This window comes from Panthera uncia, assembly GCF_023721935.1.
Source record: "Panthera uncia isolate 11264 chromosome B3 unlocalized genomic scaffold, Puncia_PCG_1.0 HiC_scaffold_1, whole genome shotgun sequence".
Taxonomy (NCBI): Eukaryota; Metazoa; Chordata; class Mammalia; order Carnivora; family Felidae; genus Panthera; species Panthera uncia.
In genome coordinates, this window is record NW_026057582.1 from 24,552,438 (window position 1) to 24,672,261 (window position 119,824).

The following is a 119,824-nucleotide window of genomic DNA, read 5'->3' on the forward strand; positions in this document are numbered from 1 at the left end:
TGAGCAGGTGCCAATCCCAGGGTGGGCTTTTTTTAAGGAGATTGAATGGGTTTGCCTGCAGTGCACCTTGGAGTTGAAGAGCCAGTGTGAGAATGTGTGAGTGTGTGCGAATGTGTGTGTGGTCAGGAAGAGCGAGCAGATGAGGGTAGATACCCAGCCAGGAACGTGCAGCAGCATTAAGAGTGGGCATGATGGGGCACTTGGGTGGCTCAGTTGGCCAGGTGACTGACTCTTGGTTTTGGCTCAAGTCGTGATCTCATGGTGTATCTCACCCAGCGTCGGGCTCTGCACTGACAGCACGGAGCCTGCTTGGGATTCTCTCTCTCCCTTTCTCTCTCTCTGCCCCTCCCCTGCTCTCTGTCTCTCTCTCTTAAAAAAGATAAATAAACATTTTTAATTTGTTTTAAACGTTTATTCATTTTTTGATAGGGACAGAGCGTGAGTGGGGGAGGGGCAGAGAGAGAGAGGGAGACACAGAATCTGAAGCAGGCTCCAGGCTCTGAGCTGTCAGCACAGAACCCGACATGGGGCTCAAACTCACAAACCGCGAGATCATGACCTGAGCTGAAGTCGGACGCTTAACCGACTGAGCCACCCAGGTGCCCCTAAATAAACATTTTTAAAAAACAAAGAGTGGGCATCATGTGAACAGCCTTGTGGGGCCCTGGGGCTGGGCTGTGAAGGGTTGGAGGGGCTCCGCTTGGGCCCACTGCCCTTGCCCTGAGGCTTCGGTTTTCTCCGCCAAGACCAAAGTTGCTGGTACCCGCAGGGCCTCTCTAGCTCCCGGCTGGGGCCTCATTTTGGATAAGCTCTGGTGACCCGGCCTGCCAGGCTGTGTGATTGCAGACATGGTCTGGAGCATGCTGAGGATGCTTTTCTCCCTATGGCACCAAAAGCATTTTTTCTCGAGCCCCAAAGGCTCCAGTGAAAGAAGGCCTCCTTCACGAGACCTAACAGCTGAGACTCAGGCAGCCAGGCTCCTGAATGTTTGTCTGGGGTGACCTGCCTCTGGAAAGGCCGAACACCCTCCTTTGACCTGGGTCTTGAGCCATTGTAAGCATGGGCGCGTTCACCTCTCTTGAAGGCTGCCTTTCTACTTGTGTGTGCACACACGCATGCAAGTGTGTGTGTGTACATGTGAGTGTGTGTGCATTTGAGCGTGCGTGCATGTGGGGTGGGGGTGGTTCCTTCTTCCTCGGTGCCAGTCTCGGCCCTGAACCCTCTCTCTCCTGTGTTCTTCCGCATTCTCCCAGCCACCTCCCATCTTCTACAAGGAGCCAGCCCTCCCTCGGCCCCTTCCCACTCCAGCTACTGCCCTGCGTCTCTACTTCCTTTGATAGCAAAACTCTACAGAAGTGTCTTTCCTCGCTGTTTTCATTTCCTCACGCCTATGAGAGAATGGGAGCCTCCTTCACCCAGGCTCTCGTCCCCGCCCCTGATCTGCTACCACCAAGGTCACCCAGGACCTCTGTCCCGCCCAGTTCAGAGGTTGAGTCCCACTCCTAACCTTGCTCTTCGGCTCAGTAGCCCTTTGAAGAGTTGATCACTCCTTCATTTTAAATTTTTTATTATGGGGGCGCCTGGGTGGCTCAGTCAGTTAAGCGTCTGACTTCAGCTCAGGTCATGATCTCGCGGTTCGTGAGTTCGAGCCCCGCGTCCAGCTCTGTGCTGACAGCTCGGAGCCTGAAGCTGCTTCAGATTCTGTGTCTCCCTCTCTCTCTGCCCCTCCCCTGCTCACACTCTGTCTCTCTCTCTCAAAAATAAACACCAAAAAAAAAATTTTTTTTTTAATTTTTTATTATGGAAAAATATAACATGCACAAAAACCTGAGCCTAGTGAATCTCTGTGTACCTCAGCCAGCATCCGTGTGAGCAGCTCAAGATCTCCCCCACCTCTTTTATTCTCCTGGAAAGTTTTTTTTAAATAATAATAATAATAATAATAATAAAAAAAACTTCAGAGAGGGAGAGCGAGAGAGCGCACAAGTTGGGGAGAGGAGCTGATGGAGAGAGAATCTTAAGCAGGCTCCACACTCAGCGGGGGAACCCGAGGCGGCTCAATCCCATGACCTGGGGATCGTGACCAAAGCCAAAATCCAGGGTCAGTGGCTCAACTGACTACGCCACCCAGGCGCCCTCTGCTGGAAAGTTTTAAAGCAAATCTAAGACTTCATGCCATTGTAAAGTCTTCCATAGGGACATCTAGCTGATTCCCTTTCCGCTTTCATCCTCGCCATCAGCATACCTATAGAGATGAGCAGTGTCTCCTCAACATTGCCTAATGCCCGGTCTGCGTTCAGATTTCCCTGATGTCTTTCTGCAGGTGGTTTATTCAGTCAAGGGCCACACATTGCATCTGGTTGTGTCTCTTAAACTTTCCCTCCCCTCTCCCTTCCCCCCACGCCTTTGATGTGTGGGAGAAACCAGTTCACTTGTCCAGTGGCATTTCCAGCATTCTGACTTGGCTGATGCCTCCTCAGGGCGTCTTTGAACTCACTCCCCTCTGCCCTGTATTCACTGTCAAGTGTGGTTAGTGCTGGGGCTCCCTGCTTACTTTCTGAATCCCTTCCTTTCCTTGGATTCCGGATGCCAGGGTTTCCTAGTTTTCCTCCTTTCTCATTCTTCATTCTCCCTGTGGACCCCCTCTCATCTCCCTCGGACCTCCCCTTAGCTCCTGCCCAGGTTTCAGCCAGTCCCATGCTTTAAACACCTAGATGCTGATGACTCTGGGTTGCATCTCCAGCCTAATGACCCCCACTCCAGACCCCGGTATCCAGACCCTTGCCCAATGTCCCTACTAGGCATTTCAAACGTAACGCAACCAAAGTAGAGCCTGGTATTTTCCCTGCACCTTCCAGCATCCTCTGCCTTGGTAAACCAGTTTACCCAGCTGTTCAGGCAGAAGAACTGGGAGCCGTCCTCACTTCCTTGCTTTCTCTCAGACACCACATCTAATCCATCCGTGGATCCTCACACCTGTTCCGAACTTCTCCGTCTCTCTCCTCGCTCCCTGCCTCATTCTTGTTGGAGCTACCATGCCACATCTCCTGGATGCTTCCAACAGAACCCCAACAGGTTTTCACCTCCACCTTGTTCTCACCCAGAGGCTGCAGTGATTGCTTCAGAACCTTAGGTGATCACATCTCCCTCCCCATCCCCACCCCCAGCTTGGAAACTTCCAGTAGCCTCCACATCATGGGGATAAAGCCCAGGGTCCTGCTGCCCTCTCAGATATGGCCTCACTCTGCTGTGTGCCCTGACCCCCCACCCCCACCCCCGCTGCCCCAGGGCCCTGTATTTGTTCCCGGGCCAGATCGGCCCAGCACCCCCTTCATGCAGCCCCCACATGCCTCATCCCCAGAAAAGCTTGTTCCAGATCCTTCCCATCTACAGTCACTCCCCTCCTTCTCCAGCTTTGTGTTTTCCTCAAAGCCCTTGCCCCTACCTGACACCCACCATATACATTGGTTTATAGCACTTATAATCTATTGCAAACAAAACGGGAAGACTTTGGGCTCTGTGTTTAGAGGAGAGAGAAGAGGTGATTCTTCAGACCCTTGGTGAAGGGGACAGGGTAGCCGGAAGGGACCCTTGAGGCCCCATGTGTGTCTCTCCAGCCCAAACAACAATTACAAAGTAAGATGATTATAATGGAAGTTGTGTGGGCACTGGGTATTAATGGCTTATAAGACAGAAGGCAAACGTTGGGCCTGTTGATTACCTACCTGTTGCCTGATATTTGAGCTCCCCGGAGGCAGTGTGAGGGGAGGAGTGGCCTCTCAGCCTGTGGTTTTGTACTTATGTACAGGTTGGGGGCCCCCTACTTCCTCCCCAAGGCTAGAGACAGTGTGAGGTGCTGAGACCAGTTTCCCTTGCTCCAGGGGTGATAGGCTGTGATTATTTTCCCCACCCACAAGAGCCTTGCCCACTCAACCCTCCTCGACACTAGAGTCCCCTGGTGAGCTTTTGTAAAATAGGGGTGCCTGGGCCCCATTCCAGATTTGTTTAGGGATGGGACCTGGACACTGGGATTGTTTAAAATCTCCCAGGAGACTCTCATTTGCAGCCAAGATAGAGAACCCCAGCATTTGAGGCTGGAGATATGCTGGGCAGCTATGGGTTGTCAAGGCCCAGGGGCCATGCGATGTTTAGGAAACAGCTCTATTGAGAAAACTGTGCACTGCCTTCCCATAAGCCAGGCTCCTCCATCCCCGCCACACCACCGCCCCCAGGGCTTGCCCCAGAGTGGACTTAGAAACCTGGCTCTGGACAGCTTGGAGTGTTCTCGGGACAGAACTGAGCTACCCCCAGCACGACGGGATTAGGTGGTGGGGAGCCAGCCCTGGAGGTGCCTGAAACCACCCCAAGGTTTGGCCTCCGGGCACAGCCTCTTGGAGCCCAGTGCTCTTCTGCTTCCTCCCCAGCCCCACAGAGTGTAGCTGACAGTCAGGTGCTCCAGTGCCCTGTTGGGCAGAGTCCTGTCAGACTGGGATCCTGGGCCTCCCTGGCACCTGGCTTCCCTCTTGGCCTGTGCCCCAGTCCCACTCCAGCCCAGCTATATGGACCTCCTGGGCCTCCAGTGCTCCTGGCCTGCTGAGAGAAGACTGACCAGTTCCATTGTGGGGGACTTGACATGCTTGGGGCTAGGACCCGCCGTCTGTAGCTTGCCTATCTGTGTCTTTGTCTCTCCCTGAGCAAAGTCCCCTGAAAGGTCTGCTGAAGCAAGGGATGGCCCAGGGCCTGTGATCTGGGGGACCCTGGAGGCTGCTGGCCCCTGGGAGGAGACCCTGAGGGGCAGCTGTTGTGGCAGGGCTTTGAGGATCCTAGGAAAAGGCCCCTGGTCCTCCATCAGCCATCAGCCCACCCCTGTCTCCAGGCCTCAGGGCACAGCCCCTGCCACCCAGCCACGATGGCCTTCATGTTTCTCTCTCCTCTGAAGCAGCCCTTGCGGCTCTCATCTGACTTGACTTGGAAAAGAATTGCTTTGGGGTGAGAGGGGTCAAGGGAGTGGGCCCTGGCCCTATGCCCAGGCTCATGCCAGTGGGGCACTTCAAACCCATGCCTGTCAATGGACTACGAAAGCTTGAGGAGAGGGTCTAGTGATGGGGGCTGGGGAGCAGCCTGAGATTGTCCTGTGTATTCACAGGGAGCAGTGAGGGAGGAAGCTTCCCCCTGCAGCCCCACTCGGTCTGCTGAATCTGCTCTACTCACTAATAGGGCAGAGTATTGTCCCCTACCCCTATTTTCTGGTGGTGTGACCAGCCTAGGGTCACGGCTGGAGGAAGGCCAGAACTTTGGTCTCCCGGGCCAGGACACACTCCCCAGAGCAGGGACGTTTTCCCCAACTTACTGCGGGTCCAACATAGCAAGCATAACTAGCCTTTGCTACAGGGTGTTTCTAATCCCGTTCGGGCCTGACCTGGCAGCCGCACATACCTCCCCGAGGCCAGCCTCTCCTCCACTTCCCCCTGCCCTTGTGCTGCGGGCTGAGACCAGCACGGGCCTGAGCCTTGTCTGCCACTTTTTCTGGTGGCCTCCTCCTGAAATCTTCATCTTTACAAGCCCAGCAGCAAGTCCGGCCAGCGACCCACTGAGGGGCCCAGCACTCACCCTGGGGCTTCTGCTGCCCAGGAGAAGCCTATTCCAACAGCTGCATGGTAGCTCGAGGACCAGGAAGTTCTCTGCTACTGCCCGGGGGGCTCTGAGAGCACTCACAGCAGAATGAGTGAGGCAGAGCCACTTCCTGTCTCTCCAGCAGACCGGGAGGCACTTGCCAGGCCTTCCCTGTGAGGACAGGGGCCTGGGAAGGCTTCAGGGGCTAAAGCCATGAAGGTACGGTGCTCCAGCCTGGCAGCCATAGGGAGGTTCATCCCTTAGCATCTCCAGCTCTTTCAGGACGGGGGACACCCTGCTGGGCCGGTCCAATGCAGAGGTACAGGCCAGCAGAGGTTGGGAGAACTTGTTTATTCAAGGCACAATCATAGCATTAATAACGAGAAGTTTCGGCATTCTGGCACATTCCTTTAGTGGTGGTGGCCAAGGGAAGTCCACACCGCGCACCGGGGTCCCCAGAGGATGCAATGCTGCTGATAGGCACTTTGCTTCCAGAAGCATCTGAGGAAGAGGCAGGCAGGCATGGAGCTACTCTAGGCCCAGTGGGGCATTTCTTAGAGGCTCTAGGCAATCCTGGGTTCCCTCGGAGGCAGCCCCCTCCAGAAAGAATCAAGTCTGAGAGGTGGTGCTTGGGTGGAAGGATGGAGAAGGGCAGCTGGGAAGTGGGCTGTGGGGTGGGGTGAGATAGTGATGGGTGGAGGCCAAGGGTGGGCCGAGAGGGCAGGCCAGAGGGGAGGTGCCTGGAGAGGGCCTGGATGTGATGCGTAGGCCCTAAGGAGCCAGAGCACGCCCATCCCACCCTCACAGTGACTGTGGAGGCTGAGCGGCTGTGTGTGTGTCAGGGTGGGGCCGAGGGTGCTGGCCAGTTGCCCTGGGTCTCCAGGAAGTGTCGAGACGTGAATGGATTCTGGAACTTCCCCAACATTTGCACCACCTTCTCTCAGAACCAGCTGCACTTGGCCCAAATGCAGAGGGGGAAACCCCCAGCCATGCTGCCATGTAATCTGCTGGGACCCTTCCATATGCAGCATCCATACACTGCCAGGTGGGCAGGGGGAAGACAGAAGAGGGACAGTGGCAGAAGCGGCAGGAATAACCCAGCAGGGGCTGCAGGGTTGGGGGGCAGGCGCCCAGCAAGCAGTGCCCGGTGAACGTGAGCCTGCAGGCCAGCTTCTGGCAAGAAAGCCACACGCACACCAAATACACCTTCTGGGGACCGGAGGGCCTGGAGCTGGCCACCTCCCATGGCATGGGCAGATCTCCCTGTTGGGAAAGGCCCCTTCTCCTTGTTGGCTGGTGAAATGCTAGGAGGGGACCCTGAGGGGCCTGGGTTCAGGAGGGACTGGCTGGGTATAATTTCCTCCTTATTCCTAGCCGGACAAGGAGTGGGAGAGACTGCCGACTCCCCGGCTGACCCAAGCTCTCTGGAAAGATCCTTCATGCCAAGTCTGGGCCAAGCCCCGGGGGTATGGCAATGTTTGTCTCTTGAGCGCTATTTCTCCTCTGGTGAAGCCTGGAGCTTCTACAGCTGAGATGTGGGCACAGGTGGAAGAGGGACAAGACCCAGGTGGTCTGAGTTCAGGGCCGCCCGTGTGCCTGGGAGGTGGTGGGAAATGCCCGGGGGAGGCGAGCTTGGGGCCTCCTTTTGGCAGGTTGGCCACATGGACCCAGATCTTTGCAGAAGGGAACTCAGGAGAGTTCTGGACCACGTAGACCCCGCTCAGCTTAGCTCCTTTTGGTCCCTGAGGCCTCAGCTGGCCCCTGTCTGTATCCTAACATGCTGCACTGCCTGGTGGTCCTGATGGGGGCCTGTCCCCAGAGGCAGAGGTCTGTACCCCCGACTGTGGCAAAGGGTGTCACCAGCATTGTTCCTACTCAGGATTTGGTTCCTCCAGGTCTCGGGTGGTGGCAGCTCTGGGAAGGAGGCCTCCACCAGATAAGGGCTTCTCTATGGAGGACACAGCCCCACTCCCACCCCATCCCCAGCAGGGTATGGGCAGTGTCTGGGCCAGGACCATATTGGAGGCCATTTGAGTGGTCTTCAGTCCAGCATGCAGGTGGCCCCAAGAGAGGAAGGGTCCTACTCAGAGGCCAGGGAATGGCCGTTGCCTTCCGTTTGAAGCATGGACTTCTCACCCCAAGCTGCTGCCCACCTTGGTTATGCTGGGGGCTCAGGCATTCAGTTTGGTATGAGGCAGGAGCAGCTCTCAGTGGCCACATCCTTGACCTTGAGGGTCCTCTCATTAGGCCTGGGGGTTGGGGAAGCTGTATCTCGTTTCCCATAACCCAGTATTTTGGGACAGCACCCCTCTCCATGAATTCTGCCTCTGCCCCTCCCACCTTATAGTAACCAGCCAAGGTTGCCTTCATCAAAATGCACACAGGTCCCGTTTAATGAGCCCCGAGTGATTGTGTCCCAGCTGCCCTTGTGAGAATAGAAAGGATAAGGGTCTCCACCCTGCTGCTCCTGGGGATGTCTGCCGAGGGACAGAGGAATAGGACAGGTCTCCACTGCCTCCCCTCAGGTCTATGGTCTCAGCTGCCGTATGCCCCAGGTGCGTGCAGAAACTTCTCTTTACAGATCCCCACGCTGGGGATGTTGATGAGGCTTAGCACAAATACCTGGGCTTCCTCAGACCGCAGGGGAGGGACTGGAGTAGGGGTGGGGGATGGCGTGGGAGCAGCGGTGGAAGCTCCTTTGCAGGGCAGCTGGTGAAAGCGTGGAGAGGACCCTGAAGAGTCTTCGGTGGGTTTCCTTCTGCCTCCTCCCTTATGCATACCTTCTCCATTTCGACCCCGGCAAGGTCCCTTAGCCTGAGTCTCTGTGCCCAGGGCTTTGGCGGCTGTTCCCAAGACGTGGCGCTGCCTGTATCCTCCATCCCATCCCGGGGGCCCTCGGCACTGCCCTCTGCACTGCCCAGCACCTTTCATTCTAGCTGGTCAGCAGGTTTGGGTCTCCATGTGGCCAACACCCAGGGCGCAGGTGTCTCTGTTGGGGCCTTCCCAGAGTCTGCGGGAGGTAGTGGGGAGGTCCGGGTGGCCCTCCTGCCTCCCCCCTACTCGCCGGGCCCTCCCCTGGCCGCTGCTCCCGCTGGAGTCGCCAGGTGGAGGCCTCCGGTCCTGGTCAGTGGTACTGGCTCTGGCCCTCCAGTTCCAGCCCGTCCTGAAACTGAGCGGAACCCAGCTCCCTCGCAAAGCCCCTCACACTGCTCTCCTCTTCTCCCTCCTCAGGCTGTCTGTTCATGGTGCCGTAGGTATGCCGAGCAGGGGAGGAGGCAGGGGACAGGTTCATCTCCGGCTCCTGCAGCACAGTAGCCACGTACAGCTGCTTGGGACAGAGAGGGGAGAAAGAGCTAAGGTCACATCTGGGGCCACGCCCTGAGCACGCCATTGCCCTCAAGCCCTACCCCCAGAGCTTCTGCCTCTCTGGACCTACGAGCCAGAGCCACGAGCCACGGATCCTTTCTTCTACCCCAGCAGCCCGGGGCCTGGCCATCCCCACCTGCTGAGGGGCCCTTAACCATTTAATGAGCAATTATAACTTGGAGGGTGAGTTAGTGTGGCCTCCTAGCTCCCAGCCCACTTCTCCTCCAGTGCAGCCCCATTCATTGTTGGTTCCAGGTCAGGCTGACCCCGGAGAGAGAGGATGCGAGGCTCCCCTCTGCTGGGGTCTGGAGAGACCCCATGCCCGGGCTAGCGCACTTTCCAATACAGCTTACGAGGCATGTCCATACCCGCCGTGGCGCGGATCACCGGCTGGCCCGGGAATCAGGATTTGGAACAGATTGCTATCTGAGGTCTTACAAACTGTGTCTGTGAAACCCAGGAATGGTCCCAGAAATGCACAGGAGGGCAGCAGAATAGAAAAACAGGAAGTACTAGGGACAGAGCTGTTTGCCATCCTTCGAAGTGGCTTTTAAACCAACTCCTTATTTTGAAAACAGGTAAATATGGGACAGAATTAAACCTTTCCTGTGTATTCATTTCAGTGAAACCAAAGTGCCCTGATGGATTGTTCCGTAGGAAGAATCTAGATACTTGTATAATGCCAAAGCAAACCCCCTGTAAACCTTTTGGTCATAAGGGGTAAGATGGTAACTGAACAATGGAAGAGGCCAGCTGTGATCCTCCTAACCTGGGAGTAACCAGTGTCATAAGTGGGAATAAATGGGATGTTACGCGTCTCCCGGTGTGGTGCACGGCACCACCTAGAATGTGTTTTAGCCCCTAAGGCTGAATTTGAATCTGTCCAGCCTTTGGATCTAACTAGTTTTCGGGAAATACAGGAGATAGTAAAACCCGTTATAAGACATCAGGAAGAAATACCCAGAAATATCCAGAAGGTGGGATATTCTGCAGGACAACCAGCTTGGAGTCTCTGACAAGTCACAAGAAAGAGCCTGGGCTAAAATACTAGAGACGTGCACAGGCACCAGATTAATCTAGCACAGAGATCGGATTGGATCTTGATTTGGACATGTTGTAAAAGATATTTCTGGAACACTTTGGACAACTTGAATATGGACTGGGTCTTGGAAGACACAGAAATGTATATATATGGAAAGATGGAGCTTGTTAACTAAAAATGCAGATTAGAAAAGAGTATGTACAGTATTATTTCAGTTTAGCAAAATTTATACATATACTCAGAAGAATATTTGCTAAATTATCAGCAGTCATCTCTGGGTGGTGGGAATATGAACTTTTTATTTTCTTATTTTTGCTTATCTGTTTTTTGCCCATAATTATCTGCAATGTTCATATGCTACTTGCTTATTATCATGAAAGATTAAAAAAAAATCAATTCCAGTAATGTTTTTTAAAGCCCAGGCTTTAGAGTGCGACTGACCTGGTTCAAACTTTGTTCTGTGACTTCCTTGCTCAGGAATGCCCTGGTGTCTAAATTAAATGATCTTTTGAGCCTCAGTCTCCCCATTTATAAAATGAGGATGAAAACACCTACTATGTGGGTGTATCATAAAGATTAGGAGCGTTAACAGCGAAGTGTCAGGTTCCTAAGAAGACTTCAATAACCGATTGCTAACAATATTCCAGAGGGCTCATCTTGGGAGGACCCCCGAGGGGAGATGCTATGTGAAGCAACTTCCCGTCGCCTCCCAGAAGAAATGTTCCCCTCTGTGCAGGAGTTTTTCCCAGTGTGAGACAGACCTGCAGTTCTGTGCACGGGGGGTGGGCACGTCCACCACTGTTGTGTCTGTGCACTTTTCCCCAACTCTGCCACGACTAAAGAGTCTCCTCTCCCACTGGGTCCTGCCGCCCACTCTACACTTCCACCAGGCCCAAAACTCTTCAGGTGCTCAAACGCTCCAGATTCTCTCTTCTGGGCCTTTGCACAGGCTGCTCCTCTTCCTCAAATGCCCTTCCCCCACAACCTATTCCACCTAGCAACCCTTTCTCCCATTCCCGGAGTTGGATTAGATGTTCCCTCCTCCAGGAAGCCTTCCCTGAGTGCCCAGGCTGGCTGGTGCCCTTCTTCAGTGCTCCTCCAAGGCACCCTGGCATCGGGGCATGGGCCAACCCGGTACCCAGCTCAGTGCGTGCATCGGTGGCCCCACATCTACACCTGTGGCAGGGACGTGGGTGAGTGCTCAGGCCCCTCCAGGCTGAGCCACGACGTGGGAGCCAAGGCCCAGCCAGCCAGAGCCCTGCATTCTGAGTCGGCCTTATCTCTTCACAGGCTGATGGGCTCACTCGTGTGGTGCCACCCCTGCATTACCATTCAGCGCGGGCCTCCAATAGCTCCCTGCAGCTCTGCGCAGCTCTGCCTGGCATCTGTGCCCTTGGAGGCAGCCTTCGGTCCTGAGGCCGAGCCCCAGCACGTCCCTGCGTCTACACGACTGAGCTCGCTGTGGCTGGGTTCGCCCTGACCTTTCTCTTCCTCTCTGAGATCCTTTCAGGGTTTGTCTTGCTTCTTCTATCTTCCCAGCTCTTCAGCCAGGGCCATGGCAGCAGTTTGACCTGGGCCAAGTCCTGCTGTGTCAGGGGAGGGCGCCCAGGGGTCCCCCCGTCTCCTCCCCAACACCCGGGGAGGGTACTAAATGCCAGCGGCCCCCGCCCCTGCTGCTGGAGTAGCCCACTCCTACAGGTACCCCCCTCCTGACCTGTCCCCCGGGGTGAAGGCACTGACTCACAAGGGAGGTGGGTGTGGAGGTGCTGCTGCTTGGCTCCATGTCAAACACAGTCTCCATCTCCTCCTCGGGCTGCAGCAGTGGGGAGAGATGTGGAGGGTCACACAGTGGGGGTGTCTGCCCTCTGCCCGCTCCCTCCCCGAATCTGTGCCTGGGCCTCTTGCTCCCCCGGAACGCAACTCATCTTCTGTTTTCCATGACCTACGGCCCAGCTGGTAGGGCTGAAGCCCAGGGGGACAGAAAGAGGACCGGGATGCTGGGTGACCCTTCCAGAATATTCCATTCCCAAGGACCATAATGGGGGGGGGAGTAAGGAGAGTTGGCATTGGTGTTCAAAGATGAGCCTGCTTTGACTCTAGTAAAAGCCTTGGCTTCAACAGTCTCTTCTTTCCTCCTGGGGTTTCCCCCTCGATCTTGAGACCAGTCTGAGATCACGGTCTAGGTCCTCTGCCACCTTCCTTCCCTAGAGTGGACACCTGGGCAACCAGATCACATGGCATTGTTGTATCGGGAAGACAGGGCCAGAGGCATCGTCCACTCTGGTTCCTCACTGGCATGGCACTGGAGCCGGGGGTTGGAGGAGGCCGGGTAGAGAGGGTGGTGGGGGTCTGAGTTCAGGGCCCCCAGGTATAAGGCCACTATAGGCAAAAGGATCCTCTTCCAAGAGGCTTGTTCCTCTAACTCAGCAGGATACCAGAACTTTAAATCAACTTACTTTCTTCTCTTTATATAACTTCATTTTAAAAGGACACAATTTACTATTATGAACAGAAAATGGGAGCCAATAGAAAAACGGGTAACCATGAAAAATAACAAATGTTTTGGTCCCTGGAAATCATTCTAGCACACCCGTACTGACACGCCACTCTGGGCACAGACCCTTGCTGGCAGGGTGCTCAGTGGGCAGGGATTGGCTCCCGTCTCTAATGATGAGGCTGACCCCACTGGCAATGAGCCGAAGGAGTCACGGGCTCCCAGAGAGCCAGGCCTCAACTTCAACAGCCTGGGGCTCCTCAAAGTGTGCTGACTATTCCCCTTCCCTCTTCATCGTCCTTCTCCATGCCCCACGCTCCTGTCCTTCCCCCCATCCTCCCTCTCTCAAGCCTCCATCCTTGGAGCGGCACTCACAGCTCAGTGGCTCGACAGGCTCACATTGTAGGAGGGATGTGCCAGCAGCCCGCTGTTTGGAGGGGGCGGCAGAAGGGAGAGGAGGAGAGGACGGTTGTCTTTTAAAACTCTGCAGAGTGTGGGGGGGCCCGGCACCGGGACTGGCTCACGGGCACACACCCATGCACGCTGAGCTTGCACACCCCATCATCGGAAAGGCAAGGACCTGTGTCTCCGTGGTGCTGTGGGTGCCCAGGTCAGGAGCAGCCCAGAGCCGTGTCCCCAGGGGCCGGGGAGAATGAAGAGAGGAAAGCGAGGGCAACTCACCTCATAGTAAGATACCGTCCGGAGCTTCCCCAGAAGAGTGCTAAGGCAGGCAACTACCATGGAAATAATGAGCGTGGAAAGGGAGAAGAAGGTGATGTTGTGGAGCGAACCTGCCAAGGAGAAGACAAGGCCGTGGGGCTCCGTGCTTGAGGACGGGAGCTGTGGGCAGGAGTCTGCCAGCCGAGGTCCTGGGTCACTAGGGGCCACCCCAGCGCCTCTATGGGGGCAGAGAGGCCCCTGCCCCAATTTTCCTCCTAGCAACTGGAGTCAATGAGCCTGACCCATGAGACCATCTCTCGGTGCCATCTGACCAGTTTAGAATTTGGCATCTTATGGATTCCATGAAAAAAATTTAATTGCCTTAAGTATCCACTCAAGTGTCCATTAAACACGTCCTTCTCGACCCATCAGCTCACCTCCCACATCACAGTCCCTGGGCAGTATCTCTGAGTTACTCGCTCATGCCACTGCCCACAAATACAACCTCTGACCCACACCTGTCTTTGTGAGCTCCTGGCGTGCTCAGTTATCTCTGCTAACAGCACAGAAGAGCAATCCAGAATTTAAGTCGCTGACATTTTGTTTAGGGATATTTGGTAACTTTTTTTTTTTTTTTTTTTTACCAGTTTTCTACAGAAGTAAAGATTAAAAATCAGTCTTTACAGTCAGAGGCTAACACGTAGTGATGCTTATCATCGTGTTTCTATAACAGCAAAAGTGGCAAAGAGCTTCGGTATCCAACAATGGAGAGCTGACTGAAACGGGTAGAATTTAATGCAGCTGCTCAAAGTCACGTGCTCCAACAGTATTGCAGTAACGCAGGAAATTGTTCAGAACAGTATGCTGAGCGATGAAAGAACGTTATAAAACAGAAATCACAATTTTGCAAAGTAAGACTAAACCAGTAAACTCCCTCCTGTTCTTCCCTCTCCCCCAAAATATGCCCAGAGAATGAGGTCTGAGAGCAGCAGACGTGAGGCCCTGGGTGAGATTATGGGTCATTCAAATTTTGATAATATAATCTTTTACAGTTAGGGGAAAAATTATTTAAAAACTGAAGTCCGCTGGGTGGTGGGGAAAGGCTGGGGGATAAGACACTGGGAATAGACAACAAATGGATAATTCACACAAATTTAATTGCCATAAGTATCCGCTCAAGTGTCCATTAAACATGTCCTTCTCAACCCATCAGCTCAAAATCAGGAACCTGTGATTTCCATTTGATAACGTTCGGGTCCTGTATCCTGAGAGCTGTTTCCAGCTGCCACCTCGACAGGAAGTAAGAAAATACGGACTTTGCCTTCTCTTCTCCACTGAGAGGATTAAGGTCTGGTGTCTCTGAGGACAGGACAGTGTAGGGAGAAGGCAGGAAATGGTCTGGTGGTGGAGAGGATGGGGATGTCAGTGTGAGCTTCCCGCCTCAGGGGACAGGACAGCAGCTTTGTGGAGCCAAGAGCAGGGGAAAAGCTGGTCATTGGGGCACACCCCAAATCCTCCTCCAGCTTTTCGGCAATCTGTAAGACCACGCATCTTCCAGGATCCCAGTGGGGATGCCACAGGAATTGAGCCTGAGAGCTAATATTTTATCCTGCCAGCCTTGAGTTAGAATGAACGAATCTGAGTGGTGCCTGGGTGGCTCAATCAGTTAAGCATCTGACTTCAGCTCAGGTCATGATCTCGTGGTTTGTGAGTTCAAGCCCCGCATCGGGCTCTGTGCTGACGGCTCAAAGCCCGGAGCCTGCCTCAGATTCTGTGTCTCCTTCTCTCTCTGCCCCTCCCCTGCTCACGCTCTCTCTCTCTCTTTCTCAAAAATAAATAAACATTAAAAAAAAAACAAAAACAGAATAATGAAGGAATGTGAAGTTTCTTGCTCCGGTGGTCATAAACCCAAATGCATACTATTTGGTCCGTGTCAGTCCCAGCCCTCCTCTTAGCCTCAAAGGTCTGCTGGGACTCTGGTACAAGCCCCTTAAGCCTAGAGAAGCCACCTGGGTGGCTGTAATCCGTGAGCAAGCCTTGCTCCTCCCGGGCCTTTTCTGCTTTAACAGAGCAGAGGTGTTGTTGAGGGCTTTCTGCAGCAGTGGGGAGCAGGAGGAGGCGGGACTGCCCGGCAGGCCTGGTACCTACCTAATCTCAGAATGGAGAAGAACAGCATCCAGAACAGACCCAGGAGTGGCGCGAAAATGGCCTGGTAGACAGCAGCCATGTGGATCTGCTCGTTGAGTTTGGTGGGCGCGTAGGAGTAGTACATGTTGTAGCGGTCCGTGATGTGCTTCATGCACAGGTACAGCAGGCCTGCGGGGCAGGAAGACCGAGGCACATTCAGTGGTGACTCCTCAGCTGGGGCCCTGTGCTGTCCCAAGGCTCCCCAGGCCTGGGAAGCCAGATTCAGGTCTGTCGGGGCAGTGAGGGCCAAGGACGGGGCGTCGGAGTTCTGTGGTGCCGACCCCTGGGACCATCAGCTTCCCTTGGGCCCCCAGAGCCTATTCTGCCAGTCTGGCGAAGGGTCATTCACTCGAGAAACATCCTACATTTGCAGCTACCCAACCTCCCCTGATCTGGCCCAGGCCCCTCCTCGCTCTGCTGACAGTCTGTCCCAGGTCTCTTCATGCTCCAGAAGGTGGCCTGACCTTGCGGGGCTCAGCTCCTCCGCCCAGTACGAGGGTGGGCAGCCCTGGAGGTGTCCGAGGGAAGACTCACCAAAAGGGACAATGATGGGGCAGGTGATGCTGTATGCTACGACCACGCTGAAGACGTTCATCATCCACGCGTACTCTCGCCCATACTGGAAGTCCATGGCGTGGCTCTAGGGCAGAAGGCAGGGGTTACCTGAGGTGGCTCGGTCCCCTCGGCTCGGCTGCTTCTGTGGCTTCTTGTCTATCCCGTGGGAGCCAGAAGGCAGCTCGGGCCTGGGGGCAGGCTCCCTTGCAGCCCCAGGACACCTCGCCTCTCACCTCGAGTCCCTCATGCTTCCAGCAGGCCCCCTTTCCTGACACCCTCCCAAAGGAAACTCTGAAGGCTGTGCTCAGGGAAGGGCCCGGCCCCCACCTTTCTGATGTGGACTCTCTCTGGCTCCGACCTGGAGAAGAAGAGGCGGGTGCTGTACAGGAAGAGTGACCCCAGGCGCAACAGCTCCATGCCCGTGCCAAGCAAAGCTGCCGTGATCACATAGTTGACGAAGAAGGCGCCATTGTCTGGCAGGAACACACACCTGGGAGAGCGGAGGACAGCACAGAAGCCAGAGAGAGAGGGAAAGGGCAGGGATGTCAGAAGAGAGGTAGAGGGTAGGGGTGGGGATGGGGATTATAAGCTTCATGTACACATGTGCCCCGGGCCCAATTTAAGTGAATGCGGGCCTTCTGAGCAGGGATGAGGTTGGTGTACAAGTATGGATGTGTTGGGAAGTACATGCAACTGGGAAATACATGCAAAACAAAATCAAAATCTAAAGCAGGGGTGTTAACCTGGGTCCACAGACCCCAGGAGAGTCCATGAGTAGAAATTTCGAGGTCTGCGACCTTGAAGAGTGAAAAGAATTACGTCTCTATTTTCACTAACCTCTAACTGCAGTGTAGCATTTCTTCCCATTAAGAGAACGTGGGCAACAAATCACAGCAACGTCAGCTATGGCTGTGACTCTGTCAGTAGTTGACATCATATATTTTCATATCACGCTGCCGTTGCTAGTGATACATGACAATACTATTTGCACTCACCATCACTTCAAAATAAGGGTAGTTATTAAACAGGCTGCTGAATGACACATGCTAACTTTACGGGATCGACACTTTCCTGTCTGCAGCTGCGTACTTGGCATGGCTGGCCAGCTTCAGCTGGGAGTCGTTCAGCCACCTGAATGAATGGCCACATTGCCTGTTCTCACGTTGGTGACCCAGGCATCTCTGTGGCTGTCCAGTCGCCCCATCTACACAATTCTGTCCACTTGTTTGAAAAGAGAAATCTGTGAGCTCCCTGGGTATATTTCAGAACTCCTTCAAAAACTATTCTTTCTTGATGGCCTCAAAGTTGAGCCATAGAGCTACTCTCTCATACAGAAACTGTATTGAAGATATTGACCTCACCGAAGATGAATATTCATCTCAGGAAAAAAAAAAAGTCCAACTTATCACAATTATAGTTTAACTGTAGAAACCTTACAGAATTCTGGTCCTTGCCCTATAAAGCAGGCTGTGAAAGCTTGCGTGTCATTTGCAACATGACATCTTTGAAAATTGGGATTTTCAATATTTTTAACCTGAAAACAACACAAAACAAAATCGAAATTGGCCGGATGTCCAACCTGACCCACATGTTGCTTTGTCAAAGATCCCATCACCTCACCCCAACTTAATGTTCTTCTGCTAGCTAACGGTATCACATTAATGCCTTTAAAATAATAAAATATGGGGGCGCCTGGGTGGCTCAGTCGGTTAAGCATCCGACTCTTGATTTTGGCTCTCGTCATGGTCTCTCACACTCCGTGAGATTGAGCCCTGCGTCGGGCTCTGTGCTGACAGTGCAGAGTCTGCTTGGGATTCTCTCTCTCCCCATCTCTCAAAATAAATAAGTTAAATTAACAAAAACTAAAACAATAAAATGTAATTTCAGCTTGCTTGTGTTTAAAATCCACTGTCCTGTTAGGAAATGTGTGCATAAAGATTTTATGACAAATTTGACATTTAAAATATTTTGATAACACCATTTCAGTATAATTGGTTTTCTTTGTAATCCAGGTATTCTGTGCATCTACAGGCATCTATTCAGAGACTATGTAAAACTGGAAATATCTGAATAAGCTCTGTGGATTGCATCAATGTCAGTTTCCTGGCTGTGATACCGTATTATGGTTATGCAAAATGTTACCAGAGGGGGAAACTGGATAAAGGGTACACAGGACATTGTGGGGGCCATTTCCTGTAAATCTACAATTATTTCCAAAACTTCATTCAGAGAAGGGATCCCAGGGCTTTACCAGATTGCCAAATAGGTCCATTGCCCAGGCTCTCTTAATGGGAGCCTGTGTATGCATTCATCTCTAGCCATGTGAGCAAATAAAGGACACACATATCTCCCTAGTATAGACCCATGGAAGCCCCAGCATATACACTGGGAGTACACCTGTAGCATGCAGTCTAGTACTCACTGGAACCGGATGGATGCCTGCTCCAGATAGTAGATGTCAAAGAGCCAGCGGAAAAAGACATTCAAACTAGAAACAAGAACAAGGTAGGTCCTTTAGACAATGAACCTACGTGCTGAGGCTTGGGGTTCAGTTCCTCTTGGCCTGGCTTCCCTCCTGCTGTCCTCCCTTTCTCAATCCCTAGAGAGACTCTTGCATTCTAATATTCCAGCTGGACAGCCCATACTGCCTCTCTGCCTTTTTCGTGCTGGGCCACCCCTACCCCTAACCCTTTGGCCTCTCATCTCAAGGCCACTCCTAGCAAACTTTCACCAGGTATTTCTCCCACAGTGCTCTCTCCCTCTTCCAAATTTCTACTGCAGGTTGGCTGTGTTTTTTCCACCTTGGGCTCTCAGCTGACAGGTGTGGCTCGTCTCCCCAGCTGGATGATAAGCTCTTTGAAGGCAGAGTTGACAGCTGACACCTTAGAGTTCACATGATACCTGGCTCATGCTAGGCTCATGACAGGCACCAGACTGTCCTTTGAGGAATGGATTTGCCGCAAGCACAGGTAGGCCTACAGTATCTGAAACAGGAGGTTCCAACTCTAGGGTGAGCCTGTCTGAGAGAGGAGGGATAATTGGAGGTGAGGTACCTGGTCAGTCCCATAGAGGGCAGAATAACCACCATGAACACCAGAAAGATGTAGCACTTGTTCACTATGATCAGATTCTGACTTGATCTAAAGGGAACAAAGAAATACGAGATAAGAACCAGGGACCTAACTACAGAATGACGGGAAAGACAGAGGCAGCTGCCTGGGCTAGAAAATTGGTTGAACAGTGCATCCAATACCATCCCCACAGAGCACTGAGAGCTATGCTGCAGCAGGGAAGAGTAGCATAATCAACTAGTGATGTCTGCCTTGGGCACGGGACGGGGAGGAAGGGCACACATGTGCTGTGTGCTTGACACCCTTGTTAGAGGGACATTACCAATGATAATCAGGATCCCTGCAGTTTTAATAATCAACATAAGCCACGTTCTTGGCCAGATAAAAGACCAGTAAGGGTTTCTGTCAGGACAAACCCCCTGGTTTACTGCCCGGTAGGATGCTAGGAGCTTCTGGTGCAGGAAATAACTTTTGAGACCCACACAGCCTTCTGGCAAAAGCCCAGGATGTGGTACATACTTTCTACCCCACCAGCTACCACCATAGAACTATTAGGGCCAAATAGCTCCTATTGTTTAAAATGCTGGCGCTGCACGGCCCGGGCCACAGGTGTCTACAGTCAGATTGAGTTCATGGGCTCCTCTGCAACTGCCTTCCTGACCTTCTTCGGATGAGTCCTGCTCTTTCCTCCTCCCCCGGTGCCTTCTGTCTGGAGTTCCTAGCACTGTAGCTCTGCCTACAGCTCCATCGCCTCAGTGCATGGCTGGAGGCTGTGGGAGCAGCCCAAGAAGGGCTTGGTTTGGGCCTCACATGCTTGACATGGTGGTCCTATCTCAGGGTCTCTGAGACCAGAGGCCCAGAGACAACTCAGACCCCTCTTTCAAAAAAAAAAAGTTAGTCTTTTGGGATGGTTCTGGGTATCAAATCCACCCCTATGTCAATTCCACTCCTTAGGCCAGATGGCTGGTGGGGGAGTGGGCAGGGGAAGGGGCCGGGGCTGAGCAAACAGCAGGGCTGGGAGAGGAGGCCCCCCATCTCACCTGGTCCAGTGGGCCTCTAGGAAGGCAGAGAAGTAGACCATCAGAGGCATTATCACTGTAAATGCCCAGAGCAACAGGGAGGGGAAGAACTGGGTTATGACTGGGCTCTGTAGGGTAGAGCGGAGGAGGGCAGAGACACATCAGTGCAAGAAGCGCCCCTTCCCCTTCCGGGCCACCCCTGCTTCTCCCACACCTCTGGCCTCATCTTTCCCAGCTTAGTCCCAGAGCAGGCTTGGTTTCCCTGAGGCTGCGCAGCGGACCTGGCCTTCTTCGTCAGCCTTCCTGGCCAGGGGTCTGCCTGGCTGGTGGCGGGCAGAGGCTGACACCCCAAGGTCAAGTTCTGTCTTCAAGGGGCACAGGTGTTTTAGGCTGAGGTCCCTAGAGGGATGGCCTGAGGTTTTCCTGGTGACTCCGCCCTAGGGCCAGAGCCAGCTGCTGTCACTGATACGGCAGAGCTCACAGAGAAGACACTACTTTCCCTGTGATGTCGTGTGAAAGGAGGTATAGAAATGGGTAAGGTGTGAAGGAAGAATCCCGAGGGTGGTGCTTTGTGGGCCTTCTGTGAGCTTGACAACAGAGGGCAGGAGCAAGCAGCAGCAGGCGTGTGGCCTGTGTGCACGTGTTGCTGGAGTAGGGATGGGGATTATATGCAAGTGGAGGCCTTCTAGGCCTGTTATAATGGCCTTGAGGCTATAGGATTTGGAGACGGGCCAGTCCAGTTTCTCTGATGCCCCATGTCAGTATGAAGCATCCTCTAACTTCAGGGGTGGCCCCTCCAGGGCCTACCGCCCCCAGCCTGGAGTGGGTGTGCCTGGCATGAGGGAAATGGAAGTCCTGCTTCTCTTGGATGGCTGCATGGGAGCTGACCTCACACTTCCCCACCCTCAACCCTACCCCTCAAACCAGGGACCCCAGCTTGAGAGAAAGTGGGGAGTGCAGAGCAGTCACACTTGCCACACCCTTGCACCTGTTGTGCCTCCAGCTAGTCTTGGGTGGCCCAATCTAAAGACTGGACCGCCCATCCCCTGCCCAACTCCCCACCCCAGAACCTGCCTGCAGCACCACCACCCCCTCTTTCCTTCCTTGCCAGCTCCAGTCCCCAAGATAGGCAACGACCTGTGCATTCGTCCCCTTTAGAACAAAGGAAACTCTACACCACCATCTACACAGCCGTGGCCACCTCCACAATGGTGGTGGTGCAAGGGCTCTGGAGCCGCGTTCCAGGGGCCCCCCATCCCGTCCTCGCCTGGGTTCTTCCCTCATCTCCCTGGGGCCCCCATGCCTGGCCTGAGCAGAGGTGGCACCTGCAGGTTCTCAATGGGGCGGGTGACGTTGTACATGTCGATGGTGTTGATGATGATGGCAGGCGTGGTGAGGAAGAAGAAGAGGAAGAAGAGGAGGGTGTTGATTACGATAAAGCGGGCCCACCAATGGAAGCGGCGGACGGACAGGTGTTTCCTGGGGAGGGATGGAGGAGGGAGATGCACTTAGGACCTCGGGTCCCAGCCATTAGACAGGCCCCACGTGCGGTTTCTTGCACACCAGCTGTAGACCCAGACTGCCCTGGTCTAATTCAGCCCCCTGGACCCAGACCTGCTTGCAACAGGCCCGGATCCTCCCCTCAGTCACACCTTTTGTAAAGGCACCTGTGGTGGGCTGGGTTTGGCGGGGGGGGGGGGGGGGGGGGGGGGGCGGGGGGGCAGGAGAGGGCAGGGCCCTGCCAGCCCAGTGGGAGCCATACGTGGGTAACAGAGTAGGAGAACAGGTCCCGATTCCCTTCCCACCCCTTCTTCAATCTCAGCAAAGCTCAAAGGAACGGGGGAGAGGAGAGCAGTGGAGGGGGGCGCTTACCAAATAATGTCTTTAGGGTGTGGGGCAAGGGCAACCCTCCAGCGGTAGGATTTGACGGTGGTGGACACCGAGGACTGCTGGGGGGACACGCCACACTGGATGTACTTGTAATCTTCCTGGATGCTGCAGAGACGGTGGGGGGCGGGGATGGGCAGGAGAGAGAGGTCTGGGTGTGAGGACAACAGACTTAGGAGAGGTCTCATGCCAGGGTCCTAGAGAGATGGACCCCACTTCCTAGGGACTCTTGAAGCCTCAGATATGCCTCTCAGGACATTAGAGGTGGGCAGTTCCTAAAGCCTAGTCCCTGGAGAAAAGGGGCACAGAGGGAGGGACCAGCCCAGAAGGGAGGGGACCACATGGTTCTCAGTTAATGTCCTTCCCCCTTAATAGCAGTGACAGAACAAAGACATGCTCTTTGAGGTTGGTGCCAGAGGTACTAATTTCAGCCTCATCTTAGTATTAATAGCTACCACGTGAGTTCTTTCTGTATGCCTGACACTGAGCTAATGGTTGATGAATATAGCCCCAATTGCACGGCTTACTAAATTGAGGTGCCTGAGACACAACCAAAGAGGGGCAGATGCTGGCCCTGGGTCTTTGGTTTTCTAATTCACATCTCTGCTGTAATTAAACCTCAGATCCTCTCTACCGAATGACAGTGTGTCGGAAAAGAAACAGTGTTGTCTCACGTTGGTATATTGTTTGATATACCATATATACTAAATAGAACACATATCCCTTCGTATCCCTCGGGGAGGTGGACAGGGAAGATATAAGGAACCAAATGTGACAGATAAGAAATTGGAGAGTATAAGTGACTTGCAAAATTGCACACAATTGTATCTGACTAAATTCTAGGCTGTTCCACTGCTCCTTTGTAGGGTATGGGTGAGTGAAGACCAAGTGTTATGTACAACCAGTCTCCCTAAGAGAAAGGAGGGCCCCCACAATCCTCAAGGGACTGATTCTGGGGTTCCCATCTATTTGACCCTGTCCTTAGGATCCTTCCAGAACATTCCAGAGTGCATCTAATCCACTCCCTATCAAGGTAGAGCTGCCAGAGGCTGGGGCAGAGGAGGGAGGAGGCTGTAAGGCTATGAATTAGGGGAGACCTGCAGCAGGAGAGGAGAAAGAGCAAGCAGAGCGTCTCTACTCTGACTCTTTCACGTGTGGTGAGGACAGGAGTAATATGTAATGGGGGAAAAATGGATTCACTTTTGTCAAGGCCTGGAAGAGGAACCAAGATGTTTACTCTTAACACCTCCGTGCTGAAGCAAGGACCTAGGGAATGGGGAGCCCAGGGCCTGGGTATCTCTGGAGACAAGCTGAGTCTGGCAGCTGTGGGGAAATGGATGCAGATATGCTCTGGAAAGCAAGATGGCGGCTGCCTGCGGAGAACACAGCGGGCTGGAAGGGCGGTCAGAACATGGCAAACTAGAGGGAGGTTCTCTCTCTTTCCCCCCTTGGCTGGAATGAGGTGAAAGAGGATGGTTTCAGAGAAGCAGAAGCCCACTCGCAGGGCTGGGCTGGGCACAGCAAGCTGCTGGCCCTGGCACTTACTGCTTCGTCATCCTGGAGTCCTGGAAGGTGACAAAGATCAGGTCCAGACGCTTCAGCCGAACGCGGTTGAACTCAGCGTTGAACTCATCAGTCAGCTGCTCCTCCAGCTCACTGTAATATTGTTCTGCATCTACCTGGGGTGAGATTTGGCCCTCAGAGCTGGGGAAGCCAGAGCTCCAGGAAGACCTCACCTGGGCATTGGCCTCTTTCCACTTGAGTGGTGGGCCTGAGGCCTTAGTACCGTTCCCAACCCCCTGCAAAGCCTGGCAAAGAGCTCAGGATCCCAGTGGGCTCCAAGATCCCAACTTGAGAACAGGGAGAGGCTGTGACTCTGAAATTAGCTCCTTGCTCTTAGATCTGGGAAAGGTAAGGCACACCTGGGGGTTAGGGGGTGCTTTTGGATTTGGGCTGGACTCTAAAGGAGCGTTAGAATGTGTCTGCGGCATTTTTGGAGAAGAGGGATGATTCTTTTTCTGGACTGGCTAGAGTTCGGTCCTACCCTGTGGCCTCCTCCTAGCCACGGTGGTTGGGTAAGAAGATGGAGCCCAGTGCCTTCAAATGTTTCAGTCCTAGCCCTTTGAGAGCCTAAGGCCTGACACCCTACAGCAGTCTACTGTGTTCTCTCTGGTCCTCCCATCCAAGACTAGAAGTGGGCATGAGCAAGCCTCCCTGATCACCCAAGAAAGGCTTCAGCTCCTCTACATTCTCAACAGGGAGGCAGGAGGGAGGAGGGAAAAGAAGGGAGGAGCTGGGTGCCACAGCACCAGAGCAGATCTGAATGGGGCCCAAGGGTCCAGAGGCCTGGACAGAGCTGGAGACCCAGTGCCCCAGCCCCACTCCTCTGCTGTGTCCCCTGATGCCTGGGGCAGGTACCTCTTTGAAGCAGGTCCAGCACTTGCAGAAGCACAGGTGGGAACAGGGGTGGATCTTGATCATCACCTTCCCACTCTTCTTGGCCTTGGCAGTGTAGTAGAGCCGGCCCCGCATCGCATGGCGCCTATTGGCCGGTGGGCAGTGGGAGGAGGGATCTTGTGGCTGGGGACCAGCAGAGCCACATCCTCCCCTTGTACCCCCACCCCAGATCCAGACAGACCCCGCTGCAGACTCACCTCTGATCATCCAAATCGATCAGGGTCCTGACGTCATAGCAGAAGTGGACTCTGGTCACCACGCATCCTGGATAGGCCTCACTGTAGCCACAGACATGGATGCTGAACTAGCCTGTGGTGCTGGGGATATGCCATCCTCCCCACACTATCCGCCCCCCAGAACTATAGCCCACAGGGCTGAGTGGCTCAGCTGTCTGTGGTCCCTGGCTCTTGGATGGGAGACCCCATTACTCGTGCCTAAGGTCAAATTTCAGAGTTGATCCCTGGTCATCTAAGATTTGCCTCATCCTTCCCATATGGTCCAGAGTAGAGCCAGGTGGGGACAGAGCTAGAAATCGCTGCCCACGAGAAATAATTATCTCCTGAGGCTAGGACCTTGGGTCATGAAAGATGCTCCAAGATGACCTGCTCTAGATAACTGGTCCAGGAGCTTGCCAGGCATTTGGTTGGAGCAGCAAGGGAAGGGAAATTTACACCCACCACGCGCATGCCATGCGGGAAATCCCTTGACTTCAGAAAGCCTGCTCTGGCCACAGGGCCTCCCCCTTTCTGGAAAGCTAATCCTGAGCCAAGCCCAGGATGAGCTATCACCTGGGGTGTCTCTCTCGCTCCACCATCCTATGCCAGCTTACTACCCACATGAAGAATCAGGCAAGGTTACCGGGAAGAGGCAATCCACGCTTCAGTCCATTTGACCGACTTACTGAAAATGCTTAATGATGATTTCTGGGTCTTGGATGTCCGTGGGGACATAGGTGATCATTAGTGTCCTGGTGACCTAAGTGGGGAAGGCAAATGGAGAGAGAAGAGTGTGTTTACACAGGACTCCTGGATGTCTGGGTCTTTGGTGGCCCAGAACTGTCTGGAACAGGCTTGCTACTCAACCAGGCTGCCCTCTTGCTGGGGAAGCTCAGTACCAGCTTCCCTGGCCTGTGTCCCTGAGGTCAGCAGGCTGTGGGCTGCGGGAAGCTGCAGGCAGGCATGCCACGCCTCTGTTATTCTCCGTGATCCTGATCCAGAATAACTGCCAATGAAAGCTGAGGTCAAGGGAGAAAGAGGCAGAAGCTGTCAACAGGGAGGGCCGGGGAGGGAGCCTGGAGCTCCGGGACTGGCAGGGGCTGCTCCCGCTCCTGGCTGACAGCATGGCCTCACCCTGCCATCACTCTGGCCTCCCTGCACCTCTGCTGTGCCACGGGATGTCACGAGAAGTCAGTGGGGCCGTCTCCAACATTACACTGGGCAGGGGGTTAGGAGGTGAGCTAGACTCTGGGGAGGTGATGGGGAAGCCCTTCAAATGTCTTCCTGAGCCATCCCCTCAGGGTGACAGTGAGCTGCAAGAGACAGGAGTCTCAGCAGATGCTTCTGGTGACGAAAAGGAAAGCTGATGTAGCTGAGTCCACACTGCTCAGGGGTGCCCAAGCCACTAGGCCTGCAGGCCAAAGCATTCAGAGTAACCTTTCAGGGGTATGTGGATTTGTGATCTGGGGTGATAGAGCACATCAGTCCTTCAAGATGGATGGCGTCGAGGGAGCTGGTCCTACTCCACCAGAGCCAAGGGTGTTAGTCTTCATGGTTCCCCTTCCCTGCCACGGTCTGGACGGCCCACACACCCCTTCCCTTGCTGGGCTGGTGCAGGTGCGGGTGCGGGTGCGGGTGTGGGTGAGGGTGGGGGTGCGGGTGAGGGTGAGGTTGAGGGTGGCGGTGAGGGTGAGGGTGAGGGTGGGGGTGAAGGTGAGGGCAAGGGCAAGGGTGCGAGTGAGGGTTATGGTGTGGGTGCAGGTGAGGGTGCGGGCGAGGGTGCGAGTGAGGGTGAGTGTGCAGGAGGGGGTGTGGGTGGGGGTGCGGGTGAGGGTGCGGGTTGGGTGCGGCTCAGGCAGGCAGCGCTGAGGGTCCACCTGCCGCCCCTGGGCCTCCCGTCTACACCCTCAGGGCAGCTGTGCACTTCAAACGCCTGGACTGCCAGTAGCAGGAGCAGGTGTGAAGCATCAGGGCCCCAGTGCAGGCTCCACTGCTGATGGATGGGGAGTTGGCGGGAAGGTGCCCGACTGCCCCCCACCCCACTCAGGCTGGGAAAACTCGGGGGGGGGGGCATGTTCTGCCTGATCCCCAGGCTGCCCAAAGTGCCCGTTCCTTAACGGCTGCCTCTTATCTGCATCTTCTTCTCCCTCCCACTCCCCCCCACCCAGCCCAGTGGTTTTTCCTAGAATCACCTTCAAAACAGGCGAGTGCTGTGCTATTCCTTATCGCAGTGCCTGCTTGGGAGGTGGGGTGGGGTGACCCAAACCAGGACAGGGAGGATACTGCGCCAGGACCTGGGGTCTCTGACCTCAGAGACTGTGGAAGGGCAAGGAACTTGGGCATTCCCCAGCAGGGGGCACGGAACACTGAGGATGGGAGCCCCCCTGCTGGCCCAGGGGTTCGTTAATCCTTTAGTCTGTGGATGGTGGGGGTCCGGGGGTCTTTGGAGAGGGGCCAGGCAGCGGGGTGTAGCGGTAGGAGGCACCTGGGAACAGCTGTTTGCCAGCTGGCTTGGGAGAGTTTCAGTGGTTTATCACCCAGGACAGCTGTGCTAGGGGCCAGGTGCTGATTCACCGGGCTAAGAGCAGGGGGCTTGCGCCGCTCAGGTGAGACTGCCCCCTACAGGTGTGCAGAACGTGCCCATGTGGGGTGCCTCTGCAGGCTGGCAGTGGGACGGTCCAGCTGGGGAGGGCTCTGGCTGGCAGGGAGCAGTTCCGGGAGTCCATTTCGCTTACTCACCTTATGGCTCTTCTTGGGCACAAACCCTAAACAGTGATGGGTCATGAAGACGAAGTTAATGACGAAATAGAGGAAGGAGAAGCAGCTATGCAGCCACAGGACCTTACTCCTGCCAAGAACAAGACACAGGAGGGGTGAGACCACCCTCTCCCACCCCATCCGGTTCTCTCCTGGGCCACCCTCTGGTGCATCCAGACACTGGGGCACCTTGGAAGGGGACGGCCATGGTAAGAAGCGGGTGCCCCATGTGGGCTGCTAAAGGCTAACGTTTGTTGAGTGCTTCCTATATGGCAGACCCAGGCTGGGACTAGATGCTTTATGTACATTTCTCACTAGACCCTAACACTATACGAGGGTGGTACTGTGACTATCTTCATTTGATCAGAGTGCCGGGTGGCCTGCCCGAGGTCACTCCTAGCCGGGGCAGCCCTGGCAGGTGAGCCCGGGCAGAGGAAGTGCTTCGACTCCTCACCGCTGTGCTGTGCTGCTGGCGGCCGCAGCTCAGGCTCCCATGGCTGCCCAGCAGCCCACGCGGAGGGGTCATCTGACCTCTGTGGCGAGGGACAGGGGGTCACACTCGCGTCCAGAGGGAGGAGGGCCCAGTGGGTTTGCTCTGCCTCTATGGGGTAGGAAGGGCGGGGGCACGCGGGCTTTGGGCTCAGATGATGCTGTCCCGGGGCATCTGGCCAAGCTGACTGTTCAGAAATAGGGCCCACCTTATTTGGTGCGGTCTGAGGAGAGAAAAGCTGTGTCGCTTCAAAACATCTCCTCGCCACTCATCCCAGTGCCTGACATTTCACGTAACATCCCCCTCCAGCTAGGTGTCTCAATCTTCCTTTCCTGAGAGCCGGCAAGTTTATACGGTCTCTAAAGAACATTCCTGCTTTCTGCCAATACGGATTTATGGATTTTGAAGGGTCTTTCCTGCCCTATTAAAATTAACATCTTGGGGGCGCCTGGGTGGCTCAGTCCGTTAAGCTTCCGACTTCGGCTTAGGTCATGATCTCGTGGCCCAAGAGTTTGAGCTCCGTGTTGGGCCCTGTGCTGACAGCTCAGAGCCTGGAGCCCGCTTCGGATTCTGTGTCTCCCCCTCTCTCTGCCCCTCCCACTCATGCTCTATCTGTCTCAAAAATAAACCAACATTAAAAAATTTTTTTTAATAAAAATAAAAATTGACATCTTGTTGGGAAGGTGTAGGCACCGCACCCCCACCGTGGCTGGCCGGGGAGAAGGTGGTGAATTCTGCTCTGGTGTCGGCAGCACCGGGGGAGGAGATGGCTGGAAGGGGTGCTAAGAGGATGCCACAGCCCCATTCTGCTGATTTGGGAGTTTGATGGATTGCAGGGTGCGGGGGCAGAGGGGCCGGGGTGGGGCAGGAGCGTGTGAACCCCCTCTCACACCTGCTGCTTCAGCTTTGTCAGGAAGTCAGCCACACCCTGCCGAGACACCCTGGGGGCCTGTTTTCTCAGCAAGGACCCGCAGGGCCACATCTGGCTCAGTACAAGTTGATCTGATCAGGTTGGCTGCTGTTGAAATCCACGAATCCCGTCCAACAGTTCTTTCTCCACCACAGACTAGACTAGTAATAAAGCTCAGGGTGGCGGTGCATTGCCCCAGACCCAGGGTCAGCTAATGGCACAGGTGGGGCATAAACTCAGGTCATGTGGTTCCTCAGTCCCCCTGCTGTGGGAATCAGGTCTACACTTTATTCGGTTATATGAGGGTTAACTTGCTCTATTTTGTGAGCAGGAAATAATACCTCAAGCCTCTGCTTGCTACAGGGTCTTTGCCACTTGGGGGCTGGACATATTAAACAAACAGGACCATCTTTCCAAGTCTTCAGGAGTAGCCAGTTTGGGTAGTTCTACCTACTACAGATGTGGGGACACTGAGGCAGCAGGAGTCCTGCCCCCCTAAGAGAATGCAACTTCTGGCATCCTACTCAGTACATGGGTCCCAAGGAAACCAGGCCTTTCTTAGCAGCAGAGCAGTGCCCATGTTTTTGACCCACAAGTTGGACCTTCTCTCCCCACCAATAACCCTGAGCCAGTAGAATGGGAGGTAAGACGATCAGGTACCTACTCTATGGAGACATTGACAATGGTGGTCCGACCGAAGTGACTATTCCAATCTGAAAGAGAAGAAAGTGACTGATCTCAAAGCTGGTTCCTTGATTGAGTGAGTGTGGGAGCTGCTTGCGTTCGAGGTTCCCAGATGAATGCCTGGGGTCTAGAGATGCTTGCCCACATCCTACCCTCCCCTCTTGTTCCCCAGAACTTGCCCCCACCTCCCCACAAAACCAGAAGAGGCCTCTTCTTCTTCCTGAGACTGCTGGTTGGGGCTCTACAGCAAGGTCTTGATGAGGCATCCCCAGTGCCCAACTGGAAGAAGCAGACGCCAGTAAATGCTTATTGAAGGATCCCAGGGCCCCAGCACGAGTGGAGGGAAGAAATCAGTAACACTGTTACCCCTGGCAACAATCACAAGAATGTCACATTGCCTCATTTCGACAGAGTAAAGCCTTCTGGCAAAATGTATTAAGTTTGTCAGTTTGGACATCTCTGGGTATTATGAAATGTGTCCAGAAATCTTGCGTTGATATACTATACATATCTATGTTACATGTAATATAACGTATCATTGCCAACACACAAGCTCTTAGGAAGGGAATCTGGAAAGACAGAAGTTACTGTGGCAGTGGTATCTCGTGGCACATTGTGTGCTAGCTTGAATTAACTGAGGTCTGCCTCTGGCTGAGGAGAAACAGACGCCTGAGGAATCAGGGTACCACTGGCTGCCACATGGGCACTTAAGGTGCTAAACTACACCACTTAGTTGTACAGCCTTCGGCTCCGTCCATCTTCACATTTCTAAGTGAAGTACTGGCTATTATTCACCGGACACTCACTACGTGCCAGGCTCTGGCATCGTCTCCCGATCCCCATGACAGCTGAGGATCCGAGGCCTGGGGGGATTGATGTGCTTAATATAATAAGAAGTCATTTGCTAGATCGAGCAAAGGTATTTTCTGGGAAGCAGACGCGGGTCAAGTCTACACCCACAATGTCATTCTGTCAAAAGGACCCTCTTATAACGAGTGTGGCTAGACTTCCTATGAGACCAATTTTACACTTCCAGTGCTATGTCTGTCACAGAGGGGATGGGGAGAGATCAAGTTCAGGGATCTTTGCGGTAGGTCACATGCCATAAAAAGGCCTCTGCAAAGACCTGGCAAGATGTAGGGTGGGGCTGCAGGTAAACATTCAGCTCCAGACTGAATTACTACTGTGTGTCTGCCATGGGCCAGGTCCTGGGCCACACTTGTGATGAAGGACGCCCCAGGTCCAGTCTCCACATGGGAGGACAGAAGTTTGGGTTGTCCTAAGGTCACATAACTAGTTTTGAGATGTGGACTTAAATTTTAGATTTCTAGACTACCAAGACCCAAGCTCTGCCCCGCCTACCAGGCCGCCCGTTAGGTCGAGTGGCCCAGGCGCAGGACGCGCTGAGCTCCGCCTACCCAGAACGGTTCCAGTGTAGTTGATGGGCAAGATGATGCCCAAGGAGGGGATGCAGAGGATAAGCACAAAGATGATGAGATGATACTGGAACATGATGTAGATGCGGGCATCGTCTCCACACTTGCTAATTAGATCCTCGTTCCTGGAAGAGACACACAGACAAGGACACTCCTCAGGAGCCAGCGTGGCCACAGCTTAAGTCGGAGGGAGGTAGAGAAAAGGAAGAGAAGATTATCAACCTACCCCCAAGTTTTCTTTTCTTTCTTCTCTTTTTTCTTTTTTTAGAAACATCACCCTTCATCTCAAAGCCTCTGTTATGCCTCAAATGTATTTCACTGAATTTCACAGGCATATCGAAGGCAGAAGTTATGTTACAGACACTCACTTGGGAATCCAGAAGCACTTTTGAAATCAAGCATTCATTCCATCTTTTATTGCTTCTTCATACATTTTGAGTGCTTGCCATGGTGCGTGCACCAGACAAACCACCAGCGAGATCAAGATGCACCCTATTTTTTAAAAAGTTGTTTCTTTTAATGTGTCAGTTAAAAAGGAATTCTTAAAACCACAAAGAGATATCACTCCATACTGCCAGATTGACCAAAGCTAGAAAGTCAGACAATACCAAGTCTTGGCAAGGGTATGGGGGCACTGGGAGCTCTCCCACACTCATGGGTACGACTCCGGCAGAGCCACTTTGGAAAGCAATTGGTATGATCTAAGGAAATTGAATGTATGCACAGCCTATGACCTAGTAACTCCGGGTCTAGTATTATTTCCAGTAGAAACACATGCACATATCAAGAGACATGTATAAGAATCTCATAGACGCCTTGTTTATAACAGCCTCAAACAACCTAAACGTCTACCAAAGGTGGAAATGGACACAAGAATTGTGAGATAATGTATGTATATACATGATATATATATATATGTACATATATATATGTGTGTGTGTGTATATATATATATATATAATGATATATATATAAAACACTGTATACATAACGAAATACTATACAGAGATAAAAATGAATGACCATAGCTGAACCTCACAAACACAATGTTGAGTGAAAGATCCAGGGACAAACAGTACATATTGTATGTTTTCATACACAAAGTTCAAAAATAGGCAATATAGAACTATGGAGTTAGAAGTCAGGATACTCTCCCTTTGGAGAGGAGGAAGTGATGGAGTGTTGGCAATGTTCCAGTTCTTGATCTGCTTTGCTGTAATTGAGCTGGACATTTATTTTTTGTGGACTTTTCCATGTGTGTGTTATACTTCAAAAAATTTTTTAAAAGTATGGGGTGCCTGGATGGCTCAGTCAGTTGAGTGTCTGACTCTTGATTTCAGTTCAAGTCATGATTCCAGGGTTGTGGGATTTAGCCACACATGGGACCCTGCACTGAACATAGAGCCTGCTTAAGATTCTGTCTCCTTCTCCCTCTGCCCCTCTCTCCTGCTCATGCTCTCTCTCTCTCTCTCAAGAAAAAGAAGAAAGAAAGAAAGAAAGAAAGAAAGAAAGAAAGAAAGAAGAAAGAAAGAAAAAAAGAAAGGAGGAAGGAAAGAAGGAAAGAAAAGAAAGAAAGAAAGAAAGAAAGAAAGAAAGAAAGAAAGAAAAGAAAGAAAGAAAGAAAAGTGAAATTTTATTATAGAAATTTTTGCCTTGGGTGGCTCAGTTGGTTGAGCTTGCAACTTTGGCTCAGGTCAAGATCTCACGGTTTGTGAGTTCGAGCCCCACATCAGGCTCTGTTCTGACAGCTCAGAGCCTGGAGCCTTCTTCAAATTCTGGGTCTCCCTCTCTCTCTCTGCTCCTTCCCCACTTGCACTCTGTCTCTCTCTCAAAAATAAATAAACATTAAAATAATTTTTAAAAAAAGAAATCTTGGGAAATACAAAGGAGAAGAAAATCATTCATGCAGAATCTCATCCAACCCAAGATAATGACTATTAAGCATCTTGGTTAATCTCCTTTAGTTTTTTGTTGTTGTGCTTGTTTAACTTAGTGACTATAGCATAAACAGCATTTGATGTATTGCCCAGAATTCTCAGCATGGGAGTCAAGATCCCAGCTGATCCTTCCAGCCCAACCATTTAGCCTCTCTCTTGCCATGTATCCTTGCTTCTAGCCACACTAGACGGACCATTTCTGGATGCTCCCTGCCCATCTCTGCCCCAAACCTTCACTCATGTAGTCCTTTATTTGTGATGGGTCCTGCACTTGGCATAGAGTGGAAATTCTCCCCATCCTTCAAGGCCTAGCTCAAAGCTTGCTTCTCCTGAACGCCCTAGCTGGAATTAATTTCTTGTCCCCCAAATACCCCCTGCACAGCAATGATAATTTCCCATTATGAATTATATACAGTGAGTCTTGTTAACCTTTGCCTCTCCAACTAGATTCCGTGGGCTTTGTACACTGGGACTTGGGCTTCCTTGTCCCTGATCAGTAAATGTATTAAGCTGTCATCTAGACACTGTTCTCAAAGGGTGCGGGATGCATAATACAATGCCCAGCCTTCCTCCTTTCCTGGACGATGAGTTCCCCATGGAGGAACCTTTGGGTGGAGTAGGGTGGGGGGGTGGGGAGGATTCTCACCCGGAAACACACACTACTGTGCACACTGACCTCCCACTGACCCGCAGGTCTGGGTATGCACACGTGAATAGCTGTATACACGGATTTGTACCAACATAGTGACGTGCCTCTTTTATTTCATATTCACATGTGCACCACAGAGATGCGTACTGCATGAAGTTTTAAGTTTTACACGTACGCTACTCTCTTGCAACACTTCCCCCTGCCCCCATATATACCTGCTAATGGGTCAGCAGACAACAGAAAACCCAGAAAGTCAGCTGTCCAAGACCGAGGGTGTGGTCAGCTCAGGCTGACCTATGTACCCCAGGTTTCTCTCCCTCTTCCCCATGTAAAGAGCTGGCTAATGTGCCATTCTGCCCCGGCCCATCCTTCACGAACTTGCTAAGCCCAGGGCCCCACAACCAGCTTGTATGGCCTCCCAGGGTAACCAGCTCCAAGTGTTCAGACACGTTATTGATTATTTAAACATGTCTTAAATCGGCAAATGCTTGCGGAAAGGAAAAAAGTAAATTCCCTTGAAACTGTGGACAAAGGTTGCCTCTCTGCAGGAGGCCTGGAGGTGGCTTCCAGGTCTCTCGTAATGAAAATATATTTAATGTGAGCTTGTGCATGTTTTAAAACTTACCCAAGCAAAACCAGAGAAGGTGCCAAGAAATAAAATGTTTCCCCTCCACTCCCCCTACATGTGGCTAAGATCCCTGAACCACACACACAAACTAGCTGTATCACTTCTGGATACTAGGAACTCTGATGGATGATGAAGACAGCCCGGGAGGCAAGGCCACGGGGACTCCCCCATCAGTGGGGTTGGAGCTCAAACACCAGAGGCCAGTGGTACTAAGCCCAGCTCAGGATTCCCAGGGCCCAGTCAGGGTGCCTCGTGCCCCCTTCAGCAGGTCTGGAGGAAGGGGGGGTGCCCTGAGGTGGCCCAAGGGGGTAGGATGGGGTCTTGGAAAAATGTGTGAATGCTCCCAGCCAGGGCCTGACTGGTGGGCGTGGAGGCACACGCAAGAAGAAGTTCTATGAACCTTTGCCAAAAAAGCAAATTAGCAGGCCCATTCAGGCCCCTTGCTGCAGGTGGCCTTTGAGGGGCAGTGAGACTGTACCCTAAGGCAGGCATCACCAGGCAAGAAAGGACCCTGGAGGAGGGTTTTGAAAGGTGGACAGGGCAGGACAGATGGGGGATATTTAGGGAGCACCCAGGAACGTACAGGGCTCTGAGGTGGAGGCAGAGCCATGTGCACAGGCATGAGCGTGTGCGTGCACACACAAACACACAGTGGGGACAGAGAGTTCTGGTAAGCGCTCAGCTGAAGCCGGGCAGAGTCAGGAGGGTGCAGTCAAAATCATGAAGTGTGGGGTAATTAGGAGAAAACAGGTGACTTGGGGTCTTTCTCCTTGCCAACTGGGGTCTGGCCCTAAAGAGATCCAGAAGGCAAGTGGACAAGGGGCTGTCCCTCTGTAATCAGTGCTGAGGCAAGAGGAAGTATGCCCTTCTGCCTGGTATTTTCTTTTCCATTTCAACACGATGAATGGTGTTCACAGAAAGAAAGCAAATAGCTATGCGAGAAGAATTTCTTTTTCCTAGTGTGGGATCCATAAAAGCATTTTTATAAGCATGAGAAAATGGTCCTTTCCTGAGGGCTGTGGGCTGTGCCCAGGTCCCATTTCACCCACTGTGACCCAGGAAGCGTCCCCTGCCTGGGCAGGGCTGAGGCAGTCAGTGGGGAGTGGGGAAGAGGGTCCAGAACGCAGGCCGGGGCCCAGACCTGCAGGGCAGCACGCCCCACCCCCATCATCACCCAAATATGGCAGCTGCTATCACAAGCTCGGAAAGTTCAGGCACTTACTTCATGGTGATGGTGTTGAAGAACCAGGAATAGAAGCCCTGGGGAAAAAGGAGAGAACATGTGAGAAAATCCAGGCCCAGGCCTGCCCTCCTCAGCTGTGGGAACCTGGGAAACATGAGGCAGCGTCAGCAAGGGGCCTCCTTCCAGGCAAGAGATGGCAGTGAGAAGGGCATGGGTCCTGGAAGGAAGTGGGCTCCATCTGGAATCAGTGGTGACTGTCCAGGGAGAGGTCTCCCCGGAAGTGAGCTATGAGTTCACATTCCTGCCATGTGGCATCCTGTTACAGGAAATGGGGGCTTAGTGGGTCTTGGACCGGAGGGAGAGAAGGGACCGTTTGTAGGGTGGACGTTGGCTGGTTTCTGTCTGTCTCTCATTGCTTCTGCCTGGGAAATGCCACCCCCCCCCCCCAATGCATGTGGCCCGGTGGGCTGTCCGTCAAGCAGGGGTCCGCCACCAGTGGTCAGCTGATCAACGGGAACATGATGCAAGTGGGGCCAATCAAAATTCTCTCAAAGGGATTGAGAGGGGCGTTGGGAGAGAAGGTCTCTCTCCGTATGAGCTCCTGCACCTTGGTGAACACCATGGAGCCTGCAGTGGCTTGGTGTCATCTTCGATGCTACAGGCAGGAGCTTGTCTGAGGAAAAAAAAAAAAGCCTGGAGAGAGGATCCTGGTCGCATCACAGGACTTGGATCAAGTTGTACCCAAAGAAGCCACTTCTGTCTGGATTTCCCCACACTCTAGCCACGTGTTACCTTTTTTTTTTTTTTTTTAAACACTAGTTTGAGATGGGTTTCTTCTCCTACATCTGAGAGTCCTACTGGGGCGCCTGGGTGGCTCAGTCAGTTAAGCGTCCGACTTCGGCTCAGGTCATGATCTCATGGTTCATGGGTTCGAGCCCCGCATCGGGCTCTGTGCTGACAGCTCAGAGCCTGGAGCCTGCTTTGGATTCTGTGTCTCTGTCTCTTTGCCCCTCCCCCACTTGTTCTCTCTCTCTCTCAAAAATAAATAAACAAACTTGAAGAGTCCTGTTGATTATGCCTTTCTCTCAAGGTCTTGCTGTCTGGGGTTTTTGGGTGGTGGGGAAAGGCAGCCTCAGCCGTGGAGGTGATGGGGGGCCCAGAAAGGAAGTCTGCTTGGGGAGAGTGTGCATGATAATGGGCAGGGGCCCATGGCCCTAAAAGTAGCCAGATCTGATAGCTGGTGAAGTTGCCCGGTGCGTGATTCCTTCCAGGATACTCTAGGGTTTAGGAAAATCTTGGAAAAGGTTTAACTCTTGATTGACCCCATTTGATCACAAGTACGTGAGTGAAACAGGCAGCCTGCCTGGCTGACATTCCCCTGTGCCACGCTGATTGGGGAAGGGTATTTCCCAAAAGGAAGTGATAGGAAAACAGAAGGAAATTCCTTGCTCCATTCAGTATAAGACCCACCAAGTACCCTTCCCTGTATGGGGTTGCCTGATGGTCAGACATCCACCTTAGGGGGGACCGTGTCCTCAGTTATGTCTTGAAGAACTAAAATACAGATGCCCAGTATGGGTCACAGCAATGAAGGTGACTAGCATGCTGGTGGCATTGATTGTGAAAGTCCCCAGGGAAGTCGTGAGTTGCTAAACAGGAGTTGGGCTGAGAGTCTGAACTCCACTCTCTGCATCGGAGAGTTTTTCGCACCACCACCTATGGGCAAACAGGGGTGTGTTTTATTTAGTGGGTGAGGAGGTTTGTTGTGCACAGCGGGGGACACACCTTCCTGGGAGTCACTTCCATCCCTTCTATGGCAGGTGCAAAGGTGTATACCCCACATGGCATGTACAAGTCCTGGAATTCACACAGGACAGGACTGTCCTTGAGAGGGCAGAGGTCGTGAGAAAAAGTGTGGCCTATGTGCCTGTAGAAACTGCACAGACGTAGATGCGTGAGTGAGCATGTGTGCAGTATCTCTCTTCTCTCACGGACGACAGGCCCACACATGCGGACGTGCTCCCCTGGGTTTACACCGCAGCTAGGGAAGGCGCAAACCATTCAGAAGACAGAGCACCTGAACAGCAGGCCTGAGAAGCAGATGCCGCCTCTCCTCCTGTCCCATCCCTGCAGGAAATAGCCACAAGGTCCTAGGAACCAGCTCAGCTGACAAGACTGAGTGACAGTGATCAGTTCATCGCACCTCGCTTGGTGGCCCCAAGCTCCTCACTCACACCACATGGGGTAATGACCCGTTTGCTTTACCCATGCCACTCGGCCTGGCTGAGGCCCCGGCATCCTGGCCGGGGCATCCACGGGCCACCTCACCAGACCCTCTCCCTGCCCGTCTCATTTCTACCTCTGCAGTTTGGCCACCTCACTGCTGCTGTAATGATTCCTCAGATATTTTAAAATAAATGATCTTTTTGCCATTGTACAACAACAACAACAAAAAACCCCAACCAAAGCAATGCTTCCGAAAATAAACCTGAGAGTCAACCTTGTAAGGTAGGCATGACTGTCCCTGTTCTATAGAGGAATTCTAAGGGACAAATTTGTCTGAGGCTCTCCACACAGCTTGGGGCAGATCCTGGCAGATAAGGGGACCAGGTCTCTTAGAGGGATGATAATGGAAGGAATATGGTTTTACTCACTCACTGCCTCCAACAAACACAAATCAGATGCTAATTACATGGCAGGTTGGCCTGGCTGGGGGTGGGGGGGGGGGGGGGGGGGGGGACAGTGGTGGGCCAGCCCAGGTCAGCACCTGCTCTTGCTGAGGGAGCAGAGACCCTGGACCAATCTGGTAGATGAGGGACTGTTACGGACTGAGTTAAGAGCTCTGAAGAAAAGCAATGCGTGTAAAACCAAAGATCTGGACCCACAAGGCAGGGATGGGGCTCCTGGGGAAGTGGCGTTTGGGCTGAAATCTGAACAAAGGGTGAGTGTGTTAACCTGAGGGGGGGGGGGCCACCGGGGAGGGGGAGGGGGAAGGACAGGCCAAAGGCCCTGTGGAGGGAAGGAGGTGGCACTTTTAAGGATCTAAAAGGTGGTCACTGTGGCCAGGGATGGGGGAGTTGGGAGGCAAGGACAGATGAGGTGGAAAATGGGTGGGGCAGGACACAGGCGTGGACATATTGGTTAGAGGCCACCCTGCCTCATCCAACAAGAGGCTGATGGGGGCCTGGCCTGGGGGGTGGTGGGAGAGGTGGAGAGAAACAAGACTGGGAGGGTGACAGCGATACAACTTGGTAATGAACTGGCTGTACCTGGGGGCCTGGGCCAGACCTAGGGGGTGCACCTGGGTGGGTGGTGGGCAGAGTCTGAAACCAGGGATCTAGGAACAGGTGGGTGGAGGGATGTCGTGGCATGTTTTGGACATACTGAACTCCAAACGCCTTTACAATCTCCACGTGGAGATATTTTGAGGATCATTGGATAAATGTGTCTGGAGCCCAGAGAGAGGGTTAGCTGGAGACAGAAATTTAGGAGGGTTCTGTGCAGAGGTGGCAGGCGAGGCTGGGAGTGTGGGTGATGTCGCCCAGCAGAGAGAGGAGGAGGTCTGGGACCAGCTGAGGGAAACCCCTGGGGTGGAGGAGCCTGCAGAGGGGATGGGGAGGAACAGAGGAGCGGCAGAAGAGAAACCCAGAGAGTGTGATGGCACAGAAGCGACTGGAAGTGCCTGTTCAAGAAGGGAAGGCGGTCTACAGGGCCGGATGTCTCTGAGAGACCAGATGAGATGAGAACTCAGCAAAGTCCTTGGGATTTCATGGCCTGGGACAACCGATGGCTCGTCTGGGTGGAACGGAGGGGTGGGAGCCACTCTGGAGGGGTGGAGGAGTAAGTGGGAGTGAGAAAGTGGGCAGCACAGGTGCAGAGGGAGACAGGCAGTGTGGGCCGTGGCAGGGAGGGCCCAAGATCGTCCCTGACACCATCTGGAACTCTCCAGCTCTGTGCCATGACTGTGTAGTGCCTTCCTTGCCGCTTTTTGAGTTCATGCACTTACCACCAATACGTGCATCTGTCTGGGTGTCTCTCACCCAGACAGAAAGTCCCATGAAGCAGGACTTGGTCCATTTAGTTCACCGCCCAGGTCCCAGACCAGCGGTGGCCCACAGCAGGTGTGCCACGGCAGCCAGCTAAGTGAATGAAGAGGCTTGAGTGGAGCCCTGGCATCCGACAGGCAAGAGAAGGAAGACTGGGCTCCGTCGAGCAGAGTTGGGAGGCGGGAGGTTGAGGGAGTCCCTGCCTGATGTCTGGACTCTCCTCTATGAAGTGGGAGGTGAGTCCTTGGCTCAGAGGCGGGGCTGGGGCAGGACCAGGACTGTGACGAAGGTTGGAGATTTGAGAAAAGCAGGAAATTTAGTTTTAGAAATTCCTTTAAGGGGGCGTCTGGGTGGCTCAGTCGGTTAAGGGTCGGACTCTAGATTTCAGCTCAGGTCATGATTTCACGGTCGTGAGATCGAGCCCCAAGTCAGGATCTGTGCTGAGTGTGGAGCCTACTTAAGATTCTCTCTCTCTCTCTCTCTCTCTCTCTCTCTCTCTCTCTCTCTCTCCCTCTCCCCCTCCCCCTCTTGCACACTGTCTCTCATCCTCTTAAATAAATAAATAAATAAATCCCTTTAAAATATTGGAATCAACTAACTCTTATTTGGCATCCTAGGAGTTAGGAATGGTTAATATCCCCGTCTTTCTGATGGGGAAACTGAGGCTTGGCAAGGCTGAAGAGTGTGTCCCAGGTCACACTGCTAGGTTGGGTGCAGCTGGTTGCAAAGCCCCTGATCATGAGCGGGCTCCTTCCTGCACGTGGCAGAGCCAGGAACCCGCTGGGCCCAGGCCCACCCCAGCGCTCACCTTGTCCTTGTGTTCCATCTCCAGGGAAATATCCGAGGGAGATGTCTTCTCGCTCTGCTCCCCATAGATCAGTGAAGTCAAGCTGCCGGCCAGGAAGATCAGTGAGCAGGGAGGCGGAGAAGGAGAGAAAAGGCCTCGGCCACCCGCCTTGCTGTCTCTCCAGCTCCCAAGCCAAGAGCCGCCACACCCTCTTATACACATCTTGACACATCTCAGCTCGTGTGCTGAGCACACAGCTCTGGGTACAGACGGTAATCACCCCTGTTGCCAGGTGCCCAACGTATTTGGGGAGTCATGGGATCCAGAAAGTCTGAGATCTGAGAAAAAAGTGGGCTCGTGCCCAGAGATGACTGCCCCCACTAAGTTCCCTTCTTTTGAGGAGGGCCAGAGCCGGGCAGGAGTGGGTGATGGCATGACACCTGCTGTATCCTGGTTGTGGCCTTACCTCCCCCAAGGGAGCAAGCAGCTGGCTCGCCCTGACCCCCGGCCTCTCCTCACCTGTCATTGTGAATGAGCAGAGCCAGGCGCCCGTAGTCCCACGCAGCTTTCCGGAGGAAGGAATAAACCAAAATGATGACCTGTAGGCCGGGAAAGGGAATGTGGGAATATGTCTCCTGCTCGGCTGGTCCCTGAAACTCCGTGGGGGAGATCCTGTCCCTCAGGTTCCCAGCGGCTTCCTGGGCTCTCCAACAAATGGCCAGCTTTGTTAGGGTAGAGGCCATGCCTTTCTAAACTCTGGATCCCCAGTGCCCAGCAGCTTCCCAGCAGAGTGGATTCTCAGAGTTTGCAGAGTGAAGGCATCGGTGTCATGTTTAGAACGATGCAACAAGAACATTCCTTGAAGAAATCAGCAAGAGGAAAGAGAAGGGAGGCCCAAGGGCACTGGCCGGGTAGGTCCCTGGACAGTGGCGCATGGAAGGGAATCTTAGGAATTCTGCCTATTCCTGCAGTTCCCTCTTGCCGGGCTGCCCTGGGCGTGACTGACATTCAGGGAGTCCCCACCACTGTGGCTGACGTCTGTCTGGAGAGCTGAGGCCCCTGCTGTATCACCTGTGACAGTGTGACGGTCCGCCCCTCTGAGGCCTCACTGCCTACCGTGGGGCACAGGACTTACCACCCACAAGATGACGTTGAGGAACAGCACAGTGGGGATTCCCCCAAAGGGCTGCCCCTGCAGGACGGTGCTCTGAGAATTGAAGCAGTTGTGTGCTGTCATGTTCTGTGCCTCTTTCACCATATTCAGGTTGCCCTGCACGGCAGCCATCCTGGGATCTTCCTGGTGACAGAGGGGTGCTCAGGTCAGACACAAGGAATCCCTCTCACTCTGCAAATGCAGAAGGCTGACGGGGAGTTGGGGGGGGAGGTAGGTGCACTGAGTACCCATCAGACCCGGTGTCCATTGCCAGCCTGTAGCAGGTCAAGGCAGGGAGGCTCAGCCCTGAAAGGGCATAGAGCCCTACCCGGGAGGAGCACAGCTGCCTTAAACCCAGGGCCGTGATGGCAGAAGAGCCCAGGTCCCAGATCCCCTGGAAGAGATTTTATTTTGTACCACTCGCTCCCTTTACCAAGAGTTGTGAGATGCACATCCAAATGGATCTTCCTATTTCTACCTTTGTGAAACTTTTCTTGTATATAAATGAACAAACTTCACAGAGGTGGGTAGGACCCCAGAGTGGAAATATTCTGTTTGGAGAACAGAACTGCATTCATGGGAAGCCTGTGCAGATAGGGTCTAACATCTTATGATTCTCTGATCCAGTTTCCAGGAAAGGAAGTTTCCTAAAACTAAATGAGGTAAAGCTATAGAGTGCCCTGCACATAGCAGTGACTCAGTAAACGTCACTGTCTTCAGGTCGAACTTGAACCAGGGAGATCAGCACCTGCCCAGAGCCTGAGCCAAGCCCGTGAGCCTGAGCATTTTGGTGAGACTCAAATGTAGGGCTCATGGTCATGGGCATCAATAGGTCTCCAGACTCAGAAAAGAGTGGGAAGCACTGATGAAAACTGGAAGTGACTGGTAGCTGCTTAAATTTATCTGCAAAGTGCTCTGGTTTTAAGAGATCATTCAGGGGCACCTGGCTGGTTCAGTAGCTAGAGCATGTGACTCTTAATCTCAGGGTTGTGAGTTCAAGCCCCATGTTGGGCATGGAGCCTATTAAAAAAAAAAAGAATAGCTAAGATTTCAGGGCGCCTGGGTGGCTCAGTTGGTTGGGCGTCCAACTCTTTTTGTTTTTAATTTTTTCTTAATGTTTATTTATTTTTGAAAGAGAGAGAGAACATGTGCAAGCTGGAAGGGCAGAAAGAGGAGGGGACAGAGGATCTGAAATGGGCTCCGTGTTGACCACAGAGAGCCTGATGTGGGCTCGAACCTTGAGATCATGACCTGAGTCGAGGTCAGATGCTCAACTGACTGAGCCACCGAGGCGCCCTGGGCATCCAACCCTTGATTTCAGCTCAGGTCATAATCTCATGGTTCATGAGATAGGGTCCTGCGTTGGCCTCTATGCTGACAGCATGGAGCCTGCTTGGGATTCTCTCTCTTTCCCTCTCTCTCTACCCCTCCCCCATTCGAGCTCTCTCTCTCTCAAAATAACTAAACATTACAAAAAAAAAAAAATCATTCATTTTGTCTCCAGACCTTGTCTCATCCTAGAAACTCTTCACTCCCATTCAAGAAAAGTAGGCTCATTCATCATTCATTCATTCATTCATTCAAGTATTTAGTGAACAACTGCCTTGTGCCGGACTAATGCTGGTGATGCAATAGTGAATAGGCAAAACAAAACAAAAAAACCCTCTCTCATTGGATCCTGGTGGGGAGAGGCAGTGCAGGGGTGACGGTGGGTCAGAAGGGTAAAGAGGGTGACTGGGAAGACCTCACTGGGAGGATGACATTTGGACAAAGACTTGCAGAGGGAGCAAGGCAGGCACAGCAGAGGGAGCTCCCTCCCTTGCAGAGGGAGCATGGCAGGCACAGCAGAAGGCCTGGGGGCACAAGCTTGCCTGGAGCCTCCAAGAAGAGCAAACAGGCCCATGTGGCTGGACAGGGGAGAGTGAAGGGGGTGAAGCTTGGACAGGGGAGAGTGAGGGGGGTGAAGCTTGAGCCAAGGAGTGACGTGAAATGACTTATGTATTAAAGGCATCACTCTGACCCTTGGTTTGAGAATAAATGGGAGCGGGGCAAGCTGAGAAGTAAACACAGAGAGGTCAGTTAGGAGGAAATTACAGCAATCCAGGCAAGAGGTAACAAGCCTGGGATGGAAGGGGAGGAGGCGGTGAGAAGCAGTCAGATTTTGGAAGTATTCTGAAGGTGAAGCCAGCATGTGCTGATACAATGGGTGGTGGGGGGGTGGGGTGTAAACGAGAGGAGTCCAGGGTGACCCTGAGGTTTTGGGGCCGAAGAGCAGAAGTGCCTTTATTGGGCAGGACAGACCAGGAGCGGGAGGAGGGGTCAGGAGCTGGGTGCTGGACATGCTAAGTGGAGATGCCAGGTGGGTGGCTGGACACGTGAGCCCGCAGCTCAGAGGAGAGTCAGGAGACATAACTGTGAGAGTCACCAGCAGACAGGTGACTGTTAGAGGCGTAGGACTGGGTCACCGAAGGCGTGAGCGCAGAGTGAGGCTCAAGGTCTGAGTGCAGGGTGAGGCCCCAACACGGGGAGGTGAGGCAGATGAGGAGGAAACGAGAAAGGGACTAGAAGAGGGGCCAGAGAGGAAGGAGGTATAGCAGGAGTGGGTGGTATCCTGGAAGCTAAATAAAATGTTTCTAGAAGGGAGGGATCGGCTGCACTGATGCAGCCAAGTAAGATGACAACCGAGAACCAGCCATGGTTGAAGCAACGTGGAGGTTTAGTCGGTGGCCAGACTGGAACAGGTGCGAGAGAGAATGGTGGCCGGAGAAATGGAGCCAGTGGGCATGAACGATTCCTTTGAACGGGAATGAGAGTTTGGAGGCGGTTAGGACAGGAGAAGCAGCAGCACAAGAAAAGTAGGCTCATTCGTTATTCATTCATTCATTCATTCATTCAACAAGTATTTAGTGAACAACTGCCTTGTGCCAGACTAATGCTGGTGATGCAATAGTGAATAGGCAAAACAAAACAAAACAAAAACCCGTGCAGCAGCACAGAATGCCGGTGGGAACGGGCCGGTGGGAACTTAAAGGCTGGTGATACGGGGGAGACAGGGCATTGCCGACGCAATGCGAGGATGTGAGAAGGGCCGGCAACCGGTGCACAAGTGCAGACGTTGGTCTTGGCCGAGAGCTGGGTACCGACCCACGGCAGCAGGAGGGAGGCAGGCCCACAGGTGGAGCTCGCGGGTGCGCCCGCCCAAGGCTTCTATTTTCTCAGATGCAGGGGGAACAAGTCTCAAGGTTGCTGAGCGACGCAGGTGGTGGGCAGATGTGGGATGTTTGAGGACAGGACGCAAGGCAGAAATAGAAGTCTAGAGAAGTGGTGGGGTGAATGCATTATGAGAACATGGTGGGACTGTCGCGCAGCACTAAGGGGCCACTGAGGTTCACGGTCTTGAATCTGCAGCAAGAGTAGCCAGACTCACTGGGCCTCTCCCCCAGCTGTGCTCATCGGTGTGGATGCAGGTGAGCCGCTGTGGAAGAGGCAGACAGCTCGACCTAACCAGGGCAGACGTTTTCCCAAGTAAGTAGGAGAATGAGAGGGCTGGAGCTGTACATGAGGGAGTCGTTTTAATGACTGGCCAGGTAAGGACAGAAAGGACACGCGAGATGGGCGAGGGATGGTGACAGGGGTCCACGGAGGTAGAACTGTCGGGTATCACAGGCTGTGAGCCGACACGTAGGACGCGGCTGTTGGAAAATGAGCTGTGTGGCACTGAGATTAAGAAGGGATCGGTTATGGGTAGAGAGAAGGTCTAAGGCATGAAAATAGAATCAGCGACTGAGTGGTGTCAAGGAACTGGGAGGCTGGAATGTCCTTTATGGACAGGTGGATCTTGAAATCGGTAAGAATGAAGATGGGAACAGCACTGATGTGACGGTGAGGCAAGAACTGAACTCTTCTGGGAAGGAGGGGAGTGATCTGGTCGGGGCGGGCGGGGAGTCAGAGCCTGTACCAAAGACGGGGAGCGAGATGTCTAGGCTGGCACCTTGGGTCCAAGATGGGGGCTTCAGCAGGAAGGAAGGAAGGAAGAAGAGTCTGGAAGATGCACAGAGGAGCAAGGAATACATCTCTCTCGTCCCCAGGCCTGAGAGGGTGGTAAGGGAGGCCCCGTCCTGGGGAGTCTAAGGTTTCAGTTCCCAGTGGGCAGGCGAGGTGCTGCAGGAGCTGGGGGTGTTTCTGGGCATCTTGGGCTCTGTGGCACTGAATGCCGGTTCCAACACTTACTAGTCACCTCGAGCAAGCTACTTAAGGTCTCCCTGCCTCATTTACTCATCTACAAAAGGGGAGTGGTGTAACTAGTACTCACTTTGCAGTGCTATTAAGAGGGGTAAGTGGGGGCATCTGGGTGGCTCAGTCGGTTAAGTGTCTGACTCTTGATTTCAGCTCAGGTCATGATCTCATGCTTTGTGAGGTGGAGCCCCATGTCGGGCTCTGAACTGACAGCATGAGGCTTGCTTGGGGTTCTCCCTCTCATTCTCTCTGCCCCTTCCCCCTCAGTAAACAAATAAACATTTTTTAAAAAAGATGGATAACTGGGTTAAGATTTGTCAGTCATGGAGAGCAATGCCTGGGACACAGAAGTATCACACAGACTCTTGTCAAATGAAAAGTGGGCGCAGAGCTCCAAGGGGCACAGCGGAATGCTGTCTGGAGTTGGGGAGGCTTTGGAGATGGGGACAGAGAAGGGAATAAAGAAGAGGGTGGTGTGCAGGACGGGTCCGGGGCTCCCTGTGCTAACTCACAAAAATAGGGAAACACACGAACTCATCCTTCTACCTGCCAGATCAACATCCTTCTGTTCCCCTCTCTTTCTGCAGGGGCTGCCCACGGTTTTACTACCCCAGGTCACTGCTTAACTCATTGACACAAGCACGTTTAGCTAAATATAAACTTACAAGGATTTACACTGAACATGGTACCTTTTTTTATAGTTTTCTTTTTAATGTTTACTTATTTATTTTGAAAGAGAGAGAGCGCGTGGGGTAAGAAGCAGAGAGAGAGAGAGAGAGGAAGAGAAAGAATCCCAAGTAGGCTCCACACTGTCAGTGCACAGCCCTGACACGGGGCTCGATCCCACGAAGCGTGAGATCATGACCTGAGCCAAAACCAAGAGTCGGAGGCTTAACCCACTGAGCTCCTGGGCGCCCCTGAACACGCTACCGTTTAACAGCAAGCCTTCTGCCGGAAAAGCCAGAGTAGCCCGAGGAGCGTTTCTCTTGGCATCTCTGGCAGCTGCCGCACCAAGGTACAGTTCTGCTGGTGGCCACCTGGGGGAGACCGCGCTGAGGAAGCCGCGGGGGAAGGCGGGGTGCGGAAGGCGCAGGCGCGATCTGAAGGCCTTGGAGGGCCGTTCCCTACCTGCGTCAGTTCTCCAGAGAGGGTCTAAGTCAGGCCTGGGGGCTTCGCTCAGCTACCCGGAAGCTGCAAAAGAACAAATGCAATCTAAAGACCACAAGGCCTAGGGGCCCAGGCCGTCTTCCAGGGCGGCATCATTTCTCAGGGCTCCTGAACATCTTTATGTTCAGGATATACGTCCTTTATCACGTGTATTTTGCAAATACTTTTTCCCAGTCTGTTGCTCGTCTATTTGTTTTCTTCATGGTATCTTTGAAGCACCACTGTTTTGGATTTTGACAAAGTCCAGTTTATCAAATGTTCTTTTATGGACCGTGCTTTGGGGATGGTGATGGTATCTACGAAACCTTTGCCTACTCCTATGTTTTCTCCTAAAAATCTTATAGTTTTAGCTCTGACACTGAAGTCTATGATCCATTTTGAGTTAAAGTTTGCAGAGGCTGTGACGTAAGCGTCTAAGTTCATCTTTTGGCGAGTGGCTATGCATTTGCCCAGCACCCTTTGCTGGATCTCATCTTTAAAACGAAGGGAACAGCTGGGAAGCCCCTGTCAGGGCTGTCTGGGGGACTGGAACCAGGGCAGGGATGTGTACGTGCTTGGTGACCAGCAGCACAGCCAGAAGGACGTGTGACTTTTATTTGGTTAATACCGTACATGATGAGGGAAGGGGGTGGGCCCGGGCTGGGAAGAGCTCTGCCTTCCATCTGGCTCTAAGGAGGTTTGAGTCCTGGATGCTGCTCTTTTCCACTTAACTCCTACACACTCATTTTCTCTCCTTCCAAAAGTACCCCCCTTCCTTCCTCCCTCCTCCTCTCTTCCTTCCTTCCTTCCACAAAGAAGGGCTGAGTACCTACCATGCACCAGCCATCATGCGAGGCCCTGGGGGCCTGGCAGTTCCGTTTCCCACCAATATGAGTCTCCCAGACTCACTGGGGAGACCTGTAAGCATGCCAGGCACGAGCCACCACACACTCTGGCACACTTTGGTAACCCAGGTAAAGGGGGTCATGGGGAGGGCCCACCTTGAGCAGTCAGAGAAGCCTTCTGCAAGGAAGTCACCTCTGAGCTGAGATGCGAGGAATTCGAATCAGCAGTGTGGTGCAGAGCATGGACAGAGGGAACCATGTTGGCCAAGAGCCAGAGGGGGGACAGAGCATGGTGTTTTGGGAATGTGAAAACGAGTAGTCATGGCTCGAGTGCAGGATGGATCACTGGTTTATGCTTTCATTTGTTCATTTGTTCATTCAACAACAGTTCGTGGCAAATCTACTCTTCCCAGGAAGTACAAACACAAGTTCCTCTTCAGGGGGTTCCCAGTCTTTGGGGTTTGGGGAGACGACTGCTGTTGGGAGAGGCATGGCCCAGCTGCCGTTCTGCCTAGGAGGGCCTCCAGACACAAGGCCGAGCCTCTAACCTGGAGTGGGATGCAGTCCATCAGCAGGGTTGGGCAGGTGCAGCCTGCAGGAAGGTGAGGCAGGTGAAGGAAGGAGGTGAGGAAGGAGGTGAGGAAACAGAAGAGAGAAGAGAGCCTCGCCCCCATCTCAGCACCTTCCTCAGCTTCCTCAGCAGCAAGCAGAGACAGTGTCATGGAAACCCAGAGCATTGTCCTGCCTTTTGTCCTCACCCTTAAACCACGACTGGACCTCCTTTCTGGAGAGGTTTCCTTCTTCCTTCTTTCTAGCTCTTGGGTGTGAAGAAGAGGGGTAGAGAGCTTTCTGGAGACCAAAGTAGCAGCAGTGGAAAGAATGCAACTTGAAATCTGAGGGTTATAAGGGAACACAGAACAGGGGCACCCACCTGCCCGGTGCAGGGGCATCAGGGAATTTCTCTTCGGCATGAATTTTAGGGAGGCATGAACACAGGGAGGTTATTCAGGGCGGTGGGAAGAAGTGGACTGTCTGCAGCCAGACTGTCTGGGCTTAAATCCCAGGTCCACCCCTGTTCGCTGTGTGACAGCACTGTGAGGACAGTGACCTCAGCTCTCTGGGTCTTAGTTTCCACCTCTGGAAAGCGGGGATAACGGCACTGCCTCACAAGGTTGTTATGAACATGGAATGAGTTAACTCACACAAACCCCTTTGCAAATGCTTGAGAAGCAGTGCCATTAGCCAGTACTACCGTCACTGGCACCAGGTCATCTGCGACGTGCTGGTGAAGGGCCCAGACTGGACCATTCCTGGTCTCTTCCCGCCTACTCTGTTCTGGAACAGACCAGGGGAGGACTGTCCAAGACCCCACAAACTGCAGCCTGGAGGTTGCTGCCTCTGTTCTTCCTATGCATGAAAAACGAATGTCAGCCTGGCTTTTTGGGCCAAGGAGGGGCAGTGAGTGACGGTGGGGATGTCGGCTGGGGGGTCAGGATCCTCAGTCCCCTCCTCAGCTGCACATCTTATCTGACGGGGAAGTGTGTGGCCTTCCTCCCCTCCCATTTCTCCCCGTCCTGGCCTCTAGTGGCAGAAGCTGGAGGCTGGGCAGTCCCAGGCCGCAGGCGAGGTTTGCTTGGGGAAGTGGGCAAAAGCTTCAAAAAGAACAAGCTCTGTCTTTATTAGTCAGTCCCCTGGTCCAGAGCTCACCTCCTTCCTTCCAGACCTGGCCTGGCTTCAGCTACTGCTGTCCTAACCAGCCAGGCCAGCAGGCCAGGCCCTCCTCATCTCAAGGCCAAGTCTTCTGTGTGAGGAGCCCAGATCCTGCAGCTAGGGCAGCCCAGGAAGCCCTTGGTGTGTGTGGGAGGGGCACGATCTTATTAATAGCTAATGTTTATGGAGCACTTACTATGGAGCCTCAGAGAAATACTTCCCATTTAAGTATGTAGCTCTCACAAGTACCTAAGGGTACTAAAATCATCCCCTGATGAGAGGACAATTAAGGCCCAGACAGGTGAAATCACTTGCCTAAGGTCATGGTGCTAGTAAGTGGCATGCCACCTTCTCTCTTGCCACCACAGGTCTCTTGCACATGCTAGACCTTCCACCTGGAATATTCCTCCCTCCCACTAGTTAACTCATTTTCCCCTAGTTAATTGCAGCTCGGTTTTTGCCTCCATAGGGAAGAACCCCAGACCAGGTGAAGCCCCCACATTCCATGCCTCAGAGCATCTTGGGTCACAGACACAGTATGACATTTAGGAGTGGGTCCCAAATCCTGTCTCTGCTATTTATAAGCTCCATGTCCTTGGGCAAATATCTCAGCTTCCCTGTGCCTCTGTTTCCTTATCTGTAACATGGAAATGTTAATAGCATCTACCTTATTGGCTGGGTGTTAGGAATGTATGAACCAATTCACATAAAACACTTAGAATGGTACTGCTATATAGCAATGGCTCAATACAGTTAAGTATTATTTTCCTTGTTTGAACCTAGTACATTTGACGTTCATTTACAAGATGACGTACTAAATGGCTGGCTCCACCAGTGGATGCAAAGCTCCTTAATGGCTACGTTTGCTTAGTATTTTCTCTGCTGTGCTGGTTAGAGCTTGGTGCTTTACAAATATTTGTGGAAAAGAGGCCCCTGGGTGGCTCAGTCGGTTAAGCATCCGACTTTGGCTCGGGTCATGATCTTGCGGTTCGTGGGTTCGTGGGTTCGAGCCCGGTGTCGGGCTCTGTGCTGACAGCTCGGAGCCTGGAGCCTGCTGCGGATTCTGTGCGTGTCTCTCTCTCCGCCCCTCCCCACTCGTGCTCTGTCTCTCTGCAAATATTTGTGGAAGAAAGGAATGACTGGCAGCAGGCTGGGGTGGGTCTCACTTGGCCCCCCGATCTCCAACCCAGAGTGTCTGGCTGGAGGGGCTGCTACAAATTCTCGAATCTAAGCCCTTCCTCCCACAGATGAGCAGAGGTTTGCTGCAGCCGAGTATGTCCTTGGCCTCAGTCTCACAGGGCTGGGTGGCCCCTGGCCACCCCATCCCCCCTGGAGCCCAGCTCCATCAGTAGATTGAGGGCACGGTGAGATCTCAGGCTGAGCAGCCACACACACACACACACACACACACACACACACACAACCTGGCACATCTCTTATCTGAGTGTTGTGGAGCGAACACATTCCCTCCACAAGCTGCAGGCTTCACTTCGACCCTGATTTACTGCCGTAATTCCTGTCTCTGTGGTAACAAGTGGGACTGAGCCTTCGGCTAGCAAAGACTGGGCAAAGGGCTCGTCGTCGTCAGGCCAGCACTGTTGTTCTCTCCCCAGCCTCCTGCCCGCTGGATTTCTCTGAGGGAGTCCTGAGTGGGCTGGGAGGGGAGGGCCCCGGAGGGGAGGAACAGCCCCAGTTAGAGCAGGATGAAGGTGCCCGGCAGCAGGAGCTAACAGGCAGGAGGCACTGTTGGGTGCCATCCCCCTCAGCTCCTGCTGCTGCTAGGACGGCCTCTGGTGGACCGTGCCACATGCTGGGGAGACAGAGGGGCTGAGCCCCAGCCCATGCACACCCAACCCACTGTCGATGACTGGTCAACGTGTAACTAGAACCAGCCTTAACTGGACACCTGCTCTGTGCCCGCACTGGGCTAGGAAGTGGGGAGGAAAGCTAAACTACAATAGACCTGGTGTCAGTGAGCGTTCCGTGGTCCTGGCCTAGTGAGCAGTCCGTGGTCCTGGCCTCAGTGAGCGTTCCATGGACCTGGCCTAGTGAGCGGTCCGTGGTCCTGGCCTCAGTGAGTGTTCCATGGTCCTGGCCTAGTGAGCAGTCCGTGGTCCTGGCCTCAGTGAGCGTTCCATGGACCTGGCCTAGTGAGCGGTCCATGGTCCTGGCCTCAGTAAGCATTCCGTGGTCCTGGCCTCAGTGAGCGTTCTGTGGTCCTGGCCTCAGTGAGCGTTCTGTGGTCCTGGCCTCAGTGAGCATTCCATGGTCCTGGCCTAGTGAGCAGTCCGTGGTCTTGGCCTCAGAGTTCCATGGTCCTGGCCTCTGTGACAGTTCCATGGACCTGGCCTCAGTGAGAGTTCCGTGGTCCTGGCCTCAGTGAGCATTCCATGGTCCTGGCCTCAGTGAGTGTTCCATGGTCCTGGCCTCAGTGACCGTTCCGTGGTCCTGGCCTCAGTGAGTGTTCTGTGGTCCTGGCCTAGTGAGAGTTCCATGATCCTGGCCTCAGTGAGCATTCCGTGGTCCTGGCCTAGTGAGAGTTCCACGGTCCTGGCCTCTGTGAGCGGTCTGTGGTCCTGGCCTAGCAAGCGGTCTGTGGTCCTGGCCTCAGTGAGAGTTCCATGGTCCTGGCCTCAGTGAGTGTTCCGTGGTCCTGGCCTAGTAAGCGGTCCGTGGTCCTGGCATCAGTGAGAGTTCCGTGGTCGTGGCCTCAGTGAGAGTTCCGTGGTCCTGGCCTCAGTGAGAGTTCTGTGGTCCTGGCCTCAGTGAGAGTTCCATGGACCTGGCCTCAGTGAGCGTTCTGTGGTCCTGGCCTCAGTGAGCATTCCATGGTCCTGGCCTAGTGAGCAGTCCGTGGTCTTGGCCTCAGAGTTCCATGGTCCTGGCCTCTGTGACAGTTCCATGGACCTGGCCTCAGTGAGAGTTCCGTGGTCCTGGCCTCAGTGAGCATTCCATGGTCCTGGCCTCAGTGAGTGTTTCATGGGCCTGGCCTCAGTGACCGTTCCGTGGTCCTGGCCTCAGTGAGCGTTCCCTGGTCCTGGCCTAGTGAGAGTTCCATGATCCTGGCCTCAGTGAGCGTTCCGTGGTCCTGGCCTAGTGAGAGTTCCATGATCCTGGCCTCAGTGACTGTTCCGTGGTCCTGACCTAGTGAGTGTTCCATGGTCCTGGCCTCTGTGAGCGGTCTGTGGTCCTGGCCTCAGTGAGAGTTCCGTGGTCCTGGCCTCAGTGAGCGTTCCGTGGTCCTGGCCTAGTAAGCAGTCCGTGGTCCTGGCCTCAGTGAGCGTTCCGTGGTCCTGGCCTAGTGAGCGGTCCGTGGTCCTGGCCTCAGTAAGCATTCCGTGGTCCTGGCCTCAGTGAGCGTTCCATGGTCCTGGCCTAGTGAGCATTCCGTGGTCCTGGCCTCAGAGTTCCATGGTCCTGGCCTCTGACAGTTCCATGGACCTGGCCTCAGTGAGAGTTCTGAGGTCCTGGCCTCAGTGAGCATTCCATGGTCCTGGCCTCAGTGAGTGTTTCATGGACCTGACCTCAGTGACCGTTCCGTGGACCTGGCCTCAGTGACCATTCCGTGGTCCTGGCCTCAGTGAGCGTTCCGTGGTCCTGGCCTCAGTGAGTGGTCCGTGGTCCTGGCCTAGTAAGCGGTCTGTGGTCCTGGCCTCAGTGAGTGGTCCATGGACCTGGCTGCAGTGAGTGTTCGTTCCATCAGGTGGGAGAGGCCCCAAAACATGAGAGGAGGTAATCGGAATAAAGAGTAACAGATGCTCTGTTGAGCGAAGAAAACAAGACACGGACGATGGCGCAGGGAAAACGCCACCCCCTGCACGTCTGCCTGGTCTCTGGAAGGAGACCCAGGACACGCTTAAGTGGTTGCCTTCTGGGAAGGAAACTAGGTGGAGGCTGAAGCCTCCTGAGGAAGACTTACTTTCATTATATTCTCTTTTTCGCTTTTTGAATGTTGTACTGGGCACACCTAACCAAGCAAAACGAACAAACAAACAAAAACCAAACCAAGATGAAAAGCCGTGCCGGGATAAGTGCCGTAGCAGGGTGTGACCTGCATTGTGCTGGTTCCAGAGGCGGGGGCTCTAACATCGAGGACTCTTCTCCCCTCAGGATCTGAGGGTTCTCATCTGCCAGGGCTGTGTGTGTGTGCGTGTGTGTGTGTGTGTGTGTCTGTCTGTCTGTCTCCATACCTGTGCATTTGGGAATGTGTGAATGCACTGGATTGAATTCTGTCCACTTGGAGCCACAGAATATGACCTTATTTGGAAATAGGGTCTCTGTGGATAGAACTAGTTAAAGTGAAGTCATACTAGATTAGGGTGGGCCATAAGGCCACCGCCTGGTGTCCCCATACGAAGTCTTCATGGACACACAGACAAGACAGCCACGAGAACACAGGCCAAGACAGAGACATGAAACCACACAAGCCAAGGTGCAGGGGTGCCGGCCACTCCCACAAGCCAGAAGCGGCCAGGGAGGCTTCCCCCCGAGGGCCTGCAGGAGGGCACAGCCCCTGCCAGCACACTGGATGTCACCCTTCCGGCCTCCAGAACTCTGAGAAAATGAACGTCTGTGGTTTGTGGCTGCAGGGTCTGGGGTAATTTGCTACAGCTGCCCTCGGAATGGATCCAGTGGACCTACGCATTTATGTTTGTGTATTTTGAGGTGTATCGGTGTATTGTGTGTGTGCATCTGCGTAGGGAGAGTGGCATTTGGGTGTGCTTGGGAATGTGTTTATGACTATTTGGGTTTTGTGTGCTTGTGTGTGCTTTGGGGAGCATGCGTGTTTATGTATTTGTATGTGGGCATGCTGAGTTGTGTATGTGTGTGTGCATGTGTGTTGGGGGAGGGGGAGAGAACTCATGGATGTAGCCAATGCTCTCTAGGGTCTTTCTTAGCCCTAATATTCCAGAAGTCTGCCCTGAATTTTGCTACAGGGGCTGGCCTCGAAGGGCTGCTGGTCAATGGCAGTGGGGAGGGCCTAACACCAAGACCCGGTTGGACCCATTCTGGTCTAGTGCCGCTTGGGAAAGGAGAGGTCTGTGGGGACAGTGTTCTCCCCCACACCTGCCCTGTCAGCAAAAGGGTCTCAAGCTCAGGAGTGTGGGATCAGCAGGAGCTATGTCCTGGGGACCTAGCCGACAGCTTTCTTGGAAGCCTTCACCAGAGCAGAGACCCCCGAGACTCTACCTCCTACGGACCTGAGTTACTCTGAAACATGAGAGTGGTTCTCACACTCTGGTGCCTCAGCATCACCTGGAGGGCTTGTTTCCTGCAGATGCTGCCTCCCTGCCTGAGTTTCTGATGTGGCAGGTCTGGGGTGGAGTCTAGAAGTTCCTGGGTTCCTGGGTGATGCTGACATTGCTGAATGGGGCTTCGAGGATCACTGCACTGGGCCATGGGACACGGGGCGGGGTGGTCTTCAGCCTCCTCACCCTACCCCCAGGCCTCGGTGTGGGCATCCTGGTCTTTCAGGACAGGCCCTGGAAAAGTCAGTCCTGGAAGGCACAATCCTATTCTCTCAGTCCGTCTCTCTCGGCTGCCTGTCACTCATGAAACCATTCATTCAGCAAAATAATGGGCCAGACCGTTCCTTGCATTCAAGGTGCTTATAGTCAAAGCACAAGATTCTAGTGGGTACAAAGACCCCAAAGAAACTGTGACAGGTCTGCATAAGTGCACTCCAGAGGCCTGGTGAAGGGGTGCCGGGAGCACAGAGGAGGAGCCCTGGACAATCCAGAAAGGCTGCCTGGAGGTGGTGCTGGCCAAGGCGGCTCTTCAAAGTTGGACAGCAGTAGTCACGTTAATTGAGGGCTTACTGCCAGATGTTGTGCTCAGAGTCTGTAAGCGTGGGCTCTTTTAATCTCACTACACCAAGGTGGGAACTACTGTCACTAAAGAGAGATTTGAGTCCAGCAGCTACATTCCTAACCTTGGGTGCACATGGGGCTTCTGCCCCGGAGTTGGAGCTGGGGTTACAGCCACGGGAATGCCTTCCCGAGGGCACACGACATTCCTGGAGGAGACCAGGAATACACAAAAGTGGAGAGGAAGGTGGGCTCGGATTACGTTAGGACTGTCCCCTGAGGGAGTTCAGGTCCCCATATAGAAACGCACCACCCCTTGGGGCAGCAGAGATGGGAGGGACACCCAGCTCTGTTCCCATCTGTGTAAACAGGGCAGGAGCCAGGCTGGCTGCTGGCAGGGGTGGTGGGAGGGGGGGCGGGGGGAGGCGGTGGTGGCAGGGGGAGGGGGTTGGAGAGAGGTAGAGGGAGAGCCCAGAGCACAGCTGCTCCAGCCATGGTGGGGAGCCAGATGGCAGAGGCTGCAGGGCTGGCTCACGTGGCTTCACGGGACCTGTGGGACAGAGAGGGCCCAGGGCACAAGTGGCCTGAGGATGACAGTGCTGCTGTAGTGGGGGCTCTCTGGTTACAGATTTGACCATGATGAAGGCCAGCCCGGGAGAGTGGCTGAGGAGTGACGGGCTGGCACAGCCTCTGTGACATAGGGTGGTCCCCGTACTCTGGCCCCCAAGCAATCTCTGAGAGGGGTCCTGGCCTCCTCAACTAGAGCATAAACTCCCAGGCCACGGGCCAGCCTCATCGTGACCTGGCTCCTGCCTCTTGGACAGGGGAGTCAAGAAAGTCACTCTGATCCTCACTGAATGAGGACTCAAAGAGCTCCTTGAATCCAGAGGATAGAACCAGAGGAAATGAGCCCCAGCCATGGTAAGACGTATTCTAGTTAGACACCAGGAAACACTGGTCTGGGATGCTGAAGGGGGTAGTAGCTATTTCTGGGGAAGAAAAAACCCACCCTCTGTCTCTTGACAACCTGCCTCAACTAGAAGAAACATGGTGGGGAACCTCTGTCCCATTTCTTCACTAGTACCTCCATCCTGTCTCACCTACATTTTGGTTCCCTCTCTCCTTTCCTGCTCGTCTCCCTCTTCTGCCTTCTTTGTGTGAGTGGGACAAACCCCCCCCCACCACCACCACTTGTCCCAGTATTTCTGGGGACCTTTGAGCTTGGCCATACTCAATTCAGCCAATGTTTGCTGAGCCCTACACCTGCCTCATGGAAAGATCACATAGTTAAACCAATGCCTATACCAAAGGCAGAGAGTAACGGCCATGAGAAAGGTAAAGCCAAGGTAATGGGGCTCAGAGACCACAGCTCCCCAGGGTCAGGGAAGTCTTCAGAGAGGCGGCAGGCTAACAGAAACCATTGAGACAGGGGCATTTGGGGCAGAGAGAACAGATGAGTGATAGAGAGAAGCAGAGAGTGGAATATTCCAGAAACGGCAGGTAGACTAGGCTGCAGAGGTGGGGTGAGCAGGGTCTGGTGAGATAAAAGGAAGGTCGTGAATTTCAGAATGAATGATTTGTACTTAATTGCGTAGGCAATAGGAAACTATTGAAGGTTTCAGAGGAAGGGCATGACATTATGTGGGCTGGGACTAGGAGGGTTTCTAGATTTAGCTCCTATCCTGGGATCTCGTGAAGGGCACTTGGCCCCAATTCTGAGCTCACGGGCTTCTCAGAGGTTCCCGAGGGGAGCAGACAATCGGCGTCTCCAATGTCACCTTTTTGGTGAGGCCTGTCCTGATGACCGTATTTAATAATCAAACTCCCCAGGCCCTCGCATCCCCTCTCCTCCCCTGTTTTTCCACTGGATTTATCTCCTACCACCCTTTGCCCATAGTTTATGCTGTTTATTGTCTGTCCTCGCCCTCATTAGAATGAAGGCCCCATGAGGGCAGGGTCTATGTCTATCTGTCTTGCTGCTGAATATTCCAGTGTTTAGCATACCGCTTGGAATCCCAACAAATTCATTCACTTGTTGAATGAATAAAGCAAAACAGGCCTCCATGCAGGAACCAGCGTGGTCTACTGTGTTCCCTCTCTGTTACTTCACTCCTGGCTTCCTGAGCGTGGCAGCACCGGCGTGGAAAATCTCTGTGAAAGCCAGACAGAGCTCTGCTTCTTCTCCACCGAGCCTCGCGCCCTTGCCAGGATTCGGAGATTTCGACTGTTCTCTCTCCCCTCCCTTGCTAAAGATACCACCGCTTTTCTTCATCTTAGAGTGGAGGCCAAGCGAGGAGATTTTCAACTAAGGAAAGTGAGAGGCTTGCAGGACAGAGGCAGCTGCACCTGGCAGCTTGGAAGAACACCTCTGGATGGAGCAAAATGACCACAAGTTACAGGGTGCCCCACCCCCTGTAGGCACTGTACAGGTGCCCCCTGGGCACTTTGATCCATTTTGGCCTCCCATCAATACAATGGAATGGGTACTGTTCTCCTATTTTATAGATGGAAAAATAGAGGCTCAGAGAAGCTAACTGACATGGCCAAGGTCTCCCCACCCAGTGAGGAGCCTGGTTTTGGACATGAGTCTGTCCTACTTCAACCTGGTGCCCGCTCTTCTGTGGCACGAGCCTCTCTTCTGCCAGGGAAGCAGTGAGGTGCGGGATGCGGGGCTTGCCAGGTTTCCTGACCAAGGTGCCACGTTGCGGGTGGTTTCTGCTGGCCTTGGGCTTCCCACCTGAGCTATGGGAGCTGAGGTTCTGGCTACTTCCCAGGGATGGATGAGGACAAAGACGCCGCGTCTGCCACCTGGCTGGAACTCATCCGAGTGTGAGTTGTAACTGCGGTCACTGCCTGCTCTAGCCTGTGGCCGGGCATCCCCTCCTCACTCTGACATGTACCAGGAGGGCTGGAGCCCGAATGGCGCCCCCTGCACGTGAGGCCCCCGCAGCTCCGGGGGAAACCAAATCTGCCCCCTGGGCAGATGCGGCGACAGACAACCAGGGCTGCTCCTGTCGGGGCACGACGGGGGAGGCAGAAGAGCCTGGATCAAGCCCCCAGCTGTGGGGTTGCCAGGGGCTGTGCTTCCATTCCTTAGGGACTCAGTTCACCCACCTTGAGGGTGGAAACCCTCTCTCTCAGCAAACACTACTGACTCGTTATTATGTGCAAAGAAAACAGTAAAGCTGCTGCTTTTGAGGCCCTTAAAGGACAGGTCAGACACAGTCACTGAATGGGCAATGGGGAGCCATGGTGGTTTTGGAGCAGGGCAGAGAGATGACTACTTTGCTTTAGGGAGGTTAATCAGGAAGCAGAGTGTGGCTTCTGTAGTGACCAGGGCTAACATGGGTCAGCACTCACTGAGTGCTGGAGGTTGTTCCAAGCGCTTTACAGATATTAACTTTAATCTCTACATCACCCTGGGGGACTGCTGGTATCCCCATTTCACAGATGAAAAGACTGGCGTACACAGAGATCACAAAGCTAGTGGGTGGTGGCATTGGGACCTGCGCCCTCCTTGCTCCCGAGCCTGCGCTCTCCACCACAATTCGATGCTGCCTCTCGGGGCAATCTAGACCAGGCGGACCAGGGTCCAGTGCGGGCTGGGGGGTGCGCATGGCCAGAAAGATGGACGTGAACCACTCGCCTGTGGCTAAGACTCCTTGACCTGGAGAGCTCTCACAGGCCGGGCCAGGAAATTATAAAGGGAGACACAGAAAGGAACTCTATCTATGATCGCTTTTATCGATAATGGCAACAATCACAGTGTTCTTGGCCAATAGCTTACACAGCGGTTAACTTCTTTGGTAGAAAAGAGATTTTAGAGACTCTCAGATAGATCTTATTACTGTGAGAGCCTGTCTTGACTACCCAATCCCTTCTTGATTTGATTGATTGATTGATTGATGTTTATTTATTTTTGAGAGAGAGCTAGAGCACACACAGGGAAGGGGCAGAGAGGGAGACACAGAATCCAAAGCAGGCTCCAGGCTCTGAGCTGTCAGCACAGAGTCTGACATGGGGCTTGAACCCACAAACTGTGAGATCATGATCTGAGTCACCCAGGCACCCCCCTTCTTGATTTTATTAATTTACTTAAACTAGGGAGAAAGCCTCACTGTGATGCTAACTTGGCTTTAATGCCCTCTGCTTGGGATGTCTGATCACTGCCAGTGTCCCTGTCACAAAGGGGGATGAGTTGCTACAAGTCACTGGGTAGGTGGAAGGAGGGGAAAGGACTGGGGGTCCTCCTGGCTGAGGCTGGGCAGGGAGGAAGGGGCTGAACCACGAAGGGCTGCCTGAGACCCAAGGGCTTTCGGTGCTGTTTTGACGAGATTACAGCTGGTTCCTTAGACATGTTCAGCTACAACATTGTCAACAACACTATTGATATTATGCTTGAGAGGTTAAAAGAGACTGAGGTTGGATTATATCACTAAGATCCCTTCCAGTTCTAAGAGTCTATGGAGATACCATCTGTCCCAATCCCTGTGTCTGGCTGCGTTCTAGGCCTGTCCCAAACCAGGCTCAGCTGGGCAGGAGCCAGTCGAGACCCAGCTAAGGGTTCGGAGTGGGTGTTTCTTCAGGCAGGGGACATCCTACCGGAGCCAGAGTAGCCTTTGGCCCCCTTCCCAGGCTTTGGGAGTCAAGGTCACCTGGGGCAGTGTCCTTTGGAGAGAGGACTGGGCTTTCCTGTACCTCTTTCAGGTTGTGGGTTTAGGAGGGTTTAGGGAGAACCTTCACCCAAGCACTGACTGGAAAGCCACAGGACATGGGCAGTGGGGTGGTCACATTTCCTGAGCCTGAGAGAGAGTTGGCACGAGGGTCTTAGCACGGCTGGGTGGGATGGCTGCAAGGGCACCTACCTGGACCAGCAGGTGAGGTTTGTGGCTCAGGCAGATGGGTGGTTCACTGGCCCTCCCTCCTCTTGATCCGTCCTCAGGTACTTCTGAGCGGCCCAGCCTTGTCCCTGCTCAGTTCCTGACAACGAAGGTGGTTCCTCCAAGGCTCTGTGGCATAGGGACAACAAAGCACTCTCAGGTCTCCCCAGCCTCCCCAAGCCAAGCACCCTCACCCAACATGCTCGTCAGCATCTTCTCATGAGGCCTGCCTCAGGGGAGTTCTCCTGGAGCGAGGAGCACCCCAGATGAAGCCATGACCCCCCAGTCTGCCCTATCTCCACATCCAGCTGCCCATCCCTGAGGTGGGTGAGCCAGGAGCCACCCTTCATCCCAGGTGAGCATGAGCCTGGGGATGCACTGTTCTAGGAGTCCAAGCACCGAGGTCCCCTCTGCCACTTCCCTCCTGGTGACTTGGAGCACCCCCACTTTCCCACACGGGGGCCTTCAGCCTAGATACCCAGACACCGCGAGCAGCGCTGAGCTGGGGAGCTCAGGGGGGCCCATAAGCAGCAGGGGATTTCAAGTAGCATCGTAGGAGTCCCAGCTCTGCCCCCAGCCAGGGGCCCTGGGCAGCTGCTGAAACCTCACTAGGCCTCATTTCCTTTGGCGACATCTCTTCAGCCCTTCCAGATTTAAAATTACAGATGTAACAAGAGGGAACCTACTGAGAAACAAATTTAAAGAGATAGTTCAGGGTGAGGCATTTAAACGTTATTCTCCCTTTCTAATTGCTTTCTTTTTCTTTTTAAATTCTGAAAATAACACGGTTGTAGGGGAAAAAAAAATCAAATGCACCGTGAAACCTCCCCCTGCGACCCCAAACCCCACTCCACTTCCAAACAGAGCCACACTTCCTGCTGTGCATTTCTGCAAAAATGTTCCCATAAATAATGACAAATACATATGTGTGCCTGCCTCTTTATTTTAAACTCAGCCAGGAACATATTTCCAGTACTCTGCTTTGTTAACACACACCACACGTCCCCACATACCAGCACAGACAGAGCCTTCATTTTTGCGGCAGCTCATGCGTTCCGCTGAAAAATGCACTTATAATTTATGTGAATCCATCCTCGTCGATGGATGCTTAGGTTGTTTCTACCTTTCTGCCGCGCAAAGCGGCAAAAAACGTCTTTGGTTATAATCGTCGTGCACGTGTGTGAGGTTAGCTGGAGGATAAATCCCCAGGGGTAAGGAGCCGAAGGTTAGGTGGGCCTGAAATTCTGTTTCCAAATTGTCTTCCAAAGAGGATGAGCCAGTTTGAACTGCCCAGCCACGCACGAGAGTGCCTGTTGCCTCCAACCTCGACAACACTGTGCGTTTTCCAGTTTTTTTAAAGTTTGCCAGTGTGAGTGTTGAAAAATGGTTATGGTTTCAGTGTGTAATTCTTTAATTATCAGAAAGGGCAGACATTATCTTCATGTTTATTGATTAACTGGCCTTTGCGTTTTTCTGTGAACTGCCTATGTCCTTTCCAATTTATCTCACTGATTTTTAAAAGGTTTTTCTAAACTAAGGCAATGAATTAACTTTTTGTCATGTGTATTGCAAACTGTCATATTCTTTTTTACTTTATTTATGCCATCTTTTGCACAAAATTTCAGATTTTTCTGTAGTGAAAAATATTTCTTACTAGAGCATCCTAAGAATCATTTGCCCCTGTTTACCACTAGTACTGTTAGGGTTTTCTTTCTTTCTTTTTAATCTTTCCTTCTTTCTAATCTTTTTTTTTTCTAGAATATATTTTGGTGTAAGGAGTATAGTACGGCCCAGCTTTCTTTCTTTCCCCCAAGGGGCTAGATAGTTGTCCCAAAGTCACGTATGAATAATCTCTTCCCTCCCTCCACCCAGTCACCCTCTTTCTAAATTTAAAATCTCAATTTAAGGGGCGCCTGGGTGGCGCAGTCGGTTAAGCGTCCGACTTCAGCCAGGTCACGATCTCGCGGTCCGTGAGTTCGAGCCCCGCGTCGGGCTCTGGGCTGATGGCTCGGAGCCTGGAGCCTGTTTCCGATTCTGTGTCTCCCTCTCTCTCTGCCCCTCCCCCGTTCATGCTCTGTCTCTCTCTGTCCCAAAAATAAATTAAAAAAAAAAAAATCTCAATTTAACTATGTAGTAGGATGGATACAAAGAGCATGACCTCTGAGTCAAGTGCTGGTTCAAATTCTAGCTTCACTGGATCTAAGAGAAGTTACCTAACCTTCCTGTGCCTTGGTTTCCTCATCTGAAAATGGTAATAACAATAGCACCGTCTATTGTGAAGATTAAGTGAGTTATTTCAGGTAAAAGGTGCAGAAAAATGCGAGTATGCGCTGTCTATAAGAGACTCACCTCAGCTAGCTGTAAGGACACACATGGGCCACAAGCAAAAGGATGGGGGATGACCCTGTATGCAAATGGTAACTGAAAAAGAGGAGGGGTGGCCATACTTCCATCAGACACAGTAGACTAAGAGTCCAACACTTCAGCAAGACACAAAGAAGGATATTACATATTGATGTAAGGGTCAATTCTCCAGGAAGTTATAATAATTATAAATACATATGCATCTAACAGCAGAGCACCCAAATAGGTGAAGCAGACAGACAGAATGGAAGGGAGAAAGAGTAACTCAGTAACAGTAGGAGATTTTAATAAACCACTTTCAATAATGGGCAGAGCAACCAGACAGAAGATCAATAAGGAAACAGAGGACTTGAATATACCCAACACTACAGACCAACTGGTCCCAGCACACAGGTGCAGGACACCCCACCCAACGGCTGCAGAACACACACTCTTCTGGAGTGCACAGACTGTCCCAGGACTGGTCACGTGCTAGGCTACAGGTGAAGGGCGTCCTACTGTGCCTGGCACATGGGAACCACTTCGTGTCAGCGATTACTGTCATCCCTGCTGTCTATCAGACGTGCGTGGGTCTTTGTCTGGATAAACTTCTGTTCCATTGATCTGGGAGCCATGCCACCACTTGACAAATATTTATTACCATTGCCAGGCCCCATTCTAAGTGCTGGGGAACCAGGAGTGAACGGCAGTAGTAAGAATCTGCTCTTGCCACCTCTGCTTAGACTGACTTCTAATTATGTTTAGCACTTTTACTGATATTATAAATGCTTCTTTCCATGATATAAGACGCTAAAGTTTATATGTAATAGAACTATACATTGTTGTCTTTAATATTTATTAGCCGCCATCTTACTATATTTTTTTATTATTTCTCCTAGTTTTTCAGTGGATGATCTTGTTCTTTTTTCCTTCAGGTGGTCAATCTCATCATCTAAAGCTTTAATTGATAAATTGGCCTCCTTTTATAACTTTTATTTTCAAAATTTGTATTGGATTGTTCAATACTTCTAGAGAAGTATTAAAGAATGTTCAAGGTAATAGTGGTCCTTTTCCCCTTGTATGTGTGTATATCTGTACACACACACACACACACACACACACATACACATGCATAAAATTATGTTAAGGAATATCCATCTACTCCTATTAAATAAGAGTTAAAATTGAGACCTGGAGTAGCCCAAGCAATCTTGAAAAAGAAAAACAAAACTGAAGTTATCACAATTGCACATTTCAAGTTATATTATAAAGCTAAAGTAATCAAAACAGTATGGGACTGGCACAAAAATAAACACATCCATCAATGGAATAGAACAGAAACCCCTAAAATAACCCCAAAATTATAAGGCCACTTAGACTTTGGCAAAGGAAAAGCGAATATCCAATGGTAAATGGTAGTCTCTTCAACAAATGGTGTTGGAAAAACTGGACAGCCACATGCAAAAGATTGAAACTGGACCACTTTCTTACACCATACACAAAAATAAATTCAAAATGGATTAGAGACCTGAATGTGAGACCTGAAACCATAAAAATCCTTGAAGAGAGCACGGGCAGTAATTTCTCTGATATCAGCCGTAGCAACATTTTTCAAGATACATCTTTTGAGGCAAGGGAAATAAAAGCAAAAATAAACTGCTGGGACTACATCAAAGATAAAAAGGTTTTGCACAGTAAAGGAAACAACTAACAAAACTAAAAGGCAACCTACTGAAGATATTTGCAAATGACATATCCACTAAAGGGTTAGTCTCCAAAATATACAAAGAACTCAATACCCCCAAAACAAATAATCAAATTAAAAAAATAGGTTAGAAGTCATGAACAGACATTTCTCCAAAGAAGACATACAGATGGCCAACAGACACATGAAAAGATGCTCAACATCACTCATCATCAGGGAAATGCAAATCAAAACTACAATAAGCTATTACCTCACACCTGTCAGAATGGCTAAAATCAACAATAGAGTGTTGGTGAGGATGTGGAGAAAAAGGAACCCTCTTGCATTGTTGGTGGGAATGCAATCTGGTGCAGCTGCTGTGGGAAACAGTATGGAGGCTCCTCAAAAAATTAAAAATAGAACTACCCTATTATCCAGTAATTGCATTACTTGGTATTTACCAAAGCAAACAAACAAAAAACCCAAAAACACTAATTCAAAGGGATACATGTACCCCTATGTTTATTGCAGCGTTATTTGCAATAGCCAAACTATGCAAGCAGTCCAAGTGTCATCCATAGATAAATGGATAAAGAAGATGTGGTATATTTATATGTATACATATATCTGTGTTATATATATACCGTTGCAATATATACCATTATATACAGTGTGTGTGTGTGTGTGTGTGTGTGTATATGTATTCCATTATATATATTACATTGTGTATTTGTGTGTGTATATATACATATATATACATATATACAATAATATATACATATAATAGTATATATATAATACTATGTGTGTGTATACACACACACACACACAATGGAATATTATTCAGCCATAAAAAGCATGAAATCTTGCCATTTGCAACGATGTGGATGGAGAGTATTATGCTAAGCTAAATAAATCAGTCAGCAAAAGACAAAATACTGTATGATCTCACTCATATGTGGAATTTAAGAAACAAAACAAATGAGCAAAAGGAAAAGGGAGACAAACCAAGAAACAGACTTTTAACTATAGAGAACAAACTGATGGTTATCAAAGGGGAGGTAGGTGGGGGGTGGGTGAAATAGAGAATGCAGATTAAAGAGCACACTTATATGATGAAATAAACTAAAATGAAAAAAAAATAACATGATAAAAACACTTAAAAAGAAGAGTTACTATCAGGGACATATTTTGAATTTGTCATAAAATGCCTTTAAGGCCTTTTTAGCATTTATGGAGCTGTTTATGTGATTTTTTCACCTCTTTTGACCTATTGCTTTGTTTAAGATATTTGTTTGTGGTGTATTTGTTTTTTAAACATAACACTGTATGATCCTATTTGTTAATACTAATTTATGAATTTTGCACCAATATTCATAAATTCAATTTTTTCCAGTAATTTTTATCTTTTTCTGTGTTCTTTGTCAGTGTCACACTGGCTTCATAGAATAACTTGGAACCTCTTCTTCTCATGGTCTGGTATGGTTGATCACCCTTAAATAATGTAGAATCATCCCTTTCTTGAAGGTTTGATAAACCTCAGGTTTTTGGGATTTTATGAAAACTCAGTTTTCTTCATGATTATTGGTCTGTTGAGGCTTTCTAGTTAGTTCTTCTGCTGGGGTCAAACTGGTGATTTATATTTTCTCAGAAAACTATCAGTTTCAGCTTGTTTTCAACTGAATTTACATGTAGTCTAGGACAGTATCCCCCAAGAATTCTTTCTCTGTTCCCTGGCTTAGTGGGGTATTTCCCCATTTTAATGTTCAATTTTATAGATTTGGCTCATTCCTCCCCAACCCCCATTAGATTACTTAGACTTTAAAAAAAAATCACCAAATTGACACATGCTGTTCAAGCAGTAGCCTACTGACTATGCACACAGCCCAGAAATACAGGAGCTGGAATCAGGGACGAGAATGAGGAAGGAAGGGGCAGCTTGACAAACACAAGTTATTCAACAAACATTTAAAACGTGCAGAGTGATTCCTATCAAAATAACACCAGCGTTCTTCACAGAGCTAGAACAAATAATCCTAAAATTTGTATGGAACCAGAAAAGACCCCGAATAGCCAAAGCAATTTTAAAAAAGAAAACCAAAGCTGGAGGCATCACAATCCCGGACTTCAAGCTGTATTACAAAGCTGTAATCATCAAGACAGTATGGTACTGACACAAGAACAGAGACTCAGATCAATGGAATAGAATAGAGAACCCAGAAATGGACCCACAAAACATATGGCCAACTAATCTTTGACAAAGCAGGAAAGAATATCCAATGGAACAGAGACAGTCTCTTCAGCAAATGGTGCTGGGAAAATTGGACAGCGACATGCAGAAAAATGGACCTGGACCACTTACTTACACCATACACAAAAAGAAACTCAAAATGGATGAAATCCCTAAACGAAAGACAGGAAATGATCAAAATCCTCCAGGAGAAAGCAGGCAAAAACCTCTTTGACCTTGGCCACAGCAATATCTTACTCAACACGTGTCCAGAGGCAAGGGAAACAAAAGCAAAAATGAACTACTGGGACCTCATCAAGATGAAAATCTTCTGCACAACAAAGGAAACAATCAGCAAAACTAAAAGGCAACCAGGGAATGGGAGAAGATATTTGCAAATGACATATCAGATAAAGGGTTAGTATCCAAAATCTATAGAGAACTTATCATAGTCAACACCCAAAAAACAATCTAGTGAAGAAATGGGCAAAAGACATGAATAGACACTTCTCCAAAGAAGACATCCAGATGGCCAACTGACACTTGAAAAAATGCTCCACATCACTCATCATCAGGGAAACACAAATCAAAACCACAATGAGATACCACCTCACGCCTGTCAGAATGACTAACATTAACAACTCAGACAACAACAGATGTTAGCGAGGATGCAGAGAAACAGGAACTCTTTTGCACTGCTGGTGGGAATGCAAGCTGGTGTAGCCACTCTGGAAAACAGTATGGAGGTTCCTCAAAAAATTAAATATAGCACTACCCTATGCCCAGCAATTGTACTATTAGGTATTTATCCAAGGGATACAGGCGTGCTGTTTTGAAGGGGCACATGCACCCCAATGTTTATAGCAGTACCTATTGACAATGGCCAAAGTATGGAAGGACCCCAAATGTCCATCAATGGATGAATGGATAAAGAAGATGTGGTATATATATACAATGGAGTATTACTCAACAATCAAAAAGAATGAAATCTTGCCATTTGCAACTACGTGGATGGAACTAGAGGGTATTATGCTAAGCATAATTAGTTAGAGAAAGACAGAGAAATTAGTCAGAGAAAGACAAATATCATATGACTTCACTCATATGAGGAATTTAAGATACAAAACAGATGAACATAAAGGAAGGGAAGCAAAAATAATATAAAAACAGAGAGGGGGACAAAACATAAGAGACTCTTAAATATACAGAACAAACTGAGGATTGCTGGAGGGGTTGTGGGAGGGGGAATGGCCTAAATAGGTAAGGCGAATTAAGGAATCTACTCCTGAAATCATTGCTGCACTATATGCTAACCAACTTGGATGTAAATTAAAAAATAAATAAAAATTTTAAAAAATTACAGAGAGTGGCTCAGTTGGTTAAGCACCTGACTTTGATTCAGGTCATGATCTCCCAGTTCATGAGTTCGAGCCCAACATCGGACTCTCTGCTGTCAGCATGGAGCCCATTTCACATCCTCTGCCCCCCTCTCCTGCTTGTGCTATCTCTCTCTGTCTCTCTCAAAAATAAATAAATAAACTTTAAAAAAAAGTATTAAAAAGTGCAGAGAGGGGCGCCTGGGTGGCTCAGTCGGTTGAGCATCTGACTCTTGATTTTGGCTCAGGTCATGAACTGCCCTGACAGCAAGGATTCTGCTTGGGATTCTCTCTTTCTCTTTCTCTCTCTGCCCCTCCCCCGTGCTCTCTCTCTCTCTCTCTCTCTCCTTAAATAAATAAACACTTAAAAAGTACAGACAGCCCATGCACACATACCCTGTCCTTGAACACTCTGCATCTCCTTGTCACAAGTCCCCATACCTGGTAGAACCTGACAACCCCCACCCTGCCTTCAATGCCCAGCTGTCACCTCCTCTTGGAACCTTTCCTGGCTTCCCTGGGAAAAGCTGACGCCTTTCCTCTGACATTCAAGATTACTTTTTTTTTTTTTAATTTTTGACATTTTTTTTAAAGACTTTATTTTTTTAAATTAATCTCTGCACCCAAGGTGGGGGGGCTCAGACTCACAACCCTGAGATCAAGAGTCACACTTTCCTCCTGCTAAGCCAGCCAGGCATCCCTAATTTTGAAAAATTTTAAACACAGAAAGTTAAAAGAATAAAACCAATGGAATTAACCAATGGTAACATTCTATCATTTTTGCTTCAGATCTTGTTTGTTCAAAGCAGCATTACTGACGAATTAAAAGTCCTTCCTTCTACCCGCCAGCACCAGTTCCTTCTTTCCCTTGCCAAAGACCACAAGTGTGAATATTGCAACATGTTTGTATCCATAAATCATAAATAGTGTTATTTCCATTAAAATTAAGTGTTCATGAACGACATTATTCTGCAATTTCTTATTTATTGCAATATTGTTTCAGATGTACTTGTGTTAACACAGATAGTTGTGTGTATTTATTGTGGTATAAGTTACAAAACAAAGAAGTCCCCAATTACATATATTTTAACTGCTGCCTAACATCACAGTTTTAGTTGTCTACTCCATTATTGAAAATACTGAGGTGGAGACCTCTTTTGTGTTTCCAACGTTGCTGCCCTAGATGTCCTTGGGACTGTCTCCTCACGCATACATGTGAATTTCTCTAGGTAATTATACACCTAGATGCAAAACTGTTGGCCATCAAGTGTGTACATTTTCAGCTTTAAATGCCATTGCCGAAATGTCCCCTGGTGCCTTGTCCTGCCATTATTACAGCATTTCTGCAGCTGTCATCATTATCGGTTGACTTGCCTACCTGCCCCCTCCCCACGAGTTACCGGAGGGCATGTGTGTGCCTGGCTGGCACTCAGTGAATGCTTGACAAATGAAAGGGTGAGCTCACTGTCTAGCACAAGAGACGGACTCTAATGGGACAAGTGCATTAAAGGCCATGAGACTGGCCCTGGCTGGGATCCAGTGAAGGCTTCATGGAGGCAGTGGCATTCGAGCTGGACTTTGAAGGGCAGGGGGGGCCTGACCAGATGAGGATGGGGATGAGGCCAAGGACTGGGCTGGGAGGAGGGGGTGGGTGGAAGCTTTGATTTGCCAGGGTGGGTGGTTCTTAGCTGAGCTGGGTGAGCGGGAGTGGGGAGGAGGGGTACAAAGCCAAGTGTGTGTATTTGGTAATCTTCAAGGTGATCGGAGCCATCCCCTACCCCGCGCAGGAAGAGACTCTGAGCCAGAGCAGAGTGTGTGGGAAGGGGGAAGGAAGCAGGAAGGCAGGCAGAGAAAGGTCATTTGGGTTTAATCCAAGCTCAATCTTCAATGGCAGGCTCCTGGGAGCCAGTAAGAAGTGACTAGGTCAGGGGCGCTTGGGTTCAATCGGTCAAGTGTCTGACTCTCGATTTCATCCTAGGTCATGATCTCACAATTTGTGAGTTCGAGCCGGCATCCACTCCGCGCTGAGCCTGCTTGTGATTCTCTTTCTCCCTCCCTCTCTGCTCCTTCAGCACACACACACTCTCTCTCTCTCAATCTCAAAATAAATAAACGTAAAAAAAAAAAAAAGTGACTAGGTCAGAGCTGGGCTCAAAGATGATTCCCCTGATAAGCAGGCATATAGCTGTGATACCCAGGCCATGGAATAGGCTTGCTCCACCCAACCTCTCTCCCTCCTCTGTCTCTGGGGACAGATCAGGCCACCACACCTGGACTTCCTCCCCAGACCCACAGGACAGCACTGGGACTTGGGCCCCTCCGCCTCCTCCACTCTGCAGCTCTGGGAGCCCAGGCCATGGCTTCCTGTCCCCTCCATCCGGGCTGGTCCATACCGGTTCCCCAGGCCAGGGGACTGGGGAGAGCCTCCAGGAAGATAGGAAACCGAATCTGCTCTCCCTGCCTCACTCAGCCCCTCTGACCAAGCCCACTGTGTGTCCCGGGGCATGAGGGGAGGGTGGAGAGGGCCTCCCGTTCTTCCATTTCCCCCGCTGTCCTTCAGCAGAGCCCAGCTCTGGGCACCCTGCCCGGAGTGGAGGGGAAGGGGAGAAACGCACGACCTTCACTTCCAAGTCCTTTTGTCTTAAGCTACTTCAGCAAAACCATGAGCAGCAGCAAATAGCAGGTGACCGGAGGATGTGCCGGCTGTGCTCTGGGGAGAAGGGACACTCCGCTGGAGTCAGACTGGCCTGGAGCCACTTTGGGTTCGGCGCTTTTGTGCCTACGTGTGGGTGTGTGCAGTTGTGGTCATTAAAACCTCTCTGAGCCTCAGTGTTCTCATCTATCAAGTGGGCTCCTCACACCTGCTCTGCCCCTCCCCCGGGGCGTGCAGAGGATTAAAAGGAGTAATGAGGAATGTGAGGTCACTGAGTGGCACCAGGACCTCAGAGTGGGGACGTGGTTCAGGCTGTTGCTCCGTTGCCTGAGAAGCTCTCCGCAAAGCCTGGCCTAGTTTGCAGGCCTGCGCACACGAGGTCCCAGCTCAGAAGGGATCCTGGGCCCAACAACAGCTTGTCTGCGGTACCGAAGGACAGACATTCCCCCACGCCTGCCCTCCACACCCCACACACACCCTCTGCTTCTGAGAAGACCTCCCCATCTGCCAGCTCTTTTGGAGGGGACATCTCAGTTCAAACAGTGCCAGAGGCAGTCAACACTGTTGATCAGCACTGTCACCAAAGCGTGGCCAGACAGCCCAGAGTCCCTGGGCAACCCACCACTGAGCAAGTAAAGGGGGAGCACACGGGAAGAAGGGGGCTCCTGGTCACTAGGCATGTGCAGGCACGTGCACCTTTCTCCTTATGGCCATTCATCCTCCAGCTGGCCCTTTGCAGTAGGGACTATTTCACTTCGCTGTGAACACAGAGGTGAAGCGAGCAGATAATGAAGCAGGTGGAAACTCAGCTCCCAAGTGCCCCCTGGACAAGATGTCTCTGTGTGCCTTGTTCTCATGCTCCCGTGCCCCCCCCCCCCCACAAAGCAGCCGGTTTCCCCATGGGGCTCAGCTGACCTCTGAAGCATTTCCAGCCTATTGTCAAATCATCGCCACTCAGACGCCTGAGGTGATGAGACCTCCACATCAAAAAGCAACCAACAGCCATACCCCTGCCAACCAGCCATCTTGCTCATCTGTATCTCCAAAGACCTCAGGACGCCTTTCTCTTTTGACAGGATCTCATGGCCTGAGGCCAGCATCCCTCTGGCGGGCACAATCTAAGGAGACTCAGCCAGAGTGCAGAGCGGCCTCCTGTCTCCAGGGCCGCCTTCCTTGCCGAGGCCATTCGGTGAAGGCAGCACTCGTCTGGCTTCCCACTGGAGGCTGGCCTGGCCCCTCTGCCCCTGGTCCTCTGGATGCCAGAGCCCTGGCTTGGCATGAACAGGGGTCTGCAGGCACAGGGCCATGCCCTACCTCAGCCACCCCCAGCCCAGCTCTTCCGACCCCGTCTTGAGGGTGTTCATGCAAGACAGCAGAGTGAAAGGGTGGGAAAAGCAGACAGTGGGAGCCCAGGACACTTGGATCCTGGTTTTGCAAGCGGGTCCAGGCTTCAGTTCCCTTTCGGAACATGACGAATCACCAGGAGCAGGCAGGAGGTGAAAGCGGGCATCCCCTCCACCCCCGCTCAACCCTGCCTCTGCATGCTTCAGTACCAGCCACAGGGTGCTGGGAAGGAACATGGAGGCTCGGTTGCATTCCGTTCCCTAGAAACACGGGACACAGAGCTCTGGCCAACGGGTGCTCTTCTGAAGGGCCACCCTTGGTTTGCCCATGGCCGTCTAGACAGATCTAGAACAAGGACACACACGGTACCTCATGAGCTGCCCGGGTCCTCATCTCAGCTCCCCCTGGGACCCTATTTTGCACCAGTTCCACCCGCCAACTCATGGCAAGAACAAGGAGTCCGGTCCACACCACCCGTGCTGGCGTGTGAGTAAGCCAGGAAAACCAGTCTCTCCCAGGAGAGAGAGGAGGAGAGGACACGGGCCCCTGCCACAGGCAACACAGTGCACTAAAAGCTGCTGATCTCACTTCCTCAGAGTGCTTTCATTACTGCGGGTCCCAGAGCGAGCCTGCCCAAGGCCCTGAAGGCCCCCCGTGGACTCTCGCACCCTGGACGCTGTGTGCAAAGAGCTCTTATGCCTATTATCTCCACAGTTCTTCCACCAGCTGCTTCCCAGGAGGAGGCAGAGCTGAGAGTCTCCGGGATGTGAGAGTCAGTGGGGAAGATACCGGCCGGCAGCAAGGTCCACTGTGCCACCAGTCACCAGCATTTTAGTGCGTGGGAATCCTGTTAAATAGCACAGGCAGTCGAGGAAGGGGAATGGAGCCTTCAAGGGCCAAAACACAACTTGAGGTACGTTGGGGAGGGATGGCCTGCCTTCCAGGCCTTAGAAGGGTGGCTTCGACTGGCCACGGGGGAGAGGGCGCCCTCCACAGAGGAAACAGCCACGTTTTCCCCACAGGGGCTGGAAACAGATAGCTCCAATCTACACCACAGACTCCAGGAATAACACCGCCCATCTGTAATAAATGCTTGACATGTTTCCAGAGCCCTCCCACCCAACTGGGGAAGGTGTTTTCATGCCCAGTTGTCAGGAAAACCAAGGGCAGAGCGCCAGCCAACAGGGACTCTGGTCCAGAACCAGGTGCCATGCTCCTCTGCTGGTGGTTCTTCTGCCGCGAGCCAGGAACCTCTCTGCAGCCTGCCCCTGCTAACCAGGAAGGACAAACCACCAGCTTCCCAGGACTATGGAGCAGTGGCCTTTCTCCTGGTAAAGGGCTGGAAAGGACCCTCGGAGCATCCAGATGCATGGCGGGTCCTCTTCTCTCTCTCGTATTGTACCATCACCCCATGGACAGCTAGTTCTGATTCGGTTTACTGGGAACATCATCGCTTCCCACAGGTCGCCCCAGGGATTGCTGGTGATTCATCATCAGGTAGCCCAAGGCAGAATCACCAGGGGCCAGCTTCAGGGGTCCTGTGCTCAGATAGTGTATCCGAAGAGCAGCAACTCATGAGCTAGGCACAAGGTAACTCCCTTTCACTCAGAATAAGGCTGGGTTGGGCACAAACTCCCTTCCTGTGATGAGAAGTAACTGAAGGCACTGGCCCCACGGGTCATCTCCCGGGGGCGACCACGGCTGCTGGTACCAGGGCAGGCGAGATAGCTGCACTTGGCTCCAGAGGCCCAGAGAAATGGTGTCTTTCCTGTGGGGGCACGATGGGAAGGCAACCAAGTGACTTTGGCTCTTCTAGCTGCTTCTTTTCCAAGTAACTTGAAAACATCTCGTAAAGGAGAAAGTGCTGAAGCTGTCCCCTCTCCCTGACACCCCCCTTCACCCCTTAGGAGGTACTCACAGCCTCACCCTACCAGGGCTGGGGGCTGGGGGACCAGAGGAGAGAGCAAGGGGCCTCATCCACAGCCCTGGGGTGGGCCAGGGAGTAAGAGACCTGCGTGTAGGTGAGAGACCTGGAGCAACTCGCTGCACCCTCTGTGCCTCGGTTTCCTCACCTGCACCATGGCGCTGGCTGGCTCCAGCTCTGAAATAAAACACAGCTCTCCCCCTACCTCAGTTTTCCCCCAGAGAAAGTCATCTGCCTCAGGCGGAAGGAAGACAAGGTGAATTCGGGAAAAGCTCACCTCCAAGAGCCACAGATCCAACAGCAGCCCATCCATTTCTCCCGGGGACAGGAGCTGGGGAGAGGCCAAGGGTGGGATGCTACACCACAGAGGGCGGTGTAGGGAGAAGGCCATCTTACCAACATGGTTCCCCGGCCTCTTCTCCAGTGAGACACAGGCCATCAAAGGAGAAAAAGTCCATCTCTTCATCCCCTGTCCTTCCCACCGCGGCCTGGGAACGTGCAGGTTTTCATCAAGGCTGGTACAGAGACTAAAGCCGGAACCGGGTTGCCCCCTTGGGCCTTCCTCTCCCAGAAGCCAACTCTCCTCTCCCTGAACCCACGAGGATAGTAGAGACCAACAGTTCGGTCTGCTCAGATGAACGTTTTTTTTGGGAGTAATTTTCTCCCGTCCCCGGACAATTCTTATCCCTGCGCTGTTCACACCCAGAACACCCCAAGCCCCATACAGAAGTTGCAACCTCCTCCATTCTCAGGGATGGGGCAAGGGGGGCGCTGGGGTGGGGCGGTGCTCCCCAAATTGGACCAGAGATCTAGAGAGCAAGACTGGCCCCTGCCCCTCCAGAGGACATCAGATCAAGGCAGTGCCTGGGAGGCCAGCTGTAGGACCTGCTAAGTGACCTTGGTGAAGCCACAGCACCCCAGGCCTCAGTTTCCCCAGGTCCATCGTCCAAATCCGAAGCTCCTCTCTCCAGGCCAAGATAAGGATGGAGGCAAGAACCTTTCCTTGGAAGAATATAAGGTGGCACCCTCTATCCCCGGGCCCAGGAGCCCAGCCCACCAGCACTGAATGAGACCTCCACCAGGCCGCGCAGCAGTGACGCTGTCAAAACTCATAACGGTGAAGTAGACTGCGGGGGAAGCGCACACCGCTCCCAGCCCAGCCAGTGGGCGGCACAGCCCCGGGGAATCCCTGGGTGGGGGTGATCCAGAGAGGCAACCCCACCTGGCTGTAATGCAGGCAGCGGCGGCGGCGGCGGCGGCGGCGGCGGCGGCGGCGGGGGCGGGGTAGGGGGGGTGCCTCCTGCCCCACCCTCCCCCCAACCCAGTGAAGATGGTCGACCAAGCCACGGCCCTCCCGGATACGCGGCTCATTCCACCTTTCCCTGGGTCCAGGCCGGCAGACAGCCTGCATGGCAAGGGTGTGTGGAGCAGTCTCCCCCCCCCCCCCCCCTCCCAGTCCGAGGTCCCGGAAAGCTGAGGGCAAGCAGTCCCTCCCCACCCCCTCCCCTGTCCAGGACCCGGATTCTGCGCCCCTTCTCCCGGCCGGAGCACTCCTGGCTCGTACCACCCGCGTGCTCACCGCATCTGCGCCCTGGGCGTCACGACCCAGCCCCAGGCAGGGTGCACCGGCCGCCGGGACACGGTGACAGGCAACACGCTCCTTACCTGGGAGGAGACAGCCAGCCGGTCCTCGTCGCGGGCCTGGTGAAGCCAGCCCCACCTGGCAAGGGACTGTCAGCAAATTCCCCTCTGCATCACCGCGGGAGCGGCATCCCGGCTCCTCCCCGGCAGGAGCCAACCTTGGCTCCGCCCCAAGACTGCTCTGACCCACGGGGGAACCCAGGCTGGATTATCTTATACGAAGCTCCAGGCTCCGCCTCAGAGACCCTGTAGTTACCAGGAACCATCTGCAAATTACCATTGCAAACGCACAAGGCTGCTGGTCCCTTGCTGCAATGGCTCCAGCACCCTCTGTTGCCCTGGGCCTCGGCAGCCGGCAGCCGTCTCGCTGCTCTCGGCCCACCCTACAGCCTCACCGCCACTCCAGGCTCTCCTCCGAGGCTTGTTCCCCTCCCCACGGATGCCAGCCAAAGCCAGAAAAGATGCACAGCCACACAAAGGTAGCAGGGTTCTGCCCCGCCCAGGGACCAGCTCCTGGCGCCCAGTGCCTGGTACCCAGTTCTGCCTCCTTCCCCAGCAAAGGAGAGGTCTACAAATTGGCCACAGCCCTGCCTAGGAGACCCAAAAGGAATGGGCTGGGTCATTTCCAGTGTGTTCGAGCCACAGTCCTGCATGTCTCCAGTTTCATTCAAGTCCTGGCTACTCTGCTGGAGACAACTGCTTAGGGGGCCTGGAGGCAGATACCAGTGTTTGAATCCCTAAAGATCGGTATACAGAGTGAGGGGTAACAGTGAACGCGGCCCTCACTTGCCCAGGCAGGGGCTCAGGCACATTAACTTAATAGACATTAGCCGTTATGGGTGCTTTCAGTGCAATAGCTAATGGGTGAGGAGGGCTGCGGAACAGTCTCTGAAAGGGACTCTCCCCAGTTTTATGACACTAAGATATTGCTTGGTAGGACTTGTTGGCAACAGGCGGAGAAGGCTATAGAGGAAGCAGTTGAGTACAAGGCTGGAGGGATGCTGGAGGGAGGGTAGCTGTGCTTCCATGGACTGGTTACCCCTAACACGCTGCACAATGGCCCCCTCCCAGACTGGTGCACCTTGGTTATGTCCTTCCCAGCCACGCACCTACTCCCCACCTCACAACTTGCTTCTTCTTACCCAGCCACCCTGTGAAAATCCAAAGTGAGCCACTAGACAGATTCTCTCAACATCTATCCATTTCTTCACTCACTCATTCATCCGTTTTTCATTTATGGGACAGGAAGGCTTTGGGACGTCTACTGTGCAGTGTCAACAGGACATCAGGGGCTAGGGTCCAGGCCCAGGCTCAGCGGTTAGTGTGCTGTGCGACCTTGGGTAGCTCACTCAGTCCCTCTGACTTTGTTTTCCCCTCTCATCTGTAATCCTGAGAGGGCTGGGCTAGCGGGAGTCTAAGGCCTCTCTGGCCCTAACACTTCTGGTACCGCTCCTAGGATAAGGGCTGGTGGGAACAAAGATAACCCCAGTAAATCCAAGAGCAGTGTTGAAGAGGCCTAGCTTCCTGGATTTGAATCTAAATATGGGGCTCAACCTCTCTGAGCATCACTGTCTACACATATAAAATGAGGGAAATAATAATAACCTTAAAGGCTGGTTGTGCGGACGACATGAGATATTGTGTACAAAACAGGTGCTCAGTGAAGAGTAGTAGTTGTTGCCATTGTTATGGTGCTGGTGCAGAGAGAAAAGCCTGCCCTCTCTTTTCTCTGCTTCCTCATCACAGAACTAGTGTCTTGACCCCAGGGTGGAAGGACTAAGCATCTTGTGTAATGAGGCTAATAGCTGTTCCTTTAGAAAGGTCCTGTGTTAAGTGGGAAAAAACATGGTTTTCAGACCCAGTTGAACCTTAGTTCAGAGCTGAGCTTTGTCTCTTACTCTCTCTGTGACCTTGTGTAAGTCACTTAACCACGCTGAGATTAACTTCCCCATCTGTCAGAGAGGTGCCCAGACACAAATCAAAGGAGCCCCATAATAGTACCTACTCCCATAGAGTGGCTAGGAGTATAAAGTGCCTGGAAGGTGCTTAACTCAGTTTTTCACATACAGAAGACCTGAGTCAGTGTCAGAAAGACCCAGATGAAAAGAAGGGAAGAGCCTACACTGAAATTCCCAGGCATCCTGGACCAAGTGTCCTGTGAGGAAACGGAGTTGTGGGTATTCTAGCCCAGACCAAGAGCTGTTTCAGCTCTCCAACCCCTTCACCAAGGTGCTACCCACACAGAATCGGTGCAACCAGCCTCCCTAGATGAGCTTGACCCTGGACATGCCCTCTGGTGGGAGCTGAGGCCAGAATGGAAGGCTGGAAGCAGGTCTTCAAAGACCTCCAAGACAAGGCACAGAAGTTTGGACTTTACTTAGACCAAAGGGAGCTATGGAAAGTTTTTGAGCAGAAGCAAGGGATAAGACTGATAAGACCCAAGACCTGGAAGGCATCACGGATATACCCGCAAAGAGGAGGAAGGAGGACCCAGGAAAATGCCACATGGCCTGTGTGTGACACAATCAAAGAGATGACCCCAATGTCCTAACCAATTGAACACCAACCTCCTAGATGAGTGTCAAGCCAGTAGAAGGTACTCAGTAAAGGTGGATAAGAATGAATAGCTGAGACTTTGTGGATTTGGGAGGCGTTTGAAGGAGAGGTGTTTCCAAACCGTGGATGCTGAGAACATTTTTCATGCTCTCACGTGGATTGAGGTAGGTGCTCCCTGAAAGACAATAACTGTTATGCTATTGTCTTTATGATTGCTTTGTTAACCTCCAGGATCTTGTCTGGGGACATAATCCAGAACAACAGCAAAGAAACCAAGGGCCTCTCAGCAACCCAAACAGTTGGGGTTGGAACCATCAAACTGTCAACATTGGGTGCTCTCTGTGCAGAAGAGCACCTTGTATCTTCAGTGAGAGCCCACCTACATTTACTCTACACACAATTTTAACAGACCCAGTGTAGCAGAGACTGCCAAGGGCCCCCTTATAATCTCTCCTTCCCATTTCCTTTTAGCACTAGAGCTTTCAAGATTAAAACTTGCATTCATGGCTCCCCTGCCAGAGACTACATATCCCAGCCTCCCTTGCAGCCAGGAGCAGCAATGGGACTAAGTTCTAGCCAATGGGATATGAGTGAATGTGCTTTGTTTCACTTCTGGACATTCTTAAAAGGAGGCTGCCTGCTCCCAGCTTCCTCTTTCCCCTTGCGTAGACTGGGCCATGGGCGTGGGGATGGAGGTGGGGGGGGGGGCAGCTTTGATGAAGCTGACAAGAGCAACATCCTAGGGTTGGTCAGTCAATCAGACACTAAGAACCTGTTTCATGATGACCCGGAAGAGAAGAGCCCTGGACTGCTGACCACAGAGACTGTTGTCTCTGTGACAACAGCTGAACCAATAGCTTAACTGATAAACCTAGTCTCCTGATTTTCAAGCCCACAGCGGAGGGGCAGGAAGAAGAAAAGACTCATAAAAAAGCAAGCACAGTGAAAGCAAGAGTAAGAGGACATAGAACAACTGTGAAACAAAGTCATTTAGTTCAGGGTTGCTCCAAGAGGCTTGGGGACATCCTTGTATTATAGGGTAGTGTTGGAAATGTGCTGAATCATTAGGGAAGATTAATTCTGAGCAAATATTTTATTTTAAAATGGAAGCAATGGTCTATTTAGAAAGTATTTCTTTTTATTTTTAATGTTTATGTATTTTTGAGAGAGAAAGCAGGGGAGGGGCAGAGAGAGGGGGACAGAAGATCTTAAGTGGGCCCCACACCGACAGCAAAGAGCCTGATGTGGGCTCAAACTCATGAACCATGAGATCACAATCTGAGCCGAAGTCAGATGCTTAACCAACTGAGCCACCCAGGTGCCCCTAGAAAGTATTTCTAATAAAAAATGATTAACATAAAATAAAATATATGCTTAATGGTTGGAACCTTCAGCATCCAGAAAATTCAGCCATCTAAAATGATAATTTTCTTTAAGAGTCAGAAAGCAGGAATTTTGATTTTTGATACTTACATTCTCTCCCACTAGATTATAGGTCAGATTATATCTTTTTTTTCTTTTTATTCCTAGTATCTAGCACAGTGCCCTGACTCAATAAATACTTCTTAATGGCAATGGGGGTGAAGTCTGTGTTATCTTATCTTATATCCCCGAGCTTAGCAAGGTCTTACTGATTTGGATTATTAATCAGTGACATTTCCTGAGGTCCTTCACCATTCTCATGAAGGGGTGCAAGCACATAGCCCTCACCAGAGTGTTATGGACTCATGGTGACTCTGGGACCTCCCCACTGTTGTCTAGAGATCATTGCATCAGAAACATTCCCCTGATAAAGGCCTACATGCACAAGGATTTCAATGGCAGAATTGAATGTAATTGCTAAAAACAAACGCAACTACACAACCTACACAACTGTTCATGGCCTTTCTGCACTGCCCAGATGAGATGTTCAGGAAAACTCGAAATGACAGGAAAAAGGTGGGAGACCCAGGAAAGAGTCATCTAGGTGTGCTCACTGCCTGTTTTTCATAAGTTTGACTCTACTGGTTTTAGGCTTCAAGGCAGGAAAGCTACACTAGAGTCCCCATCACCCCAGGCCTGGTGTGAGTTTAAGACTGCTGGGTGCTAGATAAGACTATGAGGGAGTAAGCAGGGGAGGGGGGCAGCGGGTCCAGAGGTGATGGGCACGAGACTCCACAGATTTTGCTATAGGGCCCAGAATGTAAACTCATTTTAAGGCAGAACCACATCACTATTCACACTATAAGTGACAATCAAGATACTCTAGGGTATCCCCTGTCCCCAAGGACCAAATCAAAGCTCTCCGAGAATGTGAGTCCATTTTTGGAACTTGGGTTTCTGTCACACACTCTAATCTGCTTTTCTGAAGAGAAAGGAATTTGCTTTCCTGTGCAGAAGGCAGAGGAGCACTGGGGAAAACTATTTTCCCAGTGTCTTCCATCTATCCAGACATAAGGTTGTAGATTTCAAGATAGAATAAGGTCTCAGACTGCAGTCCAGAAACATAGCAAAAACCCCTCATTGGAAGCTGGCATTCCCCAGGTTGGTGGGGCCAGAATAGAGAAGCCAGGTCCCAACAACAATTTGGCCCTCCATAGCAGAGAATCTAGGCCTCCCCTGTGCTGGCACAGCCTGGCCTCCCTGCCCTCCCCTCCCCTCAGCCTCGGGCTGGAGCCCCACTCACCAACGCCCCACCAGGTAGATGCTCTTAGCTAGTAGCAGCCTCTTTTACTAGTACTTCTCTCCCGGAAGAGGGGAAATTCATGACGGGAAATTCATGACGGGTGGGAGGTCACTTTCATCCACCACCAACAGCCGCTACCAATTACCAATATTAGAAACTTCTGGCGGCCCGGTCAGAGGCAGATGTTGATGATGTCACAAAGGAAGCACCTCTGTTGTGCTGGAACTCTGGAGGCATTTGAGAGGGAGGGGTCTCTAGAATTGAAATAAGCTTGAGCATGACCAGTCAGATCTGAGTGTTGGAAGCCTGTGCAGATTCACCTCATTTCTGTCTTGAGTCTGGCTGAGGCCCTGCAAGATTAGGTCAATAAGAATACTTGAGTCTTCATATTGATATTAAGGCTAAAGACCATCCAGGTGGATCCTCGCAGGATGGAAATATGGCTTTCCTATTTTTTCTGGGCTACAGAGAGAGGATCCCCTCTTCATTTCGAGGTTCTTGAAATCAACTCTGTTATATCCATTCCACTGGGAGTTGGCATCTGTTTCAGTATACGAGCCCTTTTTTTTGTTGTTTTATAGCCTTTATTAACTTCATGAAATATAATACACATACAAAAACGTATATATATAATATACAAATGAGCACTATAATGATTAATCGTAAAGCAAAATTGTGTAACCACTACCCAAATCAAGAAATACGACATTATCACAAGACATTTCTCTGTGTTGCTTCCCAATCACGCTCCTTCTGCCTCCATCAGACCTCCATCCAGAGATAACCAACCCTATCCTGACCTTAATGGCAATCCTGTTTTCTTTTTCTTTCACTTTTGCCATCTCCAATCCATATAGTTTGGTTTAGTCTGTCTTTTTTTTTTAAGTTTATTTATTTTGAGAGAAACAGAGTGCAAGCGGGGGAGGGGCAGAGAGCAAAGGAGGATCCCAAAACGGGCTGGAAGTGCTGTCAGCTGTCAGTGCAAAGCCCCGACACAGCGCTCCAACCCACAAAACCGTGAGATCATGACCTGAGCCCAAATCAAGGGTCCAAAGCTTAGCCAACTGAGCCACTCAGGTGCCCTGGTTTGGTCTGTTTTTTAAGTGAACATTAATGGAATCAGAGTCTCTATATACTTTACACTGGGCTTCTCTTAACATATCTCCATGTTTTAACATGAAGTTGTAGTTTATTCATTATTACTGTATAGTATGCACTGAACTCTCACCGTTGGCTGCCCTTGTGTCTCTGTGCAAGCAGAAAATAAAAGGCAAAACAGAGTTGTAAACTGCCTGGCTGAGTTTTGAAGGATTGCCCCAACACAAACATAGAGTCCATCTCCAAAGACTGGGAGATGTTTTTTCTTGTTGTTGTTGTTATTCCAGATGTTTAAATAAACCTCCATCAAATCACTAGTTTACCACAAAGCTACTGGAATAGAGACTTCAGTGGCCACGGAAAACAAAAAATATAGATTTTGCAAAATTAGTTCAGAAAAGACATTAGGCAAACAACTTCTACATCAACCAGCAACAACACAACCCTGGAGAGAGAAAGCCTCTAATTCCCAGATGTGCCACATTATAATATTCAAAATGTCTAGTTTTCAACAAAAAAATTATGAGGCATGAAAAGAAACAAAAAGGTATGGGGCACCTGGGTGGTTCAGTTGGTTAAGCACCAGAGCCAAAGCTCAGGTCATGATCTGAACCCACAGTTTTGTGGGTTGGAGCCCTGTGTTGGGCTTTGTGTGGATAACTCAGAGCCTCGAACCTGCTTCAGATTCTGTGTCTCCCTCTCTCTCTACCCCTCCCCCACTCGTGTTCTGTCTCTCAAAAATAAATAAACATTTAAAAAATTAAAAAAAAAAAAGAAACAAAAAGGTATGGCCCACATACAAGAAAAGAAATGGCTGATAGAAATTGTTGCTGAGGAAGCCCAGACATGGAACTTCCCTCAAAACATTTTAAGCTGACCAATTAAAATATGCTCAAAGAGTAAAGGAAGCCATGAGAATGATGTGTCACAAAAAAAAGAGATAGAAATTATAAAAAAGAGAAAAAAAATTTTTTTAAAGTCCAAATAGAAATTCTGCAGTTGAAAAGTACAATAACTGAAATGAAAAATTTACTAGACAGGCTCAACAGGAGATATGAGCAGATAAAAGAAAGAATCAGCAAATCTAAAGATAGGTCAACTGAGATTATCCAGTCCGGGTAGAATAAAGAAAAATGAATAGGGGCACCTGGGTGGCTCAGTTAGTTGAGCATTTGACCCTTGATTTTGGCTCAGGTCATGATCAGGTTTATGGGATCAAGCCCCACATCAGGCTCTGTGCTGAGCATGGAGCCTGCTTTAGATTCTCTCTCCCTCTCCCCGCTCTCCCCTGCTCATGCTCTCTCTCTCCCTCAAATAAAAAAGAAAAAGAAAAATGAATAGACCCTAAAAGGCCTGTGGTACACAATCAAGAATACTAAGGTGTGCATGATGGGAGAGCCAGAAGAAAAGGGTTGGGGGGGGGGAGGGTGCACAGAAAGAAAATTTGGAGAGATAATGGCCCCATACTTCTCAAATCTGATGAAAAACAATCTACACATCCAAGAAATTCAATGAAGTACAGACAGGATGAACTCAAAGAGATCCATACCAAGGCATGTTATAATTAAGCTGTTGAAAGACAAAAGAATTTTGAAAACAACAAGAGAGAAGCAGCACATCATGTACAAGGAAGGCTTGAGAAGATTAATAGCTGATTTACTGTTGGAAACCATGGAGGCCAGAAGGCAGTGGGATCACACATTCACAGTGCTGAAAGAAAAGAACTGTCAATCAATAGATTCTCTATCCAGCAAAATTATCCTTCGAGAATGAAGGAGAAATAAGACGTTTCCAGATAAACAAAAACTGATATAGCTCACCATTAGTACACTTGCCCTTTAATAAATGCTAAAGGAAATCCTTCAGGATGAAATGGAAGGACAGTAGATAGTAATTCAATTTCACATGAAGAAATAAAAAACACTGGTAAATGTAACTGCACAGGTAAATATAAAAGTCAGTATTAATGTGCTATTGGTTTATGTAGCTCCTTTCTTTCTTATTTGATTTAAAAGACAACTACATAAAACAAAAATTGGAAATCTATGTCAATAGGTACATAATATATAAAGATGTAATTTGTGACAATAGCAACATAAAAGTGGGTACAGAGCTATATGGGGCAAAGCTTTTTGCATACTATTGAAACTAATCTGAGCTAGATTATTCTAAATTAAGATGCTAATTTTAATCCTCAGAGCAACCACTAAGAAAATAACTCAAAAATATATGATAATAAAAATGACAAAGAAATTAAAATGAAAATAAATGTCTAACACAAAAATGATAATGGAGAAAATAAAAAGAGCATAAGGCATACAGAAAATAAATAGCAAATTAATGGAAGTATGTCCTACCTTATCAGTAATTACTTCAAATGTAAGTGGATTAAACTCTCCAACCAAAAGGCAGAGACTGGGAGAATGAATTAAAAAGAAATATCTGGGGGACCTGGGTGGCTCAATCAGTTAAACATCCGACTTCAGCTCAGGTCCTGATCTCCTGGTTCATGAGTTTGAGTCCTGCATCAGGCTCTCTGCTGTCAGCACAAGCCCACTTCAGATCCTTTGTCTCCCTTTCTCTCTCTCTCTCTCTGCCCCTCCCCTGCTTGTGCACGCACACGCTCTCTCTCTCTCAAAAATAAGTAAATGTTTAAAAAAATAAAAAGAAATATCCAAGTATATGCTCACAAGAGACTCACTTTAGATTCAAAAACACAAAGAGGTTGAAATTAAAAGGATGAAAAAAGATATTCCGTGCAAACAGTAACCAAAGAGAGCTGGAGTGGCTATACTAATATCAGAAAAAATAGACTTTAAGACAAAATTGTTAGAAGAGATGAAAAATGACATTATATAATAATGAAAATAAAAATTATATATATAAATATATAGTAATAATATATAAAAAGGTCACTCTCTCAAGAAGATATAAAAATTGTAAACATATATGCACCTAGCAACAGAATCCCCAAAATATATGAAGAAAAAACTGACAAGATTGGGGGAAATAAACAGTTTGACAATAATGCCAATTTTGATAATGGCTACAGCAACTAGATGCAGATCAGCGAGGATACAGTAGACTTGAACAACGCTATAAGCAAGCTAGACCTAAGAGACAACTATGGAACACTCCACCCAACAACAGCAGAAGGCACATACTTCTCAAGTGCACATGCAACATTCTCCAGTATAGACCATAAGTTAGGCCACAAAACAAGTCTCAATATTTAAAAAGAATGAAATTATGCAAAATATGTTCTCTGATTACAGTGGAATAAAATTACACAAATCAATAACAAAGAAATCTGGAAAACTCAAAAACATGGAAATTAAACAATACACCCTTAAATAAACAATGGGTCAAATAAGAAATCTCAAAGGAAATTTAAAAAATGATTGGAGATGAATAAAAATGAAAATACAACTACTACATCTTACAAGATGTGGTGAAAGCAATGCTCAAAGGGAAATTTATACCTGTAAGTGCCTCCATTAAAAAAGAACAAAGATCTCTAACCAATAACTTATACTTCCAACTTAAGAGACTAGAAATAGAAGAGTAAATGAACTCAAAGAAAGTAGAAAGAAGGGAACAATAAAGGTTGGAGTCGAGATAAATGAAATAGACAGTAGCAAAACAACAGAGAATCAACAAAACCAAAAAATAGTGCTAGAAAATGATCAACAAAGTTGACAAACCTTTAGCTAGCCTGAACAGAAAGAAAAGACCCAAATTACTAAAATTAAAAAAAAAAGTTGTGGGAACATTACTACTGACCCTACAGAGATAAAGGATTATAAGAGAATATTGTGAACAAATATATGCCAACAAACTAGGTAGTTTAGATGAAATGGATAAATTCCTAGACACGCAATCTAGCAAAACTGACTCAAGTAGAAAATATGAATTGGCCAATAACAAGTAAAGTGATTGAATCAGTAATCAAAAAACTTCCAACAGAAAAGGGAATCCTTGTGCATTGTTGGTGGGATTGTAAACTAGTACAGCTGCTATGGGAAACAGTATGAAGGATCCTCAAAAATTAAAAATAGAACTACCATATGATCCAGCAATTTCACTTCTGGGAATATATCCAAAGGAAATGAAAACACTTGAAAAGATATCTGCACCCCCATGTTCATAGCATCATTATTTACAGTAGCCAAAACGTGAAAACAACCTAAGTGTGTGTCCATTGACAGATGAATGGATAAAGAAAATATATATACATATATATATATATGTATATACATATATATACACACATTTGTATATATATACACATATATGTGTATATGTATATACACACAATGGAATACACACACATACACACACACAATAGAATATTATTTAGATGTAAAAATGAGGAAACCCTGTCATTTGCAACAATGTGGTTGAAACTTGAGGCATTATGCTGAAGAAAAGAAGTCAGACAGGGAAAGACAAATACTATATGATTTCACTTATATGTGGAATCTAAAAAATAAAACATGAATAAACAAACAAACAAACAAACAAAAAGCAGAAACAGACCCATAAATAGACAGAAAAAACTGATGATTGCCAGAGGGGAGGGAGGTGGGGAGATGGGCAGAATGGGTGAAAGGGAGTGGGAGGTCCAAGCTTCCAGTTACGGAATGAATAAGTCATAGGGATAAAAGGTACAGCACTGGGAATGTAGTCAGTGGTATTGTGATAGTGTTGTGTGGTGACAGACAGTTGCTACACTAGTGAGCACAGCATAACCAGTAGATGTTGTGTGCCTGAAATGAATGTAACATTACATATTAATTACACTTCAGTTTTTAAAAAGTGTACAATTCAATGGTTTTTACTATCTTCACGGAATTGTGCAATCATCACCACAATCTGATCGTAGAACATTTCTGTTATGCCAAAAAGAAATCTCATGTCAGCTAGCAGTCATTTCCATTCCCCTCACCATCCCTCCCTCAGCCCTAGGAAACAACTAAACTACTTTCTGTATTCATAGATATGCCTATTCTTTGCCTTTCATATAAATGGAATCATCCAATACGTGGTCTTTCAAGACTGGCTTCTTTTACTTAGCGTAATATTTTCAAAGTTCATCCATGCATTCCATTTACTTTTAATATCATTGTTTACGTGGTGGGGTTTAAGTCTACCATCTTGCTATTTCTTTCTATTCATACCATGAGTTCTTTGGGTTTTTTCCTCCTTTCCTGCCTTCCTTTGGATTGAATATTGTTTAAGAGTCCATTTTATTTTTAATTAAAAAAATTTTTTTAATGTTTATTTTTGAGGGAGAGAGAGAGACAGAGCGTGAGCAGGGGAAGGGCAAAGAGAGAAGGAGACACAGAATCTGGAGCAGGCTCCAGGCCCTGAGTTGTCAGCACCGGGCCTGATGTGGGGCTTGAGCCCACAAACTGTGAGATGAAGACCTGAGCTGAAGTCAGAGGCTTAGCCAACTGAGCCACCCAGGCGCCCCAAGAGTCCATTTTATTTTTGTTGGCTTAATAATTATTCCTCTCTCTTTTTTTTAGTGTTTGCTCTAAAGTTTGCAATATGCATCTTTAATTTCTCACAGTCTACCTTCAAATAATATTATACCACTTCACAGATTACAGAAGAAAATTATAACACTATAGCTCCTTCTCTTCTCTTGTCCTTTGTGTTTTTTGTCATACATTTTACTTCTACATATGTTATAAACTCTATAGTACTCTGCTACTTTTTTTGCTTTACATAAACTCTTATTTTTCTTTTACATAAATTTTTTAATGAGGGGGAAACATCTCTTACTTTTACCATGTCTGGTATTTATTTCTTTCCATTTATTTCTCTGTGGGGATCTGAGTTTCTCTACCTGGTATCATTTCCCTCAAGCCTTCAACATGCCTGCCGTCAATGAATTCCCTCAGCGTTATCACTGGCTACAGAATTCTGGGTTGACAGTTTTTTGTTCCATTCAATTAAATCTTAAAGATTTAGGGGCGTCAGGGTGGCTCAGTCAGTTAAGTGTCCAACTCTTGATTTTGGCTCAGGTCATGATCTCACAGTTCATGAGTTCCAGTAGGGCATTGGACTCCATGCTGACAGTGTGGAGCCTGCCTGGGATTCTCTCTCTCCCTTGCCCTCTGCCCCTCCCCTACTTGTGCTCTCTCTCTCTCTCTCTCCAAATAAATAAATAAATAAATACACTTTAGGGGTGCTTGGGTGGCTCAGTCGGTTAAGTGTCCGACTTCGGCTCAGGTCATGATCTCACAGTTTGTGGGTTTGAGCCCCTCGTAGGGCTCTGTGCTGACAGCTCAGAGCCTGGATCCTGCTTTGGATTCTGTGTCTCCCTCTCTCTCTCTGCCCCTCCCCCACTCACACTCTGTCTCTCTTTCTCTCAAAAATAAATAAACATTAAAAGAAAATTTTTAAAAAACTTTAATTGGTTAATTAATTAAAAAATGAATAAGTCTTAAAGATTTAATTCCATAGTCTGCTGACTTGTATTATTTCTAATGAAAAGTCAGAGATTATTTTTATATTTTCCTTTGTGTATAATGTCCCTCCCCCCTCCCCTGGCTCCTTAAATAATATTTTTCAGGGGTGCTTGAATGACTCAGTCTGTTGAGTATCTCACTCTTGATTTTGGCTCAGGTCATGATCCCAAGGTTTTGGGATCAAGCCCCTGTGTCAGGCTCTGTACTGAGCGTGGAAACTGGTTAAGACTCTCTCCCTCTCTCTCTTTCTCTCTTCCTCTGCCCCTCTACCCGCCCCCCCGCCACTCTGTCTCTCTGAATAAAAAAAATTTTTAAATCTTTTTTATCATTGATTTTCAGCAACTTAAAGATACTGTGCCTTGGTGTGATCCTCTTCGTGCTTGGCATTGATTCAGCTTTTCAGATCTATGGGCTTAGATTTTTCATCAAATTTGGAAAAATTTCAGCCATTATGTTTTCAAATGTGTTTCTGCCCAGCCCCCAGAGTCTAATTACATATCTATTATTCCAGTTGGTATTGTCACAGGTTACTGACATTCTGTTCCTTTTTTTTTCAGACTTTTTTTTTCTCTCTCTGCTTCTCCTGCAGCCTCTCCAGAAGTCATCCAAACCTGTAGGCCTTTAACTGGAACTCAAATCTTTATAAAGCAACTTATCCTTTCCTTTGGATTTATTTGTGTATTTGAAAAAGTAAAAAGAGTGCAAGGACATAATAGAATAGTGGTCCCCCCCACCCCCCCACCCCCCTGCCACGAGAAGAAGGTGGGGAAAGGAGACGGGAAGAACACACCAGGGCAAGTTTAACTGTATTGGCATGTTTTGTCTCTTAAACTGGTGACAGGAACATGGGGTTTTTGTTGTGCTATTCTCTATATTTGTTTGTTTTAAATATTACCAAATTTTAAAAGAGCCCAAAGACATGAATCTGTATGTGTTAAAATCTCTGAAAGTGTAATGAAAGCGTTGAAATAAGATATTGGGGCACAGAAAACATTGGGGTCTAGATTTTGGCTCCCTGGCACTGTTTCTCCTGTCCCTCCGAGATGCATTTGGTTCTCTGCCTCAGCTCTCTCTTTCCTGAAGCGGCCGAAGGGGGTCCCATGATGGAGCGAGCAGGGATAGAGGCGGTGGGCACCCGTGGGTCATTTGTTGACTCTGGTGCCTCGAGGCTGGCACTACTTGCTTTCTAGTATATTTTACTGCTGACTTTATTACCAGCATATTATTAGAATGCAGAAAATATGGCTAACACATGAGAGCCTTTATGCTGTGGCAAGGCGACTCTTTCCCCCAGATTTCATTTCCTCTTTGGCTGAGCAATGCTTCCTACTGTTAGCTCTGTTCACTGCAGCCTTTCAGATGCTTCTAGTCCTTGCAGAATCCTCCCTTTCTTCTGTGCCTCTCGGTCTGATGGGCTGGGGACCCAGCTCCCTCCCTGCCCCAGCAATTCCCTCACTAGCCTACATAGCAGCTAACCTTTGGTAGACTTCTTAATCTTCCTGCTGACCCTACGTGGCAGATCCCATTCTTCACAGTTCTCGTTTGATCCTCAAAATATCTCAGGTAAGGGAGACATCACGGTTCTCATCTAGAACACTTTATGGATGAGGAACCTGAGGTTCAGTAACTTGGCCAAGGTCACACAAGCAGGAAGTGGCTCAGCCAACTCTGGACCAGAGTTTTTCTCTCTCTAGACTCTGTGTTTCTCGTGGATGGTCGGGAGGACCTGGGCAACCTGTAGGGTAATGAGAAACAATAAACCGTGGTTGATCTGAGCCACTGGGTTTTTGGTGGTTTGTTGCACAGCAATATTTAACTAAAACAGATGCTGGAGATTAGATGGTAGACGAAAATTTTCTCCGTATTTACAGTGTGTTGTTAAGTGAAAAAAAGCAGGCTATAAAACAATATATGCAACATGATTTCACTGTTGTGAAAAAAAAAAAAGGCACTTAATCTGAATCTATTCAATTCCTGATTTGGGTAGTGTGTGATGTGGAAGGATGCTTGTATCCCTAACAGGATGTTGATTAGTTCAGATCCTATTTGCCTGGGAGATGATGACTGGAGACCGAAGGGGGGGGGGGAGGGGGGGTGGGGAGGGGGGCTGGCACGGACAGGCTCCCTCACTCCCAGGAGAGGGGGAAAGCAGGGAGGCATGTGGCACTCCCCAGGCATTTACAGGCTCCAGAACCAGCCCTGCTACTCCAACCAGAGCCTCTGTTCCTCCCTCTTTCTGCCAACAGATGAGGATGGTCTGAGCCCTCAGTCCCAGGTGGGACCAGCTCCCTAATTCTTGACGAAAATGAGTGGCTCCTTGTTTGAAAGTTACTAAGAATTTCAAGACAGCAGAGCATTAGACCAAGCATGGGGGGCACTGATGGTCCTGGGACTCTGTGTGACTGCACAAGTCACATGACCCCAGACTGGGGCAGGAGTGCTCCAGGGGTTCCCCTTCTACTTTCTGGGAGTGCAGGCGGTCTGCTAGAGATCACTCCCCGAGTAGGGTACCTGTGACGGGAGGACTGGCACCCCATGCCTCAGCTGGGTACCCACCCATAGCCTCCTGGGAAGAAGAATGGACAGAGAAGCAGAGCAGAGCTGGGGACAGTGCAGGGCACCCCACCCCCCACCCCACATGCCTCCATCTGGCCAGGCAAAGGTGCAGGAGTTTCCTGTGGGAGGTGTAGCTGGGGAGGAATTCTAGTGGTGAGCCTCCAGGGGCTAGAGATGACAGGGTGTGTTGGAAAAAGTCCAGGCAGAGGGGCCTCTCCCCAGACAACTCAGCTGCACCCCACTTGGAACCCTGTCCCCAGGAAGCACTGGTCATCAGGGAGTGTTGGCCAAGAAAAGAAGACCTGTGACTGAGCCCCTCTCCAGCTCTCATCCCCCCCCCCCCCAACATCACATCCCAACCTCAGACCCTGGAGGTAAAAGCCTTCTGATGGGGGCAGGGGAGGAGAATCACCCTAGATTTGCATATGGTGTTTAATTTTTAATTTTTTAATGTTTATTTATTTTTGAGAGAGAGAGAAAAAGCACAAGTGGGGGAGGGGTAGAGAGAGAGAGAGAGAGAGAGAGAGAGAAGATCAGAAGCAGGCTCCCTGCTGACAGCAGACAGCCTGATGTGGGACTCAAACTCACGAACCATGAATGAGATCATGACCTGAGTCAAAGTCAGATGGTTAACCAACTGAGTCACCCAGGTGCCCTGATGTTTAATTTCTAAATTGGACTGGATTAGCCTGGGCTTTTAATAATTAAACAAACAAACAGGAAGTCTGATGAGAAAACTAGGAATCTGCCTGGAATATTGTTCAGGGCCAGAAAAGATTTAGCAAATCAGGTTGAAGGCTGTGGTTAGAGAGACAAAGCAGACACATTTCCTGTTTGGATCCTGTCAGCTTCAGGCTTTTCCATAAACCAGGTGCACATGAATAGCAATATGTCTGGAAGGGTATAGAGCTAGGTGTTAGACCACAGTTGGGTTTGGGGATTTTGTACTAAGACAAAGAGTCACTTTCAAAGGAAGGAAGCATTAGGTCCTCCAACCAGCCCACCCTCCGAGCCAGACCCTGCTTCTCACAGGCTGCCCTGCCCCCCAGGGCCCAGTAGGTGCTGGCTCTGGGGGCAGGACTCCAACCTTAGCCTCCTCACCCTCGCAGTGTGAGTCCCTCTGGACCCGGGGCCCCAGCCTCATTCACTTCTGTCCCCTACAGTGTGGGACAAGTCTCATAAAGGCCTGTTACATCAGAACACCACCTCAGAGGCAGGAAGGCTTCTACCCTCTGTGAGGTGCGATTTACAGGTAACCCCGGGGCCAGGGGACAGGTGCAAGATGAGGAGGGGAAATGAGATGGACAAGTCGGGGGATCAACTTGTCCCTCATCCTGGGCCATCCAGGATGGCTAGCACCCTAGGGGCAGGGGTGGGTTGGATGGAGGAGAAAGCTGGTAGAAATGGGGTGAGGACAGAGAGAGGGGTGGAGAAATGGCTGCTGAGGGACAGGGGCCCTGGGAGCTGCCTTTCCTTTGTCTCCTTGGCTTTTACATCTTGTGAGGGACAAAGCCTCTCTCTGCTGGGAGGGGTTCCTTTTTCTAAGCCGGGAGGGGTGTGTGTGTACGCGCGCGCGCGCGTGTGTGTGTGTGTGTGTGTGTGCCTGAGAGCTCTCACCACGATAGAGCTCTCTCTCTCTCTCTCTCTCTCTCTCTCTCTCACTCTCTCTGGAAGCAGGCCTGCCCCCTCCTCCAAAGCTCCAGTGGGAATGACTCAGCAGGAAAGCCAGGCCTGCCCCTCACTCTGGCTCCAAGGCAGTAGCTGGGCCCCCAGCCACTCATGGCTTCCTGCCCCCTACTTCTCCCTGTGGCACCCTAGGTATGAATCTCCCTGACCATCCCCACCCCATCATCAGGGCAGGGGACTTCCCAGGCTGAGGCCCGCTGCCATGTAACTTGGTGGCCTTGAGGAGAGGCACTGGGCAGACTCCTGGGGGGCAGCTGGCCCCTACTCACCCCATCCCTACCCTCTCCTCTCCCCTCCTCCGGAGCTAACACGTCTGGGTCCCTGAGCCAGATGCTGTGCTAGGCATTCAGCATGCTGATTTCATTTGGTCTTCACGTGGTGAGGTCGGTGTTCTAACTATTGTCACCTATGGATGCAGAAAGTGAAGTACAAGAGGCTGGGTCCCTCCTTCCTACCCAGTTCTGAAGGATACACACACCCACGCGGGCTGAATTGTACAGGCAGGCACTCACTAAAGAACTGTACCCTGTAGGTAACAGAGACACCTGACTGGCTCAAGTGAAAGAGCGTGAGAGTCTTGATCTTGGGGTTGTGAGTTTGAGCCCCACATTGGGTGTAGAGAGTACTTAAATAAATAAATATGTAGAAAAAAGAGGGGCGCCCGGGTGGCTCAGTCAGTTAAGCGTCCAACTCTTGGTTTTGGCTCAGGTCATGATCTCGCCGTTTGTGAGTTGGAGCCCCACATCAGGCTCCCTGCTGACAGCATGGAGCCTGCTTGGGATTCTCTCTTTCTCCCTCTCTCTGCTCCTCCTCTGCTCGTTCTCTCTCTCTCTCTCTCTCTCTCTCTCTCAAAATAAATAAACTTAAAAAAAAACTGTGGGTAACAGCTGGAAACAATTCATGCTCACCCAGTAGGGCGCATCAAATAAATCATGGTGTATCTGCATGATGGGACACCATGCCCCCATTAAAAAGGCTGAGGTGCTCTGTGTGTCCTTAAACGTGAGCAATCACCAGGTACAGCAATCGGGCTGGCAAAGGGTGCTGGGCAACTGGCAACTTGGCAGCTTGGAGGGCTGGTAGACAGATGCACCCGGCGTGGCCCAAGTGGTGCATTTGCATAAACAAAATAAAGCAGAGTGCAGAGCAGTGCGCCCGTGGGCTACCCTGTGTGTGTGTGTGTGTGTGTGCGCGCCCGCGTGTGAGTGAGCAGCCTTATAGACTCTCATCTGCGAACGAGCTCTGGAAGGCGACACAAAGAAGTGGTGACAACGGCTGTCCCTGGGGAGGGGAGCAAGAGACTGGGAACAGTGAGGGGGAGGAAGACCCTTCCTTATTACATCTATGTGTGGTTCCAATTTCATATATTGCCCTCTGAAAATGAGAAGTCATTGTTTAAAAACCACAATGCAGTATATAAAAGCAAACTTCGTATGTGACTTCAGAGCTCAGACTCTGACACCCAAGAGTGTACTGTCTTAGAAGAATTTAAACTAAGGGTCCCGTGCACGTGTGTGTGTGTGCAGGTCTGTTTGTGAATGTTGGAGTACAAGCATGCTTGTGTGCACGAGTAAGAGTGTATTTGTGGGAGCGGGGCTATGCAGATAAACTAGCAGGACATCCAGCTCTTGGGGGGCCTGGCTGGCTCAATCAGTGGAGCATGTGACTCTTGATTTGGGGATTGTGAGTTTCAGCCCCACACTGGGTCTAGAGATTACTTAAAAATAAAATTTTAAAATAAAATAAAACAAACAAACAAGAACACCCAACTCCCAAACAAGAACATCCAACTCCTGGTCCCAAGTGGGTTTTCCAGGATGTGGGCTGAGATGGCCTCCACCCCTAACAGCCTCACCCCCTGCCCCCTCCGGGAGGGAGTGCTGCACAAACTGTGCCAATAGAGAAGCGGGCCACGAGGACGGGCCTCCATGTGCAGACTCTGCAGAGTTGGCTCTGGGGGAGGCGAGAGGGCACCCTCCCCTCTACGGCCTTCTGGAAAGTTCCAGGCACTTCCCTGATCCAGCAGCCCTGGGACTGAGATGCAGGGAGGGAGGATGACCAGCCTGCAGGGAGGAACAGGGAGCTGAATGCAAGGGTATGTGGATGCAGCCTCCTTTGCTGAGCGGAGGGGTGATTTTTCTGGGCCTGGAGGGATTGAAGAGGGGGCAGAGCCAGTGTCCCTGGACATCAGGGATCAGGGTGTGGGCAAGATGCCCGGGGAGCATGGGGCAGACAGCCAAGGGGAGCAGGCAGGGATGCCCACAGCAATCTGTGTCCCGTGACCGCTCAAACCATAGGCCGGGCCCGTGGCTTTTTGCCAACATTCCCAGCCGGGTCATATTTTCTCCCCTTGCTTCAGACTTCTCCCTGAAGAGCTGGAGGGGACAGTCAGTACAGCAAACACATCTGACAGTCTGCTTAAAATTCCGCCATCAGAACCCTACCTGGGACGCATAACTCACGAAGATGCAGTGGCTTGGGAGTCACAGAACTGGCTCCAGTCTCAGTGCTTCCACCGTGAGCGGGCTGACCGGGGCCACTGCCTTGCAGCCCTCGGGCCCAGAGGTTGGATCTCTCAAATGGGGATGAGGCTCCTAAGGCACAGGGCTGGCATGAGGGTGCAGGGAAAACTGTTACTGTCCCCTTCCTCATTCCTCGCCCTGGGGCGTCTGAGGGCTTGAGAGCCCCTTCTTAAGGGAAGAGGTAGTCAACGGGCAAATGAATATTTCAAAAGGGTGGCAGGGGGAGATAACAAGGTGGGACCAGGGGGCCTCAGCTCCCAAGAAGTTCTCCTAAGCCAGAAAGAGTAGGCGGTGGCAGGTCAGGAAAACACATTTAGCAGCATTCTAGAAACCTCTGCCCAGCTCACCAAGGCAACCGCCACCGCTCCTGTGCTGTCACAGGGCCTCCCCGTCACTGCGCCCCACACCTTCTCTTCAGCCAAACTCCACTCTAGGGAGGGAGGAGGGGCAGTGTCGGGTGCATGGGAGGGTTTGTCTCAGGGGTGGGGGAAGGGATGCTAAAGCTGAACCTGCAGGAACAGGACTGGGCAGCTGAGAGCTGGGGGTTTGCGGTGCTGAATGTTGGCAACAGGGATATGTAAACGGTATTTACACACAGAGAGGAAGTTACATCGTTACTGTCTTTCCATTATTCTTGTTCTGTGATCTTATGGTTGTTGAGTTATTGTCCTGGTTAACCTATGCCAGGGACCTCCTGTAGGCAGGAATTGGTACTTCACAGGTAAGATGTGCTAGAGAATTCTTAGGGTTCCTCAATAACCATGCTCTTTTTCTCCCTTAGGAATTGAACACATCTGAAATAAGGACTATTTCCTAGCCTTCTTTGCATCTAGATCCGATCATGTGACTCAGTTCTAACTAATGGGAAATAAATGGAAGTATCATGAATAAGTTCCAGGGAGTGTCCTTAGGCAGAGAGGGCATGTCCTTGCTCACTTGTCTTTCCTAATTCCTGCTGGTGGAATGTTGACTTGATGGCTGGAGTTCAAGCAGCCATTTTAGACCATGAAGTGGGAGCTGCATGCTACGAATGGTAGGGAAATGTTATAGAAGGGGCCTGAGTCCTGATATCATAAAGGAAGGGCTTTGCCAGCCCTGAAATGCTACCTCCACTGTGAGGACTACCCCTGACAGATGACAGAACAGGGTACTGGAAAGAGCTTGAGTCCTTCCTGACACTGTACAATGGCCGTGTTAGCTCTGGACTGCCTGCCTCTAGACTTCATTTGCACATGAGAGCAATGAGTGTCTATCTCGTCTAGGCCACAACTACTTTGGGTTTCTTGTCTCTTCACAGCCAGACCAAACTGAGGTGAAACCCATGGTGAGTTTGTTTGCTGCTTCCCAAACCTTGCCCCAGTATGAGAAGGGCACGGAAAACCCCAGCTGAGCCTCTCTTGGTCTGGACCTCGGAGGAGACTTGTGGTGGTTGGGGCCAAAATGGTATTTACAGAACCCAGTCATTACGTGGCCTAAGAACTAGACAGGTGAGACTGGGCAAGAATTCTTTCTTCTTAGAGTTCCAGAGGAATGGGATGGGGTCTGATGACTCAGGAACAAGATGGCAACTATACTAATTTTATTGCCCGTCATGCGACTGTAAGGGAGTAGAGGGTAGAGACTTGCACAGAGCCCGGCCCATAGTAGGTGCTCAATAAATATTTGTTCACTGGCCTACTGACTGTGACTCTACTAAGGAGTTTGGAGCGGAGACTGCAGTGGTGGCCAAAGCCCCTGAAGGGTGATGGATTGGTGCTGGAGGCTGGGAAAGGGATTCCCTAGGAGAAGACGACCCTGTGGGGGGAGAGTGACAAGACAGGAGTCACGTGGCTTGTGACACACCCCCGCCCCAATATATCCTCCCAGGGTAGTGTGAAGAGTCCAGCGTTTTATCAATGCAGGATACTCCTGGGCAGAGGTGCGTTACCGGTGGTGAAGTGTTGGCACGTTCAGGGTAGTGTGTTCTTCACAGCCTCAGGGGCAGGGATGTTACTGCATTCTGTGCCGAAGAGAAAGCTAGGTCCCAGAACCGCAAGGTCACTTGCCCCAGATCACTCACTAGGAAATACAGCAGCTGGGACTTGAGCCCAAGGTTTCCAATCACGAACATTACCTTCTCTGGAGCAACGGGTGCAGGTGGGATTTCTGACTCTAATGTCAGAAGTTCTGCTGAAGTTCTCAGGCCAAAGCTGAGGTCCTGGGTGTGGTTTTGTAAAACATTGAAGCGAAGAGGAGGAGGGACAAGGCTGGGAAAGGGTGTCAGGCAGTTTCTCAGCAGATTGGAGGGACAGGAGACAGCTGCACCCAGCACCACAGATAGCCCAAACAGTGCATTTGCACAAACAGCAAAAAGCACCCTTAATTTAAGATACTTTACTGCCATCTGCTGGAAAATTGTTGCAATAGCCACACAGATCTATGAAATGTGAAAAATGTGCCCCCGGAATTGTAAAGTACAGAACCTGAACAACTGGACAGAGCGAACTTAGATGTATCTTCCTTTGCCGGAGAGAATAAAAGACAGGGTCACTGCGACCATGATAGTTCAAGTCCTGGCCTCTTCTTTCCTGTTTGGGAGGCCCTGGTTCAGAGAGTCTATAGTGGTCTGTCTCCCACAGGTACTCCATCCAGACCCGTGTAAGCATCCATTCATCCTCCCTTCAATTCTGCTATTCTGTGCACATGTCCTGAACATCTACCCTGAGCATCTATCCACTGGGCACTGCGGGTACAACATAGGCAGAAGCTAGTCCCTGCCCTTCCTGAGCTCACAGTCCAATGGATGACAATCAACCAGGCCATTACAACTTGGTACGATATGGTGGTAGGACATGTGTCAGCTGGACTTGGAGGCTTAGGGGAGGTTTCCTGGAGAAGCATGAAGCTATGTGAAGCATAAAGTGTGAGCACAATAAGGCAGACACAGGGTCAGGAAGTGTGTTCCAGGTGGGGCCACAGCACATGCTGTGGTTAGTCTGAAGGTTAGAGTGAGTGTGCAGTCTACAAGACTTTGGATAGGATCTGGACCCACCCACCCAGGTGGGTCCTCAGAGCTCCAGGGGTCCCAGGACGCTGCCCAGGACAGGCTCCTTGCATAGGTGGGGACTAGAGAGAGTCGGGGGCTGGCTTCTGACTGAGGCAGCAATGGGGTGGGAGCCTTTGCTCACTCAGTCTTATAGCCACTGATGAGGAACGATGACTCTGCCCACATTCTGTGATTTAAATTGAGCCTCAGAGAGCAAGTAACTTTCTCAGGGTCACGTAACTGGAGAGTGACTGAATCAGATCAGACCCAGATCTGTTTGACTCTGGGGTCTGGCTGCCCACAGGTGCTGTGTGTGTCTCTGCTGAAGGATGCCAGTGAGGACAGCAGGCTGGCTCCTTCCTCTAGGCTTTCAGGCCTCTAGGCTTTCAGGTCTCAGTTCCTGGGTTCCAGAAGTGGAAAAGGGAAGGAAGGAGGAGGCAGGTCCTCACGTGCAAGGACAACACTCCTCTGCCACCACCCACGCAGCCCAGGCAGTTCTGCTTCAGGCTAGAAGGTCGCTTGCAGCACCTGCCCAAGGCTGTCTACCCTCGTGTGTCCCCCTCAGCTCGGGGACAGTACATTCTTCCTCCGCGAGGCCTCAGAACAACAGCCTTCCTGCTCCTGGGGGGATTCTGAAGGCTCCTTGTTTCTTTCTCAAGGCTTCAGGCTCTTACAAGGGTTATAGAAATGTATCGAAGTATGTTTTCCTGTCTGGATCAGAGAAAGTATGTGCATCTATCCTGGATTATTTGGGTCCTTCGCCATTTACTAGCTGTGAGCTCTGGAACATTTCCTAAGCCTCTGGTCCCACCTGTGTAAAATGTGGATCCTATCTCACCAGGCAGTTTGAAACCTACATGAGATAATGTATAGCAAGTCCCTGGCACGTGGTCACTCTTTTTACCCCATCCCCCCCAAGTGGTCAGCTGCCAACCTGTTGTGGTGGAGGACTCAGTGGCCAATAATCTTGACCTGCTCCTGGTGCTGTTAGTCTGTTATCACACACACACACACACACACACACACACACACACACACACCAGGCAGGCGGGCAGCTCACTTGGGGAGGGCAGACACTCGGACACAGTTTCCTTCAGCAACAACCAAGAAGCCCTGGACGTGAATCCATGTAAAGTGCCTAGCACACAGCCAAGCCCAGAGCAGAGGCAGGGTTCAGTAAGCACTGGCTTTCACCTTTCTTCCACATTCAAACCCTGGCTGGAAATGGATACAGCTAGGAGGACTTGGGGACTGCTCTAGTTCCCCTGGGGTTGAATAGCTGGGGTCATGGGGATCGGACCTCCTAGGCTTCATTTACCTACAAGAGAAGGCTTTCAGAGTATTGCTTCGTCAGGCTTCTGGAAACTTCCATCAGGGTTAGGAGCAGGGCCACCCAACCCTTGAGCTTCAGTTTCCTTATCTATAAATTTAGGCCAGCAACATTTACTTTTCGTGATCGTTGTGACCCAAAAAAGTCCAAAAAGGCACCCAAGGAGTCTACCATAATGCCAGAGAGAAGATAAACACAAAATGAATTACAGCTGTAATCACAATGATGGGGTCCAGAAGGGTTTGGAGCCGTCTGAAGGATGCTACTCTCAACCACCCAACTGCCAACCGCTGCGGGAGGTTGAAAATGCAGGTGCCGTAGCTGATGAGGAGCCAGGATACGATCTCTCCCTACTCCCCTCCTCTTGCGGGAGGCAAGTTGGTGCAAACTTTCTGGAAGGTAGTTTGGCAATAGGGATCCTTTTGATCCAGCCACTCTACTACTAGGAACCCAGCCAAAGAAATAATCATAGAGCCCCATGGAGTTGTTTGTGCTAGGACACTCATTGCAATGTTGCTAATAATAGTGAGAAACCGGAAGTAATCTGAAGTTAGAGATGCGCTCAAGACACATTTTGGCTGGATGCCAGGTGGCCGAGTGTTAAGATCAGTATTCAGCCGAAGTCTAGGTCAATGCCTACGATCGCCTTCATGGGGCAAATATTTTCGATAAAGGAGTACGTCTAAAATTTTATCGGAGACTGTTCCTGATGATAACTTCATTATTGATGAATTGCACTGTCAACGCTGTGCAGTTTAACACGACAGGGCAGGCACAATTGTCCCCTTGTACCAGTAGTTGCTGGCTTGCTCCTACGCTGTATCTTATAGACATGTTTGTGTTCATAAATCAAAGCTTCTTTTTGACTGATGATGGTGAAGGAGTGGGATCCTCACTTTTTCCAATAATTTCTTCTTCTCTTCAAAGTCTTTATATTCCTCTCCACATTGGGTCAAATATGATTCACCATGGATATTGTTACATGTGATAGAGGCTTTCTTCCTTATGAAATTGGGAGGTTGGTTGACATCCTGTTTTTATCTTTACAGATATCTTTTAGTTTATCTTTACAAGACGAATTGTAAAGATATCCACAACTGGGCTTTTTTACTAAAGCCTTATGGCCTAACTAGAATACAGTAACTAAAAAATTGACATTTGTAAAGATTATTTTGTTCAGTGTTACAAATGCTAGCATCCCAAGCAATTCTACAAAGATTAGAACTATTATATAATCTAATTTCCATTATCTGCTTCATATTATTACTTTAATGTTTTATTGTTGTTGCCCCAAAAAAGTATCTTCTGAAAGCATCTGGCGGGCATGCATCTCAATATTTGTATCAGTTTTCAATGTTTCCTTCTATATTTAATGCTGGGAAAATTTTAACATAAAAGGGACAGTGTTTATAACTGTCATAAGCAATACAGCATTTCACCCTTGTAATAATAAATACACATTTAAGCTTTAGCTGGCTGATAGGATTTCAACAAATAAAGCATAAAAGAAGATATTCATTACAAGCCACATGTGGAAGGTTATCTACATTTGAAACTAATTATTAACAGTAAATCCAAATGACATGCCATGTGTGTATAACAGAGGTTATTATGTTTCTTGGATACAAAGATTATGTAATATGGTCACGGGATCATGAATCGTACACAAGTCTAGGGAACTCAGAAATGACACTGAAGTCTGAACTTGAGCTATTCAGCCTTTCAAAGACCAAGACTGAAGCTGAAGCTGAAGAGTATATTTTGACGAGACACTAAGTTCAAAGCCAAATTTTGGTGTATCCCTACTAAACTGTGTCCCTTCTGTAAGAGAAGCAATCAAGCTGTCTGTTAAAAATGATGTGGGAGAAGTGTGTTTATCAACATGGGAAGATTGTCTTACTACTGTGGAATTTTATTTATTTTTAAAGTTTATTTATTTATTCTGAGACAGTGACAGCATGAGCAGATGAGGGACAGAGAGCGAGGAAGAGAGAGACAATCCCAAGCAGGCTCTATGCCATTAGCACAGAGGCCGACGTGGGGCTCAAACTCGAAACCTGAGATCATGGCTGAGCTGAAACCAAGAGTCAGACGCCTAACCAACTGAGCCACCCAGGTGCCCCACTATGGTGGAATTTTAAATGCTGGTTATAAAAGAGGATGAAGATGTGAGCCCAAATTTATAATTAAAAGGAAAAAAATCTGAATAAATAGAAGATTGAAAGGCACATACAGAATATTAATGATCATTATCTTTAGGTTTAGGATCAAAGGATTTCTGACTTATTTTTAATTACAACTTCAAATTTTCATGCAAAAAATGTTACTCATAGGTTTTTTGTTTAAGTCTACTTATTTATTTTGAGAGAGAGGGAGAGCGTGTGCTTGTGGGTGGTGGAAGGTCAGAGAGAGAAGGAGAGAGAGAAAATCCCAAGCAGAATCAGTTCTGTCAGCACAGAGCCCGATATGGGACTTGATCCCACGCATGTGAGATCATGACCTGAGCCAAAACCAAGAGTCAGACGCTTAACCCCAGGCACCCCACTCATATGGTTTTTTTTAAATAAAAAAATATTTAAAGTACATCCTTTCTGTCTCTCTCTGTATCATCAGGGCCAGATGTCCTGCTTGCTGAGCTGGCCAGATGGCCTAGGACACTGACCATAGCTGCCTGTAGCACCCATTGTCTATGTTCATTTGAGGTCAAGCCTTTGCCAGGCTGGAGCTGCTTTTCCTGGGCTTGTTTCTATGAGGAGAAATGCCCAGAGGAAGGCAAGGGTCAGTGGGAGAGTGGGAAAAGGCAGAGGTCGTAGCCCCATTTGACCAATGAGAAACTGGAATCTTTTTAAAAATGTATTTATTATTTTTGAAAGAGAGAGAGAGAGAGAGTGAGCAGGGAGGGGGAAGGAGAGGGGGGACAGAAGATCCAAAGCAGGCTCCGCGCTGACAGTAGTGAGCCCGATGGGGGGCTCAAACCTACAAACCGAACCCATGAACCATGAGCTCAGGACCTGAGGCGAAGTAAGACACTCAACCGACTGAGTCACCCAGGGGCCCCGGGAAACAGGAATCTTTAAGTGACCGAAAGTGCCAGGAAACTCTTGCTTCTGTCCTGGGACTTGGGGGACAGAAAACTTGATGTGTCTAAACTTTTCCATAGTAGAAGACGAAATCTGGCTTTGAGCTTAGTGTCTGGTCAAAATATGCTCTTCAGCTTTACCCTCAGAACTTTTCAAAAGTTGGCCCCAAAATTAATTTTCCTTTTCCTCTTTATCAATACAACTCAGAAATGTTAGCTGGTTACATAGGTACCTGTAGCTAGGTGTGACCACGTGACTAAGTCCTGGCTGGTGAGAGGTAAGTAGATGTATTCTAACTTCCAGGAAATGTCCTTGAGGAGAGGGGTATGTCCTTTCTCTTTGTCTCCTTGCTGGCTGGAATATGGACATGATGGCTGGCCCATCCTGGGCCATGAGGCAGGAGGGGACATCAGGATGACAGGGCAACACAAGAGAAAGAATCTGGGTCCCACATGATCATGAAATGTCCATAGCAGCCTTGGACTGGCTCCTTTAAACTTCATTTATGTGAGACTGAAGTGAACTTCCATCCTGGCTTACACCAGTGTTTAATTAATTAAGATCAGGTACAATGGCTATCACTTGTTTCATACTTACTATGCCAGCCACTATCGTAAGTGCTTTGCAGATGTTATCTTGTTTAATCTTCATGGCAACCCTATGAGGTGGGAATTACAATTCACCCTGTTTTACAGATCAGGAACCTGAGACACTGAAAGGTCAACTGACTTGCTCAAGGTTGCACAGGTGACTAGTGGAACTGAAATCTGAACCCAGATCATCGGACCCCGGAGACTGTCTTCTCACCGCTCTTCTGGACACCCTCTCCTTTGGTTCCCTTTTATCTTCTGGTCCCATCAGACCCTCCCACGCCCTCCTGTGGGCCTGTTTGTATTAACTCTATGCCACATCCCACCCCAATCCTGATCTCCAGACAAAAGCCCATTCTCTCTACGCCCTGTTTCACTAAGAAAAGATTTTGACTGGCTAATTCATGCAAAAGCGTAAGAGATGAACATCGTAAACATCAGCATAATATGTGACTCTGCCATAAGGAAAACAGCCTCTGTATTTCTGTCAGTGTGAGGGTTTAGGGGTGAGAGACAGAAGAAACCCCATTGGGTGAGACTTGGGCATTGGAGTCATGTGACCTGGATTTCATTTCTGCCGCCAGCGAGCTTTGCAATCTTGGCAAATCTTGTAACCACTCTGAGTCTCTATTTCCCCTCTACAAAATACGTAGAGTCAGACTTCCGTGAGGCAGAGTTGTTGCAAGGATTTAATGAGTTAACCAATGCAAAGGCACTTGGCCCCCTCTCAGCCTGACACGTAATGAGTGTCAGTAAAAATGAGTCTTTATTAGTTGAATTCTGTTGATCCATTGCTCCCTATAGTTTATTTTTTAAAGTCAGGGGGTACATGGGTGGCCCAGCCAGTTGAATGTCCGACTCTTGATTTTGGCTCAGGTCACGATCCCAGGGTTGTGGGACAGAGTTCCGCATCGGGCTCTGTGCTGAGTATGGAGCCTGCTTGGCATTCTCTCTCTCTCTCTTTCTCTCTCTGTCCCTCTCATTGCCCACCCCCCCCCACACACTCTCTCTAAGATAAAAATAAATAAATGAAAATAAAGATCAGATATTAAGGGTATAATTACTTATAGTAACATCCACCCTTTTGACAGGTACAGTTCTATAAGTTTTGGTAAACATATAGTCCTGTAACTATCACCACAATCAAGGTATTTTTTACACCCCATGTCAGTCCCTCATGCTTTTTGTCCCCCAGACTGTCTCTTATTTATTCCAATATTTACTGAGTACCTACTGTGTGCCAGGCTCTGTGCTGGGTCCTAGCTACAGAGGCAAAGCTAATGGGTAAGTCCCTGCCCTAAGGGGTTTATAGTCTATCAGATGAAAAGAAACAAACAGTAAACAAGTAAAGAAACACACAAACAAGATCATCGCAGAGGCAGTAGTGTTAGGAAGCATGCAAGATGATCCGGTAGTTGGATTATTTAAGTAGAAAGCCCAGGACCTATTGAGTTGGCATCTTTGTCATGTAAAATTGATGACAAAATGCAAGTTAAGAACGGACAGAGAATTTGAGGCTCAGAGAGGCTAAGGAAGGTGCTCAAGATCACACAGCAAGTAAATAGGAACACAGGGATTTAGGCCAAGGCCAGCGGACACGGAAAGCTCACACCAAATGGTCATGGTTGTTTTTTGTTTTTTTTTCCAATCACACCACACTGCCTCTCTCCTGGGCCCTGGGCCCTGGGCCATCTCTGCTGGAGCACTGGGGGAGACGGAGGCAGAGGGGTTCAGGGGTGTGAGGTCTGGGCTGCCCGCTTCTCTACGACCATTACAACATATCGAGAGTCTTACAAGCAGCCAAGGGCACTGCAGTGCCTCTCCTGGTCTCACCTCCCTCCTCCTCTGATTGAGATGTCAACCTTCAGCCTCATTCCCTCCCATCCTGGACACCTGGCCTCGCAGCGCTCTCCATGGAGACAGAGGATCTCCCCCCGCGCCCCTGAGCGTCCTCCATCATGAAGACATACTGAGGTTGTGTCAGACAAATGAGTGTGCTCTCCCTCAGCCCCTCTCCTTTCCTCTCTTTTTCTTCTCCCCTCTGCTCTCTGCCCACCTCCTCTTTTCCCTGCCTATGCCCCCTCTTCCTCCCCCTCCACTCCGCTCCCCGCCCCCCACCTCCTGCACACTTTGAGACCAAAGCACCAATCAATCCTGCTGCCACCACCTTGGCTAAGCTGCACACTGGCCCACAGGCACAGGCCTCCCTACCAGGACCCGGAAACCATGCCTAATTGGTAAAAGATCACATTTGTTTTTCCACCGCCTGAACACTCTAAAGGAGGCGCTGTCAGGCCAAGCCAAGAATTCCACTCTTATGCATCAATCACCAGGGAGACTGCCGGGGCTACCCGTCACCCCAAGGGTGACATTCAGACCTGCTGTTCCCACCTTGACACGTAGGCTTTGCCGAAGAGCATCACGGCTCCTAATTCCATACACGCTCTCCAGCACCACAAACAGCAGAATGCTTGAGAACATTTGATTAATGTGCTGCGGGCTTACTTTGCCTTATTTTATTTATGTAGCTTTATATAAATATCTCACGTAAAGGAAGATCATTCAGGTCTTTTATTCTGAAGGACTGTGTCATATACCTGCTTCCTTTATGCACTTGAGATGTTCCAAAAAAGTTGAGTATTGGTGAGATTCTTGCATGTTTTAAATCAAACATAGGCAAGGCTTGCAAATTAACACGGAGCAAGTCTCTGAACTCAGTTTCCTCCTAAGAAAAATGGGCTTAATAATTTTTGTCCCAGCTAGCTTACAGGGCTGTTGAGAGACTCATAGAATAAAATTTTAATTTTGTGGATGTACTTTACAACCTGCAAAGCATTTTACTACATCAAAGTAACGTGTTATTGCTAAAATGAAGACATCGTCAGCCAAGAACCTTACCCCCTCCAAATAGAAATTCTGTGATAATCCAAATTCCATGTATTGGGTTTGATAAGACAAAGATGACCCTTATAGGCTTTTTGGATCCAGGCAGGCAGGGATGGTGTCTCACTAAGCCTTCTGAGACTCGGGGAGCACTTTGTAGTTGCCCCTGGCTATGACTTGCTATCTGCAGTAAAAAACATCCTGTCTGAGGATGTCTATTAAAATCTTAATTTCAGGGTACCAGTTAACCTTAAGACCCCAGTTTATCTTCACTCTAATCAATATGATATAAGGGTATGAGAATGAAGGAAAATCCCCATGGCCTCCTTCTTTGTGGCCCCTTGCATCTTGGAATGTTTTCCATCCCAAACAGCTGGGAGTTATAGGGCCAGATACACACGTGTGTGGGGTTCCCGGCCCAGGGGAGCTGCCGCTTGCTGCACAGAGTTCCTCTCTGGGTACACAACATGTTGAGGCAAAATGGAAGATAGCCACTTGGGAGGGAATTCATTTTATTCAAATAATAGCACCAAATAGCAAGATTTATGGCACGTATTTCTGGGAAAGTGCTCGGCAGCTATCAGATGCCTGTCTTGTTCCCGCTCCCTTGGGCCCGCCCGCAGATATAGTCATAGCTTAACTCTAAGAATATATGACAAGGGCAATGGAGAGTGTAGTTTATAAATTATTTTCTGATGCTGTTTATGGACGATGAGACCATAGTTGGGGGGGAGGGGGGCGTGGGTAGTGGCAGGACGCAAGATCAATGGCGTCTGTGTCCTTAGCAGATATTCCAAAGACCTTGGAACACAGCTTTTCCTCTCAGAGAGAGACTAGTATCAACTCATCAGTCAGTACACTTTTACTCAGTGTCTCTGCGAGGCAAATAACCATTTTAGGAGACATGGAAGAGACCCCAAAACATTTCCAACATAGAGAGCTCTCATTTTAGCTGGAAAGGCAAGATATTCTGGTGGGTAGAGATAAGGGCCCAGAAGACAGATAGGAAGAGAAGAAGCTAACACTGTCCAATCTCCTGCCAGGACAGAAGTGCTTAAATTACATTATCCCATTTGATCATCACCACGAGGTAACATCTTCATCCCATTTTATGGGTGAGAAGACTGAAAACAGAGGGGTTAAGTGACCTGCTCAAGGTCCCACAGATGGGAAGTAGCAGTAAAGTTGTTCATTCTTGGTCTGCTTAATTCCGATGGGTCCAGAATCGAGGTGAGGTTTTCAAATTGGCTTCCCTATTGATTTTGTCAGGGATAAGCACCAATTTTAGAAAAACAAAATAACATTTGGCTGTACGTCCTCTTACTCAATTCACTAAGGTGGGGGGCACTGAGGAGATGCTAGCTGGAGATCTGAAGCTTTAATGTCTTCTCCTGTTGATAAACTATATTTCTACACAAGTAATTGTTCTTGCCCATCTGCGTTTCCACAGCCAGACTCTTTCCTGGCTGAGTGCTCCCTTCCCCCACTGACATCTTCTCTCTCTCCCTTCCTCCCCACACACACACACACACACACACACACACACACGCAAATCCAGACGCACACCTTCCCACCACACACCCATATGCAAAATAAAATTAGAAATACTGCGCGACTCTCAAGGTATTTAAGGAATGGAGATCTTCAATCAATATAACCCAAACCCAGCACTCCGGCCTCCCTCCCTCCCCAGCCAGTGGCGGGGGCCAGCAGAGCTTACAAAGAGGGCCCAGACAGCCATGATCTCTACACAAAGCAGCTCTAAAGGGAAAAAGGCTATTTGTGCTTCTCTGTGTCTGCCCTGTAGCCCCCAGAGTCACAGGGCTACCAGATTCTCAGAGACCAGCCCTTAGCAAGCTATGCTTTTGCTTCCATGTAAGACCCCTTCAGAATATAAAAAGGTTTCCTGGCCCCCTTTTTATTTTGATGTATACTGATAAAACACAGAGAAAACGGTGTCTGCTGATTCAAAACTATAGGCCGAGCTGATAAACATACGGTCCTCGTTTTGAGGGATTGCCCTTGTATTAATCAACCAGATGAGAAAGCAATAAACATTTATTTATTAATTTAGCCTTCACCCAGAGGAGAGGAATAGGCCAGATGAGTGAGCTATGACAGCCCAGGAAATTGGGGTAGTGGTGACACCATTATGCCTGCAGTGTATCTAAAGCTTTCTCTGCTTCCTCCTCATCCCTACTGAAATGCACGGGGCCAGGTGTCCCCACCCTCTTGGTGCCTCTCAGTACCCACCTCAGAATAGTAGAGTCAGGAAGAGGAAGGACATAGGAACAGGGGACAAGGGGTGGGGCTCTAGGCATGAGCTTCTGGTCCGGATAAAACCTTCTGCTGTCCTCCCTTCTCCCAAATGAGAGCTCCCCCTGGGTCTCAGGGTGATTCCGGGTGTCTAGAGGCTGAAGGCATATGCATTAGTTCGAACCCAGGCTCTGTCACTTCTCCGCTGTATGACCTTGGGTGTGTGACTTAGCTTCTCTGTGCCTCAACCTCCTCATCCGCACAATGGGGATGATTGAACTTCTGCTGAGGATTAACAAAGCTGTCTTATGCTAAAGGCTTAGCACAGTGTCTGGTACGTAACAAGAGCCCAGTAAACAGTGGCAGTAATTATGAACTAATACTCAAATAGAGCTTGCCACGGGCAGGCCCTGTTTAACGGCTTTACATATATTGTCACATAATCCTCACATCTCTGTTTTACAGATGAGGAAACTGGAATGTGAAGATCACACGGCCGTGGATGGGGGATATTCAGACCCAGGCAGACAGGCTCCAGAGTTGGGGCTCTCAACGCCTCTGTGCACAACAACGTGGATCATTATGGGTGTTGCCCCTGGCAAACTGAGCTCTCAACACCCCCCCCCCCAGGCCTCCCTCCTTCCGAGAGAGGGGGGAGCAGGGAAGGAAGGAGCAGATGACGGCTAACACATCCACATCAGCGCTGAATCCAGATCCCCCCAGTTGGTGGCTGAAGTCCGGCAGAGCGCCCCAGCCCACTCCAGGGGAAAAGGGGGGGGGGCAAGTCTAAGATGCTGAGAGGGGTGGCCAGAGCGCCGCCCCCAGGAGGGGAGGGAGGGGTGGCGGGGTTGAGGGGTGCCCAGCTGCCATCCCCGCCGCCTCCTGGCCCCCACTCGCTGGCGCCCAAGTGGGAGGACGGCAGCTGCCCGCTCCCTCCTCCCCACGTCCCCGCTACCTGCCCAGTCCCCGAAGCGAAGCGTGAGGAGGCTGCGAGCCAGCGGGGCCGAGCCCACAACTTTGCAGCCTCGGGGAGCGTGAGAGCCGGCGTCCGGGGCTCCTCTTGTCCGCGACCCGAGCTCGGTGAGTTCATTTCCCCACCCCTCTGCGGCGGTGCGGCGGCGGCGGCGGCGGCGGCGGCGGCAGCGGCGGCGGCGCGGGGGGCGGCTTCCCCGGCGTCCAGGAGGCGGTGGCCGAGACGCCGGCGGCCGCCCGCGCCGCCAGCCTCGCTAGGGCTCCCGGCCGTGCCGCCCTCCGCCGCGGGCGAGGCGGCCGCCAGTGCGGAGCGGACAGCTCGCCGCGCCCCCGGACCGCCCGGGCGGTCTCCGCGCTCCCTGATCAGGTGCAGGGCGCGGGGGCCGCCGGCCGAGCGCCCCTCGCTCCCCCAGCCCCTATCCGCCTGCCAGGCGCCGCGGCGCATCTGGAGGCTGCTCCCGCGCCCCCCTGGCGACCGGCGTGGGGAAGACACTTGCTTCGCCGGAGACCGGAGCCGAGGGCTCTCTGGGGTGGGCAGCGCCGCCGCAGCCCCCGGGGGCGCCTGGGTGGGGGCGGTGCCCGGCCTCTAGCGACCACCCCCGGGCTTGCTCCGGGCTGAGTTCCTGTCGAGGAGATTGGCTCGCGCTCCCTGTAGCGGCCGCAGGTCCCCGGGGGCACTGGCACCTGCAAAGGGGACTCCAAGGTGATCGATCGCCCAATCCGGACGGGACAGCCTGGACGGAGGCCTCGTGGCATTTGCCCATCCTGGGTGCAGCCGCCTTCCCAGAACTTTTCCTGCGCCTAGGGCTCGCCGGCTCCTTAGCCCCTGGAAAAGTTCTCTCGGGCGCCGGGAATCCTATTTCCCGGTGGCTTCCGAAGCTGGGCAGGAACCAGGGCTTTGGGGGCCAGGGTAGAGTGGGGAATGAGGTGGGGGTGTTCGGCAGCAGGGGGTAGATTCGCCGAAAAGGCTGGCCAAACATCCACTCCTTCGCCCAGGGCGGGCTTGTTGGCATCGAAAGGGTTTCGGCGCCATCGGGGTTGTTTGGGTTCTCGCTTCAGGAGGGTGGGGGGAGGGCGCGACGCGAAGGGGGATTTTAATTTCGTCGCTTCAAATGAAAACGCTCTTTGCAAAGAAATAGCCAGGGCAGCCAGCGTCGGGGAGATGGGCTGACCAGGATCGGCTGACACAGGTATTCCGACTGCGCCCCCCTTCACCTCACCTGGTGCCTGAGCGCGTGTGTGAATGTATTGATTGTTTTAATTGATTTTTTTTTCTAAAAGCCAGGTGGCAGCGGCTGCGTGTGTGATACACAGATATATACATACACAAACACAGATACCCAGGCACACACAGATTACACGGACAGAGTCATGCACAAGGAATGCCCCCCACATATACACACACACTCACCACAGCACAACCACCACCACACACACACACACACACACACACACACACACACAACACACACACACACACACACACACATCACAGACCTATAAGCACACATACCTCCAAGGAGCCTTAGGTTAGGGGTGTGGTCCCTGAGTATTGCCCAACATTGGGGGAGGGGGGTGGCCAGAGGGTCAGAGAAAAGGAGGTAAAGCAGGACTTCCAACAGGTCATTTCTCTTTGCCCCACTCCAAATTCTTTGCTTTCTCCTCCAAGGGAGTCTGGAGGAGAAATCCCAAACCTGGGCTCATTTCCACTGCCATAAAGGAGCGGAGCGCTGGCCCCACGCCCTTCATTCCCCCCACCCCCTAGCCCCCAGACTGCCTCGTTGTGCCTGATTCCAGGGTTCTAGAGCCTCAGAGGTTGCTCAAAAACCAAGCGGGCACTGGGAGATAGGGCCTGACCCCCAGAGGCCAGTTGGGTCTTGGGGTTTGACACCTGCTTGGGCTCGGATTGGGGAAGAGAGGAGGCGTGATCCAAGGGACAGGGGTGGGGAGCTTGGGTTTCAGTGGGGCGGGAGTGACCAACCGCGCCCCCTGGACACTGCAGTAAGTCTTCCTCTCACCCTGGGCCCCTTAGGAATGTAATCGAGGATGCTGGCCCTGAGGCTGCTCAACGTGGTGGCCCCCGCCTACTTCCTGTGCATCTCCCTGGTGACCTTCGTGCTGCAGCTCTTCCTCTTCCTGCCCAGCATGCGCCAGGACCCCTCGGCTGCCTGGCTCTTCTCTCCCGCGCTGCTCCACGGGGCGCTCTTCCTGTTCCTCTCAACCAATGCCCTGGGCAATTACGTCCTGGTCATCCAGAACTCCCCGGACGACCTGGATGCCTGCCAGGGGCCCTCGACCAGGAGGGCCCCGTGCCCCCCGCCCAGCACCCACTTCTGCCGCGTGTGCGCCAGAGTCACCCTGAGGCACGATCATCACTGTTTCTTCACCGGCAACTGCATCGGCGGCAGGAACATGCGCAACTTCGTCTTGTTCTGCCTCTACACCTCCCTTGCCTGCCTCTACTCCATGGTGGCCGGGGTGGCCTACATCTCAGCAGTCCTTTCCATCTCCTTCGCCCACCCCCTGGCCTTCCTCACGCTCCTTCCCACCTCCATCAGCCAGTTCTTCTCCGGTGAGTGGGCCTTGGCAGGCAGGTTGTACCCTACATAGGGACCCTCCACCCCAACCCCAAGTTTGCCAGATTTAGTAAAGAAAAATACAAGATGCCCAGTTAAATTGTAACTGCAGATAAACAATGCATAACTCTTTTAATATAAGTATGTCCTAAATATTACATAGGGCATACTTATATTATTTTTAAAATTCTGTTAACGGGATGCCTAGGTGATTCAGTTGGTCGAGCATCTGACTCTTGATCTTGGCTTAGGTCACGATCCCAGGATCGTGGGATCGAGCCCCGAGTTGGGCTCTGTGCTGATTGTGGATTCTCAATCTCTCTCTCTCTCTCTCTCTCTCTCTCTCTCTGCTCCTCTCCCCTGCTCATGCTCTCTCTATAAATAAAGAAATACATAAAGAAATATTCTGTTATGTAGCTGAAATTCAGGTTAACTGGGCATACTGTATTTACCCGGCCACCTCCCTCTCCAACCGCCGCCCCCCACCCATCCTCATTCATCATCTCCTCCTTGTTTGCCACTGACTATTTGCTCATAGAATTGTGTGGCAATCCAGGCAGTACACTTGCTCTGTGCCAGACAGGGCTGGGTGCTGGCCATCCCTCCATGCAGTTTGTGAGGTACACCCATGCTATGACCTTCCTCTGCCTGGACTCCAGTCCTGTTCACACATTCCCCCAAGGATTTTGCCTTCCAAAGGTCTTGCCAACCAACCACAGTGAGACTGACCAGGGTGCCAGGCCAGCCCCCGCAGAAGGGTAAGCCCTACCCTCCTGCCCACTAAATTTGTCCCCACCAGGCTGTTCTCTAGCCTGCAGATGGCGCAGAGCAGGGCCACCCTGGTTAGAGATGCAGCCGTGGTTAATGGCTCCACCTTCACATCACAGTGCTGTGGCACTGGCGTGCGATTTGACCCTCCAGGGAGACTCTCACGCTTGCAGGAGCCAGGCATGTGGGCCTTCACACCAGCACTCTCTTGAGCACCCTGGTGGGGACTGTACTTTCTATAGTGTGCCCCCAAGGAGAGCTCCATGATTCCTGGCACAGAGGGACCTGGCTCCTGGCAGTTTACCTGGCCTTGAAATTCGCCCCTACCTCATTTCCATCCCTACCCTGGCCTTTGACTTCAGCTGACTTGTTTCTTACAGTTGCTAGCATGCATGCATGTGTGTGTCTGATATTTTTATCTCCACCTCCCAGATGAAGAAACTTAGGCTCATATGGGATTGAATGGCTTGCCCAGGATCTTACTATTACTGACTAGCAGCCTCTGCCCCGCCCCCACCCCTGCTCAGGTGTTTAAACAACCCCCAGCAGCACGGGGAATCTCGCACACCATTGGCCTTTCAGGGACAAAGACAGACATTGCAGCTACATCCATTGAGATCCCAAGTTTAGTTTGATGTACCTGGGCTGGACCCTCATAAAAGTTCTGCTCCATTCTGGGGGAAGCCACCATTTTGGTCTTTGTTGGGTCTGCAGCCCGGTCCTTCACAGGAGCAGAACTGTTGTGTCCTTGGGTAGTGGGAACTCAGAAACTCAGGAAGGCCACAGCTGTGGGGTTGCCTTGAGGGCTGGTGGCTGAATTCGGCCCAGAACTTGGAACTCTGGGGCCTTCTGGATCTTGGCACGGGCCTAGGAGGCTGCTGGGACCAAAATAACCAGACTGGGGGAGGGGAGGTGGGCGGGCTAGGGGGTGGAGTGTGAGCACAGACAGGTGGAGGGATGAGGAGAGCCAGAGAGCCTGATTACACTTTCTTTTCCAAGTAGCATCATCACATCAGAATGAATGGTTCCAAAGGGAGGATCCTGAAATGGTTTGATTTGAGATAAGCCTGGGCTTGAGGCCTGTCCATATGTGCTAGGTTTGGGAGACAGGATAGAAGGGAAGAGGGGCTCTTACTTTGATCTGGGGGAGAACAAAGCCAGTCGGTGACTACCTTGGGGCCCAGATCCTTGTTGCAGCACCCCTTTTTACCTCCTCCCCATACCCACTGGGAAAAGGGGGCCAAGGTTTCTAATCTCCAACTCTCCCGTCCCACCCATTGTCCTCCTTTGCTGACCTTCCTTCTTCCCCCTCACCAGGCCTTCTCCCTCCCCACCCACGCATGCACCTGACCCCATCAGTGTCTCCCTTCCTATGTCTTCTCCTTCTATTCTCAACCCGAATGGTTGCGGGCACACCCTCTCTCATCTGCTCAGGAGGGCAGGTGGACAGGAGGGAAGAGGAGGGGATAAGCTGTTTAATAGATTGAACTGTCCACAACTGTGGTACCGACCTGAGTCAGATCTGCCACAAGAGCACAGCATGGTTGGGAGTGTTGGCCCTCAGCTTATGCCAAGGAGGTGGGAGACTAGCCAGTTCAATTTTGGAAGTTGTCCTTTCTTTGGGCTTCAGGGGGTTGGTACAGGTTGTGTCAGCCCTCTGAGTCTCAGTCCTCTTATCTGGGAAATGGAGATGACACCATCTGACCTGTGTCATTGGGATAAGTGTGCCAGCGTGGTGGGTGCCACCAGAAAGTCCAGTAGAAGGGAAGGGGGACTAGCATTTGCTGAACATATAGTATGTGGATTATCACATCCATTTTAAAGGCTCAGGAGCCAAAAGCTCAGCAAGGTTAAGTTGCTTCCAAACCACACGAGTGTGACTCCAACCCAAGATTTGGACTCAGAGCTGCTAGCCTCCAGAGCTCTACTCTTTCCACTGCACCACACTGCCTCTGGAGCTGCTTCTTGATGAACGAGCTACTTTGGGTGGAAAAGAGGTTCTTGTCCCTGGCTGTCTATTAAAGATGCTGGGTGATGATCTGTCAAAGGTGTTATAGATGCTTGGTAGGAAGCAGAGATGGAAAGATTGGATGGTGTGACCAATCAGGCCCTTTAGGAAAATTCTGTGATTTTCTAAAAGAAGAACTATTATTAAATAATTCAGAGGAGCTGAGGCAGCTAGGCTGAGCAACTTCAAACACTTCAAGAGAAAGCAGGTCCCCAGAATAGCCTTTTGTAGCTGCTGCAAGGGGCCAGAAAAAGGCCACGAGGTCTTTTCCGCATGTCTTGATTTAGTGCCAGAAAAAAGCCTATGGAAAACAGCTTCCATCAACTCAGGCTTATCCTTGCAGCTGAGTTGCAAGGCAGGCCCTGCACTTGACAGCTCTGATGTTCTCACATCACAGCTGGAGGGCCATCTTTGCCTGTCAGCATTCCTGGAGCCTGGAGGGCACCATGGTCCCGGGATCCTTCATCCTGCACGTGGCTGCCTGAGCTAACCTGTGCTGACAAGGAAGAAGTGGGTCAGAGGGATGGAACAGCCCTATGTAAGCCCTGTCCCACTGCCGGCCCATGCCAGCTGAGGGGCTGCTCCAAATGCCAGCTAGAGTGAGCTCTCCATCCCCTGGGCAGCTGGACTTATTTGTCTCCAACTTTGCAAGGAGAAACCTTTCAAATCTCCTAGGACTGAGGGCAAGATGAGGCTGTTAATGAGCAAACCTGAATCTGGCCCACACCCTCCTGGCTGTGGAGTCCACCGCTGCTCAGACTGGACAAATTTTAAAAGCCCAACCCTCGGAGGTCTGGAAACTGAGGACTGGGGAAACCAGGGAAGAGGTGGGTTGGAGCCAGGGGAATGCTGGAGAAGAAGGATATGGTTGAGATTTACAGAGGCTGAATAGATTGTAAGGTGGGGTCTCTGGAACAGGCACCCTCATCTCATTGGAAGGGGTGGAGGTTGGCTTGCACTGCAGGGAGAGAGGGGCTGAGGAGGGCTTTTGAGTTCTCTCCTGGACCCCATGCCCTAGCTGCTAGGCTGGTCAAGGTAGGTGTCTCTACCATGGCTGCCAAAGCTGCAGCCCATCCAGGACTCAAAGCCCTGGAAAGAAGGAGAAAGCTGGCTGGTCTTGGGAGTTAAATGTGAGCCCTTCTTGGATGTAGTCTCCTCATCTATAAATGACCCTCATCAGGGAGCATTGCACTGAGTGTGAACCAGAATGCTGGTCACTTTGTACACCATTTCCCTGAATCACGCAACCTTATGGAGTCATTGTTATTATGCCCATTTTACATATTAGCAAACTGTAACTTGGAGAGATTAGATAATTTATACAAGGCCACAGAGCCGGGAGAGTCAAACTTAGCATAGATTGACCACCCCAGTTCTGACGAAGAGTGTGGGATCTCTTATTCAGTGGATGTTTAAAACCAATGATAGAGAATGCTAGTTTGGAGGGGTTTGGAGAGGTCCTGCCCAAGGCAGGGAGCTAGACTGATGATCTTGGGGGCCTCTTCCAGCCTTAGCAGGCCCTGGCTGACAGCTCTGGCCAAATGTTCTCGTGGCCATACTATCCTCTTGTTAACATTAATGACTGAATTATTTTCTAAGTCAGCGCTCTGCACTGCCCTTGGAGCTTGTGACTTCTTGATGACTAGGCCCTGTTCTCCATCATGCTGTCATTTTCCAGAGTCCTCCCCGCCAGTGTTCCCAGTTCTGTAGGGAGATGGGGCTGCAGTCAAGGCAACTGCCCAGGAGCCAGCTCCCTCCCTTGCATCCTCAGCTCACCCCCCTCTGCTCCTGAAAAAACACCTTCTCCCTGTTTCCAGATCACAAAGAGAAGGTAGAGCAAGACGGCATCTCTGACTCTAAGGAAATGGTGGCATCTAGGCACTGCCAGGAGAAGAAGCTACCTTCTCTTCTCCCCCACGTCCCCCAGTTCTCCCCTCTCACTTCAGGAGCCGTGGGCACTAAGAAAAAGTTAGGGCAACTAGTTCATCCTTCCTTCCCTCGCTGCAGCGCTGAGATTGCTACAGCATATAGCTTCAGTCTCATTAATCTCCCTCCTTCCCTAGTGGAAAGCGCCTGCATGGATCGCAGTTCAGTACGTGGCCTGGGTGTAAAGCGATTCTGGTCTTTCCCCTCCCCCCTGCAGGAGCTGTCCTCGGTTCTGAAATGTTCGTCATCCTCATGCTCTACCTCTGGTTTGCTATCGGCCTGGCCTGCGCGGGCTTCTGCTGCCATCAGCTGCTGTTGATCCTGAGGGGGCAAACCCGCCACCAGGTGCGGAAGGGGGTGGCGGTGAGGGCCCGGCCCTGGCGCAAGAACTTACAGGAGGTCTTCGGGAAGAGGTGGTTGCTGGGCCTGCTGGTCCCCATGTTCAATGTTGGAGGTGAGAGCTCCAAGCAGCGTGACAAATAGCAGGCATTCCCATCATTTCTGTGTGTGTGTCTTAACTCCTCCTGAACATAAGACCGTGGCACTCTTGTCTCCGCCCATGACCCAATACAACCTTGAGCCAGTAAGGTCCTAGCATCCATCCCTGGTCTGTGACATATAGAGAACAGCGTTGGCTGGTGGATTGTGGCTAGAAGGAAAAATGGCCACTCAGGCATTGCTAGGCTCCCAAGAGCCAGACAACTGCTAGGAGGGCTCTGCTTTTGTTCCTTCCCCCTTGGAGCCCCTGCTTTCCCCCTCTGCCGGGCTCATCCACTCTCTCCCATGTCTCATGTCATCACTGCTATTGGCTAGAGCTCTTCCTCTCAGACCCATGTTAGGATGGAGAGTGGATTCTTGCTGTTGGTATGATGCTCCCAGGGCCTAGAGGTAGGCAAAAATGTTTAAAATTACCATGTGTGAGAGATAGCCAAGTCAGCTCTGCCAACTGCTAGGGAGGTTGAAAAAGGAGGGGTGTGTTCTTATTCTCTCTGTGGATTTGTGAGCAGTGGAAGGGAAACTCAGGAGCTTACTACCCCACCCCCCAAGTTGCAAAACCTTTTCTCTGGGAGACAGCAGCCAATGGCCTGGATTTTCTAGGTGCTGTGTCTTTCCATCTTGCCCCATATGTCCACCCCAGCCCAGTCTGGGACCTGCCTTGATGCTTCCTTTCCTTGGCACTCTTGTAGCTTTCCCTCTGATGTCTAGTCTTTGGGGTCTTTGTTAGATGTTGGGAAGGCAAGAAAGAAGGAAGAAGGAAAGGAGAAATACTGATAAGTGGGAGAAGCATGTGGTTGCATGACCATACAGAAGGGGACGTGTGCATGTGTGTGTGTGGGGGGGCTGGGTGGTGGTGAGGAGTGTTGTGAAATTAGAAAATGCTTAGAGGAGGGGAGGAGAGAGGTCACACAGAGGTTGGGCACTGGGATATTTGGGAGATGAGAATGAGAGGGGCAAATAGGCTCATTTCTGAAGGACATTCTAGCATCTAAAGCTGTTCAGTATTTGAAAAGCTGCCTGGGGAAGTAAAGAGTGTCCCACTGGAGGTATTCCAGCAGGGACTGGTCAGTCATCTGGCAGGCATGCTGTGGAAAGAATTTCTGCACAGGGTCAGGAAAGGGAAGATCCTTTCCCACCCCCAAGAGTCTAATGTCCTCTTTGTGACTGCCAGGTCCAGAGGCAAGACCTGTAGAGATGCCTGTGAAGTATTTGCTTTCACGAAGCAGGAAGAAGGCATGGAAGGGTCTGAAAATCATAATGCAAACCTTCAGGACCCTACTTTGCCACTGAGGAGGGGTCTCTGGTGAGACAGGACAGACTGGGTGTTAATGCTAGCCGAGGGGGTTGGCATTTGAGGAAAGGGAGATGGAGCAGTGTCAGGGGCAGGTAGGGGCCATAGCGGGAGAGCAAGGCTGGAAGGTCAGGCAGTTGTGAGGCCAGCCTTGGTTATCTAATTGGCTCTGGATGGGGGCACTGCTCTGTGTTCTGGGGCCCAGAAGATCGAACCTCTGGGGCATATTTGGGAGTGGGGATAACACAAATGCCCCTTCTGACTGGATCCCAAGGCCAGTCTACCACCCGTGCAGGCAGCAGAGCTGAAGCCCACGCCCTACAGTGTCCAGCTGGCGGCCACAGGCACCCCAAGCATTGTCACACAACACTATGAGTTCTTGAGCAGAGCTCAGGAGCACTTTACCTTGGTCCTGCCTTCATGCCCCCTACAGGGCTAATGTAGTAATGGCACCACTGGCTCACACTCCCTCCCATTTTCATTCATTCATGCATCCTACATATATTTCTTGAGTGCCAACTCTGTGCCAAGTCTCTTCCGGGCACCGGTATACAATGATGAACAAGGCACACTCGTTGTAATGAGCACTGGGTGTTATATGTAAGTGATGAATCACTAGATTCTACTCCTGAAACTAATATTACACTATATGTTAACTAACTGGAATTTAAATAAAAACTTGAAACAAACAAAAATGATGAGCAAGACAATAAAATCTCTGCCATCAGGGGCATCTTGTCCCTGCCCCCACCCACTGAATCCCACCCCTTGGAAAATGGTTACTCTGCCATCTTGGTGTCAGCAGGGCAGGTCACTTGGAGGGGAAGGATATTGCAGAGAAGGCTGAAGAGGAGCCCGGGCTGGCTGGATGAAGGAATCATTGGGGAGCATCTTCACCCCCTACTTCTGGCCATACTGAAAAAGTGGGAGTGGAAGGGAAGAGATTCCTTGGGAAATCCAGACCTTGGCTCTTCCCTGACTGCAGAGCTCAAGCTTGGAAGCTAGCCATGCCATTCCCAGCCTCCTGGAGGCTCAGCACTGTGAGACTTGACATGGGGAGAGGAACTAAAAGGGAGACCTGCAGGAGTCGGCTTCTGGCGGATTGGTCAGTGGGTGGTGACGGGGTGGGGGTTACCAGGTGTGGGACTTGAGTAGCATTTGTACACATGTCCCTGTATTGTTGATGAAGAGCATCAATAAAACATGTGGTGTTAAATTGGATTTGATGTGATCACACGGGCACTGTGGTTGGTAGCAGGGCAGGCAAGGCTGGAATGCACCAACACAGTCAAACAAGCTGTTGAAATATTTAAGGTAAGTATTAAAAATACTTCTGTTCTAGTAGGTAAGTAACCATTGTCCAGACTCCCTGAGAACCCACTCCTGCTGCCCCAGCTGCTCCTGCTCCTCCCCTGGACTCCTGGCTAGCTTCAAAATCCAGCAATGAAAAGGGCAATGCCTGTTACCTGCATGGAACCCTCAGGAGTTTATTCCAACCCATCAGTCAGTGTCCTTTGTGACTGGTCAGGGTTTGTGCTGTGTGGCTGGTAAATGTGTGGATACCACCCCTTGTTGGTAGCAGGTCTATGTGCTGGGATCATGGACCCATGGGGGCCAGGGGTAGAATGTGTAACGTAGGAACCTTCCTCTTCCTCCTCCCACTCCTTCCCATGTCAGAGGACAGGTGGGGAGAGAATGAAGAGGAGAAGCCACTTGATCCTCCATCACAGGTAGAGCTGACTGCCCCCTGAGGATCAGACAGGGCCCCCTGACCTCTCAGCCCCTACAAAACTTGAAGACTTCAGGCTGCCCAGTCCTGAGGGCAGCTGAGAGTGGGTTAAGCCCTGCAGGGAGGGAGTGGTCCCTGAGCAGATGAATGGGCATGACCTCTGATGCATCCTAAAGATGAGCAGGCCTGGACTAGTAGAGGCACAACTACAAAGTGTTAGTTCTTCTTGGGCTGTTGAAGAGCCTTCAGCCTAGGCCAGTGTTGTATATAGGTCTGTGTTCCCTG

General features: G+C 50.8%; 2 protein-coding genes across 8 annotated transcripts; one reads left to right on the forward strand and one right to left on the reverse strand.

The window, feature by feature from the left end:
• Window positions 1-5,949: 5,949 nt before the first annotated feature.
• On the reverse strand, window positions 5,950-80,467 carry TMEM63C (transmembrane protein 63C). Of its 7 annotated transcripts, none has more exons than XM_049612431.1 (27): window positions 60,864-60,985; window positions 60,460-60,532; window positions 59,836-59,979; window positions 46,591-46,653; window positions 41,209-41,370; window positions 40,593-40,672; window positions 40,095-40,176; window positions 35,280-35,317; window positions 30,826-30,968; window positions 29,388-29,436; window positions 27,306-27,414; window positions 25,253-25,326; window positions 24,549-24,629; window positions 24,313-24,436; window positions 23,440-23,573; window positions 21,880-22,002; window positions 21,333-21,486; window positions 20,029-20,135; window positions 18,971-19,057; window positions 18,340-18,405; window positions 16,245-16,407; window positions 15,897-16,002; window positions 15,324-15,491; window positions 13,197-13,306; window positions 11,766-11,834; window positions 8,819-8,938; window positions 5,950-6,114 (listed from the first exon to the last, which is right to left on the reverse strand). In XM_049612431.1, the coding sequence occupies exons 5-27, from the start codon at window positions 41,356-41,358 to the stop codon at window positions 5,968-5,970; spliced, it is 2,484 nt and encodes an 827-aa protein (XP_049468388.1). In that variant the 5' UTR covers window positions 41,359-41,370; window positions 46,591-46,653; window positions 59,836-59,979; window positions 60,460-60,532; window positions 60,864-60,985; the 3' UTR covers window positions 5,950-5,967. The 7 variants fall into 7 exon arrangements, 5 of the variants coding, with proteins under 5 accessions (XP_049468388.1, XP_049468386.1, XP_049468387.1 ...); XM_049612429.1 differs by having other exon boundaries at window positions 60,329-60,532; XR_007453651.1 differs by lacking the exon at window positions 5,950-6,114 and adding an exon at window positions 11,351-11,592 and having other exon boundaries at window positions 8,848-8,938; window positions 60,329-60,532.
• Window positions 80,468-108,614: 28,147 nt separating this feature from the next.
• ZDHHC22 (zinc finger DHHC-type palmitoyltransferase 22) lies at window positions 108,615-116,504 on the forward strand. The gene is made up of 3 exons (XM_049612435.1): window positions 108,615-108,851; window positions 110,776-111,315; window positions 116,239-116,504. Exons 2-3 carry the CDS (start codon window positions 110,790-110,792, stop codon window positions 116,502-116,504), a joined length of 792 nt encoding a protein of 263 aa, XP_049468392.1. The 5' UTR covers window positions 108,615-108,851; window positions 110,776-110,789.
• Window positions 116,505-119,824: the final 3,320 nt, after the last annotated feature.

What these genes read in the sequence shown, in the direction of transcription:
- ZDHHC22 (XM_049612435.1), top strand. Translation starts at nt 110,790, where the DNA reads ATGCTGGCCCTGAGGCTGCTCAACGTGGTGGCCCCCGCCTACTTCCTG. An exon ending in CATCAGCCAGTTCTTCTCCG is followed by an intron (nt 111,316 to 116,238) that starts GTGAGTGGGCCT and finishes TCCCCCCTGCAG; the next exon opens with GAGCTGTCCTCGGTTCTGAA.
- TMEM63C (XM_049612430.1), bottom strand. Translation starts at nt 41,358, where the DNA reads ATGGCTGCCGTGCAGGGCAACCTGAATATGGTGAAAGAGGCACAGAAC. An exon ending in ATCATCATTAAGCATTTTCA is followed by an intron (nt 24,630 to 25,252) that starts GTAAGTCGGTCA and finishes CTGTGGCTACAG; the next exon opens with TGAGGCCTATCCAGGATGCG. An exon ending in CCCTCTATGGGACTGACCAG is followed by an intron (nt 18,406 to 18,970) that starts GTACCTCACCTC and finishes TCTTGTTTCTAG; the next exon opens with TTTGAATGTCTTTTTCCGCT.